Raw genomic sequence first — 142,375 nt, 5'->3', positions numbered from 1 at the left:
TGGTATAATGCAAAATTTGTTGCTGGTCCCTTGAAATTCGTATTAACGAGAATTGACTGTCCTCCTGTAAGTATCATAACTTATCAATGTGGCACCATGATCTGTTTTGTGTTAATTGTCTAGGCTACTAAGTACTAAAACCCGCTAAAATTATTTAGTTTCAATTTAAAATAATCTTTGATTTGCATTGTACACCAATGTGTACAATGTAGCAGCATGATTTATTTTGTGTTACCAGTAGCCTATAAGCTAAACCAAAGGTGTGCAGCCAAACTTTTATCACGGGCCGCATATCCAGAAAACTAGTTTAACCTAATGTGTATAGCGGGCCATACATTACTAAATAATCTGAGTTTAACCCTTAGCTGCAATATACATATTATATATATATATATATATATATATATATATATATATATATATATATATATATATATATATATATATATATGCCTCACAGCTCCAGCATCCTGGGTTCAATTCCAGCCTCAGGGGTCTGTCTGTGTGGAGTTTGCATGTTCTCCCCGTGTTCGTGTGGGTTTTCTCCAGGTACTCCAGTTTCCTCCCACAGTCCAAAGACATGCTGGCTAGGAGGAGTGGCCTCTCTAAATTGCCCCTTAGTTACCCTGTGATGGACTGGCAACCCAGCCAGGGTGTGTTCCTGCCTACAGCACCTGTCATTCAAAGCACCTACTTTGAAATTAGCAGGTTAAGGTGTAGGTAAGCTTTTGCTATAGGTATACGGTGACAGTTACTAGTTTGATTTGAAAATGGGGCGCAAGAGGAAAACACCTAATGAATATTGTGCACAATACCCTGATGGATATCTGAAGTCTCCGCAGCAGGACAAAGTGGGCCTGTCTGCCCTACCGTCCAGTGACTCTGAGTCCAGCTGTGCTGAAGCAGGAGATGGGTGGAGCTCAGACTCCAAATAACAAGTGCAAGTTAGGTCTGTTCAACTACCTAATGTTTTGTTCTGTGCATATTATTTTTTACTCATAAATGTATGCTATAAAAGTCTGTGAAATACATTTGTATATGCTGTGTTTTCTAGACCATTTGAGACCATTTTTTAATTTGTGTATGATCTGTATCTTTACAAGGTATAGCTCTGCTGTGAGTAGCAAGCCTAAATATATTTATAAGTGAAATGGAATTAATACACTGGGCCGCAGTCAGGGGATAAACGGGTTGGGTCAGCGGGTTGAGTGTCCCTGGGCTAAATTAAAAATAAAGTGCACTAGGCATTCATTTGATTTTACTACTGCACTGTATACTGTATAGGCCTACTGTAAATTTTACATAATGTAATGTGTAGCCTACCCAAAATACATTAGTATTATTTCAGTGCAATGATTCCTACATTTGTAGTGTGTTAGGTATATCGGTGGCACCAAAGTGTAGGAAATGAGATATACATGTACCTTATTTGAGTTGAGCATCATATAGAACCCGGATTCCCTCGACAATAATCAACATTCACACTTGTTTGAAATCCAAAACAAGACTTTATTTAAGAATAAAAATGATGCACAATTAATCTAATATTACAGAAAGGAAAGCCTATTGATTAGAGATATTCGTGAATAGTATACAGCTCATTGATTCCTTAGTCACACAAAGTGGTCTACTTTGCATTAGTATTTTCAATACTCGTTTCTCGTTTTAATCAATCATATTTTATAACAAAATGCACAAGAATTAATTCAACTTCCTATTCAGAACTGAATGCAACATTCCAGTAACTAATTTATGAAATTACCAAACTGGTATGTACCAAACTGATATGTTATCAACCTCAATTCATTCTCAAATTATCTGCATTTATTAGGCAACTCCTTTGAATTACACATTTCAACAACAAAATACTGTACATTTCTTGCACACTCCAAAACAGGAAGTTATATTCTATTCCTAGAATAATGTATCCACTGACTTGATAGCATTAGCTACAGTTAATTTCTCGAGTCATAAAATGTTTTATATTTGATATGTTGATACTTATCGATTTTCAACAAATAAGTCATTCTTCTTAGAGTGATGAGAACACTGCAATTTCTCCTATCTCTCTGGATCTGAAGATCCACCGAAAGAAAAGATGGTTGTCCTTGAAGAAGACATTGTATTGCGTCGGCTCTCAACAAAACAGCTGTTGATTTCCAAAAGTTTTGCAACCTTATCTGAAGGTTTCCAACTGGAAATAGTTCAGTTGATCAGACATAACACACAATTCAAAGAATGTGTTACAATTAAAAAGCTTTTCATAATCCTACAGTAGCGCCTCGCTAAACCAGACATGTTGGTGTCAGGTTTAAAAAAAATACATTAAAATTGCTCAATGTGTAGCGGAAAGTGCAGTCAAATGAGGGTGTGGCTGGATACTGAAATGCACAGTTTGAAACAATTTGAGAAACTTGCAAGTTAATATTTTTTATCTTAGGAGGCAGTGTGGTCCAGTGGTTAAAGTCTAGGGCTCCTAACCAGAAGGTCACCAGTTCAAATCCCAACTCTGCCACTGACTGACTCACTGTGTGACCCTGAGCAAGTCCTTGTGCTCCATCCTGCGGATGAGATGTTAAATCAATGTCCTATCGTAACTGACTTTGCATATAATGCACAGTTCACAGCCTACCTCTGTAAAGCGCTTTGTGATGGTGGTTCACTATGAAAGGCGCTATATAAAGATGATATTATTATTATTATTATTATTATTATTATTATTATTATTATTATATTCTCCCATCTCTTGGTCAGAGGTAGACAAATGCATCTTTGTGATGCTGGGTCGTAAAAAATCCTTTGCATAATCACGAACTGGGATCTCTGCACAGGCAATTCTGGCAGACTTTAATGAGAAACAGGCACGGGTGAGTTTCTTCCCTTAGCCCGTACAAAAGAATTGCAACAAGAACACTTTTACAAACTACATCAACTTTTCGATAGAAACATTGTCGGTGAAGTTGGGGGCTCCACTATAGAATCCGATGGGATTAAATTGCCTTTCATTATTTATTCAAAAAAATGTTGCACGATTCTCGCAATGCTAGAGATCTCGCCAAGAGGACAGAACAAATATTTAAATTAGTATATTGCGGTTCTCTTCATTAACATATTTTATCTCAGTACAACAAAATGTTTACTTTGCAAATTGTCACAACGAAAATACAAATTGCGGTATGTTTTCTCAGCAAATGGCCCATCTTGGTACATCTACACCTCAGTGCTTTTTACACAAGCATTGTCAGTTACCACGTAAGCTACGGTGATAACAAATATAAAAAAGGCATTTACTCCACCTAGTGGCAAGCCAAAGAATTTTACAAGCAATAATATCCATACAAGTTTCTGAGAGCTATATAAAAATGCACAATGCTTACATTTTCAGATGAAAATACCGTCAGTTAAAAGTGGTGTAAAATTTATGCTATTTTTCTTTATAAATGCCAAAATATAATTTGCATATATTTTTGTAAAACAAATATATAAATAAATAACTTGTAGTGAGCAGAAAGTTATTATGGAACTGTGAACGTGTGGGCTGTGCAGTGCGTAGTGAAAAGGTGATGCAGGTGCTCCAGACAAGGACAAACACAAAGTTCATGGTTCAAGTTCTTTATTTTCCTTGACGAGGGTTTAAATAATAAAGCTGGCTACCCAGCAATGGGTACTGCCAGCACCAAAACATGGGGTTGTAGTCCCAAAATAATAATTACAAAACCACAGACACAACACAAACACAGACAGGTCTCTGGACTGTGCGTGCTCTTAGTGCAGGTGCGGTGCTGGAAACAGTGATGCTTGTTAAGTGCAGTTGCGGTGAAGTCTGGATGAATCGCTGGCCCCAGGCTGCAGCTCCCAGATCCGTGCTGAATCAGTCTGACCAAGACAAAACACACACGTTTGCAAATAAAACAAAACACTTAACTCGGGTTCCGAACAGCCCTCGTTTCCTCCCATCAACCTCAACAAAGGAACTGATTACGGCGACATGTACCCCTAAAGTACCCTCAGCCCCACTGCCTCCGATAGCTAGTTCAATCACGTCTCCTCCAATTCATGAATGAAACTTTGCTTACCTTACTAGGGCGATGATTCCTGGTACCTTGACGCCATCCCTTTCCTGAATGGCCGGCTTCCGACTGCCCCCGGAATGAACTGCCCAACCATTCAGTACGGGGCACGCAATTCCTGCTGTACAATGCTCTCACAGATTGTTGATTCAGAGCAATTTGCTCTCTGTCACAGGAACCTATACAGAAATAATGGGTGTTTTTTTCCTATTCTTTGGGACAAATCCACTGAGTGTTTGCTCCACCTTACTGTAGATACAAGCTATTCATGTTTATAAAGTGAGAATAAACATCTTAGGGTATATTTTTTAACACAGCATCACCCTACAAGATTGTTACCTACTAGTTTTAGAAAATGAACCTTTTTTGTCATTAAATTGTTTTTATACCTAACTTGAGTCTCGTCTTACTACTGCAACCGATTCACCGATCAGGACGACCGGAGATTAAAGGACACTGTCAAGCCAATAGCCTTATTTGACCTCCCAAACCTAAGCTATATATTTTACCAAGCTACCGAACCCTGGAGTGGTTGCTTCAGCACGTTGACGTGCACTAACACCAACTGTCTGGCACTGCCCTTGATCTTGGTCTAAATCACATATTAATTAAAGACTAATACATTAACTTCAACAACACAAGAAGTAAATAATAGTATTGCAGTACTGACTAGGACATTCAATTTAGAAATGGAAATGGAACATAATTCAGACAAAGTCAAGTCTTTCTCCACCTGTTAACGAAATTAACTACAATATGTACATTATCAAATGTACTAACGTGATGTTGATGATACAGGTTGAAGATATGCTAAAGTACATGCTATCTGTGATCTGATCACTGAATCTATGTTCACTGATTTAAAAAATCACTTGTGGGTTAATAATGTCAAATCATCATAGATAGCAAGCAGTGTGATAGAAGCTACATTAAACTATGAACACACAAGAGTCAATAGCATGCAGTTTTTTTTTTTTTATTAAGTGTTCATATTAATGTTACCATTTTCATAAGACAAGCCATATTTAGATTTTTTTTTTTTGGTCAGTGCTCAGCCAAAACAGGTGTATATAAAACATGTGCACTTTTATTAGCAAAACAGAAACAAAAACAAACAAAAGATTTAAACAAACACAAATCAAGACCGGACCCAAACTGCCATCTCGGTGCCTCAGCTGTAAGCACAACCTACTGCTCTCAGCCTGTTCCCTAAACTAACTCCCAAACAAAGGATCTCTTTATATTCCATGTGGCTGGGGCTTGATTGATGACCAATTATTCAATCAAGACCCAGCCACATTCCACACATGTTTGGTAGGAATGGCATTAACTATAATTTAGAGTGTTCAAATATTTAAACTTTAATTACACAACAACACGACACTATTTACACGTGCATGCATATATATATATATATATATATATATATATATATATATATAACTATATTATTGCCATTCCTTTTACTATAAGACACTGAAGTTTACTTTAGTATTTCTCTATACAGAAAGCAGTTCATTTTGTTTTAAGTTCCACAAAAGCATTTTAAGATATATGAACATAATATGCATTCTATTTTATCAGAGAATTTTTTTTCTCACAAAGCACCACCACAACATATGCCAAAGCCTTTTTAAAGCACATAGCAATAATGATTATAGTTATTAGGGTAACAATGCTTTCAAATATAGCCTTTTATGTGATTAAAGCCAGGCAGGTTGAAAAACACAGCTAAACATTTTCTCTTTCAAAACACTTTCAAAGAACAGCTTTTTTGGTAACAAAATGGTTTTAAACCAAATAAAAAAAACAAGAAGAATTTGGTGCTTGACACTAAGAAATTAAAAATAAATCAATCATTTAAAAGTATGGTTAAAATGGGTTCCTAGCATATTTAAAAACAGTTAATATATATATATATATATATATATATATATATATATATATATATATATATATATATATATATATATATGACTATATATATATAAAACCAGTCACTTAAATAACTGAGAAGGCATTTAACAAACTGTCAGCAGATAGCAAAATGGTGATATGAATTTGCATAAAATGGCTGTTAGGGAACCGACAGGAAGCCTGAAACATTCACACAAATAGTCAACTGATCCCAAGTGACTTCACCATTTCACTATCTGCCACCAGTTAGCTTTTTCTATCTGTCTACCACATTTACAAACAAAAATAAAATAAAAATATAATGTTAAAAGTTGTCTCCAGATTTTGTTCCCTATTTCAACAATAGTTTATGTCTTTTATGAAACAGGATCTTGAATTCAGTGTGGACGAGGAATGACAAGTCTTAATTCTCTCCTGTGCCGTGACCATTCACCTGAAAAATAAGAATTATATCATGAGGAATGTATTTTCACCTAATTTTATTTCATTCTGCTTCTTACCACCACCTCGATACAAACACATCACTGTGGAATCAGCTTACAATATTCCCATTTATTTTGATTTTCAATTCCATTTTCAGACAATCAGCTAATAATTTCATTGTTTTATGTTTTTTTTGTGAATAACGCTATTCGTGTTTTCCTAATTTAAGTCAACCAGCTGTTAAAGAGTTAATTGGAGAATGGTAAAACTTAGTATAAAATACCAGCACATTGTGGGAAGTACAGGAGTTACTACACGTGGTACTGGGTATTGCATTTCCTGTCTACAAGTAAGTATTGTTCAGGGAATGCATTTGTGGAGCTGTACCTGATTCATACTTTATAATTCAAATAAATGTAGTCTGGAATCCAACATTTTATATGCTCGGCCCTAGCACCAAAACACGGTAAGTTTGACAACATGCATGACAGAACCTACAATCTGTGTTGCAATTCAGACTGGCTTCACATTATTTGTGTGTCTACTAAATTTAGCTTTATCATTACACTTCATCATCACACATTAGGGATAAGAGATAGGGTTAAATAACTTTGTTGAAAACTAGTTTAGTTTGTGAATCATAATGATATTTAAGCCAGGTTGTATTGCAAGTTCTCTTATGTACTCTAAGCGTATTGTAATTGGGGCACTGGGTAAGCATGCACAGATCTCAAAGCAACTAAAATGTTGGATTATAATGCGACTGATAATCCATGAAATAAATAACTTCTGTTTGACAGTGGGCGCAAAATATTCATATTGCAGTGAGAAACAGCAAATTCTACCAGAGGATGATGAAGACATTTACCAATAATCAAAGGGTGATTGACAAATCAAATTAACACAGTAAGCAGATTCCACTTTGTGTTTCCATACACCACGCTCACAACGAAGGACCTACCTTAACATCATTAAGTTGTTCTTCCTCTTTTGACTGTGAAGAAAATATATGCTATTTATTATTAAACTTGCATTAAAAGGAGAGTGTATAGCCTTTAAAATCTCAATTTCTGACATTTGACAGATTTTGAGTACGTAGCTTGTTCTCACGCAGAGCCTTTGAGTGGGTTTGAACTAAATACACTATGGATTTCCATATTTTGCTATGTTGTATATGATATATCTTCTGAAGCACTGTTCTAAAAATGTGAAAGGAATGTTTCTGGCAAGTCAAATCAACCGTTTACATGCTTCAATATTTAGGATACGAGTATTCTGAATAAGTACTCTAAAGTATTTCACATGTAAAGCCAATTAAACAGAATACTTACTGCGCTGAACATGTACATTGAGCAAATAGTGGATTCCATGGAAAATGCCACAAGTACAATGGTAAACTTGAAGTACCTCGAGGCACGTCACAGTATACCATGGTTATCTTTGGTGCAGCTTGAAGTGTAAAATCAGTACTTTTTTCCAGCTTAGTGTGCCATAAAGCTTTTAGGAATTGAATGGGCTGTATATCATTGTTCCTGAACAAGATGATTTATGCTTTAGATCTCTCTCTGTAGGGGTATCGTGTAAGTACTGTAGCAATTCGTATGAAGTCTAAGACAAATGCATACTGCCAGTTTTTATTGACGTTAAAATCAAATTGAAATTACAGAACAATGAAAAAGTATTACATATCTGCATCAACATATTTCTTTTTCTCGTACAGTGGTGCATTATCCACCGCTTTCAACACTTCCACTTTTGTCTGCTACATGGAAATATGCGTGAGCGCTATGGCAGCTCAAAAATGCATCACTGGATCAGTAGCCCCAAACCAGCACTAAAATACAGAACAGATAATCTGGATGCAAGTGAATACATTTCCCAATATCCTTTGCACTCTGCTGTTCAAACTAGAGCGATCCGTTTTAGTCATATTTTTCTTCCCTGGTGGGGCTATAATTCGCACTAACAGAAAATTAGTTTTAAGTTCATTCGTATTGTAAGAACTAATTTTTAATAAGCAACTGCTAAATTTGTCAGGGACCGTGTCGAAAATTCATAGTATCAGGAAATTCGTCTAATCCAAGTTCATTTTAACAAGAATTAACTGTATTTAAATTTTTGGGAAATGCACTTTTAAAATGCAGTTTAAAACCGTTATTCGTATTTATTATTTTAGATTGTTATTGTTGTGCAGTTCACATAAAATTATCTCAAATCAGACCTCCAATGCACACCCTAGTTGCTTAACATCAAAGAATTGATCCTTAAATTATCTTGATCTGACTTGCAAGTTCAATGTCATAAAGGAATTCACAGTTCCATGAAGAACAATGGCTCAGTCTTTTCATTTTCATTTAAAGTAAGAGGATAGAAATCCCAAGTAGAAGGCAGGGGGGTACTGGTGTCCTCCCCCAGCGCGGGTGCAAGTGGCAACGCCCCCCACCGAAAAGGAATTTCAGGGGTTTACAGGGTGTACTTTTTATCTTTTTGTGTCTAAACTGTGACTAATATTAGTTGACCACAGTTTTGCAGCAACTGATTATGCAGAAAAAGATCTGACCGGTACATCTTGTTGCTCATATAGTTTAATAAAGACTGAATCAGCAAAACAAAGCACTTAAAAATAAAATAATCAGTCATATTCATTAATTGCGCAATGCGAATGTATAATGCGATTGTATATACTAGGTTTCAGATTAATCTTCTAAGTCAATGCATAAGACATTTTACAATATACTCACTGTATTTTGTACACAGTGTTGAGTAAAAAAGACAATCTTACATAGAAAACTTAGGTTGTTTGTTTTTAAAAAAACGTTACACAATGTCATAACTCTGCTCTACAGTTACTGACTCAGGTATATGATACATCATCACCAACATCGCTTATAAGCTCGAAACTGATTGGTCCATTCACGGTGTCCATGGAAACATAAGCCCAGAAACTAAATGCCCTCAGTCAGAGAAGGAATGTTTTACTCGATTTACATACGTAATGAATTGTGGAAATTGCTGCTATTTTACTGGAACAAAATAAACATTTTGAATACTATTCACTGGAACATATGAGAATTATAAAAAAACTTTTTTTTTTCTTCTTTTTGAAATAACTATTTTAGGCGGCTCATCTGGCAAAGTAGACGGTAATTTAGCCGGCCACCGGCTGGAAATGAGAAGGCTGATGACTTAATAAATACTGTATACTACTCTTAGCTACTGTATTAAATAATACTCAAAACTGTATTATTAAAACAACTTTTTGATTGACAATGAGGCCAGTAGTGTATAGGTTAGGCTGAACTGTTTTAAATTGTGATACCAAAATGTTTTAAACATTCCTGTTCGTATTAAATCATATTTAAAATACATTGAATTAATTAAGTTGTTTGTGGTAAAATTCAAATATATAAATAACACACACACACAAAATATTTACTACAGCAAATATTTGGACATTTTTCTTGGTTACGCCATTCCCAAAAAAACTAAATAAAAACAATACTAGCATATGCAATCATCTGTTTTATTTGGGTCATTGGTGCAACGTAAGGATAAATACCAGTATGTTAATTTACCATTAGCAAAGAGCATGTATGTATCCGATCCTATCTGTACTGACCCCAGGTAAGCATGTTTGAACACAGCTCTGTTCCTAAGGAGTGTGGACTACCTAGTGTTCTTTTATCTATGGTAGCGTACACTGTAGCCAAGAGAGAAAATGTAATTAGTTCTGTGTATGCCAATATACCACATGATTACTCAGTCTCTTTAGTGTACATATTAACATGTATTATTTTAGTTTTCATACTTTATTTAATCATATTGTATAGTTTTCCAGATGTTTCACCCAGTATGGACAGTTTTGTCTTGGTCCAACATAATTTTAATGTAATAAAAATATGCAAAGTTATATAATGTGTGACAGAGTAGGGGGAGCATGTGTGTAGAGCAGAGGATCTGCACATGTGGGGGGGGGGGGGGGGGGGTTGGAAATTGTGTTTATGTGATGAATTGTTTAATTGTTTGATTGGAAAAGTGTGGAATGTGGACAGGTGGTAACTGGATGATTGATTGTCAATCACCCCTGCGGTCACACCCTATAAAAGGAACAAAGGAGAGTTGGTTTGGAAGTGGTGAGTGTTTTGAAGCACATGGAGCCAGTGTTCAGTGTTCTGCCACTGGTCAACCTTGACCCCGGCCACGTTACCACAAATTATACATTTTTTCTGTATGTAGACTATAGAGACGCCATAATCGTGTGGTATAGTTCAAGACATTTCACATTGTTTTAGTGCACTGTCTGGGAAGTTTGGCTTGGTCCAGCTTTCCCCACTCCCCAGATGGATAAATGAACCAGGAGTATGTTGAATCAAGCCCTTCAGTTAGATCATACTTGCATACTTTTTAATGAAAAGGATGGCCTACATGCAATGTAATATTTTAAAGATGGTGCTTCCATTATTTTATTTTCTGTAGCTGTCTGGCTACCATCTTTAGTTCTGTTAACTACTTTGTACACATAAGGGATATGTTTGCCCCTAATGTATCATACATGCAATGTTTATCTATGAAAAGGTTTTGTTATTGCTGAAGTGGGACAGTTAAAGCTCCTCACCAATATTTCCAACACAGTATGGAGCAGGCTACTTTTAAATTATATTGGCCATTGCAGTAACAGTTGCAAAAGCAGCCTTTATTTACTCTTAAAACATTGTAATGAATCACTTGCAGTTTGTGATTATACAAATGAGGAAAACGTGTGGTAGAAGAGATTTTGAATGAAGTGATATCACACAGCAGTTGGAAACATGAAATAAGGCTTTGATGAATCAGAAACCATCAGAGAGCTGTCGGGAAAGCATGGGAACTGGAGGGGAGCACTTCTCATACTGTAGGCATTAAACACATGTATTAATAAATTAGCGAAGTTCAGTATTCAGTTATGTAATACTGCACTATTCTCTTACTGTAGGCATTAAAGTAATTTCTGAAAAGACTGAATATATATACAGTATTTTTTTTTTTTATCCTATTCGGGTTGGATTTTGTGACATTTTTACTTTGAAGTCACAGTACTATAGTTAGTTTCCTATGTGAAAAAGGACCAAGTCCAGCTGTTCACACTGAGGTTTAGGAAGTGAACCAAACTTGTAGGTAGACTCAGTACGGTTAGTTTCCCAAGCGCTTTGTTCTTCACACTTTACACCAAACTTACATGAACCATACCGAGTGCGGACCAAACCCTCTAGTATTTGGAATAATGATGGAATACCAGTGTGCATGTAAACCTACAGAATCAGGAAGTGTGATCAAAACAATTTTTTTTTTTTTTTTTCTTCAATGATTGTTTGTCCTTTATATACGTAGTCGTACTTGCAGCAGGAAGAAACATGCACAAGTGAACAGGTAAGTAACCTCTACAAACAAACAAAGACACATTTACGTGCTGTGCATTCATTTTTTAGAACATTAATTCAGCATTATAATGTGCAGTACATCAGTGCATTTAAACTGTAGTGAGAGAGGGGAGGCAATGCCAGAAATGTGAAAGAATGTGAAGGGATTATTTGGACGAAAAATATAACATCCAGAAAAACATCCAGACTTACTCTGTCTTTATTGATGTCAACAGACGTCTCTTGACCTAAAAACACAAATAACAAAAGATCTGTTTATTTCACCAGCAACATATAGTGTGACCAATGTATACAATATCCCTGTCGCTGGGAATGTGCATTCTAGAAAATATGAATCCACAGAAGAGGGATATTTAAAATAAGACACTTTGTCCAAACACATGTATTATTGACTATTTTTAAGCATCCGTTATATGCTCTTATCAAATACTATAAACCATTTGAGATTAACTTTGTTTTCCATGTTATGCCACAGTACCCTTCACTCTGACCCGTGACCTAAGGTGGCTGTACATTACTGTCATGTGACATTTTGGTTTCCCAATTATAGAATTATAGAGAACCAACACTTTGATATGTTGGCTTCATGCTCTGTACTCAACTGTATAATATGACCCTTTGGTGGCAGTACTTATAAAAAGCTAATGCTGCTGCACTGCCAGAGCCTTTTTAACATCTGAAGTACTAACTTAACATTTGCAGGGTTACTTATACATTCAATGCTAAATGTTGGTGATTAAGGCTGTCATGTTTATTTTTTGTAAACCTGTAAACTACCTGCAGTAAACTGAATGGCACTGTTTAAGAAAAAAAAAAAAACACACATCATCTTTCAATTGGATATTAAACATTACTGCAATTTTCAGATATAGCCGCTGGTATAAAATGTACTCCCATGCAGTCCAGGCGCTTTTTGTACAACACGCTTCCATAGATAACATGCACTGTTTTAGTATCATTTAACACTACATTCCTCTGCATACTTCACATAGCAACAAGCCACATACAGTAGGCTCTGCCTTAGCGCAAGAAAAAACAGATCAAGTTCAAAGTCTGCAACACACTTCGGAGCACTTACATTTTTAGATTTTGTAAAATAATTAAATAAAGCATTAAAAAATGATTTCCTTGTTAGATTGCCTTATGCATTGAATATTACATTAAGATGAACGTATTTAAAATGTAATATTGAATATTATATTTAAATAACTAACTAACAAATAACTTCTTAACCCCTTCGCAGCCTCCATCGGCTATGTTAGATTCCCCTAGTGGTCTTTAGGTAGTAGACATCAGCCAGGGTCGATTTTGCTTAGCGTCCCTTCTTAGCTGTGTAACTGTCCTAGCAAGTTCCTGTCCAACCACTCTCTGCTTGACCCTCTCCAATCTGGCTTCCGCTCTGCTCACTCCACTGAAACCGCCCTCCTGTCTGTCACCAACTCACTTAAGTGTGCCCGAGCTGCCTCTCTCTCCTCTGTCCTAATTCTCATCGACCTCTCTTTGCTCCGCAGTGGTGGAATGACCTTCCTACAGATGTCAGGACTGCTCAGTCCCTGACCACATTCCGGCGCATCCTTAAGACCTCACCTTCAAACAGCACCTGTAGAACTCTGTTTGTATCCTGGGACACTATCACCCTTCATTTAAATGTGCTTTATTTTGCTCTTATCTGCCCCCTATTTTACTGCATTTAATCCTGTACTTCAGAATACTGTAATCTGCCAAGTGTTTAACCTGTAGTATTTTGTATTTAATCATATCCTGATGTAACTATCACTATTTAATCATATCCTGATGTAACTATCACTATTATCTGCTGTATTATTGAATTGTGGTTTGTCACACTTGAACAAAAGTTATTGTATTTCTAGCTCTTATTGTATTACTTGTATTGTAACACTCGAAATGTATTTGCTTACGATTGTAAGTCGCCCTGGATAAGGGCGTCTGCTAAGAAATAAATAATAATAATAATAATTATGTAGTGTGGACAGGGCAACAGTATCCCAAACCGGCTCCGCATTAATTTAAGTTTTTTTTGCCAGTGAAGAAGCTAGTCACATGACTTTTGATATCACTTTCATTGGCTGATTTATTGTATGACGTAATGTTGCTTCTGCGGTCCTTTGATACAGTTGCTTGCAACAAAGTTGCCTGAAACGTGTAGCTTGCACGTCACTTACTACAACAAAAAAAACAAACCATCCTTTTCTACATTTTCTAGCAACATGTAGACCAGTGTCCCCATGGCTTTAGAAATCAAATCAACAATGTTGAATCTCCTTTAAAATAAAACTACATCCGTACTGGTGTACGTTTCCTTTCTGTTGGGCGAGGTTAACTCTATAAACACCCAGCCGGCTGCTGACAGTGAGTGAGCGCTAAGCGCACACATGGCTAATTTACATATTTAAATAGCAGGGCCGTGGTTATTGCAGTCTGTGAGTTAAAAAATAAATAACAAATCAAAGATTGTGTATGATGTTGCTTCTTTTAAAAATGTGTAGTATTTACTAGGCAAGTTTACTTTCTGGAGTTTAAATGTGTTAGTAGTTTAATCAGTTCAGTGTTGTATCTACCGTTACGTTTTTAAATAACAGTATTACGGAGTTGAGCAGGCAGCTGGGCCGCCCTAGACAGTGAAACACTCACTTGTTCTGCGCTGGAGCTGGAGCAACACAACTGTTAGGTTTACTTGCAATGCTTTTATGTGTTTTTTCGTTATTAATTAACTATCTTGTAAGTACGCCTCCACACTGGTAATTATTAATAAAAGCAAAAGCACAACATTATTATTATTATTATTATTATTATTAATTATTATTATTATTATTAATAATAATAATAATAATAATAATAATAATAATAATAATAATAATAATAATAATAATAATATTATTATTATTATTAAAATGGAATCCCGGGATTAAAAAAAATAAAAAATCCCTAAATCCTGGGAAAAGTGTCTGGATTCGGATTCCCTGCTCCATTGAGTGTGTTCATATGATACAGCGAGTACCCACCAACAAGTTTTAATTGTCTTACAGCTGATTAACATGAACAGACTACTGCAATAAACACTTTAACATGGAAGCATTTTGCTAAGTCATTTTTGACTATGACATAAATATTCCCTTTCTACTTTCAACAAATTAGCTTTGTAAATATTCACTAAACAATGTGCTTATTATGGCTAGATTCGATACCGCACAAGACACACATAGCATTTTACATTGTCAAGTGTTCAAAGATAACATTAGAGTTCAATTAAAATAAAAAAAAATTTTAAAAAAGTTCTCTCTCTACACTCCTGCATTTGTTGGAAGAAATGCACGACTCTTGTTGGATTGCTTTTTGATTTTGTTTTTAAATTGGAACCTTAGTTTTGTTTTTCAGAAACCTAACCTGTTTTTGGAATCTTAAGTTTCGGCATACTTCCTGGATTTTGAAATCATTTTACATAGCATTTTTAGTTGGTGCATTTGCACCGTCGTTAACTAATTTAATTTTGTTAGTTTTTAACAGCATTATTCCATTTACAATACTTAATCTAGTCATTAGAAAAGACCATATTTTTCATGTTTTCATAGGTATATTATGGCCCTATCTCAGCTGGGGGTATGTGGTAGACTAGATTATTTGGAAAGGGGTACAGGGACGAAAAAGTTTGAAAACCACTGTTCGATGTCATTGGTTGAAGCAGTTTTTATATGGTCTTAAGCAGCAAAGAAATGTGCCTAATTTGAAAAACAAAATCATATATACCACGCTTCCTCATCCTTAATAAATAGGTTCATGTTATACTCTGAAAACTACAGTACTTTACATTTACTTGCGTCTGTCTGTATTTAAAAATAAATAAATAAAAATAAATAAATAAATAAATAAATGGCATATCACTTGTTTTAATAAACTGAAGTGTGAGAAGGGCAGTAGAAATTTGATCGAATACAAATGCTGGTAAGTGCAGAGAGCTGCTGTATTAACACCAGCAGAATACAGTAACCCCAGTTTCATGGAACAGTTGTGATGGTGACCAAAATAGTGCGAGTACTGTTGTGTAAAAATGTAGCTTAAACTGAACCGCTGCATCCAAGAATAAAAAACTAAAATAGAAATATCCTTAAGGCTAGTGTGTTGTACATGTGCCATTAACAAAATGCCCTGAAATCTTAATATAAAGGAAATCATTTTAAATGAAGGGCTGAAAAAAAAGTTCTCTTTGTGAACTCCAATAAATCAACGTTATCTCTTGCCAGTCAAATCGTAGTGCCTAAGAGTGCCGCAAACAGATTTTTTTTGTCTGTTGCATCTTCTTTAGCAGCCGCAACTGTCCCAGATATAATAGATCCGGTCACATTGTTTACTGTCAGGAGTTTAAGGATGATTTAAGGTTTTGTACTAAAGCAGGGTCAGCTGTTTTTCTCAAACTGACCATTTTAAGAAAGGTGAAAGCAGAATGCATAGAAATACTAGGATTGTAATTAAGAAGTGTACTGCTGAGGAAAAATATATATTTCAAGATTTAAAAATGAAATGTACTGCAGCTTACTTGACTGGAGTAAAAAAAACAAACAATAAAACAAAGCCATTTACTAAATTTTAACTGAGATTGTGCTAATGAAAATATCTCAAATATGAAAAATAACGCATCTCTATGTACAGGCATTTCATCGTGGTTTGGTTTATGTCACTGTGCAGTGTTTTATTTTATAAATCTGTTTTATTTTTACTATATGCTGTGTATTTGTTATTTTGTACTTTGCTTTGTTGTTTTTAGTGTTACTCTCCTAAACTGTACAGCGCTTTGAGATGCTTACATTTAAGCACTATACAAAATAAAGATTATTATTATTATTATTATGATGATGATGATGACGACAATGTAGTTGCTGTGGTGTTTTTAATATCATAAATAGCATAATGAACACATTGCAATTTAAACGTGTTTTTACTGAAAAATAAACAGTAACATGTAATCATAAGAGCTGTCTGTGTTACATGCTGTCACATCAGGACTTCACTAACACTGAGCATGGGAGCTGCAGCATGCTATTCCCATATTACAACTGTATACATTTAAAGGTGCAGTCACCAATTCCATACACAACACTTAAAATATAAACATGTTAACTTCATTACAGTCATCAGCTGCACAGATTAACCACTCAGCAGAATGTTGCAAAAAACAAGTCAGTAAAAAAATTACATTATTGTTAGTATCACTTTAGTCTCTTAACAAGCTGTTGTATTTAAAGCAGTTGAATGACAGCAACCAACTTGCTCCTGAAGTGGCACCCAGCAATTGGATTTGGCAACAAACTTTTTTGCACCTAGTAGCAAAATGTTTGTCTGGAGCCCTGTACATAAGAAAGTTATTTGCACACGTGTGCTTCTGCGTGTGGCCACGTTTTATTATTATTAGCGATTGTGGTTAGTTATATATTGTCATTTAAAACAACTCTTAATTGAACTTTGCCTACCTTTTTTCTATACTGTACTGTCTCCTGTTCCACACAGAGAGGAAGAATTATTTTAAAATATTGACATTACATCATGATTAACAAGCAAGCCATTACACTCCATTGTGTCTGGACAAGTGCATTATAATTCCTTAGCAATGCTGGTACACATGTCTGATACACCTGGTACATATCCATTCTACTTCATATTTACAAACCATTTTATTACAGTGCGGCCAGGATTTGAGAGTTCACCTATGAATTAACAGTTTTTAGTTTGACGCTTTTATAGCAAAAATGTGTTAAATGTATTATATAATTTATTTGATGATGAAAAACATAAAATTACTCACCCTTAATCCAAAAAACCATGTCACCAATTACTCCAATTAGAAAGATAACCAACCCACCAATGACAGAATAATAGGAGTTGTTTTGTGTCGTGCAGGCTATAAAGAGAAAAAAATAATAAAATAAAGGGAATAAAAAAAGTCACTGATATTATAGCAACAAATACAGGGACAAACATTGTCTAAGAACTGTGATTCGGCACATGCTCCTTATCTATTGTTGACAAAACAGGAGAAAACTGACCACCTAGTTGTATCTGCAAGTCATTCAAATATTCAAATACCATTCAAACATTCAATGTAATATACTTTTTTTTTTTTACAACATGTGGAGGTCTCACCTAAAACTAATGTATATTTGGCATCCAAGATATGAAAGGGACTGGGCCTTTGTTCAAAATCACTAATCACTCCTGGTCAATTCTATCAAAACTTAAAATGAGGGGGTCCCCGAGTGGCTCATCCAGGTAAAGCACTGGTAAATAATAATAATAAAATTTTTTTAAAAAATTGTATTTTTTTTTTATGTTTCAATGGTGCTTACTATGTGGAGTCCTGAATCAAATGTGCATCTGTGCTGCTTTTATAAAGGTCATAGCTTATCTGCAGTATAGGTAGAGATACTGGCAGTGCAAGAGGACAGTGTGAGAGAGCTGAACTCAAGTAGGCATACAGAATCTGGGAACTGATACAATTTTATATACAAATTGTTTTAGCCCCATGAGGTAACACGTAGGTATACACACATTTTTATGAACTTTACATGCTCTTCAGAGGCCCCAGGTATTTCTGTTATGGCAGTGTTTCCTTTTTTATTACACCTCCTTTTAATAAAATTAAATAAGAAAATGTGGAAAGAGATCCGCAAAAGAGCAGGACAAAGTTTAAGGTTTAGCATTAAGATATATTGCTGATTAAAGGATACTTTGTATACCTTACCTTTGGTGGCAACTGAAATAGAGAATCCAACAACTGCGATAATAAAGCCAACAATTTTGGACACAGCACAGACTAGTGTGATTATAGTTAACACAAAGTCTAAAAAACCTAGAAAGAGAAGAGAATTATAAATTATTGATAACCAAAAAGCATTAGAGCACATTAGGTGTAGACCTAGCAGCATTGTTTGTTTAATGAAAATGTTACTGTTAATGTTAAACCAGTAAGGAAGTAACAGTAAATAAATGGTGCTAAATAAGCTAGAGTATTTTAAAAGAGCAGCTGTTATGCAATGCTATAAAAAAATAAAAATCTGTGCCTTTTGAAGAGTAAGTAGCGGGGTTCCGAAAAATATAGCTTTATATGTCTCCAGGTATACAACTGTTGAAATAACGTGTCTAAGTTATTTTCATTGTTAACATCCTGACAACTTTTTACAACTAACATTAAAATCAGTTTCAAAGCTGTTTTCAAATTGTCCACTCTAGTGCACCAACATTATGAAACGGGTAACAGCAATAACGATCCATGATGTGGTACAGGAAAGCCAGAGGACTTGTTATGTTTTTTTTTTTTTTTTTCAAATTCGCTCTACCTGCAGTGATTTAGAGCAGTGGTCACAAACCCAAATGTGACCACAAGCCACCAGGGCAGCCCGCCAAAAGGTGCATGGGCCACCACCAGACAATTTTACTTTTTGGTACCTAGATTGGTACCTAGACTAGATTTCCAAACATATATTAACTATAAGGTCTTTGTAAATTAAAATATATTTGCATATACTGTATATATAGAGTGCCTATAGAAAGTCTACACACCCTTGAACTTTTTTCACATTTTGTTGTGTCTGTGCCTCAGAGTTTCATGCATTTAAATGATGATTTTTTTCCACTTATCTAAACACCATACTCCACACTGTTAAGGGGAAAAAAGTTTTTATTGAGAAAAAAATTATATATAAAAAATACAAAACTGAAAGATCATAATTGGATAAGTCTCCACCCCCGAGTTAACACTTGGTGGAAGCACCTTTGGCAGCAATTACAGCTGTGAGTCTGTTGGGATAGGTCTCTACCGACTTTGCACACCTAGATTTGGCAATATTTGACCATTCTTCTTTACAAAACTGTTCAAGCTCTGTCAAGTTCATAGGGGAGCGTTGATGGACAGCAATCTTCAAGTCATGCCACAAATTTTTGATTGGATTTAGGTCGGGGCTCTGACTGGGCCACTCAAGGACATTGAAAATTTTGAAAGGGGGTGTAGACTTTCTATAGGCACTGTATACACACACACAAAATGCTTCAGTGTATAATACTGTATTTATTAACAAATAAATAAATTAGTTCTAACAATTGAACAAAAAATAAATTAAATAGTGCATATATATAAGTGTAACAACTGCCGGTTCCCGATCCCTGATTTAGAGGACAGATCTCAAACCCCATTGCACTAGAGCAGCCATTTTGAAAATAGCTTTGAAACAGACTTTAAAGTTAGAAGTGTAAAATGTTGTCAGGATGTTAATGAAAAAAGACATTACAGATACATTATTTAAACAGTTGTAGCAACGCGTGGGGGCATATATAACGCTATATTTTTTGGAACCCCGCTACTTGCTCTTCAACAGCTGTGGAGAGTACATATAGAACAATGTCAGACATTGCCACAAAATATATGCAAGGAAAGTAGCTACCCTCAAACTGGTCTTTTTCATAATTGTATTCCACTGTAAACTGGCTAATTTAATAATAATAATAATAATACATACTATGTACTTACCTGTTAAGAAAAAAAACTGAATTATTATTACAATCAAAAGAGTAAAAACATGTATTCCAAATCCAGTGTTACTTTTGATGGTCATGTTCACAGACACCCCTAGGGTTTAAAAAAAAAAGGTTACATCTCTTCTGAAATAATAAAGCATATTTAAGATAACATGTACTGTTAGGAAGACTGTACATATTTGTATACACTACATATATTTTACAACAAAAAAGCAGGAGTAAATCGAACTTTTGATTAAATATGTATACACTTGTATACAGTTACTCAGTCTGGTACAAACTTAAGCCTCTTTCACACTGGCATGCTCTACCCGGGTAGGAACCTACACGGGTCTGGACCCGGTGTCATGTGGGTCGGCTACGAGATTTCACACAGCTTTTGATAAAGCAGGGTTCACCTGGGTGACTGACGCAAGTACACAATGTGCACATAAATGCCCCGGAAGCAGTTTGTTACAGCCGCTTCCATCCAAGCTTCTCTGTGGCCCAAATGTTGATTATAGCAAATGTTTCTTCATCCCTGCTGCAATTTGGTGTGTCTCAATCAACAAAAACATGGCTAAACAGAAATGTTCCTTGTGGAAGTGAAACCTTCACATAGGCGTGGCTTTGTTATTTCGTCAGCTTACGAACGGCCGTCATGCATTTTGTCTCACTCAAAGCGCGTCAACCCACATCCTGAGGTGAGTCGCTGCGACCCAGGTATGACCCAGGTACGTGGTTTCACACTACGTGGGATTGTGACCCGGGTAGCCAGAACTTGGGTCGGGACCCGGGTAAGAGTGCCAGTGTGAATGGGGCTTTAGTTTCTATTGTGTGTCAGGTAAATGTGTGACATACAGTTTGGTACAGCCCTGGTTTATATTGTTGTTAAAGGAACTATGTTAAAAAGAAGGCCATGTCCTGCATTTTCATGAAGTGCAGATGCAATGATGAATCCTGTGCAAAGTAATGGTTGCTGATACCGCAATGCGTGATTATAGTTTATACCACAGGACATGATTTTAGTTTGTGCAATATCTTAAAAGTGGTTAGTTACTGTGGCAGGGCAATATCCTTGCCTCTATATTCACTGTGTGGTGTAAGTTTGTAGTCCACGGGAGGAGTGTCATGGCTGAAGGCCTAAATACTACATTTCCCAGAAGTCTCTAGGGCTGAATGGGAAACACCAGGGTGCATTTAATTTAATTATTGTTTGAGTGTTTGTCATTATGATGTGCTTGGGTATATACGTTTCTTTGTCTGTGTTGGTGGTGGGTGTACAGAGAGGAGGTACGTGAGACAGGAGAAAGTAAAACAAAAGGAAAAGGAAATATACAATTGCTACATGTGCTGGAAGCACCACCACAGTACTTGGTTTTGGTGTCAATAATTTTTGTGTTGTGAGATTTGTTTTTGTTAACCTTTTATTTTGGCTGTGTGAGCTGTCTTTTTTGTTATTTGTCATTTTTAATAAATCCGCGCACCAGCGCTTCCACTCACAGGACCTGTGTTTGTGTGTCAGCATCCTGTTCTGGGTACGTCGCCACAAAGCCGTCCTGCCACTTACCATAGGGATGTTTTTTTTTTTTGGTTTTTTTTTTTTGTTTGTTTGTTTTTTGTTTGTCGGCAGATATTAAATGAAGCCTGCTTTTAAAAATGTGTTGGTTTCATAACAAGAAAAGCTGCATTTCTCGTCAGTAGAACTGAGTACCAATCAATGACAATTGACTTCTGCACTGTGACTTAAAAGCTGCTTGGAAGCAGATTTTCCTTTCACCTGGGGTGCTGACATTTATACTGCCATACCGTAATGAGCATAGGGATGTCACGGTATGGTAAACGTCAAAAACTATACCACGGTTATCGTCGTACTGCAGTATAATGTCATTTTTTTGTAATCCGTTTTTAAATGGCTATTTAAAGAAATACACTCAAGTCAAGTCATTTTTTAACAAGAAAAATAACTTTAAAATTTTAAAACAAATACAACCAGTCAAGCCAATCAAGTGCGTTTTAAGACATGCAGTGCCCGCCCACTGATCTCTCAGCAGAGTGCAAAACTTAATGATGAGAAGACGGCGCCTGCAAATTCGTTTTTTTTTTTTTTTTTGGACTGCATGTTAACAGCAACGAACACAAAGGAATGAAGAAAAGTTAAGGTGGGTATGACACCATTGCAAAGTTAAGCGGCATCTAGGAGAATAAAATTGTATTCATTCTTTAATACATAAAACCAAAATCCCTACAACACTATTAACTCGAGGAGACGGCAACATCTTTACAATACTGTTTAAAATAAAAATAATAAAAATATCTGTAGCATCTTAGACTTAGTTATATATTAGTAAATAGACTTTTTGATTCTCTGCTTACTGCGTTTCTCTTGATCGATACGATAGATAATAGCTACTGTTACTTTGGTTTGGTAAATTAATAGGAAGGCAGTGATGAAAAGGTACAGTGCCTTGTTCTTGCTGTTATTTTTGAGTATTTGTGTTTCATTTACTGACAATCACGTTTGCTAGCGATCATTGTTTAGTAGGACAGTTTACATTAAATATGACATCATTTATTTAATAGCCTACTCGGATAATCTCATGCATGGCAGTTTTCAGAACGTGAGATGTCCGTGTTAATTAGTTAGTTCTAATGAACACAGTGGCTCACCGATGGACAAACGGTGAATTAAAAAACGTGCCCATTTCACCTTAAACCGTGTGAACTCGGTAATCATGGTATAGAAAAATGGTTCATCAATCAAACCTATTAAAGCCACTTGTATAATTGTCTGCAATTATTTCTTGCCTTTCTTTTATGTGTGATAGAAAATCATCTGATTTACACTTTTCCATAAAGGGGAAAGGAACCGAGGAGCAAGTTAACGTCAACTGCGCTATCCTTTTTTTAAGATCATATATTTATACAGATCATCTTTTGCAATAAAGATTACATATTCACCAACATTTTTATTCTATCTTGGCTGTTTTAATGTAAACTGATTTGGTCATAATAAAAAGGAATGGACTTACCATCAAAAAGAAGACATAAGCCTAAGATTATCAGAACTACTCCAGCGAGCACAAGACAAATACCAAAAACATAGTTCTGATGTTTACCTAGATGAAAACAAAATAAAAAGTAGCTTATTTCTAGTGTTGTATAGAGATTGAAAGAAAACACCAAGCCCCACTGCCCATGTGAAATGAGGATGGAACTATAACGGTCTGTAAAGGACATGAGATGTTCATAGATGTACAATACTGTCTATGTGAACCAAATGGAGCAACATGTATGACCCACTTGGGCGCCATGCACGGAAAACATCCACTTCATAACTTGATGCCTGTGGAGTTGCAAGGATATTTTAGAAACCAGAATGAAGCCCTTTGCAGGGACCAATGCCTTTGGCATAACCGTGCTCCAGAGGTCCAGAAAAATCTCTGGAGCTACAGGCTTACCGCTAGATCGGTCTTTCCGTTTTTGCCACAACATAATTCCAGTATTTTTAGTTGGGTCATGGTATATTCCTATGGTAATTTAACATGTGGGCGAGGGCGGGGATGTACAACATCAGAATGGTCATTACAGACAGGCGGTGTTATTGTACGTGTGAAGAGTCGCTTGATTGTAAAAGCAGTATGTGTAAGAATTTTATGTGAATTCAAATGTTTAGATACTGATTAAGATGCATTGCAATGTATTTAAAAACAGTAACAGTTTGAGTGGGTAATCCAACTTGGAAAAAAAGCATTTGTTAAATAACTAATGAATCACACTTTTATTCAGGATTTTTAAAAGAAAGCTTTGTTGTTGAGGAAGCTGCTGGAAGTCTTGACAAGGAGAACACAGATAAATGGTTTAAAATGATACTCACGAAAACATGAAATGGCCATCTGAATAATGACACAAAGCAGAATCCCAGAATACAATACGCAGTAGGCTGTAAATGCAGCTTTAGGAAATAATAACTTCGCTGTTTAAGACAAAACATAGAGAAAGTTTAAAATGATTGCTTAATACATTTATTACAAGTCGCCAACACAGTCATACTCATGCCTATAATTTTATTTTCCCTGATCTAGTACTCTGTTTTCAATCACAACCAGTATAAACTGTAACATTGTGTATAAACAAAAACAAGATTCCATTCTAGCTGCAATATTTGCCTCTTTATGCCATTACTAAAACTTACCCTGAAATTACACTGTGGCAGGGCAAATGTCCTGCATGTTTAAAAATGTGTGGTTAGCAGAAAAGGGTTATTAAAACAATCTCCTAGTCAAAAAATGTGAATGTGGTGAAGCTAAATTGTTTATTTGCCAATTTAGCTTGAGCACATACAATATATAAAATAGGAGCTAATAAAAGTGCGCTCAAAGAACTGTACTGCATGTCTCCTGCGTCTGCTATTCCCGCCATGAACCTGTCTTGACTGCAACACTACCCTTCAACATACACTGAAACATATACATATCTTGATATATTATTCAACTGAAATTAAGGTTAACAAGTACAACATGTCCTTTTATACTGTTTTAGTCATTTTTAGTGTCGCCAAGCCAAGTGTACATTTTATTCAAAGACTGAGGCACAGCTTTGATAGAATAATGGAATATAATTTGGTGTCTCGCCTTCTGTTGAGACAAGAGACGCTCTCAATTGAGGTTCAAGCAAGGCCGGATGACAGGCGATGGGGTATTTATACAGCCATGGCCAAAAGTTTTGCATCACCCTATATAATTAACACAATTTGCTTCATAAAGTCGAATGAAACCTGCTGAACGTTACGTTAACATATTGAATTACTTGTCGCTTTGTAGTTTTCCATACACTTAACGAAAACTAACGAAAAATTTGAAACATTTCGAAATCCAACATGAAATATTGTACTACCATTATGGCTTCTGATAGACTGTTGCAATATTATTTTGTAGTTTCATTGATTACATGATGTTAAATAAAATATCTAAATTATGTTATTTTTTTTATTATGTCTCAATCATAAAATTCTAGGTGATGCAAAACTTTTGGCCATAGCTGTACACTTCAATATCGTCCAACTTTGTTTTTAAGGAATTATATTACAGCAAGTTACCGTACTTAACCTTACTAGGGAATTTGGATATGTACAGTAATTGAATAATTTTGCTGCTGTTGTTAACAGTAGGGCTGTGCTGATACGTGGAAAATCCAAGTTATTTCCTGTAACATGTTTTAAGGTATTCAGTAATAATGTGATTTAATATAGAACCTGTTGTGATCAAATTAACAAAAACCACTCGTACTTTATCTGCGATAATTATTTGTCTTAATTTTCTTTTATACTTTTAAACAATTTTATTTAACTTCCTGTCTTTTTTTTTTTTTTTTTTTTTTTTGCTCGCTTCCACAGAAATGTGTTATCTGCAGTGAATTGTGGGATTGTAGTCCTGGGCAAGATTTAACCTCTGCTTAAACTCAACAAAAAAACACATCTCCCAGTATACTTTGAAAATCCAAGCACTTGCACAGTCCTAGTAAATAGTGTGTGCCTTTTCTTTTTGTATTTAATATAATTAACAGAAAACAAGTACCTTCCAGATAAAACATTGACTGCCCCGATGTATTTAACTCAGTTACTAAACACGTGTATGTTCCACTGAGAGGTTTTTCTATCCACAGAGAAGCATCTCCACGTCCTAATTCTGATATATCTTTTACTACATTGGTATCCTTTACTGTTGTATCAGCATCAAAATAGTAGATCCTCTCTCCATTAAACTTCCACTGAAGAATCATCAGCCTGGAGTCGTTTCTGATCAGATTTGTGACCTTACAATTCAGTAATACCTTACACTGGTGAGAAGTTTGATTAGCTGTAATTAAATTCAGCTGAGCAGAACCTGAAAAAAAAACACAAAACAGTAACAGTTTAACCATGTATCCTAACACACTCTTCATCTTTACCACATTGAATGATGCCAAGGTACTGCAGAACACTGTTTAAAAAAAACCAAAATGATGGGTCATCTTTATTTTGTCTTTGACCAATATATTAACCCATGGGTCTATTTCATATATTTTTTTTTTTTAAATTGTAACATTTTCACTCAACCCAAACTATCAGCCACGTGTTGCTATCTAAACATTAGCTATACAGTGGCTCCAGAGTGACTGTTCCCCTGACTGCTGATCTGGATTCAGCTGATGAAAAAGCTAAACAAAAATAACACTATGCTTTACCATTCTAGGAATAATAATATTAATAAAGATTTTCAACACCAGATTAATGCAATCTCTAAAAAAAAAATCTGCAATTCAAATCTTATTTAAAAACCTGTATGAGACAAAAGGGTGTAAACCTCAAACATCTGGCATTTCAGGTGATACTGCTAGGCTAGAAAACCGGTTTTCCCTTGTACATGTCCTCCAGATCAGCAGTGTGAAAATAGCAACTACAACCAACAATAATTAACTTCCTACCCTCGCTATAACTAACCTGTTGCGGTCCAAGCCTTTTGTTTGTTATATCGAGGTGTTTATTATAGAGAAAGGACATTCAAAATGAAGAATAAACTGTTTGGAGTAAATTAATGATATGAGTGTGAATAAAGGTCAAATTACATGTACCGTTTCAATATATGCAGTATTCTGCTTTTGCTGTATCCAGTCTGTTAAAGTCCAAAATAAAAGCACAAATCCCAAATTCAAAATCAATCTGACATGAATCGTTTCAAAGTGCACCAAATCTTAATCCAACATGCAAGAATCCCAAACTGAGTTTTTATTCCAAATCAACCCGCCATGAAGTTTATCAGATCCTCAATGATGTGGATAATCCGAGAAAACCCAGCAGAGCTAAAAACCAGGACTTGCTTAAACTAGTAAGTATGCTAGAAATGGAGCTGCAAGATGCGAGACAGCAACAGGAGCTTGAGGAGCTGGCACACCCAGAATTCATGGAAGTCTGCACCCCTAACAGACTGAAAGCCACCAGGGAGATAGAAGAGGGTCAAAACAGCTGGGTTCCGGTTGGCAGAAGCAGGGAAAAAAAGAAACTTCATCAAACACAACCACCAGAAATCAAAACATCAAACAAATTTGAGCCACTTCAAAATTTAACTCTCCACAGAATTTTTTTGCCTAACTCTCTATATACCACAATGCTTTGCGCGCAGTGAGACGGAAGTCTCCATTGAAAATCAGCGGAGTCAAGTATCTTGTTAAATAGAATATCTTTTGAAATGCCCTTCTAAATATTATTGGCTGAAGCAGTTTTGAGTGAGGCTGGATTTTCGTTGATTAAAATATTACTGTGTGCTCCCATTGGCTAGAAAGGTTGCAGTGTTTTCGGCATAGTGCAAGATTGACAGTTGGAAGTTTGTCTGGTTGTTGGGAAGTTTGTCTGGTTGATTGGAAATTTGCAGGTCCGTACAGACTTTCGTATCTGAATTGACAAATTAATTAATGAATTATTAGATGAATGAATAAATACGTTTATGAAGTACTGTATGAATTGCTGGACGAATTGACCAATTCACAAATTGACAAACGAATTGACTAACGGACGGATAGTTTTGGCACAAATGGCGCTCCACAGGTAGTAGTCGTCCACATCAGTACAAACCACATTGGAAGAGACAGGCTAAAATCCCTGCCAAACAAATTCAGAGAGCTAGGAAGGAAATTAAAAGACAAGACCAAAACTGTGGTATTTTCTGGGATATTGCCGGAACCTTGCAAAGGAGCATACAGACAGCTGGAAATACATAATCAAAATGCATGGCTGAAATCGTGGTGCACACAGGAAGGCTTCACCTTTCTTGAACATTGGACCACATTCTACAACAAGGACTATCTATAAAGGCGGGACGGACTGCACTTAAATAAAAAGGGAACCAATCTAATCTACTCGAAAGGATCCTTGAAGAGGTTCAGAAGCATTTAAACTAAAAAGTAAGGGGGGAGAAATCAACAAAAAACAGAAGGGAGACCACATCAAAACAAGGGCAACAACTCAGCTAAGTCATTAAATGTATTTATCTAAATGCTAGAAGTATCAGAAACAAAATGTTAGAATTTGAAGCTACTGCACTAACAAGTAATTATGATGTGATAGGTATTACAAAAACTTGGTTGTCTGAGAGTGATGGAGACGAATATAATATTAGTGGGTATACACTGTATTCACTGACAGGCAGGACAGAAGAGGCGGAGGGGTAGCGCTATACATAAGAAATAGTCTTGAAGCCCAGGTGTTAAATCTGGACGAAGAAAACAACGGCGAATCAATATAAGTCAGAATAATGGACAAAAATTCAAAAAGGCATAATAGGAGCATGCTATAGACTGCCAAATTCAGACGCCGAACAAAATAATTTGTTATACAATGACATTAGAAATGCATGTAGCAAAGGAGAAGCCATACTAATGGGGGATTTCAACTTCCCCCATATAAAATGGGAAAACCCGGTGGGGAGCACAACGGATGAAATTGAAATGGTGGAAATGACAAATGACTGCTTCCTAATGTAATCTGCCAAGGCACCGACTAGAGGGGAGGCATGCCTTGATTTAGTCTTTTCAAATAACGAAGACAGAATAACTAAAACAGGTCAGAGAACCATTGGCAAACTTTTAGAAAGGCAAAACTATGAAGGTATGAAACAGAGACTAAAAGAAGTAGACTGGAGTAAAATAGAGAAAACATCCAGAGAAAAAGGATGGCTGTTTTTTAAAAAATGTAGTACTAGAGGCACAAAGCAATTACATCCCAAAAGTAGACAAATCTCAATCTTAAAAAAATGGCCAAAATGGTTTAATGGATCAATTAAAAAAAAAAATTCAGTGAAAAAAGGCACTTTACAGATCGTTTAAAAGGGACCAAAACAAAGTACACAGTACTTGGAACTGCAAACGCAAGTCAAAAAGGAAGTTAGAAAGGCCAAGAGAGAGACAGAAATGAACATTGCTAAGGGGGCTATAAAACCAATCCCAAAATGTTTTTCCAATACTATAACAGCAAGAGAACATTCAAAGAGGAGGTTAAATGTCTAAGAGATACAAATGGCAAAATCATAGACGAAGAAAAAAAAATTAAATGGTTGCTTTTCACAAATTTTTACAAAGGAGGATACGGACAACATGCCCCACATCAACCTGTTCCTATCCTGTTTTAAATAACTTTAGCATAATCGAGGCAGAGGTGTTAAAGGGACTAGGAGCTCTTAAAATAAACAATTCCCCTGGGCCGGATTAGATCCTCCCAATAGTACTCAAAGAAATGAAAGAAGTTATTTACAAACCGTTAACCAAGATCATGCAACAGTCTCTTGAGACAGGGGTTTTACCGATAGACTGGAGAATTTCAAACGTAAAACCGAACCAGGTAACTACAGACCAATAAGCCTGACTTATGTAAACTTATGGAAACTATAATAAGATCCAAAATAGAAAATTACCTATATGGTAACAGTATCCTGGGAGACAGTCAGCATGGTTTTAGGAAAGGGAGATCGTGTCTAACTAACCTGCTTGATTTTTTTTTGAGGATGCAACATCAAAAATGGATAATTGCAAAGCTTATGACATGGTTTATTTAGATTTCCAGAAAGCTTTTGACAAAGTCCTGCATAAAAGATTAATTCTCAAACTGAATGCAGTAGGGATTCAAGGAAATGTATGTACATGGATTAGGGAGTGGTTTAACATGTAGAAAACAGAAAGTACTTATTAGAGGAGAAACCTAAAAATGGAGCGAGGTAACCAGTGGTGTACCACAGGGATCAGTATTAGGTCCTCTGCTATTCCTAATCTACATTAATGACTTAGATTCTGGTATAGTTAAATGTGCAGACAACACAAAAATAGGAAGACTGGCAAACACTGTTGCAGCATTCAAAATGATCTAGACAACATTCAGAACTGGGCAAACACATGGAAAATAACATTTAATAGAGAAAAGTGTAAGGTACTGCACGCAGGCAATAAAAATGTGCATTATAAATATCATATGGGAGATACTGAAATTGAAGAAGGAATCTATGAAAAAGACCTAGGAGTTTATGTTGACTCAGAAATGTCTTCATCTAGACAATGTGGGGAAGCTAAAAAGGCCAACAAGAGGCTCAGATATATTGTGAAGTGTTGAATTTAAATCAAGGGAAGTAATGTTAAAACTTTACAATGCATCAGAAGCTATTCTTATATTTGAATAACTCCCAAGTATTGCTTATTATAGTTGTACTCTTAGGGGTAGATGTACCTCTGTCGCAATTGTTGCAAACCAGTCAGAAGTGTAGTGTGAAATATACTAAACAAATGCAATGCTGTTAGCATCATTTTAACTAATGCTTTGCAGCCGCAGTTCTTATTTGCGCTTTAGCCTTAAATGAATATGTAATTCTGGGCGTTCCCTCAGAAATTCGCAAAAACAGGGAACCAAAATATTGTAATGAGATGCGCTAAAGCTGCAGGCAATTGCGACACTTACAATTGCATGAACTTGTTAAGAACTTTTGAAAGCATGTTTTAAACAGTCACAATTGTTGCTGCATTTCTCAGTCCGCTTTTTCTCGTGTGTTGCCAGTTTTGCTCCATGCATTTTTGAGACGAACACCCAAGTACCTAATTTTCACTAAGTCAGGGTGTGCTTACAAGCCTTGAAAACAAATTTCTATGAAATTTCTGGTTTTTCCAGCATGGTGGGAGCAATAGACTGCACACATGTGCCACTAACCCCTCCAGCTCATTCTCAGCATCTGTATAGGACCATGATCTATTGTGTGTTACCGTATTTGCTCGAGGGAATCCCTGTGCATGCATTCAGTGCACTGAGCAAGTTCACATACAGTACTTAGCAACGCACCTGCAGGTCTGCTGGTAGGGACTGCCTAGCTTTGAGGCTTGCTCACTGCTGCTGAAGACAGAACAGAATGCATTGTACAGATGACATTTACATTTAACAAAAATAATGTTATTTTGATTCTTGCACCCTTGCATGTATAGACGTTATCCTTTGGGCACACTCTGCTGCAGCAAACCACTGCTCAACTGCTGCTATTTTATTTGAAAAAATGTTGCACAACCGGGGGCTCCCGAGTGGTACATCCGGTAAAGGCGCTCCACGTGGAGCGCAGGATGCACTCTATAGCCTGGACGTCACCGGTTCGAGTCCAGGCTATTCCACAGCCGACCGTGGACGGGAGCTCCCAGGGGGCGGCGCACAATTGGCCAAGCGTCGCCCGGGGTTGGGGAGAGTTTAGGTCGGCCAGGGTGTCCTCGGCTCACCGCGCACCAGCGACCCCTGCAGTCTGGCCGGGCGCCTGTGGGCTTGCCTGTAAGCTGCCCAAGCGCTGCATTGTCCTCTGACGCTGTAGCTCTTGGGTGGCTGCATGGTGAGTCCGCAGTGTGAAAAAAAACGGTCGGCTGACGGCACACGCTTTGGAGGACAGCGTGTGTTCGTCTTCGCCCTCCCGAGTCAGCGCAGGGGTGGTAGCGATGAGATGAGCTCAAAAATAATTGGCCATTCCAAATTGGGAGAAAATAATAAAAATAATTGGCAACAACTAAATTTAAAAAAAGAAAAAGTCGCACAACTCTCTCTATAGATCTCGCCAAGATGACGCAAATAATATTTAAATTAGTATTTTGCACCTCTCTTCATTAACATATTTTTTCTAGTACATATGACGAAATGTGCACTTTGCGAATTGTTGTAACCAAAATGCAAATTGTGGTATTTTGCACTGCGACTGGCCCATCTTAGTACATCTACCCCTTAGTATGTTCAATTTACTAGAAAATGTGTTGCAAACTGCACTGAAAGAAACACTTCCTTAAAGTATGTTCTAAATTTGTGGAGGTGAGGTGGGGTCACAGGGAACCTTTTGTGTATCTTGAAGAATATAGTGAACCAGTCAGTCCATCTACAAAGCTAGATCTGCCCCTGCTAATCACTAATTCATTGACTGTGTTCATTGTTAAATAAAACCAAAATGCTAATATAAAAATATTTTAAAATGTAGCTTTACATTAACATTCAAGGTGGGAAACATAATGCAAATTGGGTCTAAATGGTGCCTACAATACCAACTGCAATACCAAGTCTGTTCTTTGGGTTGCTAAATGTTCTCAAACATTTATTGATTGTTGTTTTCTTATTTCTGCCCCTGCTGCTTTTTCTCCTGTGCTACAATCCATAAAAAAAAAACATACAATAAGTAAAATCTGTGATGTGTTCAGTTTAAAGGGTAAAACTTATCTGTATCTGCCCATTATTGATATGAAATATCGGTAATCTGAACAGGCCCCTAAAATCTCAATCGGTGCCTCTCTTGAGCTATGCACGCTCTGTGGTTTGCAGTGCTGAGGCTGTATTCTTGAAACGTTCTTAAGAAAAAAAATCTTCTTAAATACAACTTTTTTCTTAACTCTGAAATTTAAGTACTGCTATTCTCTAAAACAATCCTTAGGAATTTTCTTAAACTTAAATTGGTATTCTTCAAAAACAAATGATCAAAAGCACTACATATACTGTAGTATACTACTGTACCTTTGCATACAAATCCTGTTTATAATGATACAATGTACCTATATACTGTATTTTTTTTTTATTTTGTGTTTTGTGGACAACCAGTGATCTGCCCTGTGTCATGTCTTATGTGGACTTCTGAAAAGGGACTTTTTTAAGAAATAATGCATGGGGGAACTCCAGTATTGAAATTTAGTTTCTTATAGTGTATCGTATTAATTAGTCAATTGCAATTAATTTCGTATTACTTGGCCGCAAGCTTTTGTTTTTCTTTTAACCACAGAGCAGAAGTAATGTTTGCTTTTCATAACACATTTGATGGTGTCTGTACCAATTACCTAGAAAAGTTAAAAAAAAAGAGGACTTACTGGGCAAGATTTCTTACAGGACTTACTGGGCAAATGTCTCCTATATTTTACAGTATTGTAACTAACATTTAAATGCTATAAAATGTCCACAATCTGGCAATACAAGCTGTGTTTGGTATTTCCGTTACTGTAGCATGTGGCTGACTATTGTTAGGGTCACACATTATCACTACACGAAAGGAATGTTTTGTAGTGTTATAGGTTTATAAACTTTTCAAAGTTCAGAACAAAGATGAACAAAGTTGAACTAAACAAGGGGGCAAAAGGTACCAACGGTTGAATGGTGAAAAAGTGTTACTGGTAATCTGGTGATTTACATGTATTCTCTAGACTAGCTGCCAATAGTAACAATGCTTTTGACCTCAAATTCAGAATCTACTTGACAGAAACCATTTTTTCAAAATGAAACTCCCAACATACGTGAAATTGGCTGTTGTAAAATATCTACCTGAATGGCCAGAAGATTACACCCACCTGTTCTAGAATTGTGTGGAAAACTAGGAATTAGCTTTGTATACTACTTTCTGTTTAGGTATCTGTCATTATTTAAATCCTACACGATAGAAAACTGAAATGCATTGCCTTATAGCAGTCTCATTGAACTGCTGCGTATTTAAATAATAGCAGTGTGGAGTAGTGGTTACGGCTCGGGACTGGAGGATCATGGGTTCAATCCTAGGTGGGGGACACTGCTGCTGTACCCTTGAGCAAAGTACTTTACCTAGATTGCTCCAGTAAAAACCCAACTGTATAAATGGGTAATTGTATATGAAATAATAATAATGTAATTGTATGTAAAAAAAATAATGTGATATCTTGTAACAATTGTATATCGCCCTGGATAAGGGCGTCTGCTAATAAATAATAATAATATATATTTAAAAAAATATATATATATATATATACAAATATAAATAACAAAAATCCATCAGCTAACATTCATCAGTAGCGCGGTGTCTTACTGATGGATGGCATTAGGTTACTTGTTGAGCAAAGCTTGTATTTTCCTGCCAGCATACAGTAAGTCTGTGTGTAGATAAAGCACAGTAGGCCTTGTCGACGCCTCTATTAGCCTCGCCCAAGCCATATCCAGTACAAACACGTAGATTATGGTTAGATAATTACATTGAAAACAAACACTAGTAATTATACTTTTACCTCATACAACCGCATCATAATAACGTATATTTTAACAATAACATATATCATGGACTATCATCTCCTCGCATGTATTTCCTCACAATTTAATTACGTTGAGTTATTTAAAAAAAAAAAAAAAAAAAACTTTGCCCAAAGCTTACCTGTATCTAACAGAACGCAGACCAACAGTGCCAAAATAGTGGTCAGGTACATCTTGCAATTCAGGTCAAAACAAAGAACAAACACAGTTTATTTTTTCGTTTTCAGCCACCGCCTAGATGGTTGTTATAAGGAAGTAGTCTATAAAAATGTAAGTTTCGTTTTTACTACGGAAGTGACGTTTATAGATTATATTTGGCTTGACTCCCAATTGCTACGTAAGCGATTACGTTGCATTTTTAATTATTATTAGCAGTCGTGGTAGAACTAGTATTGTATTGGTGAAAGAAAATAGAAAATAATCTGTTGATTTTAGTATGGAGCGCTGCAGAAGAGGCGAGTCTGCCTTACAGTTACACTATTTTTGGTGTTGAATGCTAAATGCAGCAGAGGGCGCTGTACGCGCGAGAGAGGTTCTTCTGGGAAATCATGTGCTATCTTGTTTACTGTTTGTAGTCCAGGGGTTCCCAAACTGTGGTCCGCGGCGCCGCGGGAGCAATGACATTATATGTATAGTATTTTTTTCCTGTTAATAGCGAAAAGCAGGAGACGGGCGGGAGCTGTAACTGTAGAAAAATAAAGTGTAGCAAGGCAGTATTGTCGGACTGTCAATCAAAGCAGAAATTCACAAATCAGAGCTAACAGATTGCCTACCTGTAGGCGGGATGTAAAGCGAGAGCTCTGATCAGCAGGGCAGTGTTAAGGTCATGTGATCGCTCTGCTGGCATTTGTAAAAAGTGTGTTCAGTAGGCCTATTAATAAAATTACCATATGTCGAATCCGCTACCAAAGAATACGTTTTGCAAAGTATAAAGAACAAAAAAGGCAGCTACAGGAGTTTGAATGTATTTGTACCGTGGGCTCAGTTTTGAGGTGCTGGAATGGGTTTTTTCTTTTGTAGAAACGTTTTCATACTCACTTTTGTAGTTGATAAAATTCAATTGATGCCTATGGTGAATACGTTTTTGTGACTAGCTATTAACATTTAAAATATTGAGTACTTTGATGTATGTTTCAATATTAACTAAATCAAGTTATTCATCAAACTGATAAATATTGTTACATACTGGTAATTGATGTATTAAAATGTTTGGATACACTGCTATTTTGATTACTGGCTCGTTCACAGTGGTCTTAAAATAACGCTTGAATTTGGTTTGTTTGAAAATAATAATAATGATAATAATAAAACGTTTTTTGACTGATTCATATTTCGCTGCAGATGGATTTATTTTAAGAAGTTTTCTTTTGGTTAAGGGGAGGTTGCAAGCCAACTGAATGTGATTTTGCAAGATGTATTTGGTTGAGTAACTTATGCAAGGCTCTCGTTTCCTTCTGTATTGTGCACATTCGTCTTTTTGTGCATGACAGTTCCGCATGAGAGGTAACGGCTGTACGTTTTAGTTGCACAGTGTTCATAAATTAGGATTTAAGTTATGTTTTTGTGCACGTTATACTGGTTTTACTCAAGTGATTCCTGTTCAGGTATTTATGAATGGGAATAATAAGAGACATGCACTTCTTTATTGTTTTGAGGACCAAGAAAAATAACTGCATTTCTAACATTTTCAGTTATACAAAGGTACCTAATTTAAAGGGTTTTTTTTTTTTTTTATCAAACATCTCTTTAGTTTTTGCAATGTATTTTATTTACAAAAACTAAAGTGTTTAAAAAATTATTTTCACGACATTTATTCAAATGGGCAGTTTAGATTAGGGTTATTTATAATGTTACAGCTAAACATATACAATGTTTTTAATTTGACATTTTCCCCAAGGAGTGCTATTAGTGGTCCACAGTGCCTAATGCAGCTGAACAGGTGGGCCTCGGGTAAAAAAAAAAGTTTGTGAAGCCCTGTTGTAGTTTAAGTAGCGGTAATTTTAGAATTAAGTAAGAAAGACGGAAATTATTGTATTAACTTGTTCGAAGTTAGTATTGTGTTTCTTCTATTCAGAGAACGTAATAAAGTTTGCTTTTCATAGCACTCACTGTACTGGCCTGCACCACTTGATGAGCAATTTCCCTCCGAGTCCTATGTTGCTAGAAAATGTCTTGGTAATGGAAGCTGGTTTGGTGTTTACTGTTATTAAAAAAAAAAAAAAAAACGATTATTTTGATGACTGTATTGTTTGGGACAGAAAAACTAGCGTATTTGTATTTTACATAAATACAAATAAATAAATAAAAATTAACCATAATTTAGCAGTCTATATATAATCACATTAAACAGCTTTTTGAATTGATGCAGTTCTCCAAATCCCTGATGCAGAGCCAGTACAATACGATACATTATAAAACAATTGGTTACTTTTGAATTACACCTAAAGACCACTAGGTGGCACTATAATTGTACACAACTGTTCAACAACAAACAAAAGTTTATGCATCTTGCAAACAGGTGAACTTGATGTATTTTTAAATTTTTAATATAACTATTGCTGCCATGTACAAAACCAGTCAATCTTGTGCTAATATTTAAAAATAAGATGGAGTAACTTTATTAGTACTGTTGGAAAAATTGGGGATATTTTAACTTTGTATTTTAAGAAAATGTGATTATGCCGTGCTTAAAGAAGGGATGTCTAAATTTGATATGCGAGCAACACCTCCATCTGTACCTTTTAACATGTAATCACAAGATACACAGAAGTACAAAATGTGAAGATATTTAACTGTCAAAATATTTGTCTAACATTTTTACATTACATTTTTGTACCTCTGTCTTTTCAAAACTTGCATCTACCTCACTTAAATTCAATTACTAGGGACTGAAGTGCCCTCCTGCACCCACAATATCATAAAAACAAACACAAAAAATCAATAAAACTTCAAATCCCATCAATCCTTTAGGATGCCTCAGATCCTACAGGCCAGGCCAGTGTCAAGGGCTAGTCTGGTACAGCACCAGAGGATCCTGGTCACATTTTTACTGAAGGGACCATACGACAGCCTCAGCCTTTGAAAGGCAGGATAAAACTGCAGTGAGGTCTGAATGGCCTCTAACTGTTCTGAGAACAAATAGATGTTTACTGACTTGTTAAATAAAGTATTACATTTGTAAACTTAGGGTGTAATGTACTATCCTTTAATGCAATTTGAACCAAGTAAAATATTACTGTTACAATAAAGCACAGCAACAAACTTGAAGGAGCCCAAAGTATGCCTAAGCTGTATTTACTTTTTCAACTGTCTGTTGAACTGCCTGTTATTGTGGCTATTATTGTGATTGTTATGCTACTGGTGATAGAGCCGTGGTTTATTATGTATTGTGCATGCTGTTGATCAAGTGTGTTTGATATTTGATGGCATATTGCTGTATTTAGATTAGGGTGCTTCCCAGTTGAAGTTGCCGTAGCTATACATAAAGGACAAGGGTTTGTTATAGCCATATGTTCAGTATAAAGCTAACTCTCAGTCTTTACTGGTAATAGTTAAGGACTAAAAAATAATCATTATTATTTATTTCTTAGCAGACGCCCTTATCTAGGGCGACTTACAATTGTTACAAGATATCACATTATTTTTTACATACAATTACCCATTTATACAGTTGGGTTTTTACTGGAGCAATCTAGGTAAAGTACCTTGCTCAAGGGTACAGCAGCAGTGTCCCCTACCAGGGATTGAACCCATGACCCTCCGGTCAAGAGTCCAGAGCCCTAACCACTACTCCACACTGCTGCTAATCATACTACTAACAAGTAAACAATATAATAGTTAACGATCATATTCATGCAGGTTTAACAAATACATGAGAAGAAACATGTAATGTAAAATATAAGAATGTTTACTGTAAAAGTATGAATATTAAATAAGTTTATTTTTGTATAAAATTATTCCAGGTGCAACTGTTTATTAAATAATTAATACTGTTAGGAGTAGGCGGGGCTGGGGATTATTTAATGCCATGTCTTTCTTTAGGAGGGGGCAGAGGGTTATTAGGATCGTCGTGAGTTTGTCTATGTGAATGTCAGTCATTGTATTTACAACCTGTTAGTCTGTGAGCATCAGTTGTCATTCATAATCTGAGTGAAGTATCCAGTGCAAAATAAATATGTATACCTGTGAATACTACCAAGAGGCTGTTTCCTGCGTGGTTAAAGACCTCCGTGGTCCTGAGTAAATAATGTGATTGCGGGTGGGGGTAAGTTCGGACCATAACCCCATTACATCAACCACTTGTTTTCTAACAGTACCTTTTTACCCAGTTATCATTTTTATATACTCTAGCACACCCCTTCAAAGTACTGTAGCTTTCCCCCCACTTTGCTAGACAATAAGCCCACAAAAATAAATTGGGTGGGGAATTCTGTTCTTGTTGTTTTCAAATAAATAACAATTTGAACAAGTTTTGCAATAATACAACATTCATTAAAATCATTCAAACAAAAGCACTTATTTTTCTTCTCCATTCTCATTTAATGCCGATTACTACATTAGTATATAAATCGACGTTTGCATTTTGTACGAATTACTAAATTGTAAAAGACATTTAAAAAAGTTTGGACACACATGACATGACAATATATACATAATTATGCAAAATAAAATAAAACAGCATGTCCAGGTATATTTAATACAAAATAATTTGCTTTCCTTGTTATGCAATGTAAAGAGAAAAACCAATTGCCTTGAAGTAAAACTTCAAGTAAAAAAAAATACCAAGCTCGTGCTTGTAAATATCGAAAAATAAAACATTTAAATGGGTAAGAATTCTTGGGTTTCATATTATTTGTAGTGAGAAAGCTGACATCATAGTTGCATTTGTAGGTTTAAGTCCCCCAGAAGCAATATAAAAAATAGTCAAACTGGATTCCTGTTTGCCAGCACCTCATCTTCACAGTGTACTGTACGCTTATCAGACATGTATAACATTTTCTGTTAAGCAATCATTCTTACAAAATGAAACTCCAACACACCAGTTTATGAAATTGTCTGTTGTAAAGAATCTAGAACGTGAGTAGAATATGAAAGAACAAACAAAGTCCAATGAAGCTTCCCAAAGATGAATCCATCACTTGCTATGTCACTACATGTAAAGAGGGGGAAAAAAACACATAAAAACATGCACTTACATATTACACAGAAGATTATACATCATTACCCTATTGGAATCTGTAAGTGGCAAATACACAATTCTCAAATATCAAACATGCATAATCCTTAATGATCTTAAACATTTTATGTGGCCTTTGTAATCAACTATTTGATCAGTCCACATTTATCCAGTGGAATACACACGAAAAGGTTGATCTCTAAACTAAAGTAAAATCTTATTTCTTGTTTTTTTTATTTTTTATTTTATTTTATTCAGATCCATTAGATGGGTTCTTGTTTGACTTGAATCCCTTATTACTTTGGCCAAACGGCAATACAAACCTGTGATGTGGAGGAAACGGATGACGGGAATTAATGAACCATACAGGTAATGCATGTTGTGATATTTACATATAGGCTGCCTCCCTTGAAATATTCACCCCGGCATCATTAAACTCATGGGCGGGGGGCATTTGTTGACATTGCATAGTCTATAGGCAAAATACTTTTCTGCATTTCTACATTGACTTGTGCGGCTATTAACGTTTCTATGGTTCTTTTTGGATTAAATAAGTAAACAAAACCAAATTGATTCTCCATACCTGGTTCTAAGATGTAACACCTTTTCCATCAGCAACTATAAAATAGACAAAATATAGTCGATTACTTTTTTTTCTTAACAGTTTGATGTTGTTTTTCACACAGAGAACCACACATTGCAACAGCTCTTTCTAAGAGTAGCTCATTTGGGTGGATTCTGAGTGTGAACCGGCAACTTTGCACACAAGAGAGGTTTTTTAATCATACCTCCCTAGCAAGGCTCAGAATCCATGACTGAGGTGCAGGAGCATCACACGGCTTGTGTATTAAGTAAGCAGATTGCAAAGTGCAGCTCTAAAAAGCGGTTTGTTTAAGGAAGCAATTTTGCAAGAAAAAGAAAACCTTTTCAAAGGCCAGAAAAGGTTAATAATTAATTGTAGTTAAAGAAATGTAATAAATGCTCATCTTGTCAGCAGTCCTGGTACAAAACTGTATTATAAATGTTATAAGTAGGTGTTATTGGTCTGACAAAATGGTTAATTGTGTTACCCCAATTAATCTGCACAGTATCCTCATTATGAGTGACTCGGTAGACTCGTAACAATGGAAACTAAGGACATTTAGTTACACTAGATTAATAATACATTATTCACAATTGATATAACTAAGTGAGCCATTCTAGTAATAAAAATGCTTACCTTGTAGCGACAGAGATGATGGATCAATATGTAAATTTCTGTTCTCTTCTAATTCCTGGTCGTATAAATGTTGTCGGAAAACGTTAACTAGGACCTCTTCACTGAGGGTGTACTTTATCAGCTTACTGTGCTCTGATGGGATTTCAAACTTGAGCCAGTAATATGCAGTGACACTGCCATTGCTGTAAAAAGAAATCAATAATTACCAATGCTTTTTTTTTTTTAAGCGTGCTATTGATCTCAAGATTACACATGTATATTATATATGTTTTTACATTTGCAAAACCTTGAAAACGGATGATTTCAAACAAATAATCCGACTGGGGTCGGTTTGCTCTTTGTGTCATGCTGGCCAAGTCCAACAGATACATTGAATTCATCCCTTCCCAGTCCTCAAATGCACAAATAATAAACAGACACGACTCTCACAAAACCATAAAGGGAAATACTAACAACTACAAAAAAGTATGACTTTACTCAATGACTCCCCAAAAACAAATCCAACCTTATCATTATCACCCCAAAAGGGATTTTAATCCAAGTGAACTTGGACAGGCCTCCTCCTGTGTTTTGATCCCTGCGCCTTAGTCCGAGAAATCTATATTCCTGCTATATTTAGAGCCAATTCATTTTCCTGGTAGATGGTCCCTTTTGACAGAGGCCTTTTTTAAGAATGCTTGAATCACAGGTTTAAATTATAATTAGGCTTTTGATTTTCGGTGTTTCACCCTGACTTTTATAATGTACTCTACTTTAAGAATGTAATTGATACCTGTTAAGCCATTTGTGTATCTCAATCACAACTGAGAAACGTGTACAACTGATTTAATTGATGATTTTCTTTTCTGTGAAACAACTAAATGGGCTTTTAAATCCTAAGTCTTTCTTTTTCATTTAAAAGCAGTAGTACTTGTCTTTAGTAATGTAAATACAGTTACATATAACGATTGTGATATTTTTACAATCATTATGTGTCCAGCATGCTTTCTTTTTCATTATAGCGTTAATAAAGATTAGTCGCTTATTAAAATGTTGCAATCTCGTTTTTACGGTCTGCTTGTAAATTACTAATTAAGGCTTGGTCGATTTTAAAAGCCCATTTAGTAGTTTCACAGAAAAAAAACAAAAATATGTAAATTAAATCAATGTTACTATTACACATTTCTCAGTTGTGATTGAGATACAAGAATGGCTTAACAGGTATGAATTAAATTCTTAGAGTATAAAAGTCATGGTTATTTAGAGCCACAACCCCACTTTCCACTCTCACCACAAAATGTAACCCCTGTGTCCCAGCAGCTCACCTTAATTGGTGCACCTGGACAACTTTGTTGGGATTCTCTTAAAGGAACAGACCCCTTAATTGTCTAAACAAATATACTCCATTTCAATGATAGCAGCTTTAACTTGCTGTAAAGTTGGAGTCTAATATCTGCTGTAAAATTTATCAGTTTGTAATAAAGCTTTGCATATGTCTAACTTCTTTTATTATACAGAAAATAATAGAAAGAACCAGAATTATGAATAATGTTTGCAGTTTATTCAATTAAAACTAAAATTACTTTGAAGTTATTTATATTACATTAAGATATGTGAAACCAATGGTTGCTTAATTTTTGTTTTTATGCCGATTATAACTTTAGTCATTATTCAAAACTGTAATTTGACTTCAGTGGTCATGGATACAGCTTGCAACTGTAACCAGTTATGAAAAACTACACTTTTGCAATAAAGTATAAAGCTTTTCTATTCATAAATAATTTATTATATTAACAAACAACAATTAACAATCTTTAATAACAGGTTTGTACGCTTGCTGTTAACAATACATTAATTGTGCTGCTTTATGTAAATAATGTTAAAATGGTAGGAAGTAAATTGGTACAGGCAAATGGGAATTCTGAGTTGCGTGACTAATGAGACTCCCTTTGACCCACTCCTAACAATGCTAAAGATGCTATCATCTCACTCTTTTTTCATACTCAAGAATAAATATTGAAAAAATGCATCATATAGTATATGGCAGTAATGGTTTTAGAACACACTCCCTGTACTAGCAGTAGTTCTGCAGTTATTATTATTATTATTATTTGTTTATTTAGCAGACGCCTTTATCCAAGGCGACTTACAGAGACTAGGGTGTGTGAACTATGCATCAGCTGCAGAGTCACTTACAATTACGTCTCACCTGAAAGACGGAGCACAAGGAGGTTAAGTGACTTGCTCAGGGTCACACAATGAGTCAGTGGCTGAGGTGGGATTTGAACCGGGGACCTCCTAGTTACAAGCCCTTTTCTTTAACCACTGGACCACACAGCCTTTGTATTAAAGCAATGCATACTACTTTAGTATACATATAAAGGTTTTATGTTTTTTTATATAAAAAATAAGAACCAGGCCCATGAAAATGTCCTTTGTTAAATATTTGTTGTTTATATTCACTTTAGAGTTATTCTTATAAGCATGCCTGAAGCCTACTTCCGTTTAGAACTATTCCATCTGAAATTTCTTATTATGCTGAATATAACTTTAGGCATTATTCAAAACTGTAATTTGCTTTCAGTGGCCATGGATACAGCTTGAATGCAAACTGCCATGTAACATATTCCGAGAAACTATACTTATTTTTGCCGTTTAGTTGAAAGCAATAACAAAAGCTGTTGTGTCAGAGTCATAATGTAATACAGTGTCTGCCTGCCATTTTAACAGTGCCATTTACCCACTGCTTAACAAGAAGAATCCCTGATTTTGAAACAGTTTGGCACTTTGGAAATTGCAATAGCTTTCAGAACTTTATGAATCAGACCTTCTGAATTCATTACAAATATTACAATAAGTTCCTGAACATACAGTCCTATCCATGAACAGCTGATCAAACTGCAGGTGAAAAGTGTTCAGGATGTGTTCAGGATTTATTGCCTTTGTTAATGTTTAATCTTGTTAGGTTACCAATAATTGACAGTAATACTATCAGTTTCTGTTTTAGATAATACACGTTTGTCTTCTGCAGCAGATGTGGTCATATGTACTTGCAGTATGTCGCACTTCACATTTCTTTCACTGGTGTTAACATTGTTTTGATAAAGGTATCTGTATTTCACACTTACATTTCTATCTAGCTGGAGATCTGCTTATCCAGTTGTCATAAAACATGGCATTACGATTTGTTTAGCATGAGATCACATTCTGGGATATGTGGAGGTGTCTGTCCATACAGCCATTCATATGTACATCACACTTGCATATACAATATCTAGAGAACCATTGATCAAATTGTGATCAATATTTCATTGCCATTTCTTATCCTATACTACTCCGTACATACTGTTGATTTACTTCATCATACCGATGGCTCTAATTTAGAATTTACAGTGGTGGCGACCATACTTGTTATTTTTAATGAATCTTAGATTCCTTCTGCATTTCACCAGTTTCACTGCTTAAGTGAGACCACTCATTTAAATGTCACTGCATCCACCAGACAAAACTTTACCATGAAGCATTACCCATCACTTATAAAAGAAAATCATACATACAAACCTGGTGCATCAGTTATTTATATTTAACATATAGCACCCAGTTTCAGAACTGCCCTTGTTTAGGTGTATTATACCTTAGCCACACTACCTATATACAGTAATGCAAGCTCATCACACGTGATAACCATGCATTACTTACTTCACTGCGTGAATTAATCTCACCTGCATCTGTTTGACTCTTTTCACAAGGGTTACTATTGAGTTAATCACACTGTCTGTCCTATGAGTTGTTCATATAGTTCCATTATTCTTATCGTAATGCTCAAACCCTTTTTAGTGTGAGGACGTGCTAATGACTTTTAGTGTGAGGGTGTGCTGATGTATATTATCCCTTACCTGAAGGAGTTTAACCCTGCATTAACAAAGTAGCGGCCCAAAGCAGGAGACGAACTGTATAATCTTGAAAGCTGAAAAACAATAAGAATTACCTGCAACAGCTGTAAATACAACATTAAAGCTATCAGTACCACGGAATTAACTGGCCATGCAGTTTCAGAGAACATAGACTGGACAAGATCTGGGATAGGATATGAACTTGAGAATCGCAGAAAATATCTTACCATGTCCTTTAGCTGCCCTGATAAGAATTCAGACTTCTGGGATTTGGGTAAAAGCAATTCTGGTGTAAATTCTTGGTTTACTATTCTTAGAGTGCCATTATAATATCGAGAAACAACATACAGTGTTTTATCTATCTTTTCATCTTCATCCACATGCACCACTGCAATATAGAGAATAAAACCAGTTAGAAAAGACCCTCAGACAACCCAAACTTAGAGCTCTACTTTAAACAAGCTCCCATAAAACAACATCAGGAAAAACACGTCACTCTAAAAACAGGAATAACCTCTCCAATAACACTGGGAAGTACATTGGTAATTTATGGTTGTAAATTATGCAAATTAGAATTGGATTATTATATTAACAATCCACATTTTAACACTACACATCCAGAGACATGACTAGTTCTAAAGATACAAACAAGATAATAAAGTATTTAATTTTTGTAATACATTTTATTTTACCTGAATAGAGAACCAGACCGATTACAGTTGCTATAGCCAACACTATAAAAACTGATAAAATGCACATCCACAGCTTGCATTTCCAGAAGACGTATCTACTCCTGTAGCGGCACCTTTGCTTTCCTCTGTTTGTTTCATTCTGGAGAGCAGGAAACACAACACTAATTATTCATACACTTAGACAAAACCCTTGAATTAGAAAGGGCTGTAATAAAATGCACTGGAAAGACACTACATCTGCTGCAACTTTAATATTGCTCACCATAACTTGATTTGTAAATACTTCATTTTAAAAGCAAAATATAAAACGATGATATGCAAACAAACGCTAGATTTGCATAGGTGTTTCTATCATTTCTGGTGGTACAGTGTGTTAAAGGGTAATACTGGTTACACGATTGAGTTGCTATAACATGTTACATTCATTTGAAATGCAAATGGAACCCTTCTGTGCCAATAAGCAAACTGGTGGGCTGATCGAGAAAGACACATCAGTAAACAGAATTGCTATGTTGAACTCAGCAGGCCCTCCTTTTAGTGGATAATGAAATTGCTGTGCCGTTGCAAGGTAATAGTGGAACTCCTGGTATTGGAACAGGTGTTTAAAATACAGGGATGGAAAGACTCCCATTCCATAGCAGTTTGATTCAGTCCTGTTTTCACTATGACTTAAATGACACACATGAGCTTGTTACCTATACGGTGTGGTTAATCAAGCTCATATTAAAACTTGGAATGGGTGAAACTGCTATGCAATAGGAGTCTTATTTCCAGTCATGTAATTACAGTAGTGTCTTTTTCATTATTGAGTAAAAACAGAATGGCTGACCATAGAAAACAATGGGGGAGCAGTGACAGGTTGTTATATAATTAATATTTAATCTGCCCCTGACATCCACAGTAAAGCATGTCATTCAACTACATGTACACCCAAATGACCCTCTAGTCCTACAGTACCACAGCAAACCAGGCTTGATTATCGTTTGGAATAATTGTTGTTTGGTGAACAGTTTAGAATGTGCAAGACAGTTGACTAAATAAATGCAACACAGCACCTTATGTATAAGTGAAATGCTGTGTTTATTACACATTTTTTTAAAAACTAATTCCACGATATATAACTAACCCCTTAACTGAACTAATTTGCTTAACTAGACCTTTTTATTTGTTTCCAGCTCTTAAATGGTTGCAGATTTCAAGTTAGCTCTAACAAGTATCGGTAACTTGAAATGAAAATCAGAAGACACATGGGGTCCCCAGGACCAAGGTTGGGAACCACTGCAGTAGTTACCATAATGTATCAGTTTACTATTTAGGAGATATTTTTGCAAGAAATTTTGGTCTGTCAGCCAAAAGATGGCAGACAAGACAGCAGCAAAGATGAATGTTCTATATAGGCTTGTGGTTTTATCATTCTTGAGATCGATAAAAAAAATCAAATAAATAATCGATACTTTATAAAACTTCTAGCAACTGCAGTGCATTGCCCTGGAAAGTTTTTATCTTTACAAAACAATTTGCTTTAGCCATGATACGACACTGTGTGGAAATGTCTTTCAATAATAACTCAGGTGCAAGACAGACTTGTTGAACTCAAATTTAGCATTTTTCAATAAAATGTAATTTAGGTTTAGTTGCATAGCAACTGGATTAACCTGGTCGTAGTCCAGTATTTCTAATATTCAGTTTCTGTGGATATTAAAAGTAGCAATTGCTAAAACCTGTATCTGGGGGGTTTGTGGATTGTTACATGTCGATAATTAATGCTTACCTGTTCATTTGGAGAATTCTCATCTCTCATCGGACATAACTGGTTGATTTCAGTGGCTTCCTCTGTTTCCTCATTCCCATTGTTCATGTTTTCCTAAAATCACACAGTTGATTGATAAGGCTTTAAAGAGCAACTTGGTATGGCAATACAATATCATAGTTATCTTTAATTATTATGTGGTGCTGGCTTTTCACTTGTGAAAATATATTGATGCACCTCTACCTCACCTTAACGAAGATCCCTGTATCTTACATTTTTAATATTACTACTAAATTATCTTCTGGGGAAATTTATATTAATGAGCTATATGACTCTACCAAGCACTTTTTACACAATTATTACACCAAATTAATCACGATATATTGCTTATTCAAAATTATTTCCGTCATTTTAATACATCGCAAAGACTCTTACATCTCTATTTGTTTAATTATTCAATGTTCCAAAAAACTCCACATTTTACTAAACATTTATCTAATACTCTATCTAGCCATTTGTCATTTCGTCGTCCATATACTGCGATACAAATTAAACAGCCGAGTCTTTAAACTACGCATCACATACGTTTGCTTCTCATTGGTCAATTTCCCTAGTTAAGTCTCTGTACCAGAGGTGACCCCTTGGCAGAAGACTCTTGACTGAAACAAGGGAAGGGAAACGTTTAAACAATGCTGTTTTAAAGTTGGCAGTGTTATTTAAGGGGAGCCCTCTCGGGCCGGAGAGTGTGGGGAAGCTTGCCGTGACTGCTGTGTGTGTACCTGAATAAAGAATTGCCGTTCCAGAGATGGGTAGATCTCTCGCATGTTTAATTATATAAGTTTACCAAATGTACTTCTGCTTCAGTTTGTTCAGTATATCAACTCAAGTTCAAACTGAGTAAAGAGATACCCAACACCAGAATGTGTAGAGCCAGGAGAAGTTTCCCACGACTTGCTCGAAGAAAGAAGTTTCTCATGACTTAAATCCAACACCAGAAACACATTGTTGTTTCACCTGATGAAGTACTCGACAAGTTTGCAATGAAAAACAGGAGAATGGACTTGGGGATCTAAACATCAGGTAAGGTAGGTTATTCTTTCTGTTATTTCATTTGTATGTCTGATAACTGCATCACAGTGGTTCTATGTGATTGAAGTGAAACATCATGGCTCTTAATAGGCCGATTTCGAGTTCATTGCAAGTTTGGAGTGTGATTAATTTTACAGAAACATTTTTAGAAATTACCTGCAAAGCTCTCCATCCCCCCTCCACCTCTCCCCCTCCTGACTGTAATATCCTCAATTAACTCACAAGCTAGATAAGCATTTTCTTCCATTTCAACATATTTATTATTCTCATCCTCTGCTACTGATTTGGAAGAAGTATCTTGACTGGGCTCAGGCTGCACTGTCTCAACTTCACTCAATGACCCCTCACTTTTATCCTGACTGTTCTGCGATGGGACATTCTATTAAAGGATGAAATACCTTTAAACATGTATTTAGAGAAAACAAATAGGTATATTATACAAGCTTGTGAAATACATTTTGGTACACTGAATGGTTATTTTCAGAAATGGGGAACCATGGTAATCATTGTTAATAAATCTCTAGTAGACTGCAGGGGAAAGCGGGTGATGAATTTTGCCCTCTAGTCTACACCTCCTTGTCGTTTCTTTGTTTGGTCCTGCTCCTCCCCTGCCTCCACCTTGCAGCGCGCCTTGTCCAGGGTGCCTCTTGTCCTGCCCGCTGGCTATAGCTGTCAGTGATCGTTACATCACAGTTCAGCCAGCACATGGGGCGGCTATAGAGCTCCAATGGACAAGGCCATGGGCCAAAAATATATTACGCTCCTCATGGGCATGGCCATCTGTCAAATGCAATAAAGAAATGTTCAATTCAACCTTTTGTAGATATCTCCTTTCTGAAAATATGGCATGCGAAATAAACAAAGCAAGTGATACATAAAAAAATCTAGCATTTAAGAGGTTAAGAAACCCAACTCACCCACTCTGTAAAGTCTGCAACAAATGTACTACTTAAAGTACCATTACTTGGTTTAATAAGCTACTTTCAGGAGTAACAAAATAACGTGCTACTTAAAAATAGATAGCATTGTCATGAATTGTTTTAAATTGTATTTACTTAACTAGTTTTACAGTGTTAAAACCAGCACTATACATTTCCTTAAAAAAGTGAAATAAACAAATTAATTTAGCTGATCCACTAAAGCCCCTTTCACACTGGCACGCCTATCCGGGTCACAATCCCACGTAGTGTGAAACCACCTACCTGGGTCGTACCTTCGGTCCCAGCAACCCACCTCAGGATGTGGGTCTACAGTTTTAAAACGGGTTGAGTGAAATGCTTGACGGCCCTTCGTGAGTCAACGCAATAACTTTGCTCAAATTCCGAAATGGAAAATATCAAACAAGCAATGAACAAAACAGTAAAAGACAGCAGAGACAGAGACAAATGTAAAATCACAGATTGAGCAGTGTCTTCAAAATCTGTTTGGGTACTGTGCATATACTGTGCATATCTGTTTGGGTACTGTGCATTTTGCTCAAAGCACATGTCGCAATTTGATTATATCGCTTTACTCAAAGACCGAAGAAGTTTTCTCTTTTCTGTTTCGTTCTTTGCTTGTTTGATATTTTCCATTTCACCAAAATAATTTGCTCAACGACCGAAATAACCTTTCATTTCGTTCTCTGATCGTGAAATGGTTGTGCTACACACACACACACGTGTGTGTGTGTGTATGTATATATATATATATATATATATATATATATATATTACATTAAGGCTCATATCAGAAATTGTTTGGGCAGTAAATATTTAATAAATACAAAAATAATAATTTTGGAATCTCACTGCATCACACTGTAAAAGGACTTTTGACTAAATTATTTATGTTTTATTTATGTATTTTTTCTGTGCTAGGATCAACAGTAATACTTTGAAACAAAATTAAATTAAAAAGACTGACATCTAAGCTCTTCGAAACACTGACTTATGAATAGTTTGTGCTATTTGAACTTTCATTTATGATTTTTGTTACATTTTAATTTTTTTACTAGTTCTTTTTAATCTTTGTACAAATGTTTGTTTCATTTCTTCTACTCTCCATTAGTGTCTACAACAATTATTATTATTTATTTTTTAATGTACTTCACACACACAAAAACAATGTGTTTTATTTTAGGTACACATTTTTTGGAGCAATGGTCAACAGTGGAAACCACTTTATCTCTGTGATAGGAAGGAAGAGTAATTGGATTTTATATGCTGGTCTAAAGGAAGACTTCCAGATAATTGAAAAAAAAATCACAAAATAAAATCTGCAATGTGTAATGTAATTTACATATGGGTGTGAGTACTGACATAAACACATTTAATTTCCAGGAATGTGGCACATTGCATGTACCAGGTTACTGCTTACAGTTTAATGATTGTGTACCTTTAAATGTTTATTATAAATGAGTATATTTCACATACTGTAGTTGTTGCTTAGTTCAAAACATGTGACTTTTTAATTAAACATCTGCTATCAAACAATGCTTTTTTTCTTAATTCATAATAAATGCTCTAATTCTCACACTAAATACCACTTAACAGTACTGTACATGCCACTATGCACCATACTCTATTCGCAAGACAATTGCTTAACCTTGAACATCACACCCAGCTTGAGGTGGTAAAGCCCTCACAATGTGCACTAATATGCAGGAAAAGAAGGGTGTGTGTCTATTTCATGACATAACCTGTAAATGCCTGCTCGTGCCGCTCTGTGATCTACTTTATTTTTAAGATAAATGTTTAGGCTTTAAAATGATACCCCAAATTAAGGTGGCACATCCAGACTATCTGTGTGATTTCCCACCTTAGAATGTGCGCTGATACTCAATACGTAACTGTGCGATTAAGTGACTAACTTCAGCCTCGAATCGGGAATAAGTAACTAACTTCAGTTTAGAATCGGGAATAAATAACCAACTTCAGCCCTCGAATTGGGAATAAGTAACTAACTTCAGCCGTCGAATTGGGAATAAGTAACTAACTTCAGCCCGGTCTATCTTAACACATGCAGTTCAGTCGGTTTTACCTAAGGGAAAAAGAAAAGTAACACTGAAACCTGAGACAAGTACGGTATGTCATTGAAGTACAAATATTGAATAACCAGGCTCTATAACAAAGTACAAAAAGTAGCAGTCTTTATTTGCATTTCACGCCCTGTGTTCGGGCACAATACATGTTTGTAATGTTTGGAACGAGTCAGTCGGACAAAAAGATAGCAAATTCAACGCAGCAGCTCCAACTATGTTTTGCATACGTGAACGGTGACTATCATCTTGACTTAAGAAGTTTTGTTTTATGGTCCACCAAAAACAAAGCTACTACAAACATGTGTAACTGAAATCTCTACTTTTAGTAATTTGGTAGATTAAAAAAATAATAATAAAACGTGGTAGCCTGCTTACCTGTTCATTAGGGGTGATCACATCCATAGCGTGGCTGTTTTCGGTGGCTTCCTCTGTTTCTTTAATTTCGATGAGAGCAATCCCGTTGATGGTGTTTTCTGTAGTCATCACGTTAATTTTCTATCTGCTTTTTGTAATAGTAAAGCTACAACTAGTTGTCGTTTCTCAGAGGAAAAACACGGAAGTTATGGAGTACACTACTGTAGAACAAATAGGATACTGTTGAAAGTGATGGAATGCTGTCCAGTTTCAGCTTTGTCAGATTCGTTTGAATCCGAATAAACGTTTGTTTGTAAGCGCGGTGTTTTAAGATGATTTATGTAAATATTATTCAATCAGTATACCTGACTGACAGATTTGCAGTACGATAAGAGAGAGTGTCATCACTCCTACATGTGAATACTTAAAACTTTTCCCAAAGTTAGGTAATCCATATCAGTTTCTTCAGACCAAAATCAAGGGGCGTTACCAGGTATTGCAACAAAGGTGCGGTAGGTTGAGTAGTCAAAGCGAAACCTCCTTGCAGCGTTTCAGATGTTTTATGAAATGCCGTACTTACCCACTTTTAACACTTGCTACAAAATCTCAGTCCCTTTGTGACTGGTTAATAATAATAATACAAAAATGGAAAAACAATGGAAGCGCCAGTAACCAGCGCTGATTCTACCGAGATCAAACTTCAGTTTCAAGCTGTACCTGGCAGTATTTATATGACCGCTTGGTATTTACTATTCAACCTCCAAATCTATCAAACCAACAGAGAAAATTAAGGAGCCTTTTGTGCTTTACCAGAATTTTTACATGAGCATCAGCATTGACCTCGGTGTCCTCATAGCTGTATTTGCGGTCATGACAGCCTCCTAGATTGTGCGTAATTTTTCTAAATATTTTTTTTACTGCCCCTTACGTTTTATGACGTTTACATCTGAGTGGTTCAAATTGCACCTTTTGATAAGTTTGTGCTGCTATTCGGTTCTATTTGCTTCCATGTAAAGTAGACTAGATCAGCTAATGTGTCTTTATATTAGTAAGCACCAGCCAATGCACAGCAGTGCATTGCCACCAAAACACACAATAGAACCTAATCCAGTGGCAGATCACTGGATGGCGCTGGCTCTTATTTCTATAAAGACACTTTGGCTGATCCAGGCCATGTTGCATGTCTCTATGGCTGCCATCTAGAACTGAAAGGACCTCTACACAGACCTATCAAGAAATACAATTACTTTTTTTGTTTGGAAGAGCTCCACACATTTTTTCAAACAATATTGTATTCTCATGAATGAAGAGTTATATTTAGTTTTATATTTAGACAAGCATGTTTAACTGCCAAGGTACAGAAACAATTCAAAGATCAGAGATATCTGATTCTCACTTCAGTTTGCCACTCCAGCTGTCAGGGGTGTAACTGGCAGAGGCTGAGTACGAACGGGCAAACATGAAGTTCCCAACTCAGTTTCTATTAAATCACAGTACAAAAGGGTGGATCTTTTTAGGCGCCTATATTTTATATATATAGTAACAAAACTGCACCCACTCGGGTTCGTTGCCCCTTTAAGAATACAGACCCAGGAATAGAGTTTTCAAAGCACGGATGCGCTATTTTTTTTTAATTCACAGAAACAAAAACAAAATAAACAAAAGCCAAAATAAACACCTAGCTCTCTTTGAGCACTAACTAACACATCACCGGGAACCTAACTAAAAATAGGACAGCTAAGCTGTTTCCCTGTAAAACAAACCAAACAAAATAAACAGAATTTTCATAAACAAACCCTTACTCTCATGGTACACCTGCACACACTCACAAGCAGGCTCTACACACAGCAACCCTGGGCAGACTGACTGCACCTCGTATATACCCTGCACCTGGTCCTAATTGACAATTACTACCCAGGTGCAGGGGATAATTAACAATAAAACAATTAAACAAACAATTAAACAACAAAAATGTACCTGCGCACATGTTTTATGCAGGGAGGATTTTAACCCCCTCCGTGCTGTGTTACTATATATATATATCTTTTATATATATATCTTTATAGCTCATATGCCAACCACACATTTCAGCAGGAAGTGTAACATCAATGTATTACTAATACTTAACACTGACCTGAAAACTTAGAGATCAGCTGCAACCAGATTGTGAGAATCATGGCACCAGTGTAACAAGCAAGGGCACAGACCCCACTTTATCGTCTATTTGTGCCAGCCTGCAGTGCACATACTGTCTGTGTGTGTGTGTGTGTGTGTGTGTGTGTCTGTGTGTGTGTGTGTGTGTGTGTGTGTTTTGTTGTATGGATTTCTGTGAAGGCTTGCAGTAATTGTAACATGTTAACAAGTGTGCAATGATTTGGAAATGAATACACGCCTTCATAATGGTGGGGGCAGGAAACACACACACAGTTACAGGCTGTTATTACAAAGCATTTCCCCAAAGTGTTTCTAATTTTTGTAAAGCACGTTGAGATGCTTTAGCATGATAACGGGTATTCTGAAAATCATTGGTTGTATGTTGATTGAAATTGATACCAGAAACAGGTTTCAAGGAACAATGTAGGCTTCTGTTTGTTTTTTCTAAACAACCTGGTTTATAGTTATACCATGTCTGTAGCATATTATCACTATCGTGCTCCAATGGACAATACAGTTTAATTATGTGCATGGTCATTTATTAGCATTTGTCAAATGCAATGAAGAATTATTATATTTATTATTATTTGTTTATTTAGCAGATGCCTTTATCCTAGGCAACTTATGGAGACTTACAGTGAACTATGCATCAGCTGCAGTCATTTACAACAACATCTCACCTGAAAAAAGGAGCACAAGGAGGTTAAGTGACTTGCTCAAGGTCACACAGTGAGTCAGTGGTTGAGCCAGGATTTGAACCGGGGACCTCATGGTTACAATCTGTTTTCATTAACCACCGGACCACACAGACTCCTCTGTTGTTCGTTTCAAATATTGTGGATGTCTCCTTAGTGAACTGTGGGTCTAAAACAGTAAATTCAACTCAGCAGGACAGAATGGATTCAGTTGCATATAAAAAAAAGAAAAAAAAATGAAAAGACGGCGTGTTTGGGAATTGAGTTTCACTTTTTACATGGTGTCACTTCACTTAACTGCCCAGTTTAACCATGTTTAGTAAAACAAAACAAGAAAGCAAGGGATTCATATAATTACTGTACCATTTAAAACAAGATTCTTTCACCGACCTCCAGAGTCAGTTTGTGTTTGTGTGCTGGCTTTCTTTTTGTTTCTGTCTCAGGTTGACACGCATGGTGCAAAAAAACCTGTCAGGTTACTTTGGTATAGACTGAGAAAGCACAGTAAGAACTGTTTAGAGAATGCCATTTTGTAAATTGCTGAATACTGTTTTACAGTGCTTTGTTTTGCAATCATTTTCTAGCCGTTTCTTTGTATAGTATATGTGTAGTACCGTACTTCGGCGTTTTAGATGTACCTGACATTGTTCATTTATAATGCCCCCATGTTAATAAAGCAACTACAATGTAGCAAAATGACTCCCTCTGAGATTGTTTTTTTATATATCCGATGGACCCCATGAACCAATTAAATCGGATGACAGGTTCTACTAGTGTTAGTGTTCTAATAGTGTTATATTTACCCACATGTTGTTCTTGATCTCTTTGAATTTCTGTCATGTTTCATTTCAACTACTTTTTAAACATGAAAGTATGAAAAGCAGGGTGCTCTTCATCATGGGACTTCTGAAGTTGTCAATCTCAGGTCTTTGGTACATAGATGGAGTCTCCCAAAGGCCCTACCTTCCTGCTTTACCTTATGTGCAAACAATATAATCCCCTCTTACAGCAGTTTATTGGATCCCTATAACTGTATGGTTCATTATTCACAAATCATACCAATCCTGTGCATTCTATTGGTTTATGCACATATACATAGTTTATAGTTGATGTCTTTTAAATCAATGCATATTATTCTATAGTCTCCTTATTAGGCTTCCAAGCCCATGGCTGGGAAGCCTATTGTTGTTCAGATTATTATTATTTTTCTTTCCGCCAACAAAACCTTAAAAGTTGCATAAAATGGAAACTGCTGCACGAAAAGAGTTGTAGATGCCAATGGAAACTAATGTTCACAGCTGAATGCACGATTTGTCACATGGTTTGGCAGCCATATTGGATTTTACAACAAATTTTGGACAATTTATAAACATCTTCTTGTTGGAAACCACTTATTGCAGAGTTGAAACTTGTCCAAGATGCACGGTGCTCGAAATGAAGCTGATTGGTTGAGTGGTATGGCGGCCATGTTGGATAACCTTATTAACACACAAATGTCTTCTTCTCCAAAACCACTAATCTGATCGAAGCAAAACTTGGCACACATGATCCAAGTATGGTTTTCTTTAAAGTTTGGGCAAATTAAGTTGCTACAGTAAAAAATATGGCTGCCGTGAGCCAATCAAATTTCAGCATTGCTTTCGTTGCATATATTGCGCATTGAATGAACACTGTTGAACAAAAAGTCTTGAAACTTCACATAGTGGGGGACTATAAGAATTAATGTATTTAAAAAAAAATACCTTGATATTGACCTTTGACCTCTCCTTAAGGTAAAATGTAAAACTAGCTTATAACTCATTACAGAGTGTAGATAGGGTCACAGTTACTATAGAACACTGATATGAACCCATATGGGCGCTATTTAAAAATTACCTTGATCGTGACCTTTGACCTCTCCTTAAGGTCAAATATAAAACAAAAAAGGCCTATGGAAAGTGCTGTCTACAGCTGAGTGAATGGCAACCAGTGGATGGCAACCAATCAAAATGCTTAAATTGCAGAATAACTCCTTGGAAGCCGTAAAGTTGCTTGCAATTTCTAGTTTCTATTGTTTTTGAATGGCAGTTGTTTTCTAATGCCTCATCAGTTAAAAAAAGACAGTAGACTCCTGCGCTCCTTTTTTTAGCAGAAATATTTTATTAAACTGGCTATACGATAGTGTAATGATTTTAACAACACAGTCAATACATATTGAGCATACTTAACAGCTACAATATGTTTGTCCAATTAGCCTTAATTGCTTTAACAAAACACAAGTTCTCTAGACAGATTCTGATTCAAGGTTTAAAAGGCTACAAATAACTACACAGGGAAAAAATAATTGTTACAGACTGAATTGGTTTACACATCCGGTAGTTACCTAATTAAAAATACAGTACTACAATATCAGAAATTCTTTATTGGTTTACAAAGAAGTGCAAGGTATTATTATGGATTGAGAAATTAATCATTGCCCTTAAAAATGTCCTTCATATTTACAGAAATCCTAAAGGTTTGACCCTTCCCCATATCCTAATCAATGTTATTGATCACTGCTAATGGAGAAGTCATGATTGCACTCGCCAAGCTGTTCTGAGGTTACTTGCTGTACTATTTACTTGATGACCTGTACTACGTGTGATCAGTGTGATTCAACCATTATCTTGGTTTTGCATGACTTGTGTGATATGCTGTGTATCACATTGAAATCACAATACTGATTCGGTTGGTAGTTTTCTATTAATCCACAGTACATTATAATAAACCATCGTTCTTCGTGAGTGGCATAACACTGAAAACATAATTGCAGGCAGTAAAGTTTTTCTTTAAATACATTATTTTATAATGTGGCTGGGTAAGGGGAGCTTGTGTTGTTCAAGGCCCAACAAATACATACTGTAGTTTGTTGGATGGGGTTGGCATCTAAAAGGCAGGACAGGGATCAAAGTTCACATTGATTGTGGACAGCATCACAGCCAAATCCGCAGGCAGCACACAGAGAAGAGCCCTCTTTAATGTTTAATATTGGAGGGAATTCCATACAGGGACCACATTATAGAACACGCAACTGCATTCACAGTAAGTCCCTGCACTTTTACAGCACATTCCTGGGTCCCCAAATAAACAATTGAACAGAGAAGCTGGGTGTGACATTTTGAGTTCTGGAATGTTAGGAGTGAAGGGCCTCTGTCTGTCTGCTTGCATGGGGGATGGGTGAATCACAGAGATAACAGATTCAAAGGGAATTTTTGTTAGGCTTGGAAAGCTGCCATGAGTACATAGGTTTAGGAAAGAGAGTTCATAAATGACATCATTACAAGGCTGTGTTTTGGAAACTAAAAAAGTAGAAAGAAGCCAGCACTCCTTATAGAATAACTTTTTTTATTTAATGAAAAATAATAATGGCAGAAACATAGCAAACGTGTTGCAGCAAACAAGCCTTCATCAGTGCACACATATAATGAGCACAGACTCTATTTTATAAGCTTAATGACAAACAGGTGTTATATATTTTTTTTGAAACGTGAAAATGTAATACCAATTAAACTGTTAAAGTGTATTTAGTGAAAACAATTTCCTTAATAATATAATGACAGCAACCTTAAATCACATTCAACTAGCACTTTTCAAGATTTTTATATTTAGTTTTAGAGATAAAACATATATTGGATAATTAGATAGAAAATTCAAACCATTGTTACAGAACATCTAATAGGAGAATCATTCATCAAAAATTAATCTCAATAACCATTATTAAAGTGTCAGTAAATATCACACACATCCATCAGATTACAAAACTAATTCGGAAACTTTAGTGTACATCTGCATGTAAACATGTCAGAAAAAAAAAATAAATAAATAAATAAATTACAGAAACACTGATAAGAACAATTCTTCATCATACCAAATGGTGCCTCAGTTTTAAGTGTATGAATCCAATATGCTTCTCTTTGTAGCAATAATTTCGATCGATCTCCACCCCTTCTAGGATTTTTAACCATTTCAATGCCCAGAAATCTGAGAGAGCAAACTTCATGATTGTGTTCATTAAAGTGTCTTGCAACAGGTGAACGTTGCGTATTGCACTCTTACGTCCATAAATTCTAGTTTTTAATTATCTAATGGTTTTACCAATGTAACATAACCCACAACGACATTTCAACAAATAAACAACATATCTACAAATCTCAAGTGAATGCATTGTCTGGTGCTCAGTTTCTCTCAATCTCACTGCAGCCCAAAGTGACGCAACTCTTTATCATTCAAATTATTCTATTCTGAGCTATACCAATAAACACATATTTGACAACAATAATATTGTTTATCAGTTTCATATTTTCCCTGGATCAATATTGTAAACCGTGTATATTGTAGCTATGTATGCCTCCGTAATGAAATGTTATAAGTCTAGATTGTTCTGATGAGTTAATGGGCAACTGAACTGCTAGTTAACAGCAGACTTCGTACTGAATGTTAATATGCTTGGGATACTGCACATCCAGACAAGACCTGATTTATGAAAAAAGACATTTGCATAATTTACTTTTTTCTGGAATGTATTATTTTAAGGGGGCATAAAGGATGTATTGTTTTTAGAAATATCAGAACATCTCCCCTAGCATATTCCAAGATAGGATTGATTACAAATACTGGTATGTATAATTTATTTTAAATGATAACATTTCAATGACCAGCAGTTGGCAGCAATAAGCCTGAACTAAGGCTTGAGCAGCCATTTACATTTAAATAAAACAACAACAACTCTGGCTTCTTCCACCAGATGCCAGTACCAATCAATCTGGATGCAATTCTCCTCATTCTGCAACACTGCCCACCATGCCCCCTCCCTACTTCAGTTTTGGCTTACCCATTGCGCTATTGTACACTGACTTCCATGCCAATCTATGAGGACTCATTTAACCTCAATCAATTTCATTTCTGCTGTATGCACCTCTCTGTGCCCTCCATTTCAACACACTCTGCAATGAAACACTGCCTCCTTCCAGGAAAGAAGTAACTTTTTACAAACTTTAATTTCCCATTCAAGAAATGGGTGCTTTGCTCCCTGCACGCTTCCAATTGGTAGTCATGTTTGTCACAGCTTATTTCTGCACTGTGGAGGATTCACAACCAGGTCTTCCAACCAGTCCTTCAAAGGATCTTACATATTGATAGGTATGAAAGCTTACTTTTGTTGTGCTTATTTGGTTTGCACATTTTTCACCTTTATTCAGATGTAATATTTAATCTCTTATTTGCTGTTTGAACATTTAAAATCATTATCTCTCAAGGCTTTGTTTAAAAAATAAAAGTGTGGAGCACACAGCCCTGCTGTTATGGTAAACCACCAGCAGGAACTTATAACTGCAACACATGCGAATGGCTGCAACCATTAACACCAGAAGCATTTACATTACTGGTCACTTGACTCCTGTGGTTCATCTAGCACTGTCTGCTTCAGATCATGTTTTCCTCCAAAGAGTCACCATGACTCAAATCACCTGAACCTCAGCTGATTTAGTCGCTAATTAAACACATAGCAAATTAATATTCAATATATTATTTAAGTTTTGGTGGAAAATCTATATCATTATTGAGGCAACGATTATTTTACAATCTAATATTGTTTCAGTTTCATAAGTTAATCATGGAAAAGTGATAATGACAAAATAAGATCAACTATTTTTTTACCTCTACATTCCTAAAACCACAGTGATGATCGCTTTACCATCGCTGCTTGGAGACTGTAGCTACAACACTAACTGTTTCATCAAACAAAGACTTCACCCTCGCTAAACTCAAATAAAATGAATAATGATTGCAATGATTAATTATGTGTTTGCATTATAAGAGCACTACTTAAAATGCAGAGCAGTTCTTTGTTCCGCCGTCTTTATTCTGCAAGTTAAGTTATTCGCTGGAGTAGAAAGTCGGCATAAAACATATTTAACCCTTTGCAGTTTAGGGGACAGATATAAAATTCACATGTTCAATACGGACAATACAAAAATTGTAGTTGCAGGTAGAAGATTGTACCCATAAGGCACGTGTAAATGGTGACATTTTGCAAAATAAAGACACTCACATTTTGATCTAAGCCATTTCCCGGGCATTGCGAAAAATGTTCAATGTGGGTTGAACTAAATCGTTCTTTACATACATGTTAAAGCTCATAATCAAGATAAAATTATTTATATATATATATATATATATATATATATATATATATATATATATATATATATATATATATATATATATATATATATATATAATTTCCTTGAAGCTAAAAGTGTATAGTCTGTAATGATATATATTTTTGAATACAGTTAAGCTAATTGTATAACTGTTTCGTAGTATGTAGGGAGATCACTGTCAAAAATATTTGTATGCGTAAATATAATTTGTACTTGTAATTCTAGGTACAAATCAAAAATAAAAGTACGACTCAAAAAACTTTGAGTACAAATCACAAAGTTATGACTCAAAAAGTTACGAGTACAACTCACAAAATTACGAGTTGGACAGAGTGTGAAATCACTGTCAAATATACGTCACAGAGGTTACAGGACAGGCTGTTGATTGGGGGAACAATCGATGAGTATTTAACAGCGCATACGTCCAGCACCTTGCATTGCTGATAGAAGGGAAGGAGTGGATGCATGTTGGTGAAATTTGCAGGAGGAATTTTCAAAGTGGGAATATGGCACAAAGTCACCCAACAGATGGACAGTCTCAGTCTCAGCAAAGATCTTCTATATACAAAAGATAGTGAACTCCCCCTTTTTTTTCGTCACCGTCAATGTGATGCATCTTGGGAATCCAAAGAGTTCCGGTGGCGACTTTTATCCTATATCTATAATGTAAAGTCTGCTTCATTTCCTATTCAGCGCTTTCTCTTTTGAAAACGATTGCATTTTTTTAGCAAGTTTCACCTGGATTTGTTTAGAGACACCCCTCCGTAACACATAGGGCTCCAGTGTGGAGTAGTGGTTAGGGCTCTGGACTCTGGACCAGAGAGTCGTGGGTTCAATCCCAGGTAGGAGACACTGCTGTTGTACCCTTGAGCAAGGTCTTTGACCTAGATTCAGTATAAAACAACTGGATAAATGGGTAATTGTATGTAAACATAACATGATATAATTGTGACAACTGTAAGTCGCCCTGGATAAGGGTGTCTGCTTAAAAATAAATAATTTAAATGCAATCTGCTGAACTATTTGTATATTCTGAAATACAAGAATTTGCATTTGAATTTAAAATCATGGGAAAGCTTAAGTAATATTTCAATTTCAAATGCATTTAAATACTTTTCAATAATAATGCTCATAAAAAGTAGAGAGACTTTTCAGTATTGCTGGTAAAGTTGATCAACGTTGACCCACTGTGTCTGCTGTTTGTGTTCCAACTGAGTTCTCAATAATAATAATTATTATTATTGTTATAATTGATCCTCCAAATGAAATAACAATTAGTTACTTAATGCAATGTTAGACATAACTTGATATATCCAACTCTTTTTTCACAAACCCTGATCAGCACTAATCTTGGATTATTTTACCTGAGTTAACATTAGGTAGTCCTAGATTAATGCTAATTGAGGCTTGTGCAGCCAGCCATTTAAGAGCAAAAAATAATTCAAATGCTCTAATTAGACAAATTATTTGTTCAATTAAGGGTTCAATTAAAGTAATTCAGAGCTCAGTTGGAACAAAAAACAGCACACACTGGGTTCTCAGGACCAAGATTGGGAAACACTGTTTTATGTAACTTTGTACTTGTATATTGGTACATACCTGTTAATTATTATGAACTATGTGATTACTGTGTTTATGTTGTTATTATATAAACTGTTTTCCTTGTATGTCACCTTGGATAAAGGCCTCTGTCAAAGTCATGTTAATAAATTAACATTTGTTGTATGGGAAAGTATTTGAAGTCAATTTAGCATTTGTCACATATTTGCATTTGTATTTAGTTCAGTAGTAAACGTATCACATTTGCATTTGCATTGAGCAAATTCAGAATTTCAAATACATGCAGTCATTTGCATTTCAATCTAAATGCATTTGACCCTATGTTTGTTTGTATCACATTATGCATATGGATACTCATACAATAATATTAATGATTACAATTTCTTTCATACAGGGGGCTTATAGCCAGCCTGAAACACTGGAACCATCATGCCTTTCACCATGAAATGACAAAGAAAACATGAATACTACATGAACAGGATAGGACAGGATAAGGATAAGGATCAACAAATAAGCAGCCCACTCACAACTACAATGACACATCAGAAACTAGAGACACAACCACAATTTCAGCAATCTCCAGACCGATCACAGCCCGTTGAGAGCTATTATCATGCAACTGTCAATGTAAAACATTCAGAACGAAACCTGCCCATTGAGGAATACTGTCGTGCAACTGTCCAAGTAACATCTCCAGACCGAACACAGCACTTTGAGGGATACCATCGAGCAACTGTCTAACACAAAACAGCAGAATCAGCATGGCAATGAGCCACAGGCCAGACCCCAACAGCAGCAGGTACAACATCATTGGGACCAACAGCTAAACAAACAAACAAACAAACTCAACAGCAGGAAAATTACATGTAATTTATTCACAAAACAGCCAGGTTTGCATTACTTGGAGACACAGCACAAAACACAACAGCAGAAATCATGACTTTTTCAAGAACCAGAGCCACAGAAATTTCAATTACAGCACTACACCAATCATGCCTCAATACAACACCACACCAAGCATACCCCAATGTTTAAAACAGAACAGCAAGGAAATTACAAACCTTGTGTAAGAAAACTTGTACATAACATTTATTCTGTGGTTACAGTGGACCGCCAAATAACATCTTTGTAAAAAGCCTTGGAAGATGGTGATGAGCACACTACGACAGAACTGTGCAAACCTTATTTGAACACACCGGACGTCCATCCCCAGGAACATCCGGAGCTCTTACTGAGTGATGCATCCATTCTCACAAAGTATCATGCACAATTTCTGACTTACACACGACGCTCAGCTGACACACCAAAACACACTTGTGCATCTTGTGACAAGCTGTGCCACAGAGGAGAATGTGTTGAAATAGCTGGCACGCAAAACAACACCAAACAATGACAAGTGGCTGAATCCAAGGACTTACTTAGATAGTACCAACACACCAGCACATTATGTCTGCCACTACTGCCTGCAAAAGTTTCGCACCAATAAAAAACGGATGTACATTTGCAACTAAAGGAATAAAATGTTTACACTTTCAATACTGTCAAAGTCCCTTCTACCATTATTTTACTTTCAAATCTCTTCTCATTTCTTTTAGATTACTCTACTTATTACTCTCTTGTCTTGTCTATTTACCATACACTTTCTCTAATATCTTTCCCTCACTTTATTCATTATTTGATGAAGTAAAAAAGTGATATCTATAAACAAAGACATTGTAAAACAACAAGTTTGAAAAACCCAACAGCCGTTTAAAGTGGTGGTGATATCAAACACAAAACCCAAGTTAGGAGAAGCAATTGGGGCAACCTTGTCAAGCATCAACCAAACAGGCAGAATTGGAAAGGTGCTGGGGCCCAACATTCACACAATTCTTGCTTCTAACTTGGCTTCTTTTTTTCATTGCTCCACTTTACATTGAAATGCTCTTTGTACAACTTCAAGTGGAATGTGACCATTCCCTTATAGGCTCAAAAGTCACATCTGCAACAAAGAACATTGACAAATCACAACCAAAACAAATGCACCCCACCCCTGGATCTGCAATGCCTGCCCCATCAACTGTCACTTCCCATACACTTACCTTGCATTCTCATTATCCCTTGCACTCGTTGCCATTATTGGTCTTGTTCATCATCTTCATTGTTGGAAATACACTGTTTCGTGCTCTTTGTGGTATTCTTGTATGTATGGGCTAAATGTCTGTCCATATGTGCCCTGATCTACCTGTGCCTTACCTGCATGTTGTCTGTGTATCTTCACAAAGCATAATTGTCTGCGCCTGTGATGACGCCTCTCCCATTCCTGTCTTTCTCTCTGTAGTAGTGCTTGTAAGGATAACCAAGAACACTTCAGTCTGTGTTGAGCACTTTCCTTGGCACATGTGTCTCAGCATCTTTATTCTGGTTACAACCCAGCTGATAAGGGAATGAACATGTGGAGAGATAAAAAAAAGAAGCCAAGCTAGAAGCAACAATTGTGTAAATGTTGGGCGTTCCTTGCAGAAGTGAAACTTTCACGCAGGCATGGCTGTTTGTTATTGTGTCGGCTCACGAACGGTCGTCAAGCATTTTGTTTCGCTCACGGGTCAAAGCTGTAGACGCACAGACCTGAGGTGGGTAACTGGGACCCGGGTTAACCCTGCGGAATATAGAGGAAAAACACATATTTTCTATGCTGGCAGTGAATTTTTAGTTTTACACTTGGGGTGGGGCAAAAAACATTCAAGGCGTTTTTTGTTTGTTTGACAACCAAATCAGTTCACTTATCATATACGGGCAATTTGTCTTTATATTTACGTAAACATACATGTTGAATTAAACTGCTTCTAACGCCTAATTAATCTTCACTTGTTCAATGTATGGTTCCAGCCACGCGTGTATTGAACCTTTGGTGATCGATTAATTACACAAGTTTGTAGTGTTGTAGTGCAAATGTAGAAAATATGTTGAACATTGTTATCAATCCTGTTTATTTAACTCTGGTTTTTATTCTTGTTTTTAGTCCAGATTTGTGATATGAACCCACCAGACAGAGTTGAGTGTGGATACCCTGGGATTAGTGCAGATACCTGTAGATCAAGAGGCTGCTGCTTCAATTCGGCCATTCGTGGTGTAAAATGGTGCTTCCATCCAAAAGGTACAGCATTCTTAAGGGTTGCTAGTTGCTAGTATATAAACAAAAGAGAGAGTAAAAGATTTTCTTAGACAGGTATTTGAAAACATTGACTTGTTTTGATCATCGACAGATGACCGTCTTCCTGTCCGACCGGAGGCGTTCTCTTTCGGAAGACAAACTGAAAGAGCTGGTGTTACTTTATTTCATCCAGTTCAAGACTCTTGTACTAGCCTACAGATGCCTTGACCAGACTGCACCCAGCTACCTCCAGACCCTCATCTCTCCCTACACCCCCACTCGACCTCTCCGCTCCGCCTGCACTAGAAGACTAGCTCTACCTCCGCTACGCTCCCCTGCCTCCAGAGCCCGCTCCTTCTCCACCCTTGCTCCGCAGTGGTGGAATGATCTTCCTACAGATGTCAGGACTGCCCAGTCCCTGACCACATTCCGGCGCCTCCTTAAGACTCACCTCTTCAAACAGCATCTGTAGAACTCCTCTGTTTGTATCCTGGGACACTATCACCCTTCATGTAAATGTGCTTTATTTTGCTCTTATCTGCCCCCTATTTTACTGCATTTAATCCTGTACTTCAGAATACTGTAATCTGCCAAGTGTTTAACCTGTAGTACTTTGTATTTAATCACATCCTGATGTAACTATCACTATTTAATCATATCCTGATGTAACTATCACTATTATCTGCTGTATTATTGAATTTTGGTTTGTCACACTTGTACTTTGCTTGAACAAAAGTTATTGTATTTCTTGCTCTTATTGTATTACTTGTATTGTAACACTTGAAATGTATTTGCTTACGATTGTAAGTCGCCCTGGATAAGGGCGTCTGCTAAGAAATAAATAATAAAATAAATAATTTCAATCTTGGAATTTAGAAAGGCTCTATGTTTAAAAAATTCCATTGGTTTCTACTTAACTTTCTACTTTTTTTATTTTATTTTATTTATTTATTTATTAACATACATGCTTACATAATTTAGTTATTTTCACATACTTGTAGAGATACTGCATAATTTTGATTTTTTCTGTGCATAATTCCCTGGGGTGTAATTAACGTTAGTTTGTCTGTTACTTTATTATTATAGTTTATTAACATACACTTGCCTATTGCTTTTCTTTTACTTATTCTATTAATTTCATATGTTGATGCACGTGCGTCATGACAAGTAATACATGTTTATTTATTGATTGATTCATATTGTGTCTGGTGGTCAACTCCGTCTTAAAGAACACTTCAGCTAAGAGATTTTGCTTTGCTTGCTTCCCAAGGGGTGTTCTCTTAGCCGGAGACCACTGTAGTACCTTCATTATTACAAAACTCTTTATATTTATTATTCATTTTAAATCAGTCGGATAGAAATACAGATGGACTGAAAATCCCTTTTCATCCACTATTGTGTTACTAAAACTATGCAACACATTTTCTTTTTTCAAAATGTCTAGTGATTAATTTAGCAGGAATTGCTGGCAGAGCGGACTTTCTTTTTGCTTGTTTAATATGACATATTTGTCTATTGAATTGTCTGATCTTATGCTTAATTTAATCAACATGGTATTCTATACTACAGTATACACATATTTATTCCAATTTGAATAACATATAGTGTATTCTCTCAATTTGCTTTGAAAAATATGTTCTGAAGGGCCCTTCAAAAGCTTTAACTTTTAAAAGGTCACTTTTGATTAAATAAAATTGACCTTAAAACCTTTAGTAATTTAAGCTTTGTAATTGACCTAGATTCTCATGTTTTCTTTCTCCTTTTCTTAAACCATGAAAATACAAATTATTTGTATTTTTAGATGCCTGTTTTATTTAACTGCAGTTTTTGTTCTTCTTGTTTTTAGCCCAGGTGTGTGATGTGAACCCAGCAGACAGAGTTGAGTGTGGATACCCTGGGATTAGTGCAGATACCTGTAGATCAAGAGGCTGCTGCTTTGATTCGGCCGTTCGTGGTGTAAAATGGTGCTTCCATCCAAAAGGTACAGCATTCTTAAGGGTTGCTAGTGAATAGTAATGTTGCAAACATCCCTGAATGCAAAGGAAATACCCATTTCATTACCTTATCATCAACATAAACATACTGAACACACCTTTACAAGCAAACATTTTTTTTAAACTTAAGGTAAGCATTGTTCTATTAAACTCTGTCCTGTGTATTTACATGGCACTCCTTTCCAATAATTATATTCCATTAGATGGCACTATTGGGCTAAGGGTAAGGGTATAAATTACAAAAAAGTTATGGTATTATCATAAACCTGGTTCCCTGAAATAGAAATGTATCATTACCGAATGGGTATTTACCTCCTAAAGACCTGAAACCTGAATAAATTATATTAAAGCGCTTGCAGAGCCATGGCCCACCCCTGAGGGCACAAAATGACAGCACTCACAGATCTCATAGACGTAATTATATACAGTGCCTTGCAAAAGTATTCAGACCCTTGACCAGTTCTCTCATATTACTGGATTACAAATGGTACATTGTAATTTCGTTCTGTTTTGATATTTTATTTTAAAACACTGAAACTCAAAATCAATTATTGTAAGGTGACATTGGTTTTATGTTGGGAAATATTTAAGAAAAATAAAAAACTGAAATATCTTGCTTGCATAAGTATTCGACCCCCACACATTAATATTTGGTAGAGCCACCTTTCGCTGCAATAACAGCTTTGTCTTTTGGGGTATGTATGTACCAGCTTTGCACACAGTGTCGGAGTGATTTTGGCCCGTGCCACAGATTCTCAATGGGATTGAGATCAGGACTTTGACTGGGCCACTGTAGGACATTCACCTTTTTGTTCTTTGGCCTTGTGCTTGGGATCATTGTCCTGCTGAAAGGTGAATTTCCTCCCAAGCTTCAGTTTTTTAGAGGACTGAAGCAGGTTCTCTTGCAGTATTTCCCTGTATTTTGCTCCTTCCATTCTTCCTTCAATTTTAACAAGATGCCCAGTCTCTGCTGATGAGAAGCATCCCCACAGCATGATGCTGCCACCACCATACTTCACTGTAGGGATGGTGTGTCTTGAGGCATGGACAGTGTTAGGTTTGCGCCACACATAGCGCTTTGAGTTTTGGCCAAAAAGCTCTATCTTGGTCTCATCTGACCACAAAACCTTTTCCCACATCGCAGCTGGGTCACTCTCATGCTTTCTGGCAAACTCCAGACGTGCTTTCAGATGGTACTTTTTGAGTAATGGCTTCTTTCTTGCCACCCTCCCATACAGGCCAGTGTTATGCAGAGCTCTTGATATGGTTGACTGGTGCACCATTATTCCACTCCCAGCCACTGAACTCTGTAGCTCCTTCAAAGTGATTGTTGGTCTCTCTGTGGTTTCTCTCACAAGTCTCCTTCTTGTTTGAGCGCTGAGTTTTGAGGGACGGCCTTTTCTTGGCAGTGCCTAGGTGGTGTGATGCAGCTTCCACTTCCTGATTATTGATCCAACTTGCTGGGATATCCTGATTATTGATCCAACTTGCTGGGATATCCAAACACTTGGATATTATTTTGTACCCTTTACCTAATCTATGCATTTGTATTACTTTATCTCTAGCTTCTGTAGAATGCTCTTTGGTCTTCATTTTCCTTCAGATTCACAGCCTGACCAATGATCCTTCGACCAGTGGAGTTTTTATCCAGAAAATGTGACAGCAACTTTAATGGTTCACAGGTGGATGCCAATGGTAAGGTAATTTTATCCTCGTTAGGGCATTTTCTTTCATCGGTGTAAACTGGGAGCTTCCACAGCACAGGGGTTGAATACTTATGCAAGCAAGATATTTCAGTTTTTTATTTTTCTTAAAAATATTTCACAACATAAAACCAATGTCACCTTACAATAATTGATTTTGAGTTTCAGTGTTTTAAAATAAAATATCAAACAGAATGAAATTTCAATGTACCATTTGTAATTCGGTAATATGAGAGAATTGGTCAGGGGTCTGAATACTTTTGCAAGGCACTGTGTATGTGTGTGTGTGTGTGTGTGTGTGTGTGTGTGTGTGTGTGTGTGTGTGTGTGTGTGTGTAATATATATATATATATTTACCAGAATCTTCAACATTGCTAACCTCTTTGCAGATTGTTCTAAGAAATCTAAGTGGGTTGGGTTCCCATTTCTTTCCTCTCTATACTTAGAAGCACTTTCCATTCAGGAACTGGGCTAGCCATGGAAACATGGTTACTGTGTACAGAGTGACAGTCACAGCCTGATAAGAAAAAGAGATAGCTGTGAGACCCCGCTGTCCAGTCATTTTTATCGGGAGAGTTGGAAAAAAACCCACGTATGTTTATGAACATTCATTTAAAAAAAACAAAAAACAAAAAACCCCTGCTGTTTTCTATCTAAAACATTCAGTATTTTTGGCTAAACGATGACAGATGTGTTCCTATAATATAGTGGTTTGCAGAAGTATTCACCCCCCTGCAGAGTTTTCACATTTTGTTGGCACCTGAGCGTACTCCACGATGCTTTCAAATTAGACTTTACATGTAGAATCTACACAAACTACTCCACATTGATAAAGTTAAAAATGCATATAGAATATAAATAAGTAAGATTTACAGAGAAAAACAGATTAATCTCAGTTGCATAAGTATTCAACCCCTTTGCTACTGCAGCCGTAAATCAGCTCAGGTGCAAATGATTTGTTTGAAAGGTCACAAAATTAGTGAAATGGTTTCAGCCTGTGTTTACTCAAAGTGGTTTAACTTGTAGATAACTTCCCTCAGGTATATAAAGACTTTCAAGCTGCAACTCACATAGTGATCCAACAAAGCAACCATGAAGACCAAGGAGTTTTCTAAACAAGTCAGGGATAAAGTGGTAGAGATGCACAGAGCAAAAGGGTACAAGAAAATTTCAAAGGCGCTGATTATCCCTCTCAGCACAGTGAAGTCCATCATTAACCCTTAGCGGTCCATTTATTCAGCGCGTATCACGCGCGTCAGGTCCAATTTATTTTCACATTTCCCAGTTTATTTTAGACGCGCAGGTTTAAAAGGAGGCAGTGAGAGATGGAGCAGTCCTGAGGTTCGCCGTTAACTGGTTCCACCACTGAGGGGCTAGGGAAGAGAAGGAGCGGGCACGAGAGGATGGAGAGTGGAAGGAAGGCATGACCAGTCGGCCAGTAGAGGAGGAGCAGAGGGGTAGTATGATAGCAGCAAGGTTGGGAAAAAACAAGACAAGTCCCAGAATTTTGAATGAGCTGAAGGGGACGGACAGCCGAAGCAGGGAGTCCAGTCTGGAGAGTATAAGAGCTTGGACCAGGAGTTGAGTGGAGTACTAGTGAGAAAAAGGAGGGATTCGGTAGATGTTGCTAAGAAAGTAGCGGCAAGTGCGTGTCAGGGAAGAGATGTGATGAGAGAAGGAGAGGGAGGGGTGTGACGGTACCACCCCTGTGCATATTATGTTTTGTTATTTTGTATTTGTATTATTATTTCAAATGTATTGTTTAATTTTTTTAATTTTCATTTTGTTGCAGATGACGGAGAATACAATTCCACGGCGTGAAACTCAAAAGTGCTGACAGAGATGGAGGAAAGAGCAGAGGGGATCAACAAGTTCCAGGATGGAGAAAGTTCCCCCGCCTTATTCTAAGGAGCGTGGAGAGTGAGAGGGCATAGAGCAGCTGGGGTAGCAGTGTTCTTGGCGGTGATCCATGTTTGAATGAGTGAGTGAGTGAGTGAGACAGGTTCTTGTGTCCGTTCATGCTGGGGGTGGAATTGTAACTAAGTAAGGTTGGTGGTATGCTTTCACAGGGATGGGCTGACTCGATGGTAGGATGGAATCGGAAGTCGGACATCTTGGTGAAAGGGCGTAGCTGTAACACTGCTGAACAGCTCTATTGTGATCAGCTGTGTTGCGTGCAACGAGCCACAGAGCCAGCACTTCAACCTGCAGCATCTGCACTGCCACAAACACCACAACCATTATGTGCACTTGGAGCACCTGCACTCCCCCTCCACCTCAACCCGTTCCTGCACCAGTGGACTGTGATTGTTGTATTATTATTATTTTTGGAACCTTTTGCTTGAGACTGCAATCCCACCATTTACTCCCCGATACCATTGCTGGTAAAGGGGATATCCTTTGTAAAAATAAACTGGACTATTTTTACAATTACACCCTCTTGTTTGGACAATGTATCACTATGCCACTCACCACCTGACATCCCTCATTCTTTTGTTTATAAGACACATATAACTTAATCAAAACCTTGCACAACCATTTACACAACCCATTTGGTTGAACAAATATTGAATGTTTTAGAAAGAAAGTTTTCTGTAATTTAATGTCAATAAACATTGTGATTTGCATTTTACAACGAGGACCAAGGACCAACTATAAAGAATAGTTTGCATAAAATGAGATGGGCTTTAAGCAACCATTTACACAATCCATTGGTTGCACAAATATTGAATGTGCTAAGAAAAATAAAATGTTCTGTAATTTAATATAAACAAATATTTAACAAAAGCCAGGTTCTTTATAATTATGTTTTGCTATATGATGGAAAAGTACAACAATAAGTAACTCTTTCAAAGAAATCAAGAACAATTTTGCATTTCCATGCAGTGTGACTTCCATGTAGCTCCCAGGATAGGTTGATGCAACTCTTGGCACTATTCAAAATCACATTTTTGTTGAGAATTTCACCCCTTGATAGGGTGATTCTGAAGGTGCTTATTTATTTTACATCAGTTCAAAATTATAGATCACACAATCATGATGTAGATATATTGGCTTTAAGATATTGGCACATATCTCTGGACAAAAACAAAGTCAAGCTACTCTATATCCAAAATTTGGGGTATAAAGTAATTCTGGTAATTTTGAGGTTGTTTTAATTACAGTATAGGCCATATAATTTTTTGGCAATTCCTTTGAAAATGATCCGCTTCTCTAACAAACCAATACATACAAAATGGTAAGAAAAGGACAGATTTTTACATTTCAGATACAGGACCATCTGGCCCATTTCAATGTTCTTTCTTAGTAAACCTTTAAAATGGTTTTAATATATATATATATTATTTTATTTTATTACCCCCTGCTTTTAAATGAGGGGGAAAAAAAAAAAAATCATACTGTTGCATGAAGGACTAATCATCATTACCTTATCAGGAAAGTATACATACTGAACACACCTTTACAAGCATTTTTTTTTTAAACTTAAGGTAAGCAATCTCTCCTGTGTATTTACATGTCACTCTTTTCCAATAATTATATTCCAGACCACAGTTCTTATTTGATACAGTTCATGTGATGCACATTAGATGGCACTATCGGGCTAAGGGTAAGGGTATAAATACCAGAAACAGGTCTGTGGAATATACAGCAATAGTGAAGTGTGCTCTTTTGATTTGCAGCAGCAATTCGCTACACAGGTCCGCCATCTTGCTTGGATTCAGCACAGAAGAAATGATGTTTACGAAGCTACTTCTAGTGCTTCTTTTAGCTGCGTGTGTTCCAGCACAGGGTAATAACTTCATTGTTACAAATCTTTTCATATTCATTCTTTATTTTATGATCAGTTTTGGTCTTATAATAAATTTAATGATTTGTAAAGATGATTTTCTCTATTTTCTCTATTGTGTGATTAGTCACTTTTCTGGGGTGACTAATGCTTTTATGTATGTACATGATTAGTCACTTTCTCGAGCTGGCTAAAACTAATTAAAGCTGATTTTCTCTCTAGCCCCTTTCACACTGGCATGATCTACCCGGGTCAGAACCTACCCTGGCAGGACCCGGTGTCATGCGGGTCGGGTACACGATTTCACACTGCTTTTAATAATGCAGGGCTGACCTGGGTGGCAGACGCAAGTAAACAATGCGATCGGATGCAAGCTTCTCTGGATTGAACCATCGGCCAAATTTTTTATTAGAGCAAATGTTTCTAGATCCCTGCCTCAATCTGATTCATGCTGTGTCTCAATCAACAAAAAAAAATCCCAAACAGAGTAAATAGAAACGTTCCTTGCAGAAGTGAAACTTTCACGCAGGCATGGCTGTTTGTTATTGTGTCCGCTCACGAACGGTAGTCAAGCATTTTGTTTCGCTCACGGGTCAAAGCTGTAGACGCACAGACCTGAGGTGGGTAACTGGGACCCAGGTTAACCCTGCGGAATATACAGGAAAAACACATATTTTCTATATTGGCAGTGAATTTTTAGTTTTACACTTGGGGTGGGGCAAAAAACATACAAGGCGTTTTTTGTTTGTTTGACAACCAAATCAGTTCACTTATCATATACGGGCAATTTGGCTTTATATTTACGTAAACATACATGTTGAATTAAACTGCTTCTAACGCCTAATTAATCTTCACTTGTTCAATGTATGGTTCCAGCCACGCGTGTATTGAACCTTTGGTGATCGATTAATTACACAAGTTTGTAGTGTTGTAGTGCAAATGTAGAAAATATGTTGAACATTGTTATCAATCCTGTTTATTTAACTCTGGTTTTTATTCTTGTTTTTAGTCCAGATTTGTGATGTGAACCCACCAGACAGAGTTGAGTGTGGATACCCTGGGATTAGTGCAGATACCTGTAGATCAAGAGGCTGCTGCTTCAATTCGGCCATTCGTGGTGTAAAATGGTGCTTCCATCCAAAAGGTACAGCATTCTTAAGGGTTGCTAGTTGCTAGTATATAAACAAAAGAGAGAGTAAAAGATTTTCTTAGACAGGTGTTTGAAAACATTGACTTGTTTTGATCATCGACAGATGACCGTCTTCCTGTCCGATCGGAGGCGTTCTCTTTCGGAAGACAAACTGAAAGAGCTGGTGTTACTTTATTTCAATCTTGGAATTTAGAAAGGCTCTATGTTTAAAAAAATTCCATTGGTTTCTACTTAATGATACTTTTTTATTTTATTTATTTATTTATTTTTTAACATACATGCTTACTTTGATATCCAGTATGAGAGAAGAACCCAATATAACTGAACAATAATTTAGTTATTTTCACATACTTGTAGAGATACCGCATAATTTTGATTTTTTCTGGGGTGTAATTAACGTTAGTTTGTCTATTACTTTATTATTATAGTTTATTAACATACACTTGCCTATTGCTTTTCTCGTACTTATTCTATTAATTTCATATGTTGATGCATGTGCGTCATGACAAGTAATACATGTTTATTTATTTATTGATTCATATTGTGTCTGGTGGTCAACTCCGTCTTAAAGAACACTTCAGCTAAGAGAACACTTTGCTTGCTTCCCAAGGGGTGTTCTCCTAGCCGGAGACTACTGTAGTACCTTCATTATTACAATACTTTTTATATTTATTATTCATTTTAAATCAGTTGGATAGAAATACAGATGGACTGAAAACCCTTTTCATCTACTGTTGTGTTACTAAAACTATGCAACACATTTTCTTTTTTCAAAATGTCTAGTGATTAATTTAGCAAGAATTGCTGGCAGAGCGGACTTTCTTTTTGCTTTAGTATGACATATTTTTCTATTGAATTGACTGATCTTATGCTTAATTTAATCAACATTCTATACTACAGTATACACATTTATTCTAATTTGAATAACATATAGTGTATTCTCTCAATTTGCTTTGAAAAATATGTTCTGAAGGGCCCTTCAAAAGCTTTAACTTTTGAAAGTCAGTTTTGATTAAATAAAATTGACCTTAAAACAGTCAAATAAACCTTTAGTAGTTTAAGCTTTGTAATTGACCTAGATTCTCATATTTTCTTTCTCCTTTTCTTAAACCATGAAACTACAAATTTGTATTTTTAGATGCCTGTTTATTTAACTGCAGTTTTTGTTGTTCTTGTTTTTAGCCCAGGTGTGTGATGTGAACCCAGCAGAGAGAGTTGAGTGTGGATACCCTGGGATTAGTGCAGATACCTGTAGATCAAGAGGCTGCTGCTTTGATTCGGCCGTTAGTGGTGTAAAATGGTGCTTCCATCCAATGGTGCTTCCAGGTACAGCATTCTTAAGGGTTGCTAGTGAATAGTAATGTTGCAAATATCCCTGAATGCCAAGGAAATACCCCTCTCATTACCTTATCATGAACATATACATACTGAACACACCTTTACAAGCAAACATTTTTTTTAAACTTAAGGTAAGCATTGTTCTATTAAACTCTGTCCTGTGTATTTACATGGCACTCCTTTCCAATAATTATATTCCATTAGATGGCACTATTGGGCTAAGGGTATAAATACCCAAAAAGTTATGGTATTATCATAAACCTGGTTCCCTGAAATAGAAATGTATCATTACCGAATGGGTATTTACCTCCTAAAGACCTGAAACCTGAATAAATTATATTAAAGCTGCTTGCAGAGCCATGGCCCACCCCTGAGGGCACAAAATGACAGCACTCACAGATCTCATAGACGTAATTATATACAGTGCCTTGCAAAAGTATTCAGACCCTTGACCAGTTCTCTCATATTACTGGATTACAAATGGTACATTGTAATTTCGTTCTGTTTTGATATTTTATTTTAAAACACTGAAACTCAAAATCAATTATTGTAAGGTGACATTGGTTTTATGTTGGGAAATATTTAAGAAAAATAAAAAACTGAAATATCTTGCTTGCATAAGTATTCGACCCCCACACATTAATATTTGGTAGAGCCACCTTTCGCTGCAATAACAGCTTTGTCTTTTGGGGTATGTATGTACCAGCTTTGCACACAGTGTCGGAGTGATTTTGGCCCGTGCCACAGATTCTCAATGGGATTGAGATCAGGACTTTGACTGGGCCACTGTAGGACATTCACCTTTTTGTTCTTTGGCCTTGTGCTTGGGATCATTGTCCTGCTGAAAGGTGAATTTCCTCCCAAGCTTCAGTTTTTTAGAGGACTGAAGCAGGTTCTCTTGCAGTATTTCCCTGTATTTTGCTCCTTCCATTCTTCCTTCAATTTTAACAAGATGCCCAGTCTCTGCTGATGAGAAGCATCCCCACAGCATGATGCTGCCACCACCATACTTCACTGTAGGGATGGTGTGTCTTGAGGCATGGACAGTGTTAGGTTTGCGCCACACATAGCGCTTTGAGTTTTGGCCAAAAAGCTCTATCTTGGTCTCATCTGACCACAAAACCTTTTCCCACATCGCAGCTGGGTCACTCTCATGCTTTCTGGCAAACTCCAGACGTGCTTTCAGATGGTACTTTTTGAGTAATGGCTTCTTTCTTGCCACCCTCCCATACAGGCCAGTGTTATGCAGAGCTCTTGATATGGTTGACTGGTGCACCATTATTCCACTCCCAGCCACTGAACTCTGTAGCTCCTTCAAAGTGATTGTTGGTCTCTCTGTGGCTTCTCTCACAAGTCTCCTTCTTGTTTGAGCGCTGAGTTTTGAGGGACGGCCTTTTCTTGGCAGTGCCTAGGTGGTGTGATGCAGCTTCCACTTCCTGATTATTGATCCAACTTGCTGGGATATCCAAACACTTGGATATTATTTTGTACCCTTTACCTAATCTATGCATTTGTATTACTTTATCTCTAGCTTCTGTAGAATGCTCTTTGGTCTTCATTTTCCTTCAGATTCACAGCCTGACCAATGATCCTTCGACCAGTGGAGTTTTTATCCAGAAAATGTGACAGCAACTTTAATGGTTCACAGGTGGATGCCAATGGTAAGGTAATTTTATCCTCGTTAGGGCATTTTCTTTCATCGGTGTAAACTGGGAGCTTCCACAGCACAGGGGTTGAATACTTATGCAAGCAAGATATTTCAGTTTTTTATTTTTCTTAAAAATATTTCACAACATAAAACCAATGTCACCTTACAATAATTGATTTTGAGTTTCAGTGTTTTAAAATAAAATATCAAACAGAATGAAATTTCAATGTACCATTTGTAATTCGGTAATATGAGAGAATTGGTCAGGGGTCTGAATACTTTTGCAAGGCACTGTGTGTGTGTGTGTGTGTGTGTGTGTGTGTGTGTAATATATATATATTTACCAGAATCTTCAACATTGCTAACCTCTTTGCAGATTGTTCTAAGAAATCTAAGTGGGTTGGGTTCCCATTTCTTCCCTCTCTATACTTAGAAGCACTTTCCATTCAGGAACTGGGCTAGCCATGGAAACATGGTTACTGTATACAGAGTGACAGTCACAGCCTGATAAGAAAAAGAGATAGCTGTGAGACCCCGCTGTCCAGTCATTTTTATCGGGAGAGTTGGAAAAAAACCCACGTATGTTTATGAACATTCATTTAAAAAAAACAAAAAACAAAAAAACCCTGCTGTTTTCTATCTAAAACATTCAGTATTTTTGGCTAAACGATGACAGATGTGTTCCTATAATATAGTGGTTTGCAGAAGTATTCACCCCCCTGCAGAGTTTTCACATTTTGTTGGCACCTGAGCGTACTCCACGATGCTTTCAAATTAGACTTTACATGTAGAATCTACACAAACTACTCCACATTGATAAAGTTAAAAATGCATATAGAATATAAATAAGTAAGATTTACAGAGAAAAACAGATTAATCTCAGTTGCATAAGTATTCAACCCCTTTGCTACTGCAGCCGTAAATCAGCTCAGGTGCAAATGATTTGTTTGAAAGGTCACAAAATTAGTGAAATGGTTTCAGCTTGTGTTTACTCAAAGTGGTTTAACTTGTAGATAACTTCCCTCGGGTATATAAAGACATTCAAGCTGCAACTCACATAGTGATCCAACAAAGCAACCATGAAGACCAAGGAGTTTTCTAAACAAGTCAGGGATAAAGTGGTAGAGATGCACAGAGCAAAAGGGTACAAGAAAATTTCAAAGGCGCTGATTATCCCTCTCAGCACAGTGAAGTCCATCATTAACCCTTAGCGGTCCATTTATTCAGCGCGTATCACGCGCGTCAGGTCCAATTTATTTTCACATTTCCCAGTTTATTTTAGACGCGCTGTTTAAAAGTATTTTTTCCATAGTAAAGCAGGTTTAAAAGGCACTGCATATCAACGACACTCAGTACTGCATCTCCAGCCCCGCCCCACCCCTTGTTCGCTGTATTTAACATACCTCTTCATAGTCGTGCATACTGATTTAAATCATCTCCTGATCACTCGTTTTATCACCAAACTTCTCAATAATGCGATCCAAGTCATTATTTTATTACTACATCTAAAAAAAGCTCTGCAAATGTCCGTGATATTCTTTGAGCGCTGGATGCAGAAGCAGCTGTCTTGTTTGTTTGTCTGTGTTATCTATGTGGTGCCGGGGCTATCTGTATTCATGAGATACGCCCCTTTTTTCGGCTTCTCTCGGCTGCTATCGGTCTCGCTCGGCCATTGAATGGTTTTCTCGGCTTTTTCCGAGACCTGTTTTTTACGTCTTTTTGATGATTGGACCGGAAAGGGAAAACTGCAGTGTCGGACCAGGTCCGACATAGGACCGCAAAAGGTTAAGATGTGGAAGATGCATCATACCACCCAGACACTACCCAGATCAGGTCGCCCTGATCTGCTTGCAGCCAGGCAAGCAGGAAACTGGTTTGGGACCTTGAGAGATCTGCAAAGTTCTGTGTCTGAGATGGGAGTCAGTGTTCACACATCAATAATAAGCCGGTCCCTACACAAAGCTGGCCTGTATGGACGGGTGGCAAGAAAGAAGCCATTACTCAAAAAGCATCATCTGAAAGCATGTATGGAGTTTGCGGAAAAACATGTAGATGATACTGCAGACATGTGGAAAAAGGTTTTGTGGTCAGAAGAGACAATAATTGACCTTTTCAGCCTATATTCCAAGCCCAACACTGCACATCACCCTGTCAACACCATCCTAACTGTCAAGCATCGTGGTGGCAGCATCATCTTATGGGGATGCTTCTCTTCAGCAGGGACTGGTAAGCTTGTCAGGATAGAGGGGAGAATGGATGGTGCAAAGAATCCTTGAGAAAAACTTGCTTGAGTCAGCCAAGACTCTGAAACTGGCAAGGAAATTCACATTTCAGCAGGTTAATGACCTGAAGCACAAAGCCAAAGCCACACGGAGTGGTTGATCAAGAAAATAATTAATGTTATTGAGTGGCCCAGTCAAAGTCCTGACTTGCATCCAATCGAAAATTTATGGCGAGACTTGAAGGTTGCAGTCCATCGACAATCCCCAACAAACAAGCTAGTACAGACCTATCAAAAAAGACTCATAGCAGTAATTGCTGCAAAATGGTGCTTTTACCAAGTACTGACTTAAGGGGCTGAATACTTGTGCAACCAGTACATTTCATTTTGTACATTTTCTTTACAAGTTTCGCTGACATTTAACCTCCTCCTCATATAACAGTGTTTAGTTTAACCACTACAGCTTTGAATAAAAAAAAGTTTGTTTGAAAAACTGTGTTTACATTATTTGTAATTCAACAAAATGTGAAAACTTTGCAGGGGGCTGAATACTTCTGTAAACCACTGTGTGTGTGTGTGTGTGTGTGGTATGTATGTATGTATATATATATATGTGTGTGTATGTGTGTGTGTATATATATATATATATATATATATATATATATTATATATATATATATATATATATATAATTAGTGGGGTAAAGCAAGCAACTAATATCCTACTGTATACAGTTCTGGATTTTTGTCCATTTTTATAAATTAAATAATTGATATTGTTTTTCTATTCTCCAGGTTAATTGAAGGTGCTTCTGCCATTGCTGGTTATTTGTCAGTAAACCCTTTTTTCAAAGAAGCCTTCATTTCATGCATCTGAATGCCATACTATTCTACACAATAAATGATTTCTTTGCAGCAAATGCTTGTCTCTGGGTTTTTGTTTAAGTAGCATGTTCTGTAAAAATTACAGAAATACTTGCGGCTTTGAAATTTACTGGGTGTGACTTGACTGCCTCCTTGTGGTGTAAAAAGGAACACATATCTAGAGACAGAAATGTTTTAAACTTTGAAAGGAGATGATTGTTCCCAGCAGTTAAATAGTAGTAGTGCTGAGGGCTACGCACTTGCGTAGAGTGCAGGATGTGCCCTATAGTCTGGACGTTGCGAGTTCGAGTCCAGGCTATTCCTTTGCCGACCAAGGATGGGAGCTCCCAGGGGGCAGCGCTCAATTGGCCGAGAGTCGCCTGGGGGGAGGGAGGGTTAGGTCGGCCAGGGTGTTCTCGGCTCACCGCGCACCAGCGACCCCTGTAGTCTGGCCGGGCGCCTGCGAGCTTGCCTGTAAGCTGCCCGAGAGCTGCGTTGTCCTCCGACGCTGTAGCTCTTGTGTGGCTGCATGGTGAGTCCGCAGTGTGAAAAAAAGCGGTCGGCTGACGGCACACGCTTCGGAGGACAGTGTGTGTTCGTCTTCGCCCTCCCGAGTCAGCGCAGGGGTGGTAGCGGTGAGCTGAGCATAATAAAATAATTGGCTATTCCAAATTGGGAGAAAATAATAAAAATAATTGGCAACGACTAAATTTTTCAAAAATTAATAAATAAATAGTAGGAGTGCCTGTTTCAGTATACTGATAGCGGGATAGGTAGATTGATTACTCACCTTCAATTCCTAACAATATATGTTACTAGGGATGTTTCTAAAACGAATTCAATAAGTATATCGAACCTGACCAAACAACAATAATCAGCCATATAAAAAATGTCATCTACAAATAGGCAGTATGTGTAGCTTCATGTTGATGTGTTATAAAAATGATGTGTGTGTGGAGAGGATTTAACATTACAAAAATCACATATAAACAAGAGCTTTTATTTTTTATAAATTCCATAAAAAACATTGCTATTTCTTAAATGAAGCTTCAATACGTTTTTTTCCGCACAAATACAGTAGCAGTATATCTTTAACTTGGGAATAGTAATCTATTCTCACTCGTAGCCTATAGACTGCTGAAGAGTGTGTCATTTCTATACAGCGACACCTGCTGTTTCTTTCTCATATTTGCAGCTTTAATTGTTAATTTGGCAGCCTATATGGAAACCCATGTGAAGTCACTAGCATCATATTAACACTGTATCTCTATTTAAATCCTTCCTTTTATGCATTCTCCATGGATAAACACTTTTAGAATCCAAGCTGATTTCTCTTGACTAACATTGTTATTGTAAATCACTGTTTCCACGGAAACCTTCCATAACCCAAAAATGAGATAAAGAGGAGACGCCTGTAAGAGCATGAAGTGTACTGGCCTCCAGCACTCTAAGGGTTAATACACAAAGATGACAGAATAAGCCTGAGGACTCCAGCAATGGTAAGTGGCTGGAATCTGAGCTTAGACGGGAGTTCGTTGACTTATTTGGATTGGCTGTTATAGGCAAACCAGCCTCCAGTGATTGGACAGGTTTGGTTTCTCAGTCACCTCAGTTTCCATCGCCCTCAGGTTGTTTGTCCTGCAACAATATGAAGGGGAAGGAGGTTTTAAAGTTTATCTTAAATCTGTGAGCATAGTATACCCACAGAGAGAGCTTCTCTATGTCTTACCTGTATCATAAAAACATATTTACTGGGTATAGTCACTTCTTGGAAAGCAGGCCAAAAATGAGGCAATGTATTGCAAAATGAACCATGAGCCAAAGTTGATACCTTTCAAAGACTTTTGCCAGAGAGTGTTTGCCAATCTTGAGATGTCATAACTAGGAGGAAATAGCTTTGAGCTGTTTTAGTATCTTTAAAACCAAAATACAAATACTGTATCAACAGTGCAGAACATCGTCCACTGTAACCTGATGGGACTTGCCATGTTCCACTCTTGTTTTATAACTAGTTATATTTTGTAAAAATAAGTTAATGTAATTTAAAAGCATAGTTCTAATGAATTTCTTATCACAAAAATAATATCTCTTTTTAATGTAGTTTATAGAGAATAAAAGGTAAACTGGAAACGCGGTAAGCTGGATTGTTTTTGACGGTAACTGTACAGTTCAGAAATTAACGTTTCTCATGCGCTGCCACAATTTATACAGTCGCTTTAGGGCAGAAAAACACTCACAATGTAGTGGTACTGGAAAGTGGCAGCAATCGCTCTTGTTTAAGGCAATATGTCGTTTGTGTGCTGCAGACATAGCCTTTGTATACTTTTACACAAGAATTACATTTAGTTTAAAACACCAATATACCTGAGTTATTGTTAACCTGTATTCAAATTCTGGAGAGACATTTATTTACTTGTAATTGATTAAAAAAATAATAATAATTATATATATATATATAAAATATATAATATATATATATATATATATATATATATATATATATATATATATACACAGTCAGTGTTCCCTCGCTATAACGCGGGTCTCGGGGGACACACAATATGAGCGTTATATCCGAGGTGCATTATATATATATATATATATATACAATGTTCTTTAATGTGAGAAAAAGGCAAGCCTGTACAAGAAATACTAAGATAACATTGGACTTGACATACATGATTGACATAAGAACATAAGAAAGTTTACAAACGAGAGGAGGCCATTCAGACCATCTTGCTCGTTTGGTTGTTAGTAGCTTATTGATCCCAGAATCTCATCAAGCAGCTTCTTGAAGGATCCCAGAGTGTCAGCTTCAACAACATTACTGGGGAGGTGGTTCCAGACCCTCACAATTCTCTGTGTAAAAAAGTGCCTCCTATTTTCTGTTCTGAATGCCCCTTTATCTAATCTCGTGAATACAAAGCAAATGCAGACTATATAAGGAGCAGTTATCTTTTAATTAGTTGCTGATAAAAAGGATTGAAACAAGGATTTATTAGAGAAAAAAACTGGAAGTGAATTGATAGTTTAACACATTAAAATGAATTGCATTATTGCTCACGTCTCCTGTAGTTCACAGTGCTTATGTTTGTTTCAAATGATTCAAATAACCCACACCTCAGCTGATTCCATCACAAGTTTTACATAAAGGAAGTTGATATTAATTGGAAGTTAGCCTTCCAAACACTGACTGGGCCTATTTGCATAGTTTCTGTTGTGGGTAAACATCTACCATTTGTTAAGATTATAAAGATTATACTCTCTTCCCCAAACTTTCCATAGCTGCTTAAGTTCTAAATCTGTATTGGAGAAGCCTTTTACATTTCTCTTACCTTTATATGGTGTTTGCGATCTTTACAAGTTATTCTTATTTAATTACTCAGATACTGTGGAGTTTTTTTTTTTGTGTGTTAAGGTGCTTTCATCGGAGTTCAGAAGCTGCTATCCAGAAACAGCCATAGATGTTACATACAGATGTTACTAGAGCAGCCTGTCTTTATATTTATAAGCAGCAGCACCATCTACTGTAATAGAAAATGAAACTGGATCCAAAGTAGCAGATCACTAGAAACTTTAAATCTGTTCAGGCAACTAGATCTGAGGAACAGCTCCTGAACTCAGGTGAAAGCACAGACTCATCAAACATTATCTGAGAAACTGCAATAAAAGAACCACCCAGAATGATAGAAATATAAGATACGAGTACAAAAAAAAGAAAACGCCAGCTCTTCAATAAAATAAATCTAAATGTCTAATTAGCCCAATTATGAATGATTATCCTTCACTGTCAGCACTTTGATGGATTTGTTACAAGTAAAGGGAATTAATACTGTTCTGCATAAGGTATCTAATTATGTCAGTAAATCAATTAATTTGACAGTATACATTATATTATACACAGCACTCAGAAATTGTCCCTTTATTTCATTTAACCTCTTGAATGTTGGCTAGAGAACACAAAAAGAAAGGGGACAATTTTGTCTGCTGCACCCTGACAGTAATGGTAAGTCTGTACTGATCAGTCCCTAAGAGGTTTCAAATATTTTCAATTGCTCAAAATATATTGGTCTTCAGCAAATTATTTCAGGTACAATTTTCTTTTTGTGTAGTGCTTTAAATTATCCCTAAAGTAATAATCAGTAGCATATTAAACACATATGCTAATCGACTAACCTTGTCATCTGAACCATTTGTCTTCACCTCCTCCTCCTGATTTGTCTTCACCTCCTCCTCCTGATTTGTCTTCACCTCCTCCTCTTGATTTGTCTTCACCTCTTCCTGATTTGCCTTCACCTCTTCCTCCTCCTTGCTGGTCTCTCCAGTTTTTGTATCTTCATTGTTGCTGCTCAAGCCAGCAGCCTGTATATCTCCAGGGGTATTGTCCAAGGCTCTAGTCTCTGCCTGGGCTTTCTTGCTGGGCCTGTGCTCCGCTTCCACACTCTCACAAGCCTCTGGGGTTTCCTGTGGCCTGTCCGGTTTTTCCTGTGAAACCTTGCCCATGTGCTCTATACTCTCCCCCAGTGTTTTGGACTTGGGGCCATCCTGCAGCTTGTCCCCTTCAGAGCTCTTTACACATCCTTCAGGCTCTTTCATTGAGGGCTTGTTGTCTTCTTTGGGATCCTCTACTTTGACTGCTTCAAACACGTCATCCTCTCCATTCTGCCGTGGCTGCTCCTGGCTGGGGGATGGAGTCTTGCCTGTGGGCTCTTCAGATGATGACTTCCTGAGCTTCCGGCTTGGTGGTCTGCGCTTGATGGAGAGGCGGGCTCGTCCCTGTGCAAAATGACACAGAAATGGGAAGATTTGAGATAATAAATAATATACTGTATGCTAAAAAAAAAAATATACCACTTCATAAGGTATGTTTAAAGTTGTGGAAGTAATTCCGTCTCTGGTGCAGTAAACAGTGGAGACAAGTTATTTTTTAAAATTATGTTCAAGCTTGCAATGCAGATGAAAGATAAACCAAGCAAACAATCATAGCATTCAAAGGCTGCTACAAACCCATAGTCATCTTTTAATGATCTTGAATGTACAGCATTTGAAGTTGACAAAAAAAAAGTTAGTTTATAAATACAATAACCCCATTTAATGCAGCCTTTTCCCACACCATAGTCACACTGTCACGCCCTCAACTATGTCCATAAGTCCTTAACCGTCTTTAGCTACACTTTATCATGGATTGTTGCTTTATGTAATCCTTAAATATATAATTTAAAATAAATGTTAGATTAGTTTCACTGAATGTCCCCCCTAGTGCTAAAGCAAGCTGAAAGATGTGATGTCAACATAACTCCCCTTCCACATACACACACACACCAGTATTTACAAAGCCTTTATAAAAGAGCTTCTTATGTATTCAGCTGTATTCAAACAACCCCATTTGGTCTGTTTTACCTTGTTTATGTTGTGTAACACAGTGCCCTCTGCTGGTTTGTCAAAGCTGGCAGATGCCTCTTCTTCACTGGAGTGGGAACGCACGCCGGGGCTGCTGGGAGTGGACGAAGGACTGGCGAAGGGGAAGGAGGAGGGGTGGAGCTTCAGTCCAGGACTCTTGGGAGATGGCAGCAAGGCATTGGGAGATAATGCCAGGTTGGCCTGGAAACAAGGAATAGGTATTTTTGAATAGTGTGGCTACAAGTCTGATTTCAGGTGGTGTCTTCCTGCAAACATTGTCATTTCTGACGTTTGACTTGTTGGTAAATGCAGCACCTGCCTTGAGGCACGTTGCACAGCATCCACTATCATGCCACTTGTGAAGTCACTAAGATGCTTCTGCTCTCCCATGATTGTTGCTGAATAGTTGCACACTCTCACACACTTTATATATTGTAGCTCTAATGGATCGCATGACATATCATGTGCAAGCATGCATTTGCATACATTGTATATTCGGGGAGTTTCTAATTTTACTGACATTTCCGTGAGTGCTTTTAAGTTATGAATGTGATTAGGCAAACTATAATCACGGTTTAACGAATTTGAAATATTCAGGCCTGTGTGACGTTTAAAAATAACTTTAAATAACACACACACACACACACAGACACATACACACACACACACACACACACACATAGGGCTGCTGAAAGAAGTCTTTGAGGAAAACAAAAACATCACAAATACTAGAATCTTTACAGCCTCCCACATCTGTAAAGGCTCATTGCTTTCCACAGTAGCATTCCAAAGTGATCCACCCAGTATATAAATAGGAAGAATCAGCTACAACCTTTTATTGAATGTGGTCAATACAGATAGAAACACAGTTAACTAGATGTCATTAAAGCACAACAAAAAATAAACCATACCTGTGAAGGGGAATAAACGAAAAGTGAAAACTTGCATTCCTTTTGGCCCATACTGCAAAGCAGTGCAACAGAGATTTCTGTCAGATCAGCTTCCTTCACTGAACAAACACTGAGTGAGCAGGCTTACACCTGACACTGAGTAAGCCAATTACATTTTGGAGCTTACTAAGATGTTGAATTACATCTAGAGGACTTATTGAAGTTTAACAATAATATTATATCCCACTAGGTGGCACTGTTGCTTTAAAATTGTTTCTAAAAGACACTGAACATATGATTATATTTATAATACACTTATATGACGGGCCAGACAGTGCAATACATAGCACAACACTTTGGGACACATTGTATTAATTTGTTATGCAATAATATCTCTGATATTATATGTAATCTGATATCCATAAAAGATATCTACTTGTTGCAAGTTAGTCACAATAGGAAAGACAGCAGATTAGACCTATGTTGATAGAGGGCTGAAAGTAGAACCTCTGTTGGAAGGGTTTCAGCTCACAACACAAGTGAAGTGTGGCCATCTCTGCCTAGAACTCAGGGTACATTGATCCACAAGATAAAAACACAACTCAGTTTATCTTGATAGGCACAGGGTTATATAGCAGGGGGTATTTGGATCAGTATTGATGTGCACTGCCAGAGCTGTGAGGGGAAGCCCTCATGGCGCCTACCAGCACAGAGCCTGATAAGAGCCAGGGCCCTCACCTTTCAGTAGCACAAAAAAAACCTTTAAATGACACTCTGGAGAGCAGACGACTGTGTATTCCCACCCCCAGCAGGCAGTAATAATCGCTCACAATGACAGGATTCTAAAACATTATTAAACAGACATGCTGTACATTTTCTACAGTTTGTAAATTAAGTATCTTGTCATTATCAGTCTGCATTTAAAAAACAAACATATTCACTGCCTTGAAACCTACCTGCAGTTTTTCAATGAGAGGTGAATTCTTGGTCTTCACTTTGAGAGAAAGTGAAGAGGCATTGGTGGCCCCTTTCTGTGGAGAGAAAATGAATGAATTATTATTATTATGTATTTCTTAGCAGACGCCCTTATCCAGGGCGACTTACAAGATATCGCATTATTTTTGCATACAATTACCCATTTATACAGTTGTTTTTTTTTTTTTTTTTTTACTGGAGCAATCTAGGTAAAGTACCTTGCTCAAGGGTACAGCAGCAGTGGCTCCCACCGGGGATTGAACCCACGACCCTCCGGTCAAGAGTCCAGAGCCCTAACCACTACTCCACACTGCATGAAAAACAGATGACAACAACGGTGTTTTGTATTCAATAAATATGGATTGCCTTAGAAAGTCTGGTAACCTGTGTAACGTCAAACTGTTTCAAATGCTTATGTTTTGGTATCTCTGGTTTCGCCTGCCTTAACACCCTATAAAGCTATCACTTATCTGATTATATCAGATTTATGTGTGTAACTTTTTCACAATTACCTATAAAGTATATTTGCAATCCAGCATCGATTATTGAACATAGTTGACTACACTCAGTAAAATGTGTGTCGCCAGAATAGATAATTTGGTGTCTACTGTGTTTTTAAAATGTATGACCCATATTTCATATATAAAACTGGATAAAGGTGTGAAAGCATCCCTGGAGGCATAATGTAATTAGGAAGTAAAATTGTTATGTGAGAAAATGATATTATATATCATAAAAAAAGTAGAACACCATGGCCCGCTACCACAGTATGTGCGTGTAAAAGTATAGGAGTGATAAATGTATGTGGATACTGTACAGGTGCATCCTCAAATTCTGACAATAACTTGTGATTTTTTGTTCCAATAGTTGACCCTTTCATTTTGAATCTTATTTACATGCCAACTTTCTTTGCAACAGCAGCCTGAGAAACCACAGGAGACTCCTCCTTCTTCAAGAGTTCAATGTGGTTTACGCAATTTACTCAAGTCACAGCGTAATCACATACTCACTGCACTGTGCTACGCGAACCTGTCTTGCTCTGAAAAGCGATCTCCGTTCATCATTTGAAAATACTGTATCCTAATTAAATGAAGTGAACATCTCAATTAAAAGACATAAATAGCATTGGGAAAAACCGTCTCCCAGAGTTGTATCCCATTTAAGCAGAAATCCTGATTATCAGTAACCTGATTAGGTGGCGCAGACTGTATTATATTAACAATATTGTGTTGAAGTTCGTTTCATTCTTGTGAGTTTTAAACTGCTGCTTCCTGGTACCTTATTACTTCAGGTCAGTATTCACCTATAGTCAGTGGTTTTACATTTCTGTATCTACTCATCCTTATTCTGCATTTTCCAAATGTACTGTTAAAAAAAAACCCAAGAAAATAACAAAAATATCTTGACCAGTGTATGTTTCTAATGCTAAGAACAACAAAAAAAGGTTTGGCTGGATTTTAATTCTTGTGATCATATGGACCTGTAACAACCATGCTGACTTACTGACCATAACTGAACCGCCAACCTAGATATCAAAATCTTTCATATCCCAGTGCCAATCAACTGTGCCACCAAGTCTCTTTGCTGTTTACTTACTGTATGTCACCAGCAAAAAAAATAAAATAAATCATACTCTCACCTCTTCTTCGCATTGTCCAGATTCTTTTTTCGTGTCATGCAGCGCAAGTGAGGAAGGGGGTCTCCGTCGATTTACCCTGTTGTTCTGTAGCTAGTTGTGAGTAAAGGAAAACATCCTAAATTAAGTTTGCTGAGGCAGGTCAATACATCAAAGGAAGAACTGGCAAATCATCTTAAAGAGGTGTATTTCTAGCACAGGCATTATACACAGTTATGCATTCAGTTCCTTTAGAAACAAGAAACAAATCCCTATCACACTAAACTATATAAACTCTTTCTACAGTACTGACGTTGTCTGACTAGATCATAGAATTAAAGATACAGAGCCACAGTGGTGACGTGAAGAGTGACATCACAGCTTAGGGATTGTTGCTAGAAGATTTACATATACAGTGAATTTAATGTAAAAATAAAGTTTACACTAAAGAACAAATATCCCACCCTAACACCACAAATTTTTTGAGGCAGCCAGCCTATGTACCTAGACCTTGATGTCATGTATAAAAATATTAGGTTACCCTGGTTCCCTGAAAGAGAAGACGACCACCAACAATGCTTTTGGGCTATGCCTGCCATAGGTCAGGTATTCACTGAGCATTTCATATGAGAGCTGCCGATAGGCCCCTCCGAGGAGTGTCGTCCTCGGTCCCGCCTTCCGAGGGAACAAATAGTCACTCCACGGAGGTCACTTTCTCTTTTGCAACAAACTCACGAAGGCGACCGATGCAACCTCTAAGGTCGGTGGTCGTCTTCTCTTTCAGGGAACCAGCATCACATCCGTAACCTAACGTCTCCTTTCAATTCAAAGATGACCACCAACAATACTTTTGGGAAAGGTATACCAAAGCCGTTGTGAGGGAGCGTGAGCGGAGACAGCAGACAAGAGACGTCTCGAGACCGCAGAACCATGGTTAGCGGTGCGAGCGTGCAACCTCAAGGACCCTTGTGCCTAATGAAGGCATAGAGGGATCTACCACGTTAAGTCGGTAGAACCTGGTGAAAGTATGCTGGGTAGGCCAGCTAGCCGCAGTACATATGTCAGATAGTGAGGCTTCTCTAAAGAGGGCCCATGATGTAGCCACTCCTCTGGTAGAGTGCGCGGCCACCCTCCCAGGTTGGGGTAGGCCGGGATTAGTATATGCAGACAAAACTGTTCCACAATCCAGTGAGACAGCCGCTGCTTTGACGGGGCTTGACCCAGGGTCTTTACACCATAACAAACGAAGAGCTGGTCAGACTGGGCTCTCATCCTGTCAACATAACATCTCAATGCCCAAACCTGGCAGAGAGAGTTTAACCTTTGATCCTCCTCCAAAGAAAAAGGAGGGGGACACAAAGCGATGCAGACTAGTGAAAGAAAGAAAGAAAGAAAGATTCAACGAAGTGCAGTTTTGCAACGATTATAGCTCAGTTCACAGAAGCTGAGTTACTGATTCCAGGGAAGTGGCAAGCCAACTTCCAGCAATACTTTCTTACAATAAAGCAGGGGAACTCCAGTAAACTCAAGTGAGAGCTCTTTCATTATTATTATTATTATTTATTTCTTAGCAGATGCCCTTATCCAGGGCGACTTACAATTGTTACAAAATATCACATTATACATTATTTCAGATATCACATTATTTTACATACAATTACCCATTTATACAGATGGGTTTTTACTGGAGCAATCTAGGTAAAGTACCTTGCTCAAGGGTACAACAGCAGTGTCCCCCACTGGGGATTGAACCCACAACCCTCCGGTCAAGAGTCCAGAGCCCTAACCACTACTCCACACTGCTGCCCATACAGACTCAATCACAGCAACTGGACAGGTTAGTACCTCACCGCGGTGAGAAGCAAAAGAGGAAGTGAGCTCCGTTCTCTTGGAAGGCGGGACCAAGGACGTCACTCCCCGGAGGGGCCTATTGGCAGCTCTGATAGAAAATGCTCAGTGTATACCTGACCTGTGGCAGGCATATCCCAAAAAGTATTGTTGGTGGTCTTCGAATTTAAAAGGAACAGCTTGCTTCTTTATCTCATAATTCATTGACATTGACAAATGACATTGACACACAGAAGTGAGTCTTTTAATATTTTCAGTTCTCCAAACCAGGTCTGACCCCAGGCCAAACTTGAGAGAGGTGTGCTAAACTTGAGGAAATGTATGTTTTTATCTCATATCAAACCTGCCTGTCGCCACAAGTTTGGAAAATAGAGCCTACCCTCCCCATATTAATTGGACCATAATTAGCAAAAATATCTTTTTAAGATGCACCACCTGCTTTATAAATTTAAATGCAGGTAGTGTACAATTCCCTTATACACGTTCATGGTCACATACTGCTCTAATGAGTTAGCAAAGTTAGCCACCTGTGTTTTAAGTGGGTTATTTTTGTATGGAATTCTAGTCAACTAATGTTGCCAAAGTTCAATGTGTCTCATGGATGCCAGTCACATATCAGTGCAGTGAGCAGTTAAAGTTAAGGAATGTACAGGAGTGTGATGGAGTACTCCCCGCCCCTGTGCATATTGTGGAGTATATGCACAGCAGTGTGGAGTAGTGGTTAGGGCTCTGGACTCTTGACCGGAGGGTTGTGGGTTCAATCCCCAGCAAGGGGACACTGCTGCTGTACCCTTGAGCAAGGTACTTTACCTAGATTGCTCCAGTAAAAACCCAACTGTATAAATGGGTAATTGTATGTAAAATAATGTGATATCTGTATAATGTGAAATAATGTGTAATGTGATATCTTGTAACAATTGTAAGTCGCCCTGGATAAAGGCGTCTGCTAAGAAATAAATAATAATTTGTATTTGTTTATTATTATTATTGTTATTATTATGATTTATGCATTGTGTATACATGACAGCCTTATTGTTTGGCAGGCCAAGCGAGGTGCAGTCCACCATTTTTTGTTTTGTTTTTAAAATACCTCATGAGAATGCCTGACTTTCAGCTACTGATTATTTAACTAGCTGACAGTCACGCAGAATTAATAAACCCGTGCAAAATGTGCCCGAGGGATAATAAGATAATTAATAGCTAGTTAATCCCTCGGTCACCACTATAAAGACCTGCTGCAACGGGGTGGAGAGTTCAGTGAGTGGAGAACGGGAGTGGAGAGGAGGTAAAGAAAGGAAAACGTAAAAGTTGCTACTCGTGCTGGGTTTATACCAGCATGATACTTGTTTGTATTAGTGTTTTTTTGTCTGTTTATTTTGGCCCACGTGCCCTTTGTTTTGGTTCAGTGTGTGACAGGATGGCTGGGCGGTGACGTCATGACAGAAGCAGGAAGGAAACACAGTACTGCAGATCAAAGTAAATGACGCGGCGCGCCATTTTATTTTTAAATAACAAAAATAAAATAAAAGGTTTAAACAAAAACACACTGGGTTCGCAGAGCAAAATAAATATTTTAAATAAAACAAATCACAAACAGAAAATACACGATCAGGCTGGGCAGTAGCTTTCACTGATCCTTTACGTTTTTCTTTTAGTTTCGTTTTCGCTCTCCTCGCTCTCTCTCCACTCCTCTCATACAGCTCATACCCCTGAGGGTAAAGAGCTGCAGGCTTTTATGCAGGTGACCATCTCCCGATTTAGCAACAAATTAATCAATTAATTAATTCGGGAGATGGCCACCTTCTGCACAAGGTTTTTAAACTGCTGTGGATGGGGCTACCCATCCACACTACCATACAAAACAAATCGGCTACGCCGTCATATTTATAAACAAAACAATAACAAAACATACGGCGCTTCGCCAACAAATATAAAACACAATAACACGACGGTACGCCGTCACAAATACAATAAATCATAATAAACAAATACAAAATAACACAGGGGCAGAGGGGGAAACCCCCTTCTAAAACAAACAAATACATTCAAACAGCAGGGCTTTCTACCGCCCTGCTACACAGTGTTTTGTTTAAACCTTTTATTTTGTAAATAAACACTGCTATTTTTGTGGTGCTTTCATTTCCTGGTCTGACGTCACCACACACGCCATCTTTGTCACAAGGAGATATTAAGTTTAGATTTGATTTCAGGTACAAACCAGATTTTCAACCCATTCTATATTACCAATTTTTATTTAACATTTTTGAACTGTGTATTTAAAAGCGGGTGCACAGCTTTGATAAACATAATATAATAAGGTAGTACAGAATGAAAAGACAGTTTAGTGCAGGGTTTTGTCTTCTAGTTGACGGATGCCACCCTCAATTTAAATGTGAACTCTGACATTGGTCAACAAAGGCTGGGTGATAGAGGACCTTCTGTAAAGGGATATACAGTTGCTAAGGGTGTAGTATTTACAATATATGGAGTCAATATTTCTTCTCTTTAAAAATGACCTGTAGTCTGTAGTTTAGGCATGTTGCTGTGGTTTACCTTAATAGAAATGTTTAAATGTATTATTGTTTCCAGACCAAGTATACAAAACAGCTGCAGGCTTGGGAAGGAAACCATGCCTCTCGTCTAAAAATAACAGCCTCTTAAAATAATGTGTCATGTGATTTCATTTTTTCCCCCAACTGTTTTATTCGCATAAGATATTTGAATATACATTCAGTTTTATTAGTCAAAAACCTTCCTGAGACCTCATCATGAGAAGCTGGGAGTGGTATCCTTATGCACCATTAAAAAACAAAGGGGGAGGGGGGGAGTAATTTATGACACTTACCCTTAACAAATACAAAAGTACTTGCATTGAAAGTAAAAACAAAGCTGAGATAAAATGCACATTCCACATCATTTATTGACATACATTATAATGAGACTAAAACCCTCAGGAGATTATAGTCCAGATTTGTCTTCAATTTGGGCTCATTAACAGTGTCATCTCTGCTAATATACCCTGTTTTTTTTAAGTGGTGTATTTACCCTGTCAGCTAAGACTGTTTTATACATGAAACCAGGTTTTAAAAAATACAATATTATTAATAAAGTCCTGAACCACATAAATGGGTAAGGCTATATTTTTTTCATGGTTATCATGAATTTTACAATTTCCGTAAAATGTACCCATTGCCATGTAATATGTAGTTCCCCATAAAAATTCCTATTTCGGAAAGTATAGTGTAAATATACATATTTGTCTATCACTTAATAATAAATACAGCAAATGTTTGCCTTATACCTAAGCACTATCTGTTACGCTGCATTTAAGAACCTGACAGTCGGTTTATTTTGCTTCTGGTAAATGATTTAACACACTGCATTGAGCTGCACGATTTCTTTAAAATGTCTTCAACGAGAAAGACACCAGCTGCATCAAAGAGCAGAAATATTGTTCGAGTACAAGAAGGGCGTATTTCACGTGTCTGTTGTTATTTTTACATTTATTTACCTTTTTATTTTGATTGATAATTCACTGATGATGATAACAGAATGTGTTTAAAATACGTTTACTGTTTTTCAGGAAGGCATTTCAATATTTAGGAACATTTGTTGTATAATAACTCTAAGAAAATGATAAATTATGAATGTGACAACGCTATTTATTTCTGCTTTAATAAATATTATGTTTAATCGTGAAATATCTTGAAATAACTATTTTTAGACTGAAATGCCATGAAATAAGCCATGATTTACATTGAAAAAAAATACAGCCGTAGAAATGCGTACTGTTTGCTGCCTTTCAGGGTTGTTCTGCTATTGTATCAGGTATTAGGCAGTAAAAGAATCAAATGAGAAGCAGCATGGTTCTAGTTATGTAGACGACCACTATAAGTGTAATTACAAGTATTTTCTCCTATGATACTCTTGTGTTAGTATTGTGGACATAATGCACTTGTTTTTACATTTTTAAATACATTTTTAAAGGTGTGAGCTGACAGGACCAGAAAAAAATGATTAAGACTCACCACGTCCTTTCCTGCAGGTGAGGGTATGGCTTGACCTTTGAACTTGCCTGCCAGCTCAGCCACTGATTTCTTGACAGGTTTATCTTCTGTGGCTTTGGCTGTACTTATTGATTGGTCCTAAAAAAGAGTAACACGGTTGGAAATGTGAGCTACATCAGAAACACATCTAGTTTGATTCCTGACTTACTTCCAGTCGAACTGTCTGGATGGAAGAAACCAGACTGCCAATGCAAAGATGTGCTGAAGGCTGGATATAAAGCTGATGGTCATTGATAGAAACATGGTGGTTGTATGAGGCAAATGAGAGCCCCCCACCCCTTTTAAGCTTTTGTTGAATTCCAGAGGTAACATTTAAAGAAACAAGTCAAGTAGACAAATGTTTGTTGATTTGAGCTGGTGAAACTGTTTAAGTGAGCACAAACAAAGTAATTGATAGATTTTTTTAAAATAGTATATGCAACTAATTTTCCCTTTCCAACAACTCTAACTACCAAAAACAATCTAAACTCCCTGACAAGTACTGACATTAACTCATTTCCTTATTTCTGCAGAAGCAAGAAGCGATAGTTCTCTCTGGTTTGTAAGATCTAGTTAGTCACATAATGCTGAGGTGTGGCATAAGGTTAACAAGGGTGAAAGAACAGATAGTGTTTGCTGTGCTCATACAGTACCTTCTGCCAGCACTGAATAGCAGGGGGTGTTCAGGTCAGCTTGCTCTCACTACCATTGCCCCTATATGAGCACTAAAATTAACAGCACCAATATATATATATATATATAGTTACCAGAATCTTCAACATTGCTAACCTCTTTGCAGATTTTTCTAAGAAATCTAAGTGGGTTGGGTTCCCATTTCTTTCCTCTCTATAGTTAAAAGCACTTTCCATTCAGGAACTGGGCTAGCCATGGAAACACGGTTACTGTGTACAGAGTGACAATCACAGCCTGATAAGAAAAAGTGATAGCTGTGAGACCCCGCTGTCCAGTCATTTTTATCGGGAGAGTAGGAAAAAAACACATATTTTTATGAACATTCATTTAAAAAAAAAAAAAATGCTGTTTTCTATCTAAAACATTATCAGTATCTTTGGCTAAATGATGACAGAAGTGTTCCTCCCAATACCTGTCAAAAAGCATTTGGGTTTTAAATTATTCCCATCCAAATTGTATGGCACTGGAACCAAATAAATATGTTTCTAACAATACAGTAACACATTTAACAGGATGCTCTGAGGCCCACTTTTATTCCCTATTGAAACAAGTCTATGGGTCCTATTTTGAAGGGAAAAGTCGAGGGAAATTTTAGAAGAAAACAATTTAAACTAACAATATTTTGTATTGATCTCTGAAACTTTTAATCTATTATCTAGATTATTTTTTTTTGCATCATTTAAACCAGACACCATTTTGCCCCTCCTATCGCCACCCTTATCCCCTTGATCCAATCTATGCAGCCTCATCCAGTCAGTCAGATAGTGGACCCTCAAACTAAGTGGGTTTGAGGCAAATTTTCAAGCTTTAATTTAACATAATCATCAATAAAATGTAATTCTATTTCAAAATCAATGTTGTGGGGGTTGGTCTTGCACTAGTGAAACTACAAAAAATGAACTTTATTTATGGTTGTGATAGGGGAGACCTGTGCTGGCTATCAGGCGCATGCATGATCCTGCAGGGGGTGGTCGGGAGCTCTGTGGGATCCACCTGCCATTCACGGCAATGACACAGAGAGGTTGGGTGAGGGTGTGTCGCGACTCCCTCTCTCTGAGTGTTCAGGAGGCGGGTCTATCAACCAATAAAAATGACACTTTGCTGTTCCTTCGATCTTGCCCTTCAAGGACAAATTGGATGACGGTGAAGCGATCTCAATGAAACTTTCTTTCTCTCATGTGTTCAGTGAAACCCCACACCCTCCCACAATGGTCTTCTAAGAACTATCAGATTGTTTGTTTTAAATTTTGTAACTTCGATTTTCTTCTTTTCTAAAAAAATAGAGAACACCACACATTCTGCATATGCGTAAGAAATACTGTGAAGACAATGTATATTCAACGATCAAGGCACAACATTGCTGTGTATGGAATGTAGTGTGGGGTGATTACGTTGTTTGGCCCAGGATCTTACCTTCTGGTCCAGTAGGAGCCGCTCCCTCAACTGAGGTTCAACCTCCGACATCGGTCAGAGGTGAACCAAGGCTCCCCAGAAGGGAGATACAGTTGCAAAGGAGGCAGTGGGGAGGCAGTAGAGAAAGACTTACACAACAGTGAAAGTTGGGCTTGGTCTACATAGTATTGTGTAGCCAATAGGTTTAGCATTGCAGGCTGAGCCTCACACCTAGGAGTATGGCAAGCTTCCAATGAAGGTATACCATTGTCAAGCTGACAATTAAAATCCGTCCTGGTTCATGGAAAGAAAGAAGTTTCTCTGAGCTTTGTGAGGGGGTGTGAACTCAGAATTACTCCTGTTAGTGGTTTAGCACAGACCTACTGTACTCGTTCCACATGGAACTGCCATTAAATGGAAATTACCTTGACATGACTTGCTATATTGTCCACTCGGCCTTTAATAATATACTAGTAGTTTACCTGACCTGGTAGTTTACCATGTCAGGGCAGTAAGCCATACTTTATGGACAAGATCAATTACCAAGGTAATGTCCGATAACCAGGGTGATTAGAAACTGCTAAACAGTGGCTTTACTGTCATTTTAAATCTTGAAATTACATTTTTATCTCCCTTTTCAAGTAGGTTTCTAATTGATCATGAACCTATCAGCTTAATAAAGCAAAAACATATTGGTCCACATAAGCTGTAAAGCTACTTCAAGAATGGGCTCTCTCTGTATTTGAACAAATATAGTTCAAGTTCAGTAGGCCCTAAGCCCAGGAGAAAGCAGCAGCTGCCTGCCTCCTCTACCCAGGGCTACATGTAGGATAAACACCAGTCCATGTTCCCCACTTGTCAGCAGGAGGTTCATCACTATATATACAGTATTAATTGCAGATGATTCATGTCCCGTATTTGCTTTCCATTTTCATGCCAATCGGTTGCACATGGTCTTGCCAACTTCCAATAGGACATCCGCCCTCTCTCCAGTGGGGTCAGTGGGTAAGACTAACACACTTTCTTCTTATACTGTAGTACAGTACATTTTGTGATTTACTGGAAGCCAGCCAGCCAAAAAATATGAATGCTACCTTTTATAGTTTGATGGACCAGATGAAATTCGCTCCTGGACTTAGGGAGTGGGTTAAAACCATATATACAAACATTAGTACCCGAGTCTTGGTGAACAGGCACCTGACTGGTAAAATATCTATCCAGTCAGGGGTCAGACAGGGTTGCCCACTATCCCCACTGCTATATGTCGTGTGCATTGAACCCCTCCTGCAGGCAATTCGTAGGGATACCAATATAACTGGTTTCCAGCTGCCTGGATCCAACGGGGTCCAGGTCAAAACAACAGCATATATGGACGATGTGTCACTCATTTGCACCAACACATCGTCGGTACCTCGGATTAGTAACATCCTTGAGAAGTACTGCACGGCGACCGGGGCAGTGATTAATAAGTCCAAGAGCGAAGTCTACGTGTCTAAAAATTGGCAGGTAGATAGGGAACTGTCGGACATGTACCCTGTCAAAAAGGACAAAATCAAGATTCTGGGCCTCATTTTCGAGAACAATAGCTCGGGGGCCCAGAGCTGGACGGCGGCCATTAACCAGGTCCGTAAAAAGATTGGCGGATGGAGCACAAGATCCTTAACAATGACGGGTAGAGTATTAATAACCAAGTCTATACTGTTCCCCATCCTCTCTTATGTAGGAAAAATCTTTCCCCCAGACAGGACCACCAAAAAAGTGGTGGACCGCATTATCCACCGCTTTATCTGGGGCAGCAAGATGGAGAGGGTAAAGCGAGCCACTCTGAGTAAAGCCGACAAGAAGGGAGGTAAGGGGGTCCCGGACGTTGTGCAGCTCACCCGAGTGCAGGGGCTCACGCAAACTATCAAGAACATCCAGGCCCTGGACAGGAAGGTATGTTACATGAATCGTTTCTATTTTGCCACCTGTCTCAGGGCCTTGGGCCTCTGCACTATTGATAACACCGTGCCGTACTCCTGGGACCCCCCATTGTATTATAGAACCTTAAGGGACACTATATATAAATTGGGCTTAGATAAAGCAAAATTGGCCTCCTGGGAATACAAGGCTGTAACTAAATATCTTGCCGGTTCCCAGGAAATTGAAAAAGTAGCTACTTTCTCCCTCACCCAAAGCCAAAAAATCTGGGAGAATGTGTCTCACAGCTGCCTCAGTAATGTCCAGAAGGATATAGCATGGAACACCGTCCACAGTGCACTCCCCACTCGAGCGTTCATGTTCAGGAGGGGACTAGCCCAAGTAGAAACATGCCCCTATGCAAAGTGCCGCAAGAGAGAAACACCAGCCCATATCTTCTGGGAGTGTGATGTGGCTGGCAGTGTCTGGCTCTCTGTCTCTGTCTTCCTAAACAGGTTTGCTGACACGGCCAAGATGACCGCTGAGACTGTGCTCTATGGGCCTGCGGGAGGAATCACTACCAGCACAGCTAAGTGCGTTTGGCGTGTCATCAATGTTGTCAAGCAGATCCTGTGGGAAGGCCGTAACGTCTGTGTCTATCACAAGCAGGAGCTAGACACTATCACCACGACCAGAAGGGCACAAACTCTTATCAAGGACTTTGTAATTCTGGACATCCGGACCCTCGGGAAGGACAAGGCCTGCGCGGAGTGGAGGATCGCCGGACTTCAGGACGTGAAGATGGAATAAAGGAAAAAACTGGAACCGCTAGCTCCTAGGAGCGGGACTATGGGGCACCGCTAAGCCTTTTATTTATTTTGTCATGCCAGCATTCCGCCCTTTTTAGCTGGCATGACCGTTTTTCAACGGTGCCCTGGTTTTATGTAGTCTTTTGTTTCAGTTTTATGGACTTTTATTTGATTTACGTTGAATGTTTTATTTGATTTTGTTTTGTTTTGTTTTATGTATCTTTAAGATTTTTAATGTAAACTATTAAAAGTTACATTTTAAGTGTTTTAAAATTTTAGAATTTTAACTCACTGTTTTATACACTGTCCCTTTTCCCCTGTCCCTGTTTTAGATCTAGTTTTATGTTCACTTTTGAACCTTTTTAGAGAGCACTCCCCGGCCCTCACAAGCACTGGTTTTTTATAGATGGTTCTTTTTTTCCAGTCACTTTTAAAACAGCACAGGTTTTTTTCATGTTGATTTTAATCTGTGTCTGTTTTAACCATGTACAAAGCACAATTGTCTTGGTGTTTTTAAATGTATTTTAAATGCTTTTAAAACAAAATGTATGTCTGTATGCATGAATGTCATCTTTAAAAGAAATGTAAAATGAATGAAAAAACGAATGGGTGTAAATGTAAAAAAATGTAAAATCTCAATAAAAGAGTATTTTATAGTTTGTTCTAATGTTGCAGTTAGTTTTATTATGTCAATTTTTTTGGAGAAATATATACTTATCAGTTTTAAATATAGTATGTTTATTGTACTGTATATTATAGTTAGGGGTCTACTTAAATTAGGATTTCGCGGACATTTCGTGGACCTGTTTAAACATTAAATAAACCTAAGTAGACAATATTTCAGAGCACTATAAAAGCCTAAAGATAGTGGTACTTGCTTCCTTACTAAAACAGAGTGCTGTCATTTGTTAAGGGCAAGCATGCAACATCCCCCAGCAGTTGCTGCCGACTCTGTCTGGTGTGGACTTGCCCATACATTGAGACTGCACATTCTGCATCCACTGAATTGGTTGGAAGTATAAGGCAAAGCGTTGCCAAGTTATACAGATGTGGAAATCAATTAGAAACAGTCCCAAAACTTGGTTACACAAGGGCATCTGGCATACTTTAATAAAGGCAATGTATGCAGCACGTTCGTTATCATGTTATTTGCCCCATCCAATAATTTATTTTATTAGTACCGATTCAAAACAAAGAAAACTTGCCTATTATGGACAAAAATTCTAAGTAAGCAGCAGGTTGTTTGAAGCGAGGTGGCTGTGCTAGATCGTACCTGTAGTACTGGTTTAACTTGGCTACAACCGACAGGAATACTTTTTGTCTGCGCTGACTTTCCAGTTTGTTTTCTGAAAGCTGTTTATTTTACGTTCTGTTCAGCAGCCTCTGTAGTAGCCTTTCGTATGTGAGTCTGCAGCAATCGATCGTATTTTCTCCAAAGACACACAACAAGATGTGCAAAACAATTACCACCATCTGCATGTACAGTATCTTTGGGAAATATCTTGACACGGTCATCAGCCAAAATATATACTTTACTTTTTTGCTTTGTTGTCCATTTCTGGTATTTTACCTCCAATGCTGAAAACTAGATTATAGCAACCTAAATCAAAACAATGCAACACTGACTTTGTCCCACCCCCTACTATACAGTACAGGTTACAGAAAAGCCAGTACAGACGCACTGATAGGCTGATTAAAACATCGTTGTCATTTGAACAGTAAACAAGAACGTTAACTGCTTTGGGGTATTTTTTTTGTAAATGTTATTTGTCTAAGGACTTTTTTTTTTGCCTAAATTCAATGCAAACAGGATGGCGAAGGAATACAAAAAGCCTATTTACAGAAGGAAGATACGTAGTTTGCGTCACTTGAATTGTGCAGTAGTTAATTTAAACGAGGTTTCTTTTTTTTCTCTCCGTACTTGCCTGGTATGCATTGGCCCCTAAAAGAGGTGAATTTCGTGGTGACCCCTCAATTTCCCAATTTCCACGAAATCTGCCAAATCATGATTTAGGTAGACTCCTAATTATAGTTTGTCATTTAATGTTGGCTCTCGACAGTCTCCTGACCAGCTAGAAAGCAGCAAACCAACAGTTCTGACCAGAAAACACTGGTGCTGGTCATGGCAGGAATTTCTATCCTGGATTACTCTAATCTGTGTGGGGTCATTCATGTTCAGTAACTGTTATTAAACTTATTAAAAGAACAAGAAAGAAAATTTGTTCTGAATCACTCAGTCAGACCGGTGATAAAAATAAAAATGTATTTAATTTCCTTACTATGTGAACACTATAGTGTAACGACCCGGCTCGGAGATTGCGGCATGGGCGCTAGCGCTCCAGAGGGACATTGTTATTGCTGTTGCATCACTGTTATTGCTTGCTGTTATTGTAAGATGCACGGTATACGCCATCTAGGGGGTGGGGGGGGGGGGGGGGGTGTTAGTTAGCTATGGGGAGGCTCTGGGAGAGTTTACAGGATCGGAGAGCCGTAGCGGAGGTTGTGTGTGAGTCTGGGGGTCTGTGGGTGCTTGGGGGTGGGAATGTGCGGGAGGTTGGGGTGCCTAGACTTCGGGGTTATAGACGGGTGTTTGCCACCCCCCCCCCCTTCTCCTGGGGGTCCGGAGGTCCACCACCAAGTCCAGGACTTGGCGGGGACCAGCGGAGCACAGTGATTGGTGGGAAGGAGCTGGAGGGGGGCGGGCGCAGTGGTCTGGTTGGGGGGAGGAGGGGGTGTTTCGGGGAAGGAGGAGTTGGTGAACAGAGAGTGACAGAGAAAGACCTTTCTGGTAACCGGGTGTTACTGCATGCAGGAACACAGGAGCAAGGATACAAAACAAAGTGACAGAGAGAGCTGCAGGATAGGATTGAGGGTTGTAGTGGGTTTTCTTGTTTTGAAGGCCATTACAATATTATATTAAACAAGGAGGTAACTGAAGCATTTACAACACGTGTAGTGTTTATGTCAAATACTGTTACAAATAATGCTTAATGTAAAATCTGAAAACCTGCTTGAATTTCTTACAGCACTAATGAACACAAATCTGGCTTGGTATTGGTGTGATAACAACCACCAGTTCACACAATTGGCTTGCCTTGTGAATCAGCAAATCCCTGCCTGCATTTCTCAACCATGAAAGCAGAGCTACTCAACTGCACTCTGCTGGGTAACATCAGAATCCTGTTCTCACAACGTAATCTTATCAGACTTCTACTGTGCTGTGTTCCAGTCAGAAGTGCTGGTAATGCACATAATGCCCCCTGGCTGTTCACATATACGTGCTGTTTTATGAGCATTTCATTATTTACTTATCTACAGAACTTCCAAGCGGCTGTTTGCACTTTTCAATGATCTCATTTCTACAACCACTTGGGACACTCGATACTGTATATTTAAAAAGAATTCCCATCCAACCCCTTTCCTCCATTTTATCCTTTTTGATAATTATAAATCCCTTAATGGCCTCCAGGACTTTGTGAAAACTATTTAACTACTTTCTGTCTGAGATGAGGTTTCAAACAAAAAGAGATTCTAGCAAATGACATCTGTATTTTTATCAGCACAAGGTGGGTTACTATGAGAAATTCCATGTTTATTAATAATAATAATAATAATAATAATAATAATAATAATAATAATAATAATAATAATAATAATAATAATAATAATGCAGAGCAATTGTAATGCAGTTTATTTTGTCTGTGTCACAAGGCCTGTGTCACTACAACAGTGAAAGGCGTTGGTAAGTGTGCACGCAGTTTGTCTTAAAACTTTTTTTCTTTGTACCCTGGACTTTTTATGCTGAAATAACTAAATACAGTCTAACTTCACTATAACGAACCCTTCTTATAACGAACCCCCTTTAACGATCCAAGCAGCAAGAACCATTTTTTTCAATGGAAATTAGCCCTATAGAACGATCACTTTTACAAAATCTACCCGGATAAAACGATCTTGATAGTGACTGACACTGAACTTTCTCCAATGTGAATGTGTTATTCTCTCAGTGAAAACAAAGACCTTGGTAGGCTAATTCGAAGATAAGGCTGAGTCATAGATAACCTATTGTAGTGCGAATCATCTGTTGACGTATGCAACTGTTGCCATCGTCACATAACCTGCAACCATGGCAACAGGCGTGAGGAGGAGATTGAAACTGCGCGCATTGAGAAAAGCACATGCTCTGCTTCAACAAGAGAAAGGGCACGTAATTACTGTATTCAGCATGTAAGTGCAGTTAAGTTAGACTGTGGTTAACTTTAACTTACGGCACAATTTACCATTTTGATCACTTCCTCGTAGCCTCCCCCCTGATGATGTAAAGATCACGTATTGTACATTGAATACAGGGCTATGTGTTGATTTAACACGTTTTCTGTAGAACCCTTCGGACCGACTTTGAGAACCAAATATTCCTGAGATGCAACATATTTTTTTAACAGATGTCTACAGGGACTGGTAGGCCTGCAGAAGACAAGAAAAAAACCATGTAGGCAGAACGGAGGGCTGTGAATGAAATAAACTACCTGTGGAATGTTGGATGTAGGTGAATGATTTTGTAAACGACAATTATAAATACATGCAATCTTTTATCTTCCTGTTGCAGATTGGATTGTAGACTGCAGATGGAACTGGTTGGAGTCCGAGTTAGATAATGGTGTAATATTAGATTCAATTTCACACACTGGTGTCTTCATGAACAGGGAAATATGCCACAGGGTTGAAGGAAGGCAATATTGTGATTGTTGAAATGTATCCATAACATCAGGCTCAACACCCCTGCCCTTCTTTGACCAACCAGCAGCAAATGCATGTTAAATTTAAAAGTGGACCAGCAAATTTATCAAGAAAAAAGGTTTACAGCATAAAGGGGAAAGCTGGTTGAGTGCATTTGAAAGTATGGTTATTTTAGCAATATTAAAAGCATACAAATATAGAGTGGGCACATTGTGCTGTGAACTGAGAAAAACACATACTATAGTCTATTTTAAGATACCTCAGCATGAGAAAACAGTAATGCGGACTCCAGACAGTTTTCAGTGAATCTGACCAGAGTTCACATTTATTTATTATAAATAATAGAGGGGTTTCATTTCCACCCTCTCTTACTCCAATGACCCTTTCCTGACCCCCCACCCCCACCCCGTGGTCCTGTGGAACTGTCAGTGTGAGAGTGACACAGCACAGGTTTCTCCACTCCAGACTCCCCACTCCCAACGTTCATTAAACACACATACACGCAGACTGAACCACTTCTATTTCTAGGAACAATTTATCTCTGGGACATTATCAGGGGCTGTGTTATGAGAATAAACACAGACCCACAAGCCTGGGATAACACATTTTTAAAATCACTTAATGTCTAAATTAAGCCTCCTCATTTGGGTGGATTGGCTTGTATCTTACTTTATCGAAGGTATATTTGCAAGCTTTTTAAAATCCAAGGTATAATGCTCCATGTATTTTAAAACTAGCTTGTATATGCTGCTATTTTAAAAAGTTGTTACCTGACAGGCCCATGTTGAAAATAGCAGCTTGACAGGAGGGCTATATAGATAGTAAAATCACCATATGTATTTCCATTTTGCTGCTTGATCTGTAACAGAACTTTAATCTTTAATTTATTCCTACATGCTGCTGCAAGTATAGAGAATAGAGTGATAGACTGGTTGTACCAATGGGGGGAGGGAGCTTACCTTATATATAATAAACAAACTGTACAAACTGCTCAAAGAGGCTGACTTTCTGCAAAGGTTGACTGCAAACCAAAAAAATATATTCAGTGTAAAACTGTACATGTGCTCTGCTACATTAGGTGCCATTGTCACTGCTTCTGTTATCTTTTTCTATTTACAGTTGTCATATAAAAATGATAAGTTACAAAAGTACAGCCTTCAACAATATCTTGTGCCTTCACTTCAATGTCATGTGACATTGTAAATCCATTACAAAGGTCCTCTGCTCCCTCCTTTCCTAATCTCTCAGAAACATGCCTACATGTACCTAGCACATCTGTGTTATGCTCTTTCTTATGCTTCTGCATTTCCACTGAAAACCTTCCTCAGATGCCACTTTAAATGTGAAGTTGGTGTACAGCCATCATCGCACCAAAATATAGTGTGGCCAAAAATCCTCATAAAAACAAAACAATGAAAACATGGTGGAGGACCAAGTTTATTAATAGTATGAAGACTGGGGACCAGAAGATTCTGGTTTCAAATTCCAGTCCAGCCACTGTTTACTTGAAGTCACGTAACTTCACCTCCCTGTGCTCCCATGACGTTACACAGCTGAGTCAAAGAGCACCAGTATAAGGAAATCATTTAATTTGAATGTGTCTCTATTTAGCCATGTTGAGTAAAAGTAAAGTTACAAGAAAAGGGCACACAACCATACAGGAACAGCGGTTTACATTCTCTAAGCTTAACCAAACTAATACAAGCTCTTAATATGGGATAACTAATATTTCCAAAGAAAAGACTAGAGCTGGGTTACATATGAATACACTTCTAAAGCCTTTTTGAACCTACATTCGAAAACGATTCAGTATCATCAGCCAATCAGATTCCACCTATAGAGGACATTAATACACAGTAGACGCCCGCTGGAATGTCACAGCATCACCTGTGAAACAAATCTAAAAGCAAGTACTGGCTTTTTCATTTTGACAATGTACTGAAAGCTTAGTTTACTTCTATTGGACAGCAAATACTAAACAAAGACACAATTGGTCCAAATGTATTTTATTATCTACCAAAACCAGCCAATCAATACTTTGCAACCAGTCCTATACCCGCAACTGTGGAGTCAGCCAATCACAGCCTGTCTGCTCGACTGGAGGTCAGACAGCATCTTTCAAGAACCAACAAATCGAGACAAGGACAATTCAATAATATTGTTCCATTCAGATATCCGGCACTGTCCACATAAACTATAAGAAGTTCTGACAAGTATTTGTTTCATTATTATTATTAATAGCAGTTGGGATGCGCAACAGGAGATATGTTGCTGAGGAAATAATTGAGCAGGTAGGCTCGCCCAGTGCTGAGCTGATCGGGAGGTCTGGATTGGCTGGGGGGCGTGCCCAGGGAGGCTGCGCGGAGCTCAAAAAGCATCTGCACCACGACCCACACACGCAACACTTCCTCCTGTTACAAATCCTTTACGAAATTTTTTGGGACTATTTCTCAGCGGAAGGGTACCCGACGAATCATTAGAAGTTCAAGGTAAATGTAGGTTTTAAAGTGCTTTTTTAAAAAGAAAATAATGAGAACATTTGTTTTCTAACAGCGGTGCTGCCCTCTTGCTGAAGGCTCTATCGTGTGGTAGCTGACCTTGACTTTCCTTAGCGCCCTCGCCTTCAGCTCGGGACGCATAATTCCAGTAGCGTGTCAACTACCACAGGATAGAGTCTTCATCGACGGGCACTATCGCTTAAGTAGTATATGGTATAGTACAAGATATCATTTTTAATCAATGAAAATACATGCTTGCTACAACATGATCCTTTGTTAAAATTGAACATACAGAGTGACCATTTTAAGCCAGGCATGCTAATGGAAAAGACTACAAAGTTGGGTGTATAAAACAGGTGTAGTGTGCAAGGTTTATTTGTATTTAGACTAGTTTAAATTGTAATAATAAAATACCTTGTTTTGAATTCAAGTCATGTAGAAACCGATCAAAATAATCAGACTAAACAACGTTTCTAGTGAATACAAAGGAACAATTTTAATAAAACTAAATAAAGGAATATTAAAAGGTGCAACAACTAAACTAAAATAATATAGAAAGGAAGAATTAACTAAACAGTACAGAAAAGGAAACATAAACAATGACACCCCACTCCCGCTGGTTGATCAGCGATCCAATGCAATCTATGGGAGATTCCCTTAAGGTTACAACTGCATTCCTGAGAGCTACTGAAGACGAAGGTTAGTCTTAACAGGGGTATCACTAGTAACACAAATATTTACTTTTGTTAATAATTGATGATCAAAGCATCATTAAATCAGTCTCATATATATAGTTTTAGTTCAGAAGGCAATTCTCACTCTTGCAAAATAAAGACACTCTTTGCGTCCAGGCAACCCACTGATATCTATTATAAAGACAGCTAAATTTGGATTCTAGCTTCTAACGCAGAATGACAATTGCCTTGTAAAACCCACATCAATTTGTATAAATCACATACAAACAAATACTATAGTGTTCATTAACTTAAAGCATGAATTGAAAGCAATAATACTTTTTTAACATTCCACTTAAAACAAAACATTAATTTTACTTTAAGGTCTGCTTATTCTCGAGTTCATAGGAGGATTAAAACACTACTCATTGAATACTTAACGGACGTTCGCTGCCTCTTCCAGCTGTTCCGTGTCTTGAAGGCTGCCCTGCTGGCAAGGACAGGTCCAGGTTCCGGGGTCTGTCTTCTTCGCGTTTCGTCTCCACTTCAGGGTACGAAAGAATTGTCTTTGCAAAGAACTAGAGTCATTAACTATTTAGGTATTCCACTGAAACAGCAATTCCTCCACCAATATGTGCACTCTTCGTCCGGTTATGTCTGGGATATTCCACTGCAAACTGCTAGCTCAATAAATTGAATATATTTCAATTTATGTCAACTTAAAATGTTAATCAAACTCTTTCTCCGGTGATCAATCGGGGCTAAGATAGAGATTTGATTACAAGTATTTTTTAGGATTTTAGATGTCTTACGCAGCGGACTCCCATACCAAGGCAAACACTAGAATTGTTATCTCGTATTAGAGTGTCTGAAAACGGTATCTCTGTTCCAGCTGCTCGCAGGCTGGATCTCCAGATTGTCACAGTTCAAAGACTGGTTTGTGTATCAGAACCTTGGATTTCGTGTCGGGAGCGCTGTTTGAGTATCGCTCTCATGCTTTAGTAATCTTCTCTTTACCCGTGATTGGATAGTTTGATTATTTTGGGCAGTGCCTGTCCACGTGTAGTGGTTTTCATTGGTTGTTCTCATTCCGACGTGGACCCTTGTTCTCCATTGGTCCGCTATTCCGCCACCTGTTGGCAGGATTTATTAGATGGACTGGTTCCTGTCTTAGGTGTCAAAGCACCCAGAACTGTCTGGCTTGCGGCGCCGAAAGAGTCATTCTCCGATTGTAAAGATAAGCCATTTGTTCAGCAGTTAGTTTAGACTCTTAGACTCAGTTAGTTAGACTATTTTTAAAAGCATTATTTGTCAGTGGGGGAGTATGTGACCATATACCAAGAAGACACAGAGCATGGTTTAAGATTTCCTTTCTGTATATTTCAATTCTGTTACTTTGACACACAGAATGATATTATGACCCACTCTGACGCTACACAATATATAAAGTAATTATACAACATAACAGCTTAAAGGGTTCCTTATTTTCCTTTAGGAATGCACATTTCATGTGACTGCATTGTGATTCCCATTCACTCTAAAGCACACTCTATCTTGACTGGCTGACCCTCTTTCTTATCTGTGATGTAAATCAAATGTCACACAGGAGCATGTGATTCCATCAGTTTTATTTTTTGTTGTTGTTGTTGCAAATGGTCAGTTTTAGTTCCTTTAACACCTGTTGTTTCCTGTGTCCTATCATTAGATCTACTTCTGTGGTTTTCAACCACACTGGAGAAGTGAGGAACTGTTTGGAAACACAGAGTATACAAAAGTAAATTGTGTTGACTTCTAATGCAAGCTCACTAAAAATGAATGTCAATGGGGGTGCCAGCTTGCATGATTAATCACTGTCATCAAAATCCTGAGTTGGAATTGCAGCCTTATATGTAAAGTAGGGTGTACTTATTTATTACAATTAGACATAAGCAATTTGATGATTTTCTCATTTTTCACATTCCTACAGCATTTGTATGTATCTCAAAGTTTTAACATTGTTGCACCATTTTGTTTAATTCTTTTCTTCTTTTTCTCCCTGCTCATAAATCAAAATAATTTCAATTTGGACATCACTGTGATCTGCTGTTTTTCTGGTTTGTTTGTACAACTGTTCTGAAGGTGAAGTCGGTAAAGATGTTTGTGTTTGTTATTTACAGGTGGCAGAGTCTTATTATCTTCCAGGGATAGTGTGACAACTAATAATTATAATAAAGTTACTTCTGGGTCCTGTGTAATGTAGGTAAAAATATTAATCATCAGTGGATCTTGGAGGGTGGTCAACGGCAAATCTAAAATTTGAATCCCAGTTCAGACACAAGTTCAACAGGAGTCACACATATATATGCCTTGCCATATGCCCTGGCTGCAACCTGAAAGAGATCAATTCCTTTCTTTGAAGGCAGCAGAAATGGGTCTTTCCAGCTGTGCTTCCAATCCGAAATGTGCAAGCATTAAACCTTAGACTGCAGAGAGAAGACCATGTAGACAGAACATAAGGCTGTCTTTATCAAGTGGAACCAGTTTAATATTAGAATGAGATGAGAACTTTTACAGATTGGCTTAATGGTGAATGGCTTTAAAGATAGAAGAATTACAATTCTGTACCCTGCATGCTGAATTAAACTGTTAACTCCTGTAAAAGACAGTTCGCTTACAGTTCCACACATGAGCAAAACACAGTACAGTATGCCAAAGCTTTCACTGCAGGGTTGTCTTTATTTCATTCATTTTTCAGTATTGATTTTTAGGGTATTAGTATTGATCTTTATGTATATTGTATTTAATACATCTGCAAGGGCTGTTAATTCCCCTTTGATTTGATAGATAAACAAAAGTTATTCTTTATCAAGCTTGTAAATGTATACATTTTTTGTGTTTTTAAGGTAAAGCATTGTATTACCTTGGTTTGCAAAAAAGTAAGAAGCTTGCAGCTTACTAACGAAAAAACAAACACGAGGGATTAGAAATAAATAGTTATTGATTACTGTACTGCCCTCCCACCTGCTTTAACCTAACTTGGTACCCAGAACATAACTCTTTCTTATTCAGGAACACATGTGATAATTATGTAGCATGCACACCACAACTCTCCACAGCCCCAGGGTGCTTCACATTATTGCCCCACAATTCCAAGAGGCCCACCCATTCTCCTGGACGACTTTAAAGGTATACACAAAGGTATGAAAAGTAGCTATCAGCACAGGGTTTGTCTTAATACTGCACTGCTTCTTTTTTAAAAGAAATATCTTTCTTGATGGGTAAATGAAAAACAGCCTGAAGAAATGTAACCTCTTGAGGCCCTTAGCAGTATTAGTAGTACAATTTGTACAACTGAGACTGGTCTTAGTCTTGGCAGACTCCCTTAAAAAATGTATCCCTCCCTACCGAGTTCAGAATAGCATTCATTTGGAAACTGGGAGTACTGAGCTAGATATTCCTATGTAGTGCTTAAAATGAATAAAATAAAAACACCAACCAGGGTTGGACAGATGGTGTCTTTATTGGTTGTTCCAGGAAAAGCTGAGGTAATGTTTTTTTTTTTTTATATATTCCTCCATGTAATATCTGACTTTACCATTTTTGACAAGTGTGTGTACTATTTGAACACTGCTGAACACATTTTATACAGCAGGTCCTACATAAACACATGACCAACCCTTTGGCATCAGTTGTCAATTAAAATGTTGTGTCTTGTCTCAAATTCACGTTTTCCCTTTGAAATGCCTTTTAAAGTGGTTTCATTGTCTTTTTCTATCCCGGTACTGGTGCATGCTGGTTGCTTATTGCACAACCAGCTGTTACACGAAAGAGACGCAAGCTGGGGGGCTACAAATAACTGAAATATTAGACATAATCAAATCACATAGCATAAAGGCCAACCCAAATCACATAGCATAAAGGCCAACCCAACCAAAGATATTTTTAGGCTAAAGCTTATAAAAAAATGTTAAAATCTTAAAAATCTTAGTTGTGCTATTCATTATTCTCATTCTTGCTATTGTTTATGAAACAAATACACTTAAAGGTGTATTCATTTTTTTTGTTTTGTTTTTGTAAAATCCCACATATCAACTTTCCTAGTTGTAGAGTTTATGGGAGTTCATTCATGTGGTTCATTCACACCATAAAACACTCAATAATTAAATATACAGTAGTACAGTGCTTCCTCGCCATGGCACCCCATTATAAACTTCCAGTCCGCAACACCCCAGTAAATGGAATTCCTGCCATGTACAGCATCTGTCACAGAATTTTCCAGCACATTTATTATACTTCATTTAAAATTTCATGTACACTGCCAGGACGGGAACTTATATAAACTTCTGTCAAAAGGTAGTGGTACCTGTGTATTTATGAAAGTAGTCAGATCTGTTTGTTTGTGTGAAAGGAAATAAAACTGTAGTTGCTTTACAGTTATTCAGTTATTCAAAAACTACACAGAGTACGGTATGCATGTGTAATTGCTTGGCCAATCTTACGTATGCATATAAGTGTACAGTATGTGAGGCACAATTAGCATGTTCATTTATATTATAGTTACAGGGTTTTTAAAATGAAAAACTGTGTTAAAATTTGCACCTCATGAAGCATAAAGCATACCTGCTCTTGTGATCTACAATATCAGCATTACATTGATGCAAGTAATAATCTTGTAATTACTGCAACACACTGTATATTTTTCTTAAGCCTATGTGACACTGAAGACACCCACAACCACTTTCCAAAATTAGCCTGTTCAAGATTGCTGACTAAAAATAAAACTGTAAAAAGAAGCATGTGATATAAACACAAATGCAACAAATGAACAGTACCAGTTACACGTCTGAGAATAGCAGTGAAAGGCATAATAAACACTCTGAAAATGAAAGGTTACATTCATAAATACAGCAAGACAATTAAATAATTAAATAATAAAAAAAAGCATAATAAACCAAAATGATGCCCCTCCATTGCAAAGCTCTTTCCAGACTTTGTTTTCAGTGAATGAGCACACAATTTAAATTTACTCACCTTCACCAGGCAGGCTTCAATGCTGAGTTCCTCATGACAACTCGGTCTGGTCCGGTGCCAGAGCTGTTCACTGTTATGGGTTTAGGACTACTTGTCCTAAGTATTTACAGTTTTCCCTCTGTGTATTAGTAGTAGGTATGTAAGTATATGTATTTATATAGATGCATTCTTGTATATCTCAGCATATAAAAAAAAGACAACAACATATGTATTGTATATATTAGTGGTGCAACAATTAATCGCTGCATCGATTATTGATCACCCGTCCTTTTTCTGAGCTTCGATTAGATATTGGTGAATCGATGCATCAAATTAGAACCAAGTCTCCTGTTGCCGGGGACCTCCTGGTCACAAGCCCTTTTCTTTAACCACTGAACCACACAGCCTCCTTTGGACATAAGATATTAACAGTAATGATGAGATAGAAATGACTTCTGTTAAAATATAGTATTTTTTATTATTATTACAATGTTAAAGGGACATCTGATATGGACGCACACATATTATTTTAAGTTGTAAAAAGTCCTTTGTATTTCTTTTTTTATAATCGGAAGTGTATGAATGTAAGTTGTGCCTATTATGCACAACAATGTTTTTAGTTATTAGGTCTTCTGTCAACATTATATAGCCGGACATAGCCCTTTGTCACTGAAGTGTCCATCTGAACACTATAGACCTTAAGTACCACATGCTGCCTCCAAGTAGTAAAGGTATTAAAATAAGTAACATTTTGTTTTGTTCTGTTACACCTACACAATTGCTTGATATTACTCTTTCCTGTCTTGCAATGGGCCTTATAATCTTCGTCATCTCTTTTGTTCACCCACTCCAACGGTGGTTTCTTCTGTCACTAGACGCCTATTTGTACTTTTCTTCTATTGTCCCTTACAAGCTGTTGGTAGTCAAATGTATCAGATCAAATTCCTCCTTGTTTATCACTCTCTTGACTGCTGCTTTCCATATATCCTTGTCCGCAAATCGCAGAAGGCCTGCCAAATTGCATATTCAGTCAGTACAATTATTGCGATGAAACCAGACAAAGGTAAAAAAAATAAAATGTAGCATGACCACAAGAAAGAAAAATAAACTTTCAATTTGATCCTCATCAACCTTGTGGATGACCATGTAGCCATGTTCTCGAGATCCCAATAGCAAGTCATGATGTATAGACAGCTACTTTTGCTGTGATATTTGGGGATATAAAAACAGAATCACAGATGGAGGTTTTAGAGAACTGATTTTAAAGGGAGGGAGGTTGAACACCATGTGTCAGTGTTATTTTCGTATAGCACCACCTCCCGCACAGATTACTTACCTAAATCACAGAAACATGTAGTTGGTTACAGCATTACCTCTTTTTGAAGTCACTATCTTTCTCTCCTTGCCGTTTTTTGACAGAGGAGTAGTAACTGTGCTGGTCCCAACACGTGCTGTAAGTAGCATCAAATTAAGGAAACAACATTTCACAAACACGTTTAATGTAACAGTCTGTAGGTACATGCATGCGAGTGAGTGTGGTATTTAGAAGTACAGATCAGCATTTGGTCAATGGAGTGACAAGCATAAAAGAATGCAATTTAAAAACCAGAAACTGTTGCAGGCTCCTGTGTTCCCTCATTGCTGTAGTTTTAGTTTTTAAATAAAGTCAGACTTTTCATATTTGTATTGTATTGCTGGTACACTTTTAAGTTAGATTGCAGCAACCATGTAGTAATATTTACTTCATTCTGAGAGTGTATTTAAGTTCCTAAGCATGTAATTTTGTATTATTATTGTTATTTTATTTAGCAGATGCCTTTATCCAAGGTGACTTACAGAGACTAGGGTGTGTGAACTATGCATCAGCTGCAGAGTTACTTACAATTACATCTCGCCCGAAAGACAGAGCACAAGAAGGTTAAGTGACTTGCTCAAGGTCACACAATGAGTCAGTGGCTGAGGTGGGATTTGAACCGGGTTACAAGCCCTTTTCTTTAACCACTGGACCACACAGCCTCCTGTTAAAGTGTATTAACTAATGGACCACATGTGTACAGCTACAGTGTAGGTAATGTAACTAATTTGAAATACTTTAATTACTTAATCACTGGTCTGGAACAAAGTGTGTCTGTGGCTATCTGGTTATAGGGGAGTCTGTCTTGATGTCACCAATATCAGGATAGTTCTGAGCAGTAGTAAACAAGACATTCATGCTACGCTCCAGATAAGCTGTGAACCGGGTGTTTTCAAGCTTCATGTACTTTGTTGGTTCTCGGTGTCTCAATGGTCAATTGTGAATATACTGCATGCGGTAGCTAGAGAATGGATCATAGAAATGCCGGGACAGCTAACTGTAGCCTGCCTGGGAATGGGCAGAAACATGTGATCAATAAGTCTGGGTTTGTATTAATAATTTTAACATTTGATTGAATTCAATCATTTGCAATGCATGTTTTGGACTGCTGGATTCTTGATCCTTAGGATTTCTCAGCACCGTCTTAGTCCCCCTCAACGTAACCTACCAATTTACTGATCTGTCAACTGAATTTTCAAAATGTAATCTATATAATAAATATAATATTCTGTGTTTGGAGACAGCTTTATATTACTATAGCAAGACTATCAAATGAGGAATACAATATTACCGTTTCTTTATTTGCATTAGTGCACTATCGGTACAAGTTAAAAAATAAAAAAGTGACTTTTCTTTGTTGTAAAATTATTTGTCGACAGAGAGAGTGCGAGAGACCGATAAAGGAAGATTTACAGAACACAACTATACAAACCGTAGCAGCCTATTCCTTACAGCTGAGGTCACTCAACATGAAATGGAGTTGCTTGGAAAAGCCTCAGCCAATATCAGTTATGCTAGTATCCTTAGGAAATTATATGTATTGGCCTGCCCTTTTCAGCACTCTGGAAAAGGTGGATTGGGCTATCCCTCCAGACATTCCAACTGTGGTCTGAAAGGAACCAGAGGCTAAGTAGTGCAGAGAACACATCACTTTCACATGTGCAGGGATAGCGGTCCCTAGATTGACACTAGAGTCTAGCTCATCCCTCAATTCAGCTATTAGGTCTAGGATGACCTGCAGAGTGAGACGATAACGCTTTAGCACCGCATCCTCCTGCATCCCAAACAAAGTGACCCTGGGATTGAATATGCAGGGTCTTTGTCTTGCCCTTCTCCAAACGTGTTCCTGTCTATTCCTCAACTAGAGCCAAGTGTCTTCGCATCAGGAAGTGTACCACAGCAGCCATCATGAAGCCAATGACAGGTCTCTGTAGGTGTGTGCTTTTATACAGCTCTTAGTTACTCGCTTCTACAATAATTTACACCTTGTATAAGAGGTGTAAAGTTTTTGGAGGGTCAGCAATTGCCTAAGTGCAAGGCAAAATCCTTACATCACATTATAATGTTTGCGCCCGCTTAGTATCCAGATCACGCCCAACTCCATGCTCTTTTCTTCATTTCATGCATTTCAATATAATTGTAATGGATTAATGATGGCAAAGTGCAAATTTGATAGCGGGTGCAGAACGCCAGGTGAACACCATTCTTTACATACGCCGCATTTTTAGCGGCCGATAAAATCAGACTTTACGGCGGCTAAACACGATTTACTGCAGCATTATGGAGGTTTTGCACCCGCAAATCACTTTGCAAGTATCCTTATATCTACCCCATGGAGATAATGAACACGCCCATTTATTTAATTGCCTGCTTTGATTTTTAACGTGTGTTTTTAAAATGTAACTTGTGAATAAAATGTGTGAAATACTGACGGGTAAATATATTTTGAAATGTCTGTTAAATGTTTATTCACTTGGGAAGAAGTCAGAGGTCAAGTGGGTAAATAAAAGGAAGATGGTCGCTGGACGTAAGGGGACGTGGACCTTGAGTGTAGAAGCTGTAGCACGTTTGCGTTTTTGTTGTTTTTAAATATTGCAATCTACTATAACCTCGAACTGTGTTAGTTTTTAGCACGCTTGCACACTGTCTGTGTCTGGATACTACACTACGCACTTTGTTTTGGATTTGTTTACAATACCACCGCACTTGAATATCCAGAGGTATGAATTGTTTTTAAAAGAAAGCCTTGCTGTCTATATGCTGCTGTTTTTATGGAACATTTCTAAAAATGTGCATTATAAATATCATATGGGAGATAGTGAAATTGAAGAAGGGAACTATGACTCAGAAATGTCTTCATCTAGACAATGTGGGGATGCTATAAAAAAGGCCAACAAGATGCTCGTGAGAAGTGTTGAATTTAAATCAAGGGAAGTAATGTTAAAACTTTACAATGCATTAGTAAGACCTCACCTAGAATATTGTGTTCAGTTCTGGTCACCTCGTTTCAAAAAGGATATTGCTGCTCTAGAAAGAGTGCAAAGAAGAGCAACCAGAATTATCCCGGGTTTAAAAGGCATGTCGTATGCAGACAGGCTAAAAGAATTGAATCTATTCAGTCTTGAACAAAGAAGACTACACGGCGAACTGATTCAAACATTCAAAATCCTAAAAGGCATAGACAATGTCAACCCAGGGGACTTCTTTGACCTGAAAAAAGAAACTTGGACCAGGGGTCACAAATGGAGATTAGATAAAGGGGCATTCAGAACAGAAAATAGGAGGCACTTTTTTACACAGAGAATTGTGAGGGTCTGGAACCAACTCCCCAGTAATGTTGTTGAAGCTGACACCCTGGGATCCTTCAAGAAGCTGCTTGATGAGATTCTGGGATCAATAAGCTACTAACAACCAAACGAGCAAGATGGGCTGAATGGACTCCTCTCGTTTGTAAACTTTCTTATGTTCTTATGTTCTTAAAGATTCTGAACTGAATTACTGCTTGTGACTGAATTACTACTGCTCTGCACACAACACTGCCATAGGAAGTGACTTGAACCCTGATTCTCTAAGTTTTGTAATAGTCTGCGGGACAACGCCGCTCGGCACTGCGACATGTATAAACACATGAGTAGCACACTCTTATGATCTGACTCATTTGTTATGGCTTGGCATCTCTCTGTTACAAGATGACTTACTGAAGTTTCATGAGAAAAGGTCTCTGGAGTGATGACCCAAAGGCTACCTCCAATTTCATCTACATTCTTATCTCCTTCCTGCCACCGATAATTACATGGATAGTTGCATAATAACTACATGACCAGATGTGCATTTACTGTGTAATTATTTTTGCATTTAAATATACAAAGAGAAAGTTAGTGTACAATGCCTGTAGACTGAACCATACATTCATATTTCAGGAACAACTTGTGTTTGTTCAAAAAGCCTGTTTCAAAATGTCATCTGTACAATACATGGAGATTCAGACGTTAATGGCCACTGATCTTCCTGCAAATATTTTTTAGCAACAAAGGGTGGGTACGAGAACAAACTAACAAGACTTTGTTATTCCACTAGCCCTACACAATTAGCCACATCCTGTTTCTTTTTAATCAACGATAGCCGCTCTCACCAAAGGAGTGTTCACGTTTAATTTAGGGGTGCTTGAAAGTATACTGCTTGCATGAGACGTTTGATCTAGTACTCGGAATAACTTTCTATTCAACTGTCTCTGTTTGCTAGACCTGACCAGTTTACCATAACATTGGCTTTTCTTATTATGACTGCCAGAAACAAAGTGGTATATTGGTAAACTAATTGACTCTCCTTCATGGTCAACAGTAAACTGTGGATGGCAGAGCATTTAAAATTATGATTCAGACTAAATTACTGTTCAAGTTGCTGGTTCCGTGGCCTTACAGTAACAAAAGGCAGGTGAAGGCAAATGACACTGTAGATCTCCAGTGACAATCCCCTTGAACCAGTCCCCTTCCTTATGCAAGAAAACAGGATGCGGACAGTAAGCAAATCTTGTAGTCTTTGGGGAAACTCCCTCCGTGTACTGTATATAACTAAGAACATTTTGTTTCAGTGTAATCAGGTCCCAGGTGGGAGATACATCATTTTAAATCACACTTTTGCTGTTCACAATGGAAGTAATTCTCAGTGTTTCACCAAGTCAGTTTTAGGTTTCTCTTAAGCTCGGTTGCTGTTAAGCTGAGGGAACACAAAGCGACTTTTTTAGGAACAGTTGCTTGAAACATGGTTCCAGGAGAACTGGAGGCCTAGTTTGAGGCAACTTTGCTCTATCAAACCCCAAGCCTCCCCTAGTGTGCCATGCAGTGGCTTGAAAACTAGTCTCCTGAAACCAAGTTCCAAGCCACAAAGAGGCTTCGTGTTCCCTTAGCCTTACAGTAAAGAAAATACAAGATTGCAGGGATGTACACAGCAATGTCAGTCACGCTATTGGTTGTGCTTTAAACCTACCACGTGGGTATGGCTGGTGCTCAGGAAAGGGTTGGGATGCTGTCACAGAGTTTAGATTCCCTGGGGAATGCACTGGACTGGAAACACTGCAATTGAACTTTGATGCTACCCAATTTTATGCTGACCCTGGACAAATGTCCTGAATGCCCCACCTCTTAATCCTGCCCTGATAACGACCAATCATTTGATGCCATTTTATTATGAATGTTTCAAATTCAACCAACCTCTGGCTTAAATACAGTTCGTCGATCATCCTGACCATCCACATCTTGAATATCATCTTTTGTATTGAGAAAAATATGTTGCTATCTGGTAGTGACTTTAAGAATTAAGTTAAAGGTTTGGAGTAAAATTGTAATCAATAACATTTATTTTTAAAGCTAAACAACATTGAATACCACTGCAGATCTCAATTTAAATGCACTATACCATTTTCAAAAGGAAAATTTAAGAATACAACCAGTTCAGTATTTCAAAGGGCTGTCCTACAACAAGAGAGCACTAATAACATACACAATCTTCAAAATAATTTTTTATTTATTTTTACTGAAAAAAATTCCATAGGGAAAATAATTTTGCCATTGCAACATCCATGTGCAAGGAAAGTATTATCCTACATAAACAATATAAATTGTACAGACTGTTGTAGGTACGTTGTTTTTGTTATTTACTGTTCAATGGTAGATTATGCCATAAAAAGCAAAGTCTTGTGCTCAGAGTTATGCTAACACTACAGTAGGTACTGCACACAAAAATAAAAAGTAGGAATAATAACATTTTAAAATAATTTAATAAGAAATTTCAGTGGATTATTCCTACAATGAAAAATAAAAATTGACCAGCAGTATTTGGGAATTTGAACAATTACAAATGAACTAGTACTGGATATCGCAGGCATATAAACAGGTTTAAAGTAACTAGAATTTCACAGTAAGGGTCTTTACTACTTTACTACTACAGTACTACTTTGGTACCACTTTACTTGAACCAGCATCACCAGTTCTTCAATCAGCACTTCAACCAGCAGGAGGAGTTGAAAACCAACTAGAACAGACTGCTGGGCATTGATGGAACGAGTAACAGGGAATGCACGGGAACAGAGAAGTGATAAGAAGAACCCAAGTCAAAAATGAAGGGACTTTTGATAACTGATTCAGTTCCATCACAATGTAAAACCAATGGCAATATACCTCATACTGTTTTATTTTCCCTTTTAATATAAATCGTTTGGGAAGAAAAAGTATGACATAATTAATTAGGAGAGTACACTATGACCCTTAAGCTTTACTCAATTGGTAAACAAGCATGAGTGAAATTAATGTGAACACTTTTTTAACGTGCATAACTCCTCCACGTTCTGATCAAGGCGCACACTAGGCTTCCAGTATAACGAACATGGACTAGATGCAGACGTGCCAATGATCAATGATGCCTGCTCACCAACAATACATATGCACCTCTCCCAGACTCGGTTACCGTAGCTCTAGAGCTCTGCAAAAGTGTAGCTTTTAGAAGCGTGATCTTCTGCATTGTAGGTGTCTGAATGACAAGCAAACCTAAAGTGTTAAAAAGCCCAATAGCGTACGAATATTACAAATTTGCACAACTCCCCTACGGTACCACAGAAGTGATAATAAAGCAACGTTATCTGTCCCTTTAAAATGATTTTTTCAGTGCTGCAATAAATGATCAATTTTATTCCAATGTGTTAGTCATGCTACTGCACAATATACATTAGTGTAAACCTGTTGAACACCTTCGCCATAAAATTACAGTCTTGAAGATCAAAATGCTGTACTGCAACAGTTATAAATAAATAAATAAATAAATAAATACATACATACATAATAAGCACTGAGCAGAGGTTCACCTTAAAAATAAAATACATGTTGTCGATAAGGACTAACTTTGCATGACTAACGCGGCAGTCAATAAACAATATACGACACGTGTTTAAAAAAAAAAAAAAAAAAAAAAAAAAAAACAATATGAACCGCTTTACAATACACCACCCCATGAACAAATACAAGAAGAAAGACTAAAATGGGACTTTACCTCCATCCTCCAGGGATCTTTTTTCTGCCTTAAACTTGTCTTTTCTTCCAATAGATCCCAGGGTTTTGTAAAAAGTAGTTGACTCGTTTCGCTTTCCTTACAGATGACACCCTCAGCAGTAGCGTTGCCCTGTACGAATATTATCAGTATGACACAAACTAAACGGTCCTGCTGCAACTCTCAAGAGGGGGTGGCCTGTATTTATATTTAGACTTACACACATACAGAGCTGCTCTTCCAAGCTCTTAGTATCTCACTGATTTTGCCTGGGGTCTTCATGAGGATAGACCGACCCAAACTTTGCACAAGAAGAAACCGAAACAGCTTGTCTGGATCTCCCAGCAGTATATTGTCTTTCTCAGAAAGTTCAGAAAGTCGAGGGGACGCGCTGCATAGGATTCATGTCAAATACTTTTGTAAGAGGCGTTTTCTTTGGCACAGTAACCAAAAACTGATTTGTATTTCATAATCAGATTTGTTTTCAAGTTATTTTGTAAACAATAAATGATGCAGTTTGTTTTTTCACATGATGTATTATTACATAAATACAAAATATCAATTAAAATAAATACATTCTGTTGAAAAAAATGAATAGGCATATGTTTAAAACCTTAACAACAAAGTATTCCAAATTATATAAATTAATACACCTCATAAAATATACTGAATATTCAAAATTGAAAATAAATTATTGAAATGAATTCTGTGTTGGACCAGTTAGTGTACATTTTCATCAGGTAATGCAGTTCAGTACCAGTTTACATTACTGTCCACTGCCCTCTCACTCATTTTATTTCTCCAGTCCACTACAGATTCCTCCACTTACTAAGAACGCTAAGACATATGATAAAAGAGGGGTATCGCTGCCACGTGAATACTGAGCTTCATAATGATATCCAGGAGAACAAATACATCACAACTGGTGCTGCAGAGTCACTTACAATAGGACCTCAGTTTTACGTCTCATCCGAAGGACGGAGAACAAGGAGGTTAAGTGACTTGCGCAGGGTCACACACAGTGGCTGGGATTGAACCTGGAACCACCTAGTAACAAGCCCCTTTCTTTAACCAAAATCTCATTACAATCACAAACATCTTTAAAGGGGTGTTATTTAAGATACAACATCGTTTTTTTTCCCCACATTTCTACTCCAAGGCAGCACTCATTAAAATAATCCTGACACCATTATTAATATACAGTAGGACAGGCAGAAATTAAGGAGGGGTTTGGATATTATTTGCTGCTAGCTAGACTGAAGCTCAGCAGTGATTTTAAAAACAAGATCTTCTGGACCTATTAAATAACTTTATATGTTAATTGTACAGTAAAACCTGTCTAATCCAGCATTGTTTGGGACAGGAAAATTATGACGGATTATACAGTGTTCTGGTTTACAGAGGTAATGTAAAGTCAAATACCTTACCCCAAAAAAATAATTTCAAAAGGGATTTGGTCAGGACTGAATAATGATGCAGAATTATACAGAATGCCAGTTTGTAGGGGGGCTGGGATGGACAGGTTTTACTGTATTGTAATTTCCCTTATATAAAAGTCTACCACAGTAAATACAGTTTTCTCTGTTTTACCATATTATGCCCTGGCATACTGTACTGTGCTTCTAAATTAATTGTTCTTTAAATTTCCCTATGCTCCCAAAAAGAGCTACAGGGTTTTATGTGTTGCCCTGTGTACAAGGCATCATTTCATTGATGGAAATGCAGCTCTCTGCTTGTCTACACTATAACTATCATGCTGTGGCCTACCTGGCTTTGCTTGTACTGAAATGAGTGATCACAGATCAGGCATTTCTATCTTTGATTCCTTAAATTCATGATACTTCTTAAATAAATCCTCTTGACCCCTATGGAGAATGGCTAATCTAACTGGAGACTCTCACACATACAGTTTCTGTCATTGCCCAACCCCTAATAGTCTGTATCTGAGTTAATAGAAAGAAATTTAGATGGTTCCCAGCTTACTAAATTCTATTCATGGTAACATGACAGGGGTCAACCTGGTGAGTATTTGCTATAGTGACCATAGTTTAACTGCAAAGCTCTTCTTGAGAACACAATTGTGGTTGTATCACAGCAATATAAGTTAATACAGCAAATGAATTGTGTTGCCCTTTAAAACATTGCAGTTTTAACAATTTCTTCAGTATGCTGTTTGTCATTATGAGATGTGACAAAAATGGATGCAAAGTAGGGGAAAAAACTTCAAATGAGCAAAATTGGGTCTACTTAGGAGTCAGCACACATGAAGAAAATAAGAATATCTGCAAATGTAGCCCACGGTAGTTCCATTAGAGGTGAAACAGCTTCCATAGTAAATATTTCATTTTTGACTGCTACTTGTTGGCATCTTATAGACCGTTGTCCTTTTAAAATATTGTGTTAAACAGAAGCATACTACTCCCTTACCTTTTACAGCAGTATACTAAAGAGACATGTGCTTGACTGAATTGGGACTCCACTGGCTTGGAGACCCTGAACACCCTTAGCAGGGTCCTGGCCCTGTGCTGCTTTTATTGAATATGCCAGCCTCCCTTACATTATCAGCATATCCTGCTTGCTCAGATTGACAGCAACAAATGTGCCACTGCATCAAAAGAAAGTGACATCAAATCCCCACTCTGCTAGTCAGACATGTGAGAAGTCTTTGGATCCCAGTACTGTAGGACAGTTAGAGGTGTTGCTAGGCTTGGTGTTTAGTGGTTGCTATCCAGGCAACAATCATTTTATGTTTTGACAGTCCTCTTTATAACCCCTGCAGCATGCAACAGGGAGCGCCCCCATGTTAATAGAGAGCTTTATTTAATGAATAAATGGGAGCAACTGCCTTATCGATTCCAATTCACTTTACTGTACCCTGCAATAAACATACTTAGACCCAGCAAAGACTCAGTGTTGTATATGTTACAAGTACAGACCTAGGGTATGATTTTTCATTAAAATATGCTTTATTCAGTTTTTAACTGATATTAAAAAGACAAGAATTTGATTTGTTGCAAAGTAAACTGCCTACAGTACTTGTCGCATCACCTGAAAACAAGATTGGAAGGGGCAACGAGTATTAATTTTCATACAGAAATGCAGCCAAGAAAAGTATTCTAAATATACAAAGTATACCATTATATAACTCCACTTCACTATGAAATGTGCTGTATTACACTGTATACTGCAAAAACTGTATTTAATAAAGGACACTAAATATTTACTACAGGGTGTCCTACATACATTTAAAACCCATCCTTGAGATCTCACACCATCATATTTGAACTTTGTTTATAGACGATCATACTACAGAATTCTATAACCAGCTTGCTGTATAAACAGGACAGGAGTATCTCATTTTACAGCACTTTCATACATTATGTTGCAATATTTACTGTAGAAGAGTGCAGTCAATGATAGTAACTATAAAATACTGCTGAATGCTATAACCACCTTGCAGTACTTAGAACACAGAACTATTTACTGCCCTTCATAGAAATGTATTATTGTAAATGCTAGTATCTACTGTCACTTTGGGAAATGACAGTGTTTTTATAAGACTAAAGACCCACACACTCAAGTGACTACATTTGGATTACTGTACAGTATGTGTTGTTTGAAAGAACAACATTTAGGTCTAAAATAGGTCTGTGAGTCTAGTTTCAGAGCTCTTTAGGTTGCAGTTGTGATGTAACAGGTGCATTTTAATAATGGAAACTTAAATAAAACACTGACAGATGAAGTGCAGGTGGGACTATTTAATCCTGTGATGCCCTCTATTCTTTCAAAAATATTTTATTTGAATTGGTATGGCATTTTGAAACAGTAAAAATATGTCGTTAAACTAAAGACTAAACAAAGTTGTTTAAGGTTTTCCAGTAATGTCAAAGCTACTTTTTACTTGTTTACTAGTAAAAGGAGGAGGGAAAGAGGGCTTCTTTTGGTGCTTGTTTGGGACAAACAGGCTTGCATTTGACATTTCTGAAAATGTATACCTCCTGGTTCTTTCTGTTTGTCTGTTTATAGGTTGTGCTGTACAGAAACCAACGAACGGAAATTGCTAACTGAAGGAAGGGGGTGGTTAAAAGAGGAAATGAACGGTTAGTGATGATATCAGTTGAGAGTTGACAGTAAACACAACAAGCTTGACTCTGTTTAAATTAATTGATATCTATAAGCTGTGAGGCTCTCTATCTAGCCCTGACCATGCGTGAATGAATGTCATTTCAGCTTGACGTTGTTAGGGAACTGTATGAAATGAGTTGTCTTAGGTCAATTTGAAATGGGCACTCCAGAAAATCCCCACAAGCCAGGAACAAAACTTTTTTTTTCCAAATGCATTTAAATCCTATGCAATCGAGTAAAATGTAAAATAACTTATATCAAATGTTAGCCTTGTTTATTCTTTCAATGTAATAAGTTGATTAAGCATAGAACTCATGTCCTCTAAATACTATGCTATTTGAGACCCACTATATTGGCACAGCTTTCCAAGAAGGACCAAAGGGATCGTTCTTGTCTGTTTACAAAGTCATGCTCGGAGATGTTAGATATGATTGACATCCAGCTGCTCTTCCACACCTCAGCACAATCACACCCAGAGCTGGCATTACGTAGCTGAGCAACTGTGACCTGTTGCACATTTAATAGATTTGAAGGATGTTTCAGCTCAAAATTAAAAGCTTCCTGTAAAAGGTACATGGTTTTTTATACTATTTTGCACGCTCTTTAAAAATAAAAACAACTTTAAGTAACAGTTTGGGGGCCTAGCATTATGTGTGATATTTCTTATTTAAACCTATTTTAAATATTGCTCAAAGGTTACACAACATATATCAATACTGTTATTGCTGCATAACTGTTACATCTACCGATACATACTGCCTCATCATGTGCTCTTTATTTCCAAATAAAATGGGCACACCCTGTCTCTCTGTAAGTCCAGGAAGTAATTATCTCAACTCATATCTCAGATCATCACACTGGGATCTACTTGACTTGCTAAGTGCTTAAGTCCTTTCAGATGTATAACAGTGTATAGCTGGTTACAAATTATGAGTCAATCTGCTCAAATAAACAAAAAAAAAAAAAAAACAAGCATATAGCAGAGGACAAAATTATGACTCCTCTGACAGCAGTAAGACTGGAAAGACAGGATGCACTTTTTTTTTTATATTCATTTTTGTTCTTGGCCTTTTGTTTGCACAAATACAGTACCAGTCATTGTTTTTGGAGTAAGCTTGATTACAATACGTTCCCTATAGAATAAAGTACTTTATCATCAATAAATGTCAGTACTTTCACAGCTGATTAAAGCTACAAAAGCAGTATATAACCTTGGATCCAAGGCAAAGTGTACTGTGTTTTTCAATGGGTCTATTTTTTTTAACTCATATCTTCCTCCACTCCCCCAGTTGCTTATTTTCGTGTTTGGGAATGATGAACTGAGTGTGTCTTACTGATATAGAGGGTTCCATGCACTTAGTTTCAGATAAGCTTGCAGTGATAAGCAAATTTATATGATAACCAAGACACACCCAGACAAGTCGAATTTTACTGCTTCTTTTAATAGTGTGACAAAAATAAAGTGATTTTTAACAGTTGCTACGGTGATGTTGAAAACAGATGCAAATGGTCAAGCATTGTATTAACATTCTCATTTCAGAGTCCTGTTTGTCGGTATAATTAGTTTTATAGCTGAATGAGTTTACATCCTGTTTAGTGGTTCCCCGTGGGAAGAGGGTGGGAGCTGGAAATGAATTGAGGTGGAGAGGCAGGGGGTTTCATTTGGGGAAGATCATTTAAGTCGGACACACAGAGCAGCTGGCTTCTTCAGGAAACAGTTTCTTCAAAGTGATGTCGACACTCACTTCCTGTCAGTTGAAGGGCAAAACAACATGCCTGCTCTTGGCCAAAACAGGAAGTCAGAGTAATGTCAAGTTGAAGTAATAAAACCAATAAGATTTCATAGGTGCTCCTAAATCTACTTTTATTGTATTTATTTTAATAACTTAAGTGTAAACTTTTCAAATTAAATTAGGATATATTGTACACAAGGACAAAGGCTACATAATTGAAGCTATATCTTTATTTTTAACATTATTTTTAGTTTTAACATGACTTTACAAATGTTATGACTTTATTTATATTTCAGCTACTTAAATTATTAAAATAAGGTGGTCAAGTGTAACAATAGTTTACTTAATGAGCTGATTATCACTAATCTTGGACAACCTGATGTTACCTTAGTTCATGGTTCAGTGATTGTTTAATGTGAAACGTCAATGGAAGATCCTCCTGGGAGAAGTTCTTTACAATGGCATCCCTCACTGCCCATCCAGCAAGTCGATCCTGTTGTAAAGGTGCATCATGGTGTTGTGCCTGAGGCTCCGGCAGGTCATCGCTCAAATCCTCACATTTAATGGCTAGTACATTGCCATTGATAGAAATATTGTGCAAAACAAAGCACGCTAGAATTGGGTTGCATGCTCGTAGCGGTTCCATATGCAGGTAATTCAGACAAGTGAATCGCTTCTTAAGCACCTCGTTGATGCGTTCTAGTGTGCATCTTGTTTTAGTTATTTAATTTCTGCCAAGTAAATAAAATAAATATTCATTGCATGCTATGCATTAACATTAAAAGTGAATCGTCTGTGTTTTTTTTTTGATATGCAACATAAGAAATAAATAAACCTGTGTATTAATACTCATAATTATCAGTGGTCTTATTTCTTTGTTAAGTTAGGCTATATCATAAATAATGGTCTATTTAAAAAATAGTCTACAAACTATTCGTGATTGTGATTATTTGTAATCTAGATAAATGTAATCCAGCAGTGACATTTTCTGAAAAAACTGATCAATCGAGATAAAAGTAATGTCTATCAGAAAATATAGGATTAAAAAATCATTTTGATCCAGATTACAAGTTTATAAAAACTGGCCCCTGCAAATCAATCAGAAACAAAACTGTACATGTAAACAATGTATTTAACAAAAATGGAAACCAAATGTGCAAATTAAACTTTTTTTTTTAAAACAGGAAACAAAATCAGCCTTTGTGGTATGTGATAAATTACACATGATGTTTTTAACACCCTGTCTTGAAGTCCTCAGACCAAGGACACCAAGGGGGTGATGTAAGTATAGGCATTGCGGCCAGGCAATTATTTTTTGCCCTATGTAAGCTTAAGAACAATGCAAATTACTCATAATGAGGGTCTCAGTGAGCATATTGATCTTTTTAGTGGCCGCGCTTTCAGAGTTAGGAGCACAGAGAGCAATAGACGCTATTTGACATTTGTGGAGCACAAAAATACAAAGCAAAAAAAATGTCAGAGAAAGGGCAGCAAAGTCCTCTTGGCACACAGAAAGCTGAGATTCCTTCCTGCTGAGGTCACTCAGCATGGAACAGAGTTGTCTGGAAAAGCCTCAGCCGACATTAGTTATGCTAGTATCCATTGGCCTGCCCTTTTTAGCATGACATCCTAAATTTTGCCTAGCACTCTGGAAAAGGTGGATTGGGCTATCCCTTTAGACATTCCACATGTGGTCTGAAAGGTACTAGAGGCCAAGTAGTGCAGAGAACACAGCATTTTCAGTGGTCCCTAGATTGACGCTGGGGTCTAGCTCATCCCTCAATTCAGCTATGAGGTCAAGGATGACCTGTGGAGTGAGACGGTAACGTTTTAGAACCGCATCCTCCAGCATTCCCAAACAACTAGAAGGAGATAACACGATTCAGTCTTTTGCTGTTTTGCAAGAACCAACAAACAGTACAACTTGAGAACCAAAGGTAGAAGCTGATGTACAAATACGCCATTCAAAGTCCAGAGATCAATATCCCTCGACTATGTCTGGAAAAAAAAAAAAAAACAGAATACACTGAAAGAGGAACTTAAACATCGCTAATAAAAAGTCAAAAGCAACATAAAAATATCTGATATGTGTCATTTATAGAACAAACCCATCTTAACTTTTCTTCTCCTAAAAACTTTGTTAAAAGCCCATTGTAATGAACGCACTACAGGCTCTGACAAGCCACTATAACGTTGTATAAAGTTTATATCATGCAGCTATATAAACTGAAGTTAAAACTGCATGAGTAACACTATAATCTTTGTTTTCATTAACATTCAGTTTTATTGTCGAAATTTACTACCTGTCTCCTTTCAAGTATGAAATTATTATCTGAAATAGATGGTAATTTTTTGGGGTGTTGGCAATTAAGTAAGGATCAAAAGTTCAGACTACATTTTGACTTATAACAACCAACACCCAAAGCTGATGTACATATGACTGTGTGGGCAGGGGTGGTGAATAATATCGCGAACTGTCTGTAAAGTATGTATTCCTCCTTGATATCATATTTCATATTTTAAACCTCACTGAAACAAATCAGGTTTGGAGTACAGCAGCCATCACCCAAAAGGGAGATGCCCTCTAAAAGCTAACGGGACTTTAGAATCTAGACCGAATTATTATCTAAAAACACATTAAAAAATGTCCATACACACACAAAAAAACAACATTTGTTTAGTTTATAACAGCATTAATATCCTCTGCAGTAGTCATTACCTTTGGCTCGGGGCACCTTACTATCACAGAAAACTTAAATCTCTTAATACCAACCTGATCAGTGTTGTGGGCTCAGTCTTTCATTTCCAAATATGAATGAAGGAATTATGTATGTTCATAATACACACATATTTTATAACTAAAGCAGTACTAAGCCCAGGAAACCATTCCCCAAATGTTTTTATATGCAGAAGGACAGCATATTATGATTGTCACAGTGTTATCTTATGCACTGTTTCCTGTCATGGCCAGTGAGACTGAGTGAAGTGGAAGCTGTAAAAGAAACACTATGACAAGCTGCGGACAGGATGGCTTGGTGGTGACGTCAGACCAGGAAGACACGGGCACAAGTACTGCGCTCATATGTATTAAATGAAATAAATGTTCAATATTAAACAAAAGGACTCAATGGCCAAACAAACAAACAGTTTAAACAAAACAAACACTGAACACAGCAAAAGACACGTTGGCCAAAACAAGTAATAAACAGAGACAAACACACAAGTATTGTGCTGGTTTTGACCCAGCACACATAGCAATTGTTTTCAAAGTTTTATCTTACTGTACCTTTCTGTCCACTCCCATCAACCCTCTATGAATGGCTGCTTTGCTTTTATATACGTGGGCAACTCCCAATTGGTAATCACTTCATTAATTTGGGAGATGGCCACGTTACGCACGAGTTTTAGCTGGATGGGGGATTTTAACCCCATCCATGCTGTAAAACAATAGTAACAAAACCCTATTTTAAACAAACACAACACCATACATTTAAATAATAATAATACAAAATAATACAATTAACACAGGGGCGGGGTGTACCCCATCACACAACCATAAGAGGGCATTCTACAGATACCCTGTACATGAACATCCACGAGCAGCTAGTATGGCATAGATTAGACATCAGGAAGGTGTTTTAATTCTCCAGCATGGCACATAGAGTCCTGGTTTTTTATTCTTTGTGTACCCAAGGTTTATAGACATACATTGTAGAATAAGTTCCACTCCAGCCGGTTTCATTGAGAGGAGATACTAGCCACAGAGATACATACACACTTAGGTAGTGTACAAAATAACAGCTTTGTAGTTATCTTTTCCCAGTAGGCATGTTATATTTTAACAGATGGTTTCTTGTAAATGCCTCTTTTTCTTTTTCTATGTCTGAAATTTGAATGCTGTAATCAAAATTTAAACAGCTACTGTGCGTGTTCCTCTTCAGCTTGTGACTCATATCATACTTCCCCATTTTCATCAAAATGCAGCTTCTTGTGTTTTTCAAACTCTATGTTTTAGAAAGAGGGTGGTTGCAGCACAAGAGTTTTTGTGGTTGTCGTTTTGGACGAGCTGCCAGTATGTGAAACAAACACATGTTCAAATACTGTAGAGTAATAAACCACATTATAACGCTGCACTAAGCTTGCCTGAGTTACACCGGTACTCAAAAAACCCTCCCTTGACCCAGCTGACTTATCTAATTTCCGACCCATCTCCAATCTCCCTTTTCTCTCCAAAACTCTCTAAAGGGCTGATGCCAGTCAGCTGATGAAAATCACGGATAACAATCTGCTTGAATCTCTACAGTCTGGCTTCCGGCCGCATCACAGTACTGAAACTGTTCTGCTCTGGATTGTGAATGATCTCCTGCTTAATGCTGATGCTGGTGCTCCCTCGCTGCTTGTCCTCCTTGACCTAACAGCCGCTTTTGACACCACAGATCATGGCATTCTCCTCCTTTGTGGTCAAATCTTCCTTCTGCTATCTTCAAAACATCTCCAAAGTCTGTACCTATCTTTCCCTCCTGGATGCAGAGATACTTTGTCATGGATCTGTGTCCTCTCAACTCGACTACTGCAACTCTCTATATGGTTGTCTCCCGGCACGCACCATAAACCGACTGCAGCTAGTTCAGAATGCCGCTGCCAGGATCCTTACCAGATGTAAAAAACATGATCACCCCCCCCGAGTACCTCCTCAACCTGCTGACCCGCTATGTCCCTGCCTGCAAACTGAGGTCCTCCGACTCTGGCCTGCTTGTTATCCCCAAGCAAAAGTGCACCACACTTGGAGAATGCTCGTTTAGCTTCATGGCTCCGACTCTTTGGAACTCTCTCCCAGCACTGGTGCGTGAGTCTCCCACCGTTTAAATCAACTCTCAAGACCCACCTGTTCTCGCTTGCTTTCCATGCTCTTTAAGCCTGATATCTGCTATTAGCTGCTGTGTTGCTGCTACTATTTCATGCATTATGCTACTATCAGTATAGCATGTATAGCATGTATTATGCATTTCTATGTATTTAAAGTATTATGTATTTTCTTATTGTTAGTGCATCTTGTAAAGTGCTGCATCTTGTAATGGCGACCAGTGAATGGTTTTCTAACTCTCCCTTTCTGAGTTTCTACTATCAGGCCTTATCAACGTCTTTTAGATCTGCTGCCTTAACCATTGTCACTTATCGAATGTAAGATTACCAGATGAAAATGTTATTCTAGCTGCACTTGATGTTGTAAGTCTATATACCAATATTACACATAGTGATGGCCTTAAATTTGATCTTGATAGGAGAAGTGACATCCAGACACCATCTGCATTTTTACTTGAGATGGCACATATGGTTCGCACTAAAAATTACTTTCTCTTTGAGAAAGATTTTTATCTACAAATCCAGGACACAGCAATGGGAGCTTCATTTGCATCCGACTATGCCAATCTCTTTATGGGATTTCTCGAGTACAGCAATATATATGGACATAATCCCTTCATAGATAACATCATCATGTGGAATGAGTATATTGGTGATATGTTCCTCTTATGGTCCAGCACCGATCTAGAACCTAAAGCATTTGTTGCTTATTTGTATGGTCTGATTTCCTCTATTAATTTTAGTTTGGAATACGTTACAATCAAGGTTAATTTTCTTGATACCACTGTATGTCTTGATAAGGGATCTTTATATAAGAACATAACATAAGAAAGTTTACAAACGAGAGGAGGCCATTCAGCCCATCTTGCTCGTTTGGTTGTTAGTAGCTTATTGATCCCAGAATCTCATCAAGCAGCTTCTTGAAGGATCCCAGGGTGTCGGCTTCAACAACATTACTGGAGAGTTGGTTCCAGACCCTCATAATTCTCTGTGTAAAAAAGTGCCTCCTATTTTCTGTTCTGAATGCCCCTTTATCTAATCTCCATTTGTGACCCCTGGTTCATGTTTCTTTTTTCAGGTCAAAAAAGTCCCCTGGGTCGACATTGTCAATACCTTTTAGGATTTTGAATGCGTGTATATTATTACCATCTTGTATATTAAACTGACTGATAAAAACAGTATTCTGCATGCTTTTAGCTTTCACTTTGTACCACTCAAAAGGGGACTCCCTTATAGTCAACTTTTTCAACTTAAACAAATTTTTTTTAAATCTGAAGACTTTGACACTGAAGCTGGCAAAATGTATGACAAATTTCTATCTAGGAATTACCCAAGGGATTGGCTAGATAAAGCTCTCTTCAAAGTTCAAAACGTAGATATAAATCCTCATGTGAATAAGAATAACAAAGAATTCTCTTCCACTTGTTGCACAACTTTTACTACACACAGTCATGATATTAAAAATATTATTAAACAACACTGGCTTATCAACTGATACTATTTCAATCTCTGCCCCTTTTTACACACTATAGAGGCACAAAAATGCGGGACATTCTTGTTAAAGCCAATTATTTTAAAGATACAGCTACAGATTTAAACTGGGGTACAGTCATAAACTGTTTCTTTCCATGTCGGAAATGTGCAGTTTGTGACAATGCTATTAAAACTAAAACCTTTATATGTCATTGTGGCAAAGTGGTTAGCAGGGTACAGGTGTAGGAGTGATGCAGTGCACAAGGAAGAGACAGACAGTGATAATCCAATAAGGGTGCTTTATAATCCAGGTCTGGTGACCTCAAACAATAATCCCAGGCAATACACAGCAATGTGTATTGCACTGTTTAATAATAAGGGGTTGCAGTCCCAAATAATAAACACAGTTAGCACAGCCACAAAATACAAAAACGGTCACCAGTGGGTGAGTGCTGTAGTGCTCGTGGTGCTAATACAGTTTATCATGACACAAGTGCAGTGTTGTCCGGGTTAGTGCTGGCCTCTGGTGACAGCTCCGGACGTGTTTAGCCATCTACTAATGACAATAAACAAGTAACAATTAGAGACAAACAAACAAAACACTCACAATACGTTTCACAACAAGGGTTTTTCTGGGTCGTTCCTTAACCATAACCGAAGGAACAGATTACGTCGCTTCGTCCCCTATTTGTACCGTCACGCATGACCCCTTGGTAAACAATTGCAGCCGCTCCTCCAATCCACGGCTGCCACATCATTTCCCTTCCAGGTAGATGAGTTAGTGCACCGAAGCTCCGCCCCCTTTCTAGGTGACCGACTTCCTTTTAACCCTGGAAATGAATTATCAAGCCAACGAGTCCAGGATACTCTGTTCCCGTTACTTAGAACCTTCACAGGTCGGGAGGGAGATTTACCACCAAGAATCATTCTATTTTTGTCACAGTCATGTAACTAAAAAGAATACAAGATTTCACAAGTTATCACCTGCACATCTGATTTTGTAGTTTATTTAATTTCCTGCCCTTGTAACTTACAATACGTTGGTAAAACCAAAAGACAACTACAGGTGCGCATTAATGAACATAAAAGTGTCATCCGCAGGAAAGTCGTACACTTGCCACTGGCTGGACATTTTGCTGGACAAATCATTCCATTACGGGCCCAAAATGTTGTGGTATACAAAGATTATTTTAGTCTCGTAGAGGGGGTGACTTGAATCGAAAACTAAATGTGAAGCAAAATGGATCTTCTATCTCAAGACTGTACAGCCAGAAGGCATTAATGAAGAACTTGGATCATCATGTTACCTATACTATATAATTTACTATACAAAAGAATACTTTTGTATTCTTTATATCATGAATATTTATTTGATAATTAATTTATTGCGTTATACTTAAGAATTGTTGCCATTCGGCTCCATAGCCACTAATGTTTATGTCTATATAGTATTTACATAATCTTTGAACATTAACATCAGTGATATTCATTTTTATTATTTTGGCTCTAGTAGATCTATATGAATTGAAATAGTCTAATCAATAGATCTTAAAATTCAATAATTAACAATATGATATATTTACTGATGATTTCTGCCACTGTTATCTTTGCTATTTTTCTGTAACTTGTCCTATAATGAAATTTCATAATAGTATTTAGTAATATATTCCCTCTAATGGCTATCAATACATTAACATATTAATTGGTCTGTGGACATGTTTTTTTGTCTTTAATTGAACACCTGACCTCTAATATTTATCTTTGATTGAATTAAGATCTTAAATATGCAGGTGTTCTTCAGTTACTAGCACTGAGGATGGTCATGCGAACGAAACATTTGCACTGAGCACTTTTTGCACTATATCACTTTTTTGCTTGTTCTAAATAAAATATCTTCAAATATCAGTGTGTGGATCATTTTGGACTATTCATTTGGAGATCTACACACCTAGTTTTGTTTGTTTCTTTGGACTTTACTTTTAAGGCGCAGCAGTGTGGAGTAGTGGTTAGGGCTCTGGACTCTTGACCGGAGGGTTGTGGGTTCAATCCCCAGTGGGGGACACTGCTGTTGTACCCTTGAGCAAGGTACTTTACCTAGATTGCTCCAGTAAAAACCCAACTGTATAAATGGGTAATTGTATGTAAAATAATGTGATATCTGTATAATGTGAAATAATGTATAATGTGATATCTTGTAACAATTGTAAGTCACCCTGGATAAGGGCGTCTGCTAAGAAATAAAATAATAATAATAATAATTTAAAACACTGACTTGCAACCAAGATTAGTTTATTAGACTGCATGGCATTTGTACAACAGATACATAAATAATTGACACAAAGTTGCATGCTACATATCACAGTAACACTTCCTAAACAAAACAAACCTCAAAACAACAAAAGTCTTTATTGAACTTTTAAAGAGATTAAAAACAAGATTCACACTTTGGACTCAGGAGGGCGCTGAAGTGCTGATGATTGGTTACTGATTACTTCAGTCCAAATTATTTATTATTTGTTTATTTAGCAGACGCCTTTATCCAAGGCAACTTACAGATACTAGGGTGTGTGAACTATGCATCAGCTGCAGAGTCACTTACAATTACGTCTCACCCGAAAGACGGAGCACAAGGAGGTTAAGTGACTTGCTCAGGGTCACACAATGAGTTACGGGATATGCATTATATTACCGAAATCAGATTAATCACACACGTTGCAGCTTATGTGCCTTAAGTGAATGCTTGAGAAAGCGTACCCCTCAGTTCAGTTTCACCAAAGATATGTGGAGCTAGACAAGACTAACCAAGGTGCAGTTTACACACACACAGATACATTATATATATATATATATATATATATATATATATATATATATATATATATATATATATATATATATATACATCTGTGATAGGGTGGCTGAGTTGTGACGTCAGGCCAGAAGCAGGAAGGAAGCTACACTGACACCAACTACTGCAGATTCAAAACAAAAAGACGCAGCGGCGCCGTTTATTTAAATAATACAAAAATAAAATAAATATTTTAAACACAAAACAAAGTACTCACAGAGCAAAATAAAAGTTGAAACAAAACAAGTCACGAACACTGAGGTCCGGCTGGGCAGCAGCCTTCTCGCTCGCTCCTTGCTCTCTCGTTCCTCCTCTCAAAACACCCAGAGTGTGCAGAGAGCTGCAGGCTTTTATGCAGGTGACCATCTTCCGATTAGCAACACATTGATCACTTAATTAATTCGGGAGATGGCCACCTTCTGCACAAGGTTTTTACACTGCTGTGGATGGGGCTACCCATCCACACTACTACTAAACAATCGGCTACGCCGTCAATACATTTCTAAATAAATACAAAAACAATAACAAAACACACTGCGCTTCACCGTCATATAAATAGACTAATAAATTATAAAACAAAACAAATACAAAATACACTGTACAGGGCCGGAGGGGGAGACCCCGTTCTAAAAATAAATAAACAAATACGTACAGGGCTCCTCGCCCTGTTACAATATCTGACACTCAAAATATAGATATTCTGAACAGGGTTTGTAGATTATGGTTAGCCTTAGTGTATTGAGGCTTTAATGTCTGGGTTACTTTTAATACATTTTTAACATCTTTCAAAGGATAAATACAAAAAACCTTATATAGCCGAATTAATGTTAAGCCCCACTTTATTGCTGTGTTTCTTTTGTAGAGAATACTTAAAAATAAATAAATAAACCAGAAAAATAAAAAAAAACTACAAAATAGCAGTGCCATCTTGTGGACAGATCACACTCTAAACAACCACTGGAAAAAAATCATCTTAATCTACTAGAGCCCTATTTTGAACTAATTGCATGTTAAAATGTCATTTTAAATGGATGATTTTAATACAGCAATGACTTTGGCCCTCCAACCCTGTCAGGCAGTCATTAATCCACATTAATCTACAAAAGGCCTAAGCCTCAGAGATACTGAATGCTGTAGTACATTTAAAACTTACTGTCATTGGATGGATGGACAACAACACTTGTGCCTTCTGCCAGTTCTGTTGTCAATTCAACACTTGTCTTCTTTCTATTCCTTAAGGATATTATCTTCAAGTACTGCACATCCTTGTTAGACAGCTTTTTGGGAATTCCAGTCCTGGGTTTGTCAATTACAGATGATGTTTCTCTGTACTTGTTGATTATGCTTCGGATACCACACCTTGAAAATCGAGTGATGAGAGCTATTTCACTCAATGGTTTTCCTTCTTTATGCAAGTCAAGTTTGTTATAATAGTAGAAAACACTAGTGGAGGCTTTGAGTAAATTGTTAATACTCATAATGCATCAGAGTAGAAAAATGCAACATGTCTAAGACTTTGGCACAACAGTGTGTGTGTGTGTATATATATATATATTGTAACACAGCAGGGAGGGGGTTAATATCCTCCCTGCAGAAAACATGTGCGTATGCACTGTTTTGTTAATTGTTTTATTATTTAATTATCACCCGCACCTGGTTACGATTGTAAATTGGAACCAGGTGCAGGGTATTTAAGAGAGACAGCTAAACTACTCGGGGCTGCTGAGTAGAAGGAAACAGAAGGCTGTGTGTGCTGTTTCCGAGCAGTCTCCTTTGGAAGTACCGTGGTGTGTTTATGTCTGCCGGTAAACAGCTTAGCTGTCCGGTTTGGTAGTTAGGGTGAACCTACCTGTGTAGTTAGCGCTCCAAACGGAGCTAGGTGTTTATTTTGTTTGTGTTTATTTTGTGTATTAAAAATTAGCGCGTATGCGCTTGAAAATCCATTTCTTGTGTCCTGGGTCCTGCTTTTAAAGGGGCAACGAACCAGAGTGAGTGCCGCTCTGTTACATATGGTGGCAGCGAGTGTGGGCGCCCCTACGACCCAGAGAAAAAATGGAAAGCATTGAAGAGTTGATCGCAAGGATCAACCGGAACACCGCTGCTCAGTTAGAGCAGACTGAGAGATGGGAGAGAGAGCTGGGGTTGGCCCCGTTGAAAGCAAGGGAGCGGGAGCCAACAGAGCTGGAGCTGCTGCTCCAAAAATGGGAGCAGGCAAGGGAGGCACCGCTGTCTGCAGTCCCGGCGAGAGAAGCCCCGCGGTCTCCTGCACCAGAGGACATGGTGCTGTGTCCTGAGCGGGAGAAGTCCGTCCCGGAGACAGAGGAAGGACAGCCGAGGGAGCAAGAGGTACCGCCGCCGGCTACAGACAAGGGGGAGGAGGTGAGGAGCTCACCTCCACCACAACCCCGACCACCACCCCTGCGATCCGGTCCGGCGCTGCTGCAGGTGATCCCGTGCCCCTTGCTCCTGGACACCCTGCCGGTCTGCCTGGACCTCCCTGCGCTAGACCTGGAGCCCAGGAGTGTGCACCACCGGCCACAGCTCTACCCCTGGTTCTCTACTCCGCTCTCCCGGAGCACCCAGATATCGCTGGGCTGCTACCAGACGTCGCTGGTGCTCCCCCTGTTCGCTGCTAAGCTCCCCCTGGGTGATCGGACATCGCTGCGCCGGTCCCCATGTGAAGACCTGTGCCCGCTGCTGCAGCCTCCTGTTCCCCGGCCGTCGCTTCGGTCGGCCCTGTCATCCCGGTGGGGTCCCGTGTCGCCGGTTCACGGTCCCTTCTTGGAAGCGCCGGAGGAACCGACCCACCCTCAAGCCCGCCCGTGTAAGAGGGCGAAAATTGACATTTGTGGACTCGAGGGTGGGTGGTTGTGTTTTAGGGGAGGGGGTGGCCTTGGAATGGCCGATCAGTGTTGCACACTTGAGGGGGAGGATGTGTAACACAGCAGGGAGGGGGTTAATATCCTCCCTGCAGAAAACATGTGCGTATGCACTGTTTTGTTAATTGTTTTATTATTTAATTATCACCCGCACCTGGTTACGATTGTAAATTGGAACCAGGTGCAGGGTATTTAAGAGAGACAGCTAAACTACTCGGGGCTGCTGAGTAGAAGGAAACAGAAGGCTGTGTGTGCTGTTTCCGAGCAGTCTCCTTTGGAAGTACCGTGGTGTGTTTATGTCTGCCGGTAAACAGCTTAGCTGTCCGGTTTGGTAGTTAGGGTGAACCTACCTGTGTAGTTAGCGCTCCAAACGGAGCTAGGTGTTTATTTTGTTTGTGTTTATTTTGTGTATTAAAAATTAGCGCGTATGCGCTTGAAAATCCATTTCTTGTGTCCTGGGTCCTGCTTTTAAAGGGGCAACGAACCAGAGTGAGTGCCGCTCTGTTACAATATATATATATATATATATATATATACTGTATATATATATATATATATATATATATATATATATATATATATATATATATATTTAGCTCAAAGAGCCAGCTGCCCAACGTTTCGATATGTTGTACATATCTTTCTCAAGGGAGCCTGTGTTTGAATCCAAACATTGGAAGTATTTATAGGTTTTTGACGGCATGACAACTACTTGTTATTGTTTACATTCAAATTCATGATTTATTCTTACATGATGTAATGGTGTTCTATATATTGTGACATCATTTTTACTTCTATCTTTGAATCTGTATTAATTCTAATTAACACTACTTTATATAAACTTATATTTTTATTATATCATGCAATGCTGGCTCTGAGGATCAGTCTAGATTTGGCCTCCCCAGCGCATCAGCATGCACAACTTTTGAATGAATTTTGTTTATTTATTTAAATGTTATATATTTATTGAAGTTAATTAGTTCATTCTTTTCTGTTGAGTCCCACTGGCATAATCGTGTTCAGTCTATTTATCCATTTACTTTCTTTTATTCTTCTATATGTCGCATTGTCTAATTTGAGCTGTTCTAATACTACAAACTTTACGTAATTTATGTCATGTCCCTGACTGGTGAAGTGCTGTACTATTGGTTCACTCATTTTTTTATTTCTAATTAATGAAAGGTGGTTCTGAATTCTTTTATATAAAGTAGTTCCAGTCTCTCCAACATATTTGATTTCATCACATTTTTCATATATATACACACACACACCACTTTTTTAATTTCTTTTGCTCAGAAGAGCCAACTTCCCAATGCTTCAGTATGTATGACATACCTTTGTCAAGGGAAAGTGTGTTTGAAAACAAACAGTGGCACTTATAGGCCTTTGATGCCATGGTAACTACACTCACCTATTTCTACTTAAATATATGAATGTGTTTGTGATGCCATTTACTACATAGTTAATGATGTAACAATCTACTATTCCTTTCTATGTAAACCTTCAGGCATCATGATATTGAGTTTATTTATCCATTTATTTTCCTTTATTCTTCTGTGCTGTACATTATCTAATTTTCTAATCTAATCTAATTTTCATTATCTAATCTAAAACTACAAATTGTAGGTTATGTGTGTTATGTTCATTATTTGTCGAACTGTTGGTTCATTTACTGTTTTATTTCATGTTTGATAGGTGATTCTGTATTCTTTTATATAATGTTGTACCTGTCTCTCCTACATATTTTATTTTAATACATTTTTGGCTAAATATATCATAAACAAGGTAGCTAGTTTCGCATGACGGGTTACTTAAGACTGAATATTTATTTTCTCTATTTGTGATTTCATTTCTATCTTAAATATATTTGCACACTTTACATGTGCTCTTACAGGTTTAATGTTCTTTACTGTGTCTATGATCCGTTTACTGTGGACCAAAATGTCTGCTAAATTCGCTAATAGTATTCTTTCAACCTTCTTTTCTCTTTCATTATATTATGAATTCCTTTCTATTTTTTGTAGTCATTTTCATGAGAACAGGTTATTTAGGAATGGCTCTTTCAGTATGGATAATATGTGCAGATGACATGTGTACTGTAGGTACTGGTGCATGTCAGAAGGTTTTGAGTAAAGATCTGTTTTAATAGATCCTTTAACCAAGGTATCTAAGAGTTACATTTCAGATTTTGTCCATCATAGATCCACTGAAATGTTAGGGTGGATATTATTTGCTACTTTATAAAACTGGAAAAGAGATTCTGCACCATGTGTTCATATACCGAATATGTCATCCAAATATCTTATATATTCTAAAGGTTTCTTGTCTAGTTTACTCAATAAATTTACCCATATACATGCTTGCAAAACGCATGCCTAATTTTGAGCCTATTACTGTGCCATCATTCTGTTTGTAACTTTTATTTCCAAATGTAAAATAACTGTTTTCTAAAACCATCTTGATAGTTATATTTAGTATTTCTTGTACAGGTATAGTTTTTTTTTTATCTTTTCTGTTGTCCAGTGCTTCTTTCATGCTTCTAGTGTAATTCCTAGGAGCACTGGGGTGCAGGTATTTTACATCCATGCAAAATAAAATAGTATTCTCTGAAAGTTTAGTCTTTATTTTATTGATCCTTTTCAGAAGCTGTGTTGTATCTTTAACATAGCTAGGTAAACTGTCAACATGTGGCTGCAGCTGCATCCATTGTTGGGTTATCAATGGTGCTAACAATCATTCACATCAGTTATTTTTCTTTTTGCTTTTTTGGATTACCTCTGACCAAAGCTGTTCTTGGATTTTGTGCGAGCATGTCATTTCTTTTTATTATTTTGATGCAAATCACTTTTTATACAATCTGTCTTCTGAAATTCTCACTTATTTTATTATGTTATTCACTGGGCGTGAGCTGGGGGGGAAAGATAAGGCAGAAGAAGCAGCAAGGAGCAGTTAGTAGGACAGAATGTGGTCACCGACTGGGGCTGACGCTGTCGACATCCCAGGGGCGGAGGACCCGGCAACCGGAAAGGATAGAAAAGAGGTCGTCGACTGGGGCCGACGCTGTCGACATCCCAGGGGCGGAGGACCCGGCAACCGGAAACGGGATAGAAAAGAGGTCGTCGACTGGGGCCGACGCTGTCGACATCCCAGGGGCGGAGGACCCGGCAACCGGAAACGGGATAGAAAAGAGGTCGTCGACTGGGGCCGACGCTGTCGACATCCCAGGGGCGGAGGACCCGGCAACCTGAAACGGGATAGAAAAGAGGTCGTCGACTGGGGCCGACGCTGTCGACATCCCAGGGGCGGAGGACCCGGCAACCTGAAAACACATATGAGGGTTAGACTTGAAAAGCCACCCCTCGGGAGGAGATGAGAGAGGTACCCAGCATTTGAGGCTTATGTAAGGGGCGCTCGTAAAACCCCTGATTGGCCGAGACATCACGCTGCCTGGGACCTGAAAATAAGGACAGAGCATTGAGGTTAGTCTAGGACTCGGCACGAGTGACCACGTCCTGAAGAGAGGCAGAATAGAAGAGAGCCTCGAGTGAGATGAGCGCAGGAGCTGCGACAGGACAGAGTTTGGCCGGGG

General features: G+C 37.5%; 5 protein-coding genes across 12 annotated transcripts; 2 read left to right on the top strand and 3 right to left on the bottom strand.

The window, feature by feature from the left end:
• Positions 1-5,074: 5,074 nt before the first annotated feature.
• LOC117407331 (leukocyte surface antigen CD47-like) lies at positions 5,075-34,913 on the bottom strand. 4 transcript variants are annotated; one of them, XR_009329601.1, is made up of 11 exons: positions 34,531-34,913; positions 25,924-26,232; positions 24,225-24,323; positions 23,380-23,466; positions 20,361-20,459; positions 18,579-18,686; positions 17,643-17,738; positions 17,311-17,334; positions 12,020-12,054; positions 7,372-7,404; positions 5,075-6,420 (listed from the first exon to the last, which is right to left on the bottom strand). XR_009329601.1 is itself a non-coding variant. In XM_059031286.1 (10 exons), the coding sequence occupies exons 1-8, from the start codon at positions 34,580-34,582 to the stop codon at positions 17,318-17,320; spliced, it is 867 nt and encodes a 288-aa protein (XP_058887269.1). In that variant the 5' UTR covers positions 34,583-34,913; the 3' UTR covers positions 5,075-6,420; positions 12,020-12,054; positions 17,311-17,317. The 4 variants fall into 4 exon arrangements, 3 of the variants coding, with proteins under 3 accessions (XP_058887269.1, XP_058887267.1, XP_058887268.1); XM_059031286.1 differs by lacking the exon at positions 7,372-7,404; XM_059031284.1 differs by lacking the exon at positions 17,311-17,334 and having other exon boundaries at positions 34,531-34,911.
• Positions 34,914-37,899: 2,986 nt separating this feature from the next.
• On the bottom strand, positions 37,900-53,429 carry LOC131738068 (TPA-induced transmembrane protein-like). 4 transcript variants are annotated; one of them, XM_059031289.1, is made up of 9 exons: positions 53,386-53,426; positions 51,605-51,731; positions 47,140-47,232; positions 45,369-45,507; positions 44,904-45,064; positions 44,680-44,750; positions 40,805-40,986; positions 40,169-40,203; positions 37,904-39,558 (listed from the first exon to the last, which is right to left on the bottom strand). In XM_059031289.1, the coding sequence occupies exons 2-8, from the start codon at positions 51,710-51,712 to the stop codon at positions 40,175-40,177; spliced, it is 783 nt and encodes a 260-aa protein (XP_058887272.1). In that variant the 5' UTR covers positions 51,713-51,731; positions 53,386-53,426; the 3' UTR covers positions 37,904-39,558; positions 40,169-40,174. The 4 variants fall into 4 exon arrangements, with proteins under 4 accessions (XP_058887273.1, XP_058887272.1, XP_058887271.1 ...); XM_059031288.1 differs by having other exon boundaries at positions 37,905-39,558; positions 51,605-51,728; positions 53,386-53,425; XM_059031290.1 differs by lacking the exon at positions 51,605-51,731 and having other exon boundaries at positions 37,900-39,558; positions 53,386-53,429.
• An 11,743-nt stretch (positions 53,430-65,172) lies between these two features.
• On the top strand, positions 65,173-71,436 carry LOC117405506 (trefoil factor 2-like). Its single transcript, XM_034922307.2, has 3 exons — positions 65,173-65,307; positions 67,151-67,285; positions 70,794-71,436. The coding sequence occupies exons 1-3, from the start codon at positions 65,187-65,189 to the stop codon at positions 70,820-70,822; spliced, it is 285 nt and encodes a 94-aa protein (XP_034778198.1). The 5' UTR covers positions 65,173-65,186; the 3' UTR covers positions 70,823-71,436.
• Positions 71,437-72,633: 1,197 nt separating this feature from the next.
• On the top strand, positions 72,634-80,064 carry LOC117405290 (trefoil factor 2-like). Its single transcript, XM_034008235.3, has 4 exons — positions 72,634-72,791; positions 73,798-73,932; positions 75,121-75,264; positions 79,940-80,064. Exons 1-4 carry the CDS (start codon positions 72,734-72,736, stop codon positions 79,942-79,944), a joined length of 342 nt encoding a protein of 113 aa, XP_033864126.2. The 5' UTR covers positions 72,634-72,733; the 3' UTR covers positions 79,945-80,064.
• A 923-nt stretch (positions 80,065-80,987) lies between these two features.
• LOC131738066 (capZ-interacting protein-like) lies at positions 80,988-121,177 on the bottom strand. Of its 2 annotated transcripts, none has more exons than XM_059031282.1 (7): positions 120,869-121,177; positions 94,765-94,881; positions 88,913-88,996; positions 87,255-87,329; positions 85,409-85,609; positions 84,185-84,784; positions 80,988-81,646 (listed from the first exon to the last, which is right to left on the bottom strand). In XM_059031282.1, exons 1-7 carry the CDS (start codon positions 120,872-120,874, stop codon positions 81,617-81,619), a joined length of 1,113 nt encoding a protein of 370 aa, XP_058887265.1. In that variant the 5' UTR covers positions 120,875-121,177; the 3' UTR covers positions 80,988-81,616. The 2 variants fall into 2 exon arrangements, with proteins under 2 accessions (XP_058887265.1, XP_058887264.1); XM_059031281.1 differs by having other exon boundaries at positions 88,913-89,002; positions 120,869-121,175.
• Between the last annotated feature and the right edge of the window lie 21,198 nt (positions 121,178-142,375).

The sequence above is a fragment of the Acipenser ruthenus genome, chromosome 9 (assembly GCF_902713425.1).
Source record: "Acipenser ruthenus chromosome 9, fAciRut3.2 maternal haplotype, whole genome shotgun sequence".
Classification (NCBI taxonomy): Eukaryota; Metazoa; Chordata; class Actinopteri; order Acipenseriformes; family Acipenseridae; genus Acipenser; species Acipenser ruthenus.
This window is presented reverse-complemented; position numbering and strand designations above follow the sequence as displayed.

Bases quoted from the DNA above. Each gene is read 5' to 3' on its own strand.
- LOC117407331 (XM_059031284.1), bottom strand. From the start codon at position 34,582: ATGTACCTGACCACTATTTTGGCACTGTTGGTCTGCGTTCTGTTAGAT. The intron at 18,687-20,360 runs GTAAGTACATAG...TTCTCTTTCTAG, and splicing joins TCAGTTTTTTTTCTTAACAG to GTTTTTTAGACTTTGTGTTA. The intron at 17,739-18,578 runs GTAAGGTATACA...TTCTCTTTATAG, and splicing joins TATTTCAGTTGCCACCAAAG to CCTGCACGACACAAAACAAC.
- LOC131738068 (XM_059031289.1), bottom strand. From the start codon at position 51,712: ATGACTACAGAAAACACCATCAACGGGATTGCTCTCATCGAAATTAAA. The intron at 45,065-45,368 runs GTAAAATAAAAT...TCTATATTGCAG, and splicing joins CGGTCTGGTTCTCTATTCAG to TGGTGCATGTGGATGAAGAT. The intron at 40,987-44,679 runs GTAAGGGATAAT...TTCTTTTTACAG, and splicing joins GCAGGGTTAAACTCCTTCAG to CAATGGCAGTGTCACTGCAT.
- LOC117405506 (XM_034922307.2), top strand. From the start codon at position 65,187: ATGAACCCACCAGACAGAGTTGAGTGTGGATACCCTGGGATTAGTGCA. The intron at 65,308-67,150 runs GTACAGCATTCT...TCTTGTTTTTAG, and splicing joins ATGGTGCTTCCATCCAAAAG to CCCAGGTGTGTGATGTGAAC. The intron at 67,286-70,793 runs GTACAGCATTCT...ATTTTGTTGCAG, and splicing joins ATGGTGCTTCCATCCAAAAG to ATGACGGAGAATACAATTCC.
- LOC117405290 (XM_034008235.3), top strand. From the start codon at position 72,734: ATGATGTTTACGAAGCTACTTCTAGTGCTTCTTTTAGCTGCGTGTGTT. The intron at 72,792-73,797 runs GTAATAACTTCA...TCTTGTTTTTAG, and splicing joins TGCGTGTGTTCCAGCACAGG to TCCAGATTTGTGATGTGAAC. The intron at 73,933-75,120 runs GTACAGCATTCT...TCTTGTTTTTAG, and splicing joins ATGGTGCTTCCATCCAAAAG to CCCAGGTGTGTGATGTGAAC.
- LOC131738066 (XM_059031281.1), bottom strand. The intron at 89,003-94,764 runs GTGAGTCTTAAT...ACTCACAACTAG, and splicing joins CACCTGCAGGAAAGGACGTG to CTACAGAACAACAGGGTAAA. The intron at 85,610-87,254 runs GTAGGTTTCAAG...CCTTGTTTCCAG, and splicing joins CTCTCATTGAAAAACTGCAG to GCCAACCTGGCATTATCTCC.